Source organism: Aptenodytes patagonicus, chromosome 29, assembly GCF_965638725.1.
Source record: "Aptenodytes patagonicus chromosome 29, bAptPat1.pri.cur, whole genome shotgun sequence".
NCBI classification, from domain to species: domain Eukaryota; kingdom Metazoa; phylum Chordata; class Aves; order Sphenisciformes; family Spheniscidae; genus Aptenodytes; species Aptenodytes patagonicus.
In genome coordinates, this window is record NC_134977.1 from 816,534 (window position 1) to 957,684 (window position 141,151).

Genomic DNA, 141,151 nt, shown 5'->3' on the forward strand with positions numbered 1-141,151 from the left:
GGTCGGAGTGGCCGCAGGGCCTGTTGCCGGGTTGGAGTGGCCACAGGGCCCATCGCTGGGGTCAGAGTGGCAGCAGGGCCTGTCGTTTTATTGTCAGATCCAGAGACATTCTCTCCCCCTTGAGGGTACTGAAAAATGTTGAACAGGGCTTGATAGGCACGGGCCAGGCCCCAGCACGTTGCAGTGATCTGTGTCTCTCTGGAGTTGCCAGGGTGACAGCATACTTCTTCCAACCATTCTACTAACTTTTCAGGATTCTGCACTTGCTCAGGGGTGAAGTTCCAAAACACTGGGGGTGCCCATTGGCCTAGGTACTTGCCCATCCTATCCCACACACCCTGCCACTCATAACTGTCCAGCCTTGGGGCAGATCTCTGGATGATATTCTTAAATTGCTTATTAAGTTTAGACAAAACCGAAACAATATTCCCAAGAAATACCAATAGAAGTATCTTAACTACCCAAGGATGTTCAAGATACTGAAAAGTTACTGTAATGAAGGAGGAAATGTCATAGAAGAAGGTAGCAACGCAGCCATTCTGTATTTCCTCCATAAAAAAACTCTCAGAGGAAGGACTGTAATTGCTAATTGTCTCCACGAAGTGGTACACGAAGTCCAGTAATGGCTTCAGCACGAAGCTCAAATATCAGATTAAGCTCAAGGTCAGTGTTTTAATAACAAACCTCCCAGGCAAAACATCACTAATCACCACAGACCACAGCAAACTGCAAAACCCAACACCAATCTCTAACACGTACAGCAAAAAAAAGAGCATGATGCGGATTAGACAAACCAATATCGAGAACAGATGAACCAACATTGTGACCCGCAACTGTTAACAGATATAAATTCCTTAATGCGCTCCAGTTAATCTGTTATTATGTCAAACCCTTCGAGCCCCACGTTGGGCGTCAAAAAGGACTGCGTGGTTTAACCTCAGTCGGCAACTGAGCACCACACAGCTGCTCGCTCACTCCCCCGCCCCCCCCCGCAGTGGGATGGGGGAGAGAATTGGAAGAGTAGAAGTGAGAAAACTCGTGGGTTGAGATAAAAACAGTTTAATAATTGAAAAAAAAATAATAACAATATAATAATAATAATAATAATAACAATAATAATAATAATATACACAGCAAGTGATGCACAGCGCAATTGCTCACCACCCGCCGACCGATGCCCAGCCAGTCCCTGAGCAGCGGCCCCCCCGGCCAGCTTTCCCCCAGTTTAGGTACTGAGCATGACGTCACATGGTATGGAATAGCCCATTGGCCAGTTTGGGTCAGCTGTCCTGGCTGTGCCCCCTCCCACCTTCTTGTGCACCTCCAGCCTTCTCAGTCCGCAGAGCATGGGAAGCTGAAAAGTCCTTGACTAGTGTAAGCACTACTTAGCAACAACTAAAACATCGGTGTGTTATCAACATTGTTCTCATCCTAAATCCAAAGCACAGCACTGTACCAGCTACTAGGAAGGAAATTAACTCTATCCCTGCCAAACCCAGGACACCTAGGCACACAGGGGACAACAGGGCTGTGCTTCTCATAGACACGTCATGGGAGGAGAGTGTTCCTGCTGCTGGCAGGTGCCAAAGGGGTGTAGGTCAGTGGAAGAGGAACCACTTTGCACGTGGGAGGTCCTGGCTTCCATCTCCAGGGCTGCTTTTACTCTTACTCCCCGGCCTCAAGTGGGTGAGTGCTGGAGCTGGGGCACTGCTCCTCTCCAGGTGCTGTGGGCCTGCCCTGACCTCCCAGGGCCTGGCTGAGGAGTGAGGAGGGCTGTGTGCACTGCCTCTGCTGAGCCCCCTCCTGGAGGAGAGGCAGGCAGCTGTGCTGGACCTGAGCTCAGGTCACTACCCTGCACCACAGATCCACCCCACACACCAACCAGGGGCCCTGCTTGGAGGCAAGGGGTGGCCCTCAGGGAGGGGATAGACATCAGCAGCAGACTGGGTGCTGGCAATCCTTCCTGGCTGCACTGAGAGAGGTGGTGTGAGGGTGCTGGTCCAGCCCAGGTGTCCTTTGGGACCAGGGCCACACTGCCCTGGTGGCTCTCCAGGGGTAAGGCTGTGAGATTGTCCTGTCTCCAGGTGGAGATCCCATACCACGTGGGAAGTACCTGTCTATGCCAACGGGTAGGGATGTCCGAGCTGGAGGAGCGACATTCCTTACCCTGACCCTGCCTCCCGGTCCTTTTCCCTCTGCCATCACCACTGGCTTGAGCAGAGCCTCAGCTCAGGGAACCCGGAGCTGCTGAGGTCAGGCATAGCTCTGCAGAGGTGGGACTGGTGGGGCCGGCACCCACCTCTTGTTCCTGGGGGGGTTGGTGGCTCTGTCCACCCCATGTCAGTGGGAACAGGGAAGCACAGGCCTGTCCACAGCTGTGCAGAGGTGGGGAGGGCAAGGAGATGGTGCCTCGGCTGCTCCTCTGACAAAAACCTCTGCAACCAAAACGGGGTGTGAGACCCGATGTTTCACTGCAGGGTGCCCAGCCCCTGGGAACAGTGAGCCCAGATTCAGAGAAATAAGGTATAAAAGTGAAGCAAAGAAGAAGGGGGGTTGTGGGGATATCTTCTGAACACAGGACGGTGGGCGCCAGTATGGACACTGACCTGCAGATTCAAGCCACCCCAGGCAGGGACAGGGGAGAAAAGCCCAGTGTCTGTCCCATGCCACCTCCCCACCAGCTCGGCCCTCCCGCAGGTGTAGTATTTCTCCCTTACTCTGGCACCTGCCAGAGGTTTGCCTCCTCCTCCTCCTCAGGGAAATGAGAGCCAGGCCCTGGGTGTGGGTGAGGGGGCAGCACACCTGAGCAGAAAGAGCCCGTTTCAAGGCATTTGGGGCCTGACCAGTCTGGCCCTGCAGGCTGGGTTCATTCTCTGCAGCAGTGCGGGATCATCTGTGCCCCAGATCTGTGCAGGCTCCTGCAGCTCCTGAGGACCTACATGAGGGGCCTGACGGTGAGAGCCCAACCCTCTGCACTGCTGCCCCACGCTGGGAAAGGCCATGGGAGAGAGTAGCCTTCCTAGGGTGAGACCCCCAAGGTGATGGGTGACGCACATGGGCACTGCAAACACAGCCTCCATCCCCTGGGAAACTCCCACCGGGGCAGGCTCCAGCCCTGCATGTCCACAGGGAGAGGTGGGCCCAGAGCTGGGGAGGGAGGGGCTGGCTCCGGGGCCAGGGGCTGCCAGCAGGAAACCTCTAGAGACCAGGGCAAAGGAGTGTGTGAGCCTGGGCTCCCCCCAGACCCCCACAGGGTCACCCCAGGGGTGGAGGAGCTCCCAGCAGGGAACGGGCCAACGCTGTCATGGCAGAGGCTGTTGGTGACGGCTGCCTCCTCCCCTCTTCTGCTCTAGGGCCAGATCCTGCTCTTTGCAGTGACCTGCAGCTGCTCCTCGTGGGGAGCCCTGCTGTGGACACCCAACGCACCTTCCAGCCTGCAGCAGAGAAGCCCACCGGGGAAGAGCTGGAGGGCTGTGGAGACCCAACAGCAGGAGCAGGGAGGGCAGTTTAGGCTCCAGGTTCCTGCCCAAGTGTCAAACCCTTCTCCCCACACAGCTCCTGTGTGAAAGGTTTCTCTGCCCATGGGAGCTGGGACAGGTGAACGCCCCAGCCGAGGGAGAGGGACCCTGGCTCAACTCCCAGCAGTGCCTGCATTAGGGGAGGGACACAAAATACCCTCTGCCATGGAAATGTGCCCACGTTAGCACCCTCCCAGGCAGGCCCTTCTCCAGGCCAGGGGCTGGATGGCAGCTGTGGGTTCCAGTCCACGTCACACAGGGATCCCTTCTCCCTCCCCCTGGCCTCTCCCTCATCTGCCTCCCACAACGCTGAGGGAAAGGTGCCCCCACCAACCCCCCCCACTCCCATCCCCCCTGCACCTGCACACAGGTACTGCCCCGACACAAACCGACACTGTCACCCCTGGCAAGGCAGCAGGAGGGCAGGGGTGGAGGTAGGAGCGCAGCAGGAGGAGGGGTTCCCAGGGCTGCCATGGGGCCTTAATGCCCCTGCCCAGGAAGGAAGGCAGCTCTGGGGCTGTGATAGAAGTTCTCGGGGTCTGCAAGGACCCCCAAGGCAGCAGGAACAGCCCATGGAGACTGGAGTCCTGGCAGAGTCATTGAAGGGGCAATCCCAGGCCCGTGTTCCCCAGCAAGTGGCTCTGTACCCTGTGCCGAGGCAGTGGGGAGGACAGCTGCCTCCTAACCACTGTGGGAGATGAGCCGTGGGCCGTGATCCCCCCTGTGGCTGGCTGGGGTGTTCAAGGCACCACGGCCACCTTAGGGCTCACTTCTGTGGGGCCATCCCCAACACAGCTCTATTGTGGCCTCTATGCTGTTGGACCAACATGGCCCAGGAAGGGCCTGGGGGAAAGAGCAACTGGGGAACACTGAGGTGAGGAGATGGGTGCTCCTGCTGGGGTGCATCACGGGACCTTGCAGAGAGCCATTTTTGTTGGAAACTTTTGCTGGCAGGATGGAAATATCAGCAGGAATATTCCCCTGGAACCATGGGCTCTCGCAGCCCCACAGCCTGACCCTGAGCCTGCTGTCCCGAGATGTGCCCATTCCCCTCCACCATGTCTTTGTGCTCTGCTCCCCCGGATCAGCCTCAGGGAGACACCCCGACACCTGGGCAGGCAAGCACCAGCTCTGGCTCAAACCCCCAAAGACTTTTATTAAGAACAAATACGGAGGCACAGCGTAAAAACAGCATAATACAAATAGAGGACATGCCCAGCTGGTTCTGCTGCCCGTGGGAAAAGGGAGACGGTTCCCTGGTGCTCACGGCTCTCCCAGCTGCACAGTCCTCTCCTCCCTCCCGGCTGCACCCAGCTGCACGGCAGGGACGGGCTCTCCTGCTCTGGGCATCAGGGACTGTTGTGCACTGTCCGCTGGTATCGCAACCTTTGTGTCCTCAGGGCGATGCGCCAGAGACACCTCTTCAGCATCGTCATAGCCCATGCTCTCTGGGGACAGGGACCAGGCATCTCCCTCAGCTCCAGGGGCCCCAGCACTTCTCTGGGAGCGCAGGTTTGCCCCTGCAAGCAGCAAGGCAGGCCATTGCACGTTTGCCCCATGGGGTGCCTCTCCTGCTCTGTAGATCTCCAGCCTCCCATCTCCTCACTAGTCCTGAGATGTTCAGGTCTCTCTCCCACCCCCTGGTCCCCGCAAGGAAAAATTCCCAGGGCAGGTTCCCCCATCCCAGGAGGTTGGGCTCTCAGTACAGCAGCGATTCATCCAGCACCAGGGATGGCACCCCAGGAACCGGTAGCGCTATCTTTCCCTCTCACCTCCGGGAGCATCCCTGGGCCCTGCTCCCTCCTCTGGCGCCCTGGGCATTTCCCAGTCTCCCTGCCCAGGGGAAGGATCCTCCCCAGGGTCAGAAACCTCCCTGGCATCATCATAGCCATCTGCTGGATCACCTCCGGGCAGGACAGGGACATCTGAAAAGAGAGGGGAGCTGGTGAGAGTGAGAAGATGCATCCCGCAGAGCAGAGGATGGGAGGATGCGCAGGGACATGGGGCTCAGACACTGGTGTTGGCAACACCACAGGAGACACCCAGTGTGCTCCCCAGCTCTGACGGTGACACTCAGTGACACCGCTGTCCATCACATGTCTGCAGGGACAGGACATCAACCCCTTCCTGCCCCTGTTACCTGGTGCTGAACGTGGACCATCCTCCTCCTCACTGTCCCTGGGGTAGGGCTGCAGCTTGGTCAGGGACCCCTCTGAATCGGAGCCTGGAGAGAGGCACAGTGGGTGTTACGGGAGTGCGCTCTGCTCCCCTGGCTTGTGGTCAGTGCTGCTGGGGACGGGGGACCCACGGAGCCAGGGCTGAGTGGGGAGGAGGGCTCAGGACTCACCCTGCTCCCCTGGGATCAACCCTGTCTCAAAGGGCCTCCCAGAGATGCCTGGGGACAGCCCCTTCCCTCACCCCTCAGGTGTCACATAGGGGTGCAGGGACAGGCAGAGAGGGGCTGTCCCCGGCTGGGATGGGCAGAGCTGGTGGGGAGGAAGCTTCTCTCCCAGGCCCAGGACCTGGCTGCTCTCCCCACAGAACCCACAGACCCCAACTCCATGGGCCAGGGGGTTGCAGTGGGTCAGCCCCGGGTGAGGGCCAGGGGAAAGAGTTCTGCACATGTGCCCCCCCATGAGGGACCCACACCCACCTGACTGACTGAACCTTGCCTGCTTCTCCCACGCTGGGCTGTAACCGATCTCCTCATACACGGCCTCAGAGAAGGGCTCCCAAGCGCGCTCGGAGCCTGCGGATAGAGGCAGGGCTGGCTCAGGGACAGGCAAAGAGGGGACAGAATCCTGCTCTGTTCCCCCAGCCCTGTTCCCCTGGGCCAGCCCAGGGCTGTCCCCACAACACAGACCCGCTGCGCTGTTCGGTCACCGCTGCCACTTCCTCAGTGAGGGCAATGTCTCCATGGAGATGAGCTGGGGCAGTGACACCCTTGCACCGTCCCTTCAGAGACAGACCTTCTGCCCTCTGGCCCCTGGGTCAGGTCCCTGGTGCTGAGCTTGGAGCAGCTCCCGCTTTTCCTCTCCCCCTGGAGCTTCCCCCTCTCTGCCCCATGGATCCAGAGCATGGCACGTGCCCTGCCATGGGGAGGTCAGGGTTGGGCAGAGGAACAGCCTGGGGGTCTGAAACCACGAGTATGGACCCTGCTGCCCCACGTTCTTCCTGGCATCTCCCCTGACCCAGAGCCCACTCCAGCACTGCCCAGAGTGCTGCCAGTGGCAGGTCCTCAGCTGTTTCCCCTCTGCTCCCATCTGTCCCAGCCCAGCTCAGCCATTTGTTTCCTTGCCTCATCCCTAACTCCTCCCTGTGTCCTGACTCTCTCTACCCCTTGCTGCTGGTGGCCCATGGTCAGGCAATCAATGGGGCAGCACATGGGAATGCAGGCAGCACACACTCTTGTCCCCCCAGCTCTGCCTGTACCACTCACTGACACCCCACAGCACCCCTGGCCTTGCCAGGAGGCATCTTCCCCTGGGACCATGGGGGACAGACCCACCTCTGCGCCCAGCCCTGGCGCTTCGCACTTGCCCGGCCAGGAGGGCCAGGAGCAGGCAGAGAAGGGCTCCCAGGATGATGCAGATGATGACGGGCAATGAGACACTCCTGCTGCTGGTCGGACGGCCCCGAGTGGGATCTGCATGGGCAGGAACACAGAAAGGGCAGCACCAGACCTGGGAGAGGTGTGGGGCCAGGACACCCCAGTCCTGACCCCCATTACACCGGGGGTAAGGGGCCCCAGCGGGTGAGTGATGGGGAAGCTCCCACCCTACTGAGTAAATGACAGCCCTATCCAACCCCCTCCACCGCTACCCCGGTGCCTCCTCTCGGGAGCTTCACACCCCGACAAGAAGGCCCTTCCCTCCGGCTGCGGGTCACAGCCTGACCTCAAGAAGACCCAGCGCAGCCAGGGAGGACAGGTTACCTGTTCGGGGCGTTGGTGCTGCCGTCCTGGGTGCAGCTGCAGAGGAAGAGAAGGAGACTGGGCTGAGAGAGTGGGCATGCAGCTACCAGGGAGCCTCCTCTCTGACATGCCGTGTGTGTGTGTGTGTTTATATGTGTGTGAATGCATGCGTGTGCTTTTAGACATCCCTGACACATCCCACACAAATTGCCCCTCCTGCAGGGCTGCTCAGGGTGGCTGGAACAGAGCCCAGGGCCCTGCTCTGGGACACGGGTAGGATAGCACAAGCACGCTGGAAGATGCCCCTGGGGCCTGCAGAGCCCTGCTGGGCAGAAGACGGAGGACATCCAGCCCTACAGAAGCAGCTGCCCACTTGGGAACAGGCTCCCATGTTCTGCAGGGACAGCCTTGCTCTCAGGAGCTCTGGAGCCATGATGGGACCCAGCAAGGAAAAACGCCTTCCCTGGCTCCTTGCCTATACCCCCGTGAGGAGTCCCAGCCCTGCCGCTCACCTGAGCAGTTCACGGAAGCATCCTCCTTGTGCCGGCAGGCACCGCTGTCCCCAGGACGAGCCCAGCAGTCCTGCAGAGATGGCTCTGTCCCCCGGCACTCCACCTGCTCCAGCCAGATGGGACCCGTCCCCTCCCCAAATGCAGCCTTGTCCAGGGCAGACACTGCAGGGCCACAGCCCAGCTGCCTGCATGCCACCTCGGCATCCTGCATGTCCCAGGAGTCATCGCACACCGTCCCCCAGGAGCCGCGGTGCCAGACCTCCACTCTGCCCAAGCACCCATTCTCGCCTCCCACGGCACGAATCTTCTCCCTGTCTGGAGAAGGCAGAGACCTTCCAGGGCACCGGGACAGAAGGCAGAGCCCTGCCAGGTGAGAGGGGCATGCAGAGGAGCAGCTACCTGTGCAGCTTGTGGAGTTTGGGCACACAGTCCCCAGGGCTGGGGGCGTTTCTGACCGTCTCCCTGCAGAAGGAAAAGCTGGCGTGAAGGGGCTGCTGCAGGGGAGTCATGCAGCAGAGGGTGGGGCAGAGCTCTGCTCACACCTCCCCGTGCTGCCTCGCTCACGGCAGCAGCTGAACCCTGGTCATTCAGGGGACACACACAGCAATGTGGGGGACCCTGACTGCTCAGCCCCAAAGGGACCCTGGTTCACAGAAAAGCAGGAGGGTGTCCATGGAGGGGACGCTCCTCGGAGCGCTGGCTGGTCTCTCCTGAGACCTTGCCTGGAGACACCTCTGCCTCCCCCGGGCACTGCTGGGAGCCCGGCTGGCAACTGCTGGTGAATGTGTGGGGCTCTGAGAGCTGAAGTCCCATTTGTGCCACCAGAAGCAGCAGGGTCTGGCACGTAAGGTCAAAGCCCCTGTGGGCCTTGTCTCTGTACTTGACTGTGCCCAGCAGGGAGCAGGAGCTGGGGGGATGCTGGAGCCCGGGTAGCTCAGAATTACCATTGCAGGTGATGTGGGTCTCATCTTGCAGGTCATCGCACGACTGTGGGTCCCAGGGAGCGGAGGGACACTGCCAGAAGGAGCTGTTTCTCTCCCCACACTCCACACGATCCAGCCAGGCGGGGCCAGACACCCTACCATAGGGCAGGCGTGTTTCCAGGAACCCTCCATCCCCGCAGCCCAGCTCCTTGCATGCCAGCGACACTGTTTCGGGAGTCATTAAGTTGGAGCAAACACTCCCCCACGTCCCGTTATAGAAAACCTGCAGGCGCCCAGAGCAGCCATCGCTGTTCTCCAGCCTCAGGTCCACGAACTCTGGGAGGAAAGTGGCCAAAGGGGAACATGCTGGTCTGGGGCTGTGGGAGCAGGGACACCCCTGCACCCCCCAGGCCCTCAGCCAGGCAAAGGCACGTCCAGCAAGTCCCCCTTGCACACATGGACAGAGAAAAGTCCCGGATGGACAGACAACCCTGCCCTCCCCACTCACCCTCAGGGACAGCTGAGCTCACCGGGGAACCCTGGTGGGACTGAGGAGACCCATGCATTGGCACCCCCGGGACGGGCTTGGGCAGGGGCTGAGAGGCAGCCAGGGACAGCCTCGGCCATTGCCATCTCTCCCCTCATCCCAGCCTCCCCAGGCACTGGGGCCTGGGGCTATGGGAGCAGAGAAGCCTCTTCACCCCCCAGGCCCTCAGCCAGGCAGAGGCACGGCCAGCAAATCACCCTTTTGCCAGGGGGCAGAGAGAAGTCCCAGACGGACAGACACCCATGCCCTCCCCACTAACCCTTGGGGACAGCACAGCTTACAAGGGACCTCTAGTGGGACTGAGGGGGTTTGTGCATGTGTGTCCCCAGGACAGGCTCAGGCAGAGTCTCAGAGGCAGCCAGGGACAGCCTCAGTCGTTGCCGCCTGTCCCCTCGTCCCAGCCTCCCTGGGCACTGGGCTCCCACCACAGCTCCCGGCACAGACCTGAGCAGACGACTCCTGCGTCCTCTTTGTGCCCACAGTCATGCTGCCCCCAGGACCCTGCTGGGCAGTCCCAGAGAGCAGCTTCGGCCCCAGAGCAGTTCACGGCATCCAGCCAGATCTGCCCAGAGCCTTCCCCGAACTGAGCAGAGCCAACCGCCTCCACCGCCCCTCCGCAGCCCAGCTGGTGGCAAACAACAGTGGCATCGGGCAGGTCCCAGCTGTCATCGCAGATGGTCCCCCAGCTGCCCTGGTAGTAGATCTCCACTCTCCCAGCGCAGCGCCCAGGCCCGTTCACCAGCCGGACCTGCCGGCTCCCTGCAGTGGGAAGAAACCCCAGCTGTCATTAGGGGCGGTGCCCACCCAGCCCAGAGCCTGGGGGGGGCCTGTGCAGTGCCACTTACCCCGGCAAACGACCCCCACGTCCTCTGCAATCCCTGCGGCCAGCATGCTCTCGGGCAGGGAGGTGTTGCAGAGGGTCAGGTTGGCCTCGTGCCCTGCACACCTGACCCCTCGCAGCCCCACAGGACCTGTCCCTCTCTGAGGCTTCGGGGGGTTGTAAGCTGTCTCTGCCTCTCCGCACCGCAGCTGCCGGCACACCACGCTGGCCTCCCGCATGTCCCAGTGGTCATCCAGGACCCTGCCCCATGTCCCGTGCTGGAAGATCTCTACTCGTCCGTCGCACCGACTCCCTCCAAGCACCAGCCGCAAGGACGCGGAGCCAGCTGGGCCTGGGGAGAGCAGCCATGCCCCAGCCCTTGGTGGCACCAGGGAGGCAAGCAGCCTGCGGCACGTCTCCAGGCTCTGGCACCCTTTCAGGGCCTTGAAGCTCTGCCTGCCTGTCCCCAGCCCTCTGCGGGAGCTCCTGGGCCAGGGCTCCATGGGGCTGGTTGCCCAGTCCCTGAGCCTTCCTGAGCCAGACGCCAGCTTTGCTGTTGGCGGGCCAGAGACACACAGCACGTCCCTGCCAATGCAGTTGGGGCAGCTTCCGCAGGAGGCAGCAATGGCCAGCAGTGGCCTGGGGATGGGCAGCACCAGGACAGGCTTTGCCCAGCCTCAGCACTGGCACTGCTGAGACACCAGGCACAGCCCACACATCTCTGCCCATCTACGTCCCTGGGAATGGGGAACTGGGAGCCTGTGTCCCTGGCAGGGAGCAGAGCGAGGGGGGCCTCTCTGAGCAAACAGGATGAGTTTGGGGCTTGCGCTGACCAGAAGGCAGGGCAAAGCCCAGCCCCGCTCTGCGGCTCAGCCCCCTGGTCTGCCGCTGCTGCCGGGGGCACCCAGGCAGCCCCTGTGATGGTGAGTTCAGGCTCTGAGGGTATCTCTCTGTGGCTGGAACAGGGCTGTCTGCAGCCAGGGGGTTGGCGATGATCCCCGCAGCGCTGCCCCGGGCCCATCCCACAGTGGGAGTTCAAAGGAGCCCAGGCCTAGTAGTGGCCCCGGAGCCTGAGCTGCTGACCCGGGGGGCAGAGACGACTGCTCCTGTTCAGTCCTCAGCTCTCCCACAGCAGAGCAGTTGGTCCGAGCAGGCAAAGCCCTCCAGATCGCTTCTGGTGAAGCCAGGGTTTCTCCAGGGAGAAATGCAGCCTGGCACTGCAATGGGGTCCCCTGCTTTGGATTTCTCTCTCATGCCAGGGGAAAATGAAGTTAATCCTGTGTTTTCCCAGCACTCACCTGAGCAAATGACAGCAGCGCTGTTCTCATGGGAGCATGGTGAGGCCCCCAAGGCAGTCACTGGGCACTGTCCCAGGTGAGCTTCTGTCCCATCACAGTGGAATGAGTCTTTCCAGACAGGGCCGGTTCCTCTCCCAAAATGCCCTCCTCTGGGAATGGACTCAGCAAACCCACAGTCGAGGTGACGACAGAGAACGTGGGCATCCGAGAGATCCCAGCGGGAGGCACAGAGAGAGCCCCAGGTCCCCAGCACATGGACCTCCACCCTCCCCTCACATGCCGTGCTGCCGTTCACCAGCCGGAACCCTGTGAACTCCGGGAAAGAGAAGGATGAGAGAGGGTGGACTTGTGCTCTCGCTCCCTCAGGAGCTAGAGGAGAGGCCAAATGGACGAGAGCCTGCCATCCTCCTCCTTCTGCATGATTTTAGGGCTGCAGACAACCACATCACCCCTGCTGTCCTCACACCTGGCACGGCACAGTCCCTGCCCTGCTCCCCTGTCCCCAGCACACCCCCTGGCATTTAACACCCCAACAGGAGTCCTTACGTGTGCAGGTGACACCAGCGGCGTCCGTGTGGGTGCAGGGCTGGTCTCTGGGGGACCCCCTGGGGCAGAACGCGAGGAAGGATTCATTCCCCACACACTGCAGCTCTCTGTCCCACATGGGACCGACACCTTCTCCAAAGTGAGCTGCTCCGGGGACGGACAGGGCTGCGCCACACTGTAACTCCCTGCAGACCACGTCGGCGGCTTTGGGACCAAACTCTGAGTCACAGACAGTTTTCCACTGGGTTCCATCATGGATCTCCACACGTCCTGAGCAGGGGCTGTTCCCTCCAACCAGCCGGACAAATCCTGGAGCAATCAAAGTCCCCTGCGAGTTCCCAGAGCCCTCTGTCCGTTACCTGACCGCATCCCACCTAATCTCCAAGGAGGCCACGGGCAAAGAGTCCCACAAGCACCCCAGCAGCTCCCAGTGGGTGCTGATGGCACAAACACATCAGGGACTGCCTGCCGCTCCTCAGACATCAGCACAGCACTCATGGGCTGGCTTTTCTTCCAAACCCACAGCCACAGATACTGCTTAGAGAAACTGCTGCTGTCCTGGAGACCCTGGGATGCCTGGCACGGGCCCTAGGCACTTGCAGCGCTTGGAGCACTTGAGCCCAGGGAGATTGGCCCAGGCACTGTTGGCTGCTGCAGCCTGCTCTGCCTGCCGAGCGCAGTGCCAGGCTGAGGAACCCCTGGGAGCTACCAGAAATGCACCTCATTCCCAGAGGGTACACACTCTATGAGTGTACCTGCGGTTCCTGTCTCCACCAGCCCCAAGCTCCAACACCCACCCGGGGAGGGGTCCTCAGCCAGGGCCAGAAGGACACGGCCAGGCATGCACAGCCCCAGCCAACAGCTGGGCAGAAGGCAGGAGAGTAGGCAGAGGAGCAGCCCTGGACTGACACAAGCTCCCAAGGCAAGGACAGGCACCAAGGAGAGCCAGAAAGTGCTAGCAAATCCCCCGTGGCACAGGGCAGACAGGGGCTGGGGCCGACAGGAGAGGCTGGGCAGCAGGTCAGCACTGCCTGCACAGGGTTGTTTCCCTGTGAGCTGGCTCTCATGGGGTGACCCTGGAAGAAGAATGGGGTGGCCATGCCACCCTGCTCTTCTGCCCAAGCCCAGTGCTCCTCCCCTGTGAGCAGCCCCTCTGCTTTGGGGGGACTCATGTCTGCCAGGGAACACAACCCAACAGTCCCTGGCCACCTTGGGCCCTTCCCTTTGGCTGTGGGTGGCCACGTGAGCTGCTCTCAGTGCCTCTGCCATGGGGGGACCTCGTCCTCCGTGCTGCCAGATAGCTCCTGCGTGAACAGGAGAAAGTTGGGAACCAACAGAGACTGTGGGGCAGGGTGGGCATTCATCTTCCAGCCCCAGGCACCGATTGAGGGTGGGCTGAGCCACATCGGGGGTCAGGCAGGGACAGGTTCCCACTGGGCTTTCCTCAGGGACCGGGGAAACCAGGAATGAAAGTCGCAGCTCAGCAGTGTGACCGGCCACACTGGGCCCTCCTCTAGTACCCCCTTGTTTCCCTGAGGGCACAGCCAGGTCCCTTCCCCCATCCCAGCCACAAAGGTGAGGAATGGGCTGATCCCTTACCTGAACACGTCACTCCAACATCGAACCTGTGATCACAGTTGTGTTGACCCCATCCATTGTGTGTACAGTCAGACAGGGCAGACTCAGTGCCATTACAACCAACTTCATCCATCCAAATGCGGCCAGATCCTGGCCCAAAGTACACACGAGCTTTAACAGCAGACCCACAGCTCAGCTGCTTACAAACCACTGCAGCATCGGCCATCTCCCAGGAGTCACCACACACGGTCCCCCACTGGCCCTGGTGTTTCACCTCCACTCTTCCAGCACAGCGTCCACCACCATCCTCCAGCCTCACCACCGCAGCCCCTTCAAACATCGACACGGGACCCGTCAGGAGGGCGCTGAGCCCCGAACTGCAGGTCTGGAGGTCCCCCCTGCCCAGGCTGAGTCACAGGCACTGGAGTGGGAGCCCTCCTCCTTCTGGGCTGTCCCCGGGGCAGTGTGGGGGTCCCTTTTCTCCCCATGGGCTGCAAAGAGCTGGGGGTGCCCAGCAGCAGACCTGCTGTGCCATTCACCACCCCACAGCCTGCAGCACCTCCTCCCACCTCAACAACCTCCTGCCCATGCCCACCCGCACACCGTGGCTGGCACTGCACAGAGCACCATCTCCTCACCATCCCAGAAACCCCTGTACAGCCCTGTGCCCTCAGGCCCACAGCTGCCTCTCCCACCCAGAGAGCCACAGGGAAGGGCAGAAGTTCAATTGACTTGAGTACCTTCTGCCCCTCATCTCAGTGGCACCTGCAAAGAAACCCGTTCTCAGAAGTATCCCGATGACCTCGCTGGTACTCACTGGCCCTGGGCTGTGGGACAAGGGAACCGGCACTTACCCCTGCACAGCTGCACCCAGAGGAGCAGCCACATCACCTGAGGGAACTGGAGTCCCTCTGTGCCCATCCTGAGCCTCCTGCCCTGCTGGCACAGCCCTGCTGCACCTCACTCCCTCTCACGGCTCCGGGGGACTCACGGGGACAACAACGGTGGGAGGGTAATATATCTCTGCAGATGCCGACCCAGCTGCAGGAGGAGCCAATCGAAGCAGCAGCACCTTTTTAGACACGATCAGGAGCTATCTCCCCTCCAACACAGCCCAGCCCTCCAATGAACTTCTCCAGCGCCGTTCATGACCATATATGAGGGATGGCTCCGCTTTGGGTGTCACGGCCACTGCGGTGGGGAATCATCACAGGACAGGGCTGTGTGGGGGGCGGGGAATGGATCTGTCACTCCTTGCATCTCGCTGTGGGGACCAGGGGCACTGAGCATCTCCTACGTTGGGCTCATCCAAGAGCCCAAGAGGCAAGTGACCAGCCATCCCCATGCCACAGGAACCACAGGGCTGGGATTGCACGAGGGTTTGTGTGAGGATGGGAAGGAAACAGCCCCTGCCCCTCCTACAGACCCTGCTGTGCTGGCAACAGCAGCTGGCAAAGGTCCTTGGCCTGGACAAGAGCTCCATCCCAGGAGTGCTGGCTTGCAAAGCCCCATGGTGGGTCCCTTGCAGGAGCTGGAGCTGGGACATGTCCCTGCCCTGGCAGCAGACATGCAGCCCAGAGGCTCAGACATGTCCCTGACTCTCAGCCTGTCACCAAGGGGCCGTTATTCCCCACAGGCAGACTGGGAGCTGGAGCCTGCAGGTGCACAAACCACAGCCCATGTGGCCTCGCAGCCCTCGCCATGCTCCCCCCGCAGCGCCCGTGCAGGAAGTCTGTGGTTTCCTCCTGGCACCGTGCCCTGGCACATCCCTGCGGTGCCCCTGAGCCACCCCCACCCCGACTGCTCCAGCCAGGGCTGCAGGGGCTGCTCCTTCAGCCTTGCAGACACGGGCCAGGCAATTCCCATCCCCCGTGATGCTCCTCTGATGCACACGGCTGCTCTGCACCAAGCCCCACAGCCACAGGGTGCTATCCGTTACATGACCTCACACCCTCCTACTTCTGCTGCTGTGTGCTCATGAGTTACACTGTCACACGTGCGGGTGTGCTGCGTATGGGCTTCTGCTGACCATGGTTCTTCCAAAAAGCCATATTTGGATGGGGCCTAAATATTATTTTGATGACATCGGAAGCACCCACACAAGCCATATGCCTGATCTTTGCCTAAAAGCTACTCAGGCACCAGTGAAATCACAAATTCGTGCACAAGCCATGTGCATACTCCTGGCCTATGCACCACTCAGCCACAGGTGATGTCATAGCATCTAAACCTGCCATGTGCCTCTTCCTGGCCTCTCAGGTATTCAGGCACCAATGACCTCACAAACACCCACACAAACTATTGGTCTGCTCCTAGCCTATCCGCTACTCAGGCACCAGTGACACAACTCAACCTACACCACCCATGGGCCTGCTCCTGGCCTATCAGATAATAGGGCGGCAGTGACTTCACAAGCACCTACACAACCCATAGGCCTTGTCCTGGCCTATCAGCTAATCAGTCACAAATGACGTTGCAAACACCTACATGAGACAAGTTCTTACTCCTGGCCTACCAGCTTCTCAGGCCCCTGTGACCTCAAAATATCCAACACAAGACATGTTTCTCCCGGCCTACCAGCTACTCAGGCACCTATGACCTCACAAAGACATTCACAAGTAATATGCCAGCTCCTGGCCTATCATCTACTCAGGCACCAGTGACCTCAGAAGTGCCTACACAATCCATAGGCCTGTTCCTGGCCTATCAGATATTCAACCCAGAGTAACCTCACAAGTAGGTATCTGTCCATTTGCCATGTACTTGCCATTGACGTACTCAGGCTCCAATGACCTCACAAGCACCTATACCTGGTCCTGGCCTATCAGCTACTCAGCCAAGAGTGACATCACAAGTACATGCCAAAGCTCTGTGTCTCCCTCTTGCCTATCAGCTACTCAGGCACCAGTGACCTGATCACCACATATCCACCTATTTGCTATCTCCGCACCTATGAGGTACAAGGGAACAAGTGACCTCATCCAATCGCTTGCTCACTCCCCCCCCAGGAGGATGGGGGAGACAACTGGAAGGGCAAAATGAGAGAAAAACTCATGGGTCAAGATAATGACACTTTAAGAAATGGTGAAAAATAAAAAAAGGAAGGAAACACGGGATGGAGAAGCAATCACTCACACCAGCAGAAAGATGCCCAGCCAGTCTCCAAGCAATGGCTACTTTGGAGAAACTCCCCTGCCAGTTTTAGTGCTGAACACGACGCCATATGGCATGGAATATCTCTTTCGTCCGTTTGGGTCAGCTATCCTGACTTTGTCCCCTCCCAGGCTCTCGCCCATCCCCAGCCTCCTCACTGTGGGGTCAGAATGAGAAACAGAGAAGGCCTTGACGTTATGCCAGCACTCATCAGCAATAGCCACAACATCAGTACGTTATCAACACCAGCCACCAGTGCAAAGCACAGCACCGTAAGGGCTGCTATCAGGCAAATGTACTCCAGCCCAGCCAGACCCAGGACAATCTCCACCCCTTATTCCATACCATTTGCATCCTGCCCAGGTCCTGTAGTATTCAATGCATTGTCATCAGCCACCACCACCCCTTTCCCTGCCCTTTGGCATGACATAAACACCGTGTACTGGGTGTGGCTGGTGTGGCTCAGGTGGACCTGGGCAAGTCCCAGCCCACTCCTGACTTCTCCCTTCACTCAGTCATCTGGAGTTTTTTGAAACATGCGATCAGGTCTGGCCTTTTCCTTTTGTTTCTATTCACATTCAAACTAGAATTGTTCACTCCATTAGCTCTTATTAAAGAAGGTTTTATCCATTTCATACCTATGCTTTTGTGGCTATATTAATTTAACTTCTATAGCTTTATACTTGTTCATAGATATGTAAACGTATACACATATACACACATATAGAAGTCTATCTATAAAAATAACGTATCTGTTCTTAAATAAATACATTTGTTAAAATAATTAGACACTCCCTTTTATAGATATATTTCTATATATGTATATATTGCATATAAATGTATATATTTGTATATCTCAGCACTTCCTGGTCCAAGGGAGGCAGGCAGCCAATCACAGGGCTACCAGAGAACACATCCGTATGACAGTATCTAGAAATGGCTGCCAGCCAATCACAATGCAGGATGAAAACACATGGGGAATGAGGATGTCAGAAATGGCAGCTGCCCTTTATGTAATGACAGGCCCTTTGTGACGTGCCCCCGGGGACACCAGGACTGGCGGCCAGTCCTGCCAGCCAATCACGGGGCTGCCTGAGCGCTCGTAGGTATGACAGTGTCAGGAAATGGCCATTAGCCAATCACAGAGCAGTATGATCTTTAACAAAATGGCAGCTCACTGCCATGGAATGGCGGCACCGTGTCATAAAATTGTGGCCAAACCAAAATGGCGGCCCCTGTGTTTGTAGGGGAAGGGCCTTCTGATGCACTTCCGGGTAAACCTGCCAGCCAATCACAGCAGAGCACATGACCGGTAGAGGAGAGCAATGTCCAGGGCAAATGGCCCCTGCAGCTGCTGGGAGGGGGCGGGACTTCCACCAGAAGCTGGTGGGTGGGGCACGTGTCGGGGCATGTCTCCCGTAGCAGTGGTGCTGGTGCTCCTGGCGTGTGCCAGGGCAGGGATGCCAACACGCACGGGGGAGGCACGTGGGGAGGTACAAACACCCCAGCCAGAGCTGGGCCTCCAGAGCTGTGGAAGCCTCCAGTTTCCTCAGGTCTCCAGACCACGCGAGTGACTGTCTCGCAAAACATATGGGTAATTAAACCGACATAAAACACTGGCCCTGTTTGAGCTCTCGGGGCAGTTTGTCTGAGCTTCGCCTCCTGGGGAACCTGCAGCTGTCCCAGCACCACCTGTGGTCACCGTCTGAAACCGTCACAAAAGGACCCCTCGCTCTGTGTGTGTGTGAGTGTCTACACATGCACTAGCATGTTCAATATTTTACTCTCGTTCATGACATCCAGCCAAAGCTGGATCACTGGATACACTCTCATCTGTGTACGGGTGTGTGGAAGGGGAATGGCTGCTCCTTTAAGGGTATCTCGTCAAGGACCTGTTTCAATGAAGGAAGGGATAATAAAACAATGAGAAAAGGAGGAAGCCATAAACAAGAACTTACAGGGACACAAACCTGACCGGCAAATGGTAAGGGAGGCAGGGATGGGAACCAAAGCTGGTCAGTCACACAAACCGATGACGGCATGTGAGAGGGTGAGAGGGTTTATTCCAGCAAGTTTATCTGACCGGGGACCTGGTTAATTGGGAAACTCAGGGGAAAAAAAGGGACTCCAGAAGCAAAATACAATGAGACACAGCCTTGACAAAACAAATATGGAGTCCATACAAGGAAGGAACCTAGCCAGTCACAGTGATTGATGGGCCATCAAGGATCTACAGGCACCACTTCCAAGAGGATCAGCTGGACTTTTCAACTGATAACGTTGTGAATCAGAGGGACCCCAGTCTGAGAGGGGTGGGGGAATCGATAGATCTGTGCAAGGCCATGAGGGACATGCAGGGGAAGGGGCAAGAGGGAGGAACGTAGAAGGGGTTAGACAGCAAAGGGTATAAAAGAGGCCAGTTGCATGTCAAACATGGTCAGTCAGTGTGCTTGTCTGGCTGAGAAATGTGCCTGACCACCACAGTCTGTCGTGTCTTCTTATATCTTCTCATAAAACCTTGTCTTAACTGTCTCTCTGTAATCTCACTCTGTCCTGTGTGTGTGCGTGTGCTGCAAGGACGAAGTGCCAGCTGCTGGTGAGACCTCTGTGTGTGTGTGTGTGTGTGTGTGTGTGAGGGGAATTTGGTGCCAGCTACTGGAGTCCGACCAAGGGTGTGGCTGTCCCTGGGCTGTGGTGTCAGCTAAGGGAGTGAGTGGGGTCTCGGTGCAGCTACTAGAGGCAAATGGGTGTCCCAGTGAAACTACTGGAGTGAAGGGTGTCCCAGTGCAGCTACTGGAGTGAGTGGGGTCCCTGGGCAGGTACTGAAGCAACTGGGGTCCCATAGCAACTGCTGGAGCATGTGATGTCTCCGTGCAGCTACTGGATTGAGTGGGGGTTCCCAGTGAGGAGACGGGAGGCTGGAGATCTACAGAGCAGGAGAGGCACCCCATGGGGCAAACGTGCAATGGCCTGCCTTGCTGCTTGCAGGGGCAAACCTGCGCTCCCAGAGAAGTGCTGGGGCCCCTGGAGCTGAGGGAGATGCCTGGTCCCTGTCCCCAGAGAGCATGGGCTATGACGATGCTGAAGAGGTGTCTCTGGCGCATCGCCCTGAGGACACAAAGGTTGCGATACCAGCGGACAGTGCACAACAGTCCCTGATGCCCAGAGCAGGAGAGCCCGTCCCTGCCGTGCAGCTGGGTGCAGCCGGGAGGGAGGAGAGGACTGTGCAGCTGGGAGAGCCGTGAGCACCAGGGAACTGTTTCCCTTTTCCCACGGGCAGCAGAACCAGCTGGGCATGTCCTCTATTTGTATTATGCTGTTTTTACGCTGTGCCTCCATATTTGTTCTTAATAAAAGTCTTTGGGGGTTTGAGCCAGAGCTGGTGCTTGCCTGCCCAGGTGTCGGGGTGTCTCCCTGCGGCTCATCTGGGGGGGAGCAGAGCACAAAGACATGGTGGAGGGGAATGGGCACATCTCGGGACAGCAGGCTCAGGGTCAGGCTGTGGGGCTGCGAGAGCCCATGGTTCCAGGGGAATATTCCTGCTGATATTTCCATCCTGCCAGCAAAAGTTTCCAACAAAAATGGCTCTCTGCAAGGTCCCGTGATGCACCCCAGCAGGAACGCCCATCTCCTCACCTCAGTGTTCCCCAGTTGCTCTTTCCCCCAGGCCCTGCCTGGGCCATGCTGGTCCAACAGCGTAGAGGCCACAATAGAGCTGTGTTGGGGTTGGCCCCACAGAAGTGAGCCCTAAGGTGGCCGTGGTGCCTTGAACACCCCAGCCAGCCACAGGGGGGATCACGGCCCATGGATCATCTCCCACAGTGGTTAGGAGGCAGCTGTCCTCCCCACTGCCTCGGCACAGGGTACAGAGCCACTTGCTGGGGAACACGGGCCTGGGATTGCCCCTTCAATGACTCTGCCAGGACTCCAGTCTCCATGGGCTGTTCCTGCTGCCTTGGGGGTCCTTGCAGACCCCGAGAACTTCTGTCACAGCCCCAGAGCTGCCTTCCTTCCTGGGCAGGGGCATTAAGGCCCCATGGCAGCCCTGGGAACCCCTCCTCCTGCTGCGCTCCTACCTCCATCCCTGCCCTCCTGCTGCCTCGCCAGGGGTGACAGTGTCAGTTTGTGTCGGGGCAGTACCTGTGTGCAGGTGCAGGGGGGATGGGAGTGGGGGGGGTTGGTGGGGGCACCTTTCCCTCAGCGTTGTGGGAGGCAGATGAGGGAGAGGCCAGGGGGAGGGAGAAAGGATCCCTGTGAGACCTGGGCTGGAATCCATAGCCGCCATCCAGCCCCTGGCCTGGAGAAGGGCCTGCCTGGGAGGGTGCTAACGTGGGCACATTTCCATGGCAGAGGGTATTTTGTGTCCCTCCCCTAATGCAGGCACTGCTGGGAGTTGAGCCAGGGTCCCTCTCCCTCGGCTGGGGCGTTCACCTGTCCCAGCTCCCATGGGCAGAGAAACCTTTCACACAGGAGCTGTGTGGGGAGAAGGGTTTGACACTTGGGCAGGAACCTGGAGCCTAAACTGCCCTCCCTGCTCCTGCTGTTGGGTCTCCACAGCCCTCCAGCTCTTCCCCGGTGGGCTTCTCTGCTGCAGGCTGGAAGGTGCGTTGGGTGTCCACAGCAGGGCTCCCTGCGGGGAGCAGCCGCAGGTCACTGCAAAGAGCAGGATCTAGCCCTAGAGCAGAAGAGGGGAGGAGGCAGCCATCACCAACAGCCTGTGCCATGACAGCGTTGGCCCATTCCCTGCTGGGAGCTCCTCCACCCCTGGGGTGACCCTGTGGGGGTCTGGGGGGAGCCCAGGCTCACACACTCCTTTGCCCTGGTCTCTAGAGGTTTCCTGCTGGCAGCCCCTGGCCCCGGAGCCAGCCCCTTCCTCCCCAGCTCTGGGCCCACCTCTCCCTGTGGACATGCAGGGCTGGAGCCTGCCCCGGTGGGCGTTTCCCAGGGGATGGAGGCTGTGTTTGCAGTGCCCATGTGCGTCACCCATCACCTTGGGGGTCTCACCCTAGGAAGGCTACTCTCTCCCATGGCCTTTCCCAGCGTGGGGCAGCAGTGCAGAGGGTTGGGGTCTCACCATCAGGCCCCTCATGTAGGTCCTCAGGAGCTGCAGGAGCCTGCACAGATCTGGGGCACAGATGATCCCGCACTGCTGCAGAGAATGAACCCAGCCTGCAGGGCCAGACTGGTCAGGCCCCAAATGCCTTGAAATGGGCTCTTTCTGCTCAGGTGTGCTGCCCCCTCACCCACACCCAGGGCCTGGCTCTCATTTCCCTGAGGAGGAGGAGGAGGCAAACCTCTGCCAGGTGCCAGAGTAAGGGAGAAATACTACACCTGCGGGAGGGCCGAGCTGGTGGGGAGGTGGCATGGGACAGACACTGGGCTTTTCTCCCCTGTCCCTGCCTGGGGTGGCTTGAATCTGCAGGTCAGTGTCCATACTGGCGCCCACCATCCTGTGTTCAGAAGATATCCCCACAACCCCCCTTCTTCTTTGCTTCATTTTTATACCTTATTTCTCTGAATCTGGGCTCACTGTTCCCAGGGGCTGGGCACCCTGCAGTGAAACATTGGGTCTCACACCCCGTTTTGGTTGCAGAGGTTTTTGTCAGAGGAGCAGCCGAGGCACCATCTCCTTGCCTTCCCCACCTCTGCACAGCTGTGGACAGGCCTGTGCTTCCCTGTTCCCATTGACATGAGGTGGACAGAGCCACCAACCCCCCCAGGAACAAGAGGTGGGTGCCGGCCCCACCAGTCCCACCTCTGCAGAGCTATGCCTGACCTCAGCAGCTCCGGGTTCCCTGAGCTGAGGCTCTGCTCAAGCCAGTGGTGATGGCAGAGGGAAAAGGACCGGGAGACAGGGTCAGGGTAAGGAGTGTCGCTCCTCCAGCTCGGACATCCCTACCCGTTGGCACAGACAGGTACTTCCCACGTGGTATGGGATCTCCACCTGGAGGCAGGACAATCTCACAGCCTTACCCCTGGAGAGCCACCAGGGCAGTGTGGCCCTGGTCTCAAAGGACACCTGGGCTGGACCAGCACCCTCACACCACCTCTCTCAGTGCAGCCAGGAAGGATTGCCAGCACCCAGTCTGCTGCTGATGTCTATCCCCTCCCTGAGGGCCACCCCTTGCCTCCAAGCAGGGCCCCTGGTTGGTGTGTGGGGTGGATCTGTGGTGCAGGGTAGTGACCTGAGCTCAGGTCCAGCACAGCTGCCTGCCTCTCCTCCAGGAGGGGGCTCAGCAGAGGCAGTGCACACAGCCCTCCTCACTCCTCAGCCAGGCCCTGGGAGGTCAGGGCAGGCCCACAGCACCTGGAGAGGAGCAGTGCCCCAGCTCCAGCACTCACCCACTTGAGGCCAGGGAGTAAGAGCAAAAGCAGCCCTGGAGATGGAAGCCAGGACCTCCCACATGCAAAGTGGTTCCTCTTCCACTGACCTACACCCCTTTGGCACCTGCCAGCAGCAGGAACACTCTCCTCCCATGACGTGTCTATGAGAAGCACAGCCCTGTTGTCCCCTGTGTGCCTAGGTGTCCTGGTTTTGGCAGGGATAGAGTTAATTTCCTTCCTAGTAGCTGGTACAGTGCTGTGCTTTGGATTTAGGATGAGAACAATGTTGATAACACACCGATGTTTCAGTTGTTGCTGAGCAGTGCTTACACTAGTCAAGGACTTTTCAGCTTCCCATGCTCTGCGGACTGAGAAGGCTGGAGGTGCACAAGAAGCTGGGAGGGGGCACAGCCAGGACAGCTGACCCAAACTGGCCAATGGGACATTCCATACCATGTGACATCATGCTCAGTATATAAACTGGGGGAAAGCTAGCCGGGGGGGCCGCTGCTCAGGGACTGGCTGGGCATCGGTCGGCGGGTGGTGAGCAATTGCGCTGTGCATCACTTGCTGTGTATATTATTATTATTATTGTTATTATTATTATTATTATTGTTATTATTTTTTTTTCAATTATTAAACTGTTTTTATCTCAACCCACGAGTTTTCTCACTTCTACTCTTCCAATTCTCTCCCCCATCCCACTGCGGGGGGGGGGCGGGGGAGTGAGCGAGCAGCTGTGTGGTGCTCAGTTGCCGACTGAGGTTAAACCACGCAGTCCTTTTTGGCGCCCAACGTGGGGCTCGAAGGGTTTGAGATAATAACAGATTACCCGGAGCGCATTAAGGAATTTATATCTGTTAACAGTTGCGGGTCACAATGTTGCTTCTTCTGTTCTCGATATTGGTTTGTCTAATCTGCATCATGCTCTTTTTTTTGCTGTACGTGTTAGAGATTGGTGTTGGGTTTTGCAGTTTGCTGTGGTCTGTGGTGATTAGTGATGTTTTGCCTGGGAGGACTGTTATTAAAACACTGACCTTGAGCTTAACCTGGTATTTTGGCATTGTGCTGAAGCCATTACTGTACTTGGTGTACCACTTCGTGGAGACAATTAGCAATCACAGTCCTTCCTCTGAGAGTTTATTTATGGAGGAAATACAGAATGGCAGTGTCACTACCTTCTTCTATGATGTTTCTTCCTTCATTACAGTAACTTTTCAGTATCTTGAACATCCTTGGTAGTTAAGATACTTCTATTGGTATTGCTTGGGAATACTGTATCGGTTTTGTCTAAACTTAATAAGCAATTTAAGAATATCATCCAGAGATCTGCCCCAAGGCTGGACAGTTATGAGTGGCAGGGTGTGTGGGATAGGATGGGCAAGTACCTAGGCCAATGGGCACCCCCAGTGTTTTGGAACTTCACCCCTGAGCAAGTGCAGAATCCTGAAAAGTTAGTAGAATAGTTGGAAGAAGTATGCTGTCACCCCGGCAACTCCAGAGAGACACAGATCACTGCAACGTGCTGGGGCCTGGCCCATGCCTACCGAGCCCTGTTCAACATTATTCAGTACCCTCAAGGGGAAGAGAAGGTCTCTGGATCCGACGATAAAACAACAGGCCCTGCAGCCACTCCGACCCTGGCGATACGCCCTGCAGCTGAACCAAAGAGCCAGCCTGTGCCGGTATCAGTCGCCCCTGTACACAAGAAGAAATCTTGGAAGCGGAAGTCGGCTCGTTTAGTAAGGGAGGAAGAAGAAACTTCTAAAAGGGAGCCAGAGGAAGAAGTGGATGAGGCAGACTACCCTCAGACTCGAACAGGAAACCCCAGTCGCCCAGGAATCCTGGAAGTGATCATGGATTGGCCAGAGGGCAAAGATTTTGGAATATTGCCAGAGGAGGAGGTGACGCGTGCTGAGGAGGCCCCAATGTATAATAAACTACCAGAAAATTAGAAGCAATATGCCCTGCTCAGTGATGGATCCTGTTGTATTGTAGCAAAACATCGGAGGTGGAGAGCTCCTATGTGGAGTCCTATACGAGAAGTCGCAGAAACTGCTGAAGGAGAAGATGAATCGAGTCAGTTTGCAGACGTGAAAGCCATCCAGCTGGCTTTAGATATTGCTGAATGAGAAAAATGGCCAGTACTTTATATTGACCCATGGATGGTGGCAAATGCCCTGTGGGGGTGGTTGCAGCAACGGAAGCAGAGCAACTGGCAGCGCAGAGGCAAACCCATCTGGGCTGCCGCATTGTGGCAAGATACTGCTGCCCAGGTGGAGAACCTGGTTTTAAAAGTCCGTCACGTAGATGCTCACATACCCAAGAGTCGGACCACCGAAGAACATCAAAACAACCAGCAGGGGGATCAGGCTGCTAAGATTGAAGTGGCTCAGGTGGATCTGGACTGGCAACGTAAGGGTGAATTATTTATAGCTCGGTGGGCCCATGACACCCTAGGTAATCAAGGAAGAGATGCAACATGCAGATGGGCTCGTGATCGAGGGGTGGACTTGACCATGGACACTATTGCACAAGTTATCCATGAATGCGAAACATGCGCTGCAATCAAGCAAGCCAAGCAGTTAAAGCCCCTCTGCTATGGAGGACGATGGCTGATATACAAATATGGGGAGGCCTGGCAGATCGATTATATCACACTCCCACAAACCTGCCAAAGCAAGCGCCACGTGCTTACAATGGTGGAGGCAACCACCGGATGGCTGGAAACATATCCCGTGCCCCATGCCACTGCCCGGAACACTATCCTGGGCCTTGAAAAGCAAGTCCTATGGCGACATGGCACCCCAGAAAGAATTGAGTCAGACAACAGGACTCATTTCCGAAACAACCTCATAGACACCTGGGCCAAAGAGCACGGCATTGAGTGGGTGTATCACATCCCCTGTCATGCACCAGCCTCCGGGAAAATCAAAGGATACAATGGACTGTTAAAGACTACGCTGAGAGCAATGGGTGGCGGGACATTCAAACATTGGGACACACATTTAGCAAAGGCCACCTGGTTAGTCAACACTCGGGGATCTGCCAATCGAGCAGGCCCTGCCCAGTCAGAACTTTTACGTACTGTAGATGGGAATAAAGTCCCTGTAGTGCACATAAAAAATATGTTGGGGAAGACAGTTTGGGTTATTCCTGCCTCGGGGAAAGGCAAACCCATCCGTGGGATTGCTTTTGCTCAAGGACGTGGGTGCACTTGGTGGGTGATGCGGGAGGATGGGGAAGTCCGATGTGTACCTCAAGGGGATTTGATTTTGGGTGAGAATAGCCAATGATCTGAATTATGTGATGTTAAGTACTAATTATAGTTATAATAGTTATACTAATAATACACAGATATACTAATAATACTAATAATATTATATGCCACGCTAATGTTATTACAATAAGAATCACCCAGACTAATGAAGAATAACTTCAGTGAAACCAAGCAAAGCACAGTGATGATGGTACCAGAACTGACTTCAACATGAAACAATCCAACACCGCACACCATCTCCATTTTTCCTGCCCTGAAAGATTATTATGACAGATGGAGCCCGAAGTCATGGACTAAATGAACTTACCGAACGTTTTAGAGGGATGGCCCACAGACTAAGGGAATGATATCTCTGTGTGTGTGTATATATATTTTTATATATAGAAAAAAAGGGGTTGGAGATTAACGAAAATATACTGGAAAATGTGAGATGAGCGTGACGTAGATGGTATAGAATAAGGGGTGGATATTGCCCTGGTTTCAGCAGGGACAGAGTTAATTTCCTTCCTAGTAGCTGGTACAATGCTGTGTTTTAGATTTAGGATGAGAACAAAGTTGATAACGCACCGATGTTTTAGTTGTTGCTAGGTAATGCTTACACTAGCCAAGGACTTTTCAGCTTCCCATGCTCTGTGGACTGAGAAGGCTGGAGGTGCACAAGAAGCTGGGAGGGGGCACAGCCAAACTGGCCAAAGAAACATTCCATACCATATGACGTCATGCTCAGTACATAAACTGGGGAAAGCTGGCCGGGGGGGCCACTGCTCAGGGACTGGCTGGGCATTGGTCGGTGGGTGGTGAGCAACTGTACTGTGCATCACTTGTTTTGTGTATTATTATTATTATCATATTATTATTATCATCATTTTATTTCAATTATTAAACTGTTTTTATCTCAACCCACAAGTTTTTCTCACTTGTACTCTTCCCATTCTCTCCCCCATCCCACCGGGGGGGGGGGGGGGGGGCAGTGAGCGAGTGGCTGCGTGGTGCTTAGTTGCCGACTGATGTTAAACCATGACAACATGTTGCACAGGCTGCGTGAATTGACCGCAGCAAGGACAGGAGTGTGCTAGGAGTGTTGGAGTGCCAAGGAATGGGGATGGCAGTGATCACAGACTCATTGCTCAGTTTTCCATGGGCTGTCTCTATACCCCACGTAACTCGTCTTGCATTAGGAAAGAAGTGCCGCCCTTTTGGTGAAGAGACAAAAAAAAAAAAAAGAATGGTAGTGCTTTCCAAGGAATAACATTTAATCCATTTTAATGAGCAGGTAGGTTTTATCTGTGGCAGAGCTAGGACGTGGAGCGAGATTACCATGCTTAGACTTACCACTCTAGAGTATTAAAAACATTTCCTTGAAACACTTTCCCAAGACAACAAGACGTGACTTTCTGAAATAGCCATTTTCCTCGGAGCTGCGTCAGAGCTAAGCCAGATGAGTCTTGCCTGCTGTTAGTCACTGAGGCTGATGACAAGTCGCCAGCGGTTTTGGCAAGGACAGAACAAGTTCGATCCATATGAGCCTGTGTGCTGATCGTCTTCCGGTTTTGCAGGCTGTAGGTTTGGCAGGACTGATTGTGTCGTTAACGTGAGGGTAATAGCAAAACCTGCAGGCATCTGTGTAGGGCATTTTGGATTTTATATGCTTTGCAAGAGTACTTGAACAGGTTAACGTTCTGTTGAGGTACGGGAGTTCTAGTGTCATCAGAAGAGAGTGAAGACAAAGAAGATGAGGATGGCGAAGATACTCAAAAGCGTTACAACCTTTGACAGCAGAAACGTGTCATTTACAGTTGATACGAACAGTTTTCCTTCAGTGTACTGTTCTTTTCAAAGATTTACAGAGGACGTGGTCGTCTCCTATCAGGCAGAGGTATCCGTGTAGACGTGCTTGGTCACAGAGGCCTTGCTGCAAAAGGACTAACGGGTGGGTGCGTGGTTAGTGGTGGTTCTCCCTTACCAACAGTGCTGTCAGTCAGGTCAGGGAATGATGCTTTGGAGGGGTTTCAGATGGGTGGTAATTACAGAATAATGGTATGATTATTACTGCGGTAGTCTGAGGCTATGAGGGAAACAAAGATTTGGGGAGGAGAGGATTCTTTTTATTAGCCGTTATTAGATGTTTTACAGCGCAGCATTTGTGGGTCACTGACAAGACGGTCGTGGAGGTGGTGGCTGAGATTGTGTAATGGAAATTCTTTTGTTCTGGAATTGAAGCCCAAATCTCCCTCTAACCGCCTTAGCCTACTTAACCTGGAAGCATAGTGTTTCTTTTCTTCAAACGGAAGATAATTCAGTTAGAGGGAGAGCCTGTTTGGAAGTGTTATTAGTGTGGGGACAGAGGCCAGCTGGGGGCTGGGGCCCTCGGGGGTGGGAGCTGTTTCTGCCCCGTGCCCTTGGGCTGGCGCTTACAGCTGGGAACGGGCTTTCCAAAATCCTGCTGGAAGGAGGCAGATGTGGGACCCGTGGCCGAGCTGGGGGACAGGGAGAACCCTGGACCAGGCTCGGGACGTGCGGCAAACCTGCCTTCCAATCAGCTCTCGCAGCAGAACGTTGCCCAGGAGTCGTTCTGAGTGTTGCCGTTCTCCTTCAGGAAGCATGGTATGCACCAAGCACACCCAGAGCTGTTCCTGTGCCAGGAGAAGACTTCACGCATTGCTGAGGCTGATGGTGACAGTTCCCACCAGCTGTCCAGCGCAGGAAGATGCAGGTAAGGTGCCACAGAGGGGACACCAACTGGTTGTCACTTCTCTTGCAGGAACAGGACTTAACAGCAGAAGGGAGGCAGGACGAGAGGGCGCCTGAGGTCAAAGAGCACATCAGACAGCTGGGACAGTCACGATGACAGCAGAGGGAGAAGGAGGTGCGGGTGACCTGGCTGGGACAATGCTTCCGAGGTAACGTGCCACACCAACACAAAGACAGACAGGGGCATTGGGAGGTCATGGAGTGGGTGAGAGAGGTGCCTGGGAGAGAGGAGAGCACGGGGAGATGGTGAAAAAGCCAGGGTGTTGGAAGTGAGGACGCTCCTGCTGTGCAGGTGCTTGTGATGTCATAGGTGTCTGAGTAGGTGGTAGTGCAGGAGGAGGACCTGGCTTTTACAGCTCCTTCTGATGTCACTGGTAGCTAAGTAACTGACTGGGTATGAAAGGGCACCTGGCTTCTGAGGAGCTTGTCACGTCAATGGTGGCTCTGTGCTCTTAGGGCAGGAGCAGGCCCCTGGCTTGTGTCGCTGCCTGTGACGTCCTAAGTCCCTGAAGACGTTACAGGGCAGGAGCGGGACCTGGCTTGTGCTGCTGCTTATGTTGTCACTGATGGCCGAGGAGCTGGTAGGGCAGGGGCATGCAGCTGGCTTGTGCAGGTCCTTGTGATGTCACAGGTGGCCGAGTAGCTGTTAGGGCAGGACTATGTAGGTGGCTTCCGCAGGTCCTTGCGATGTCACATGTGTTTGAGTAGTTAGAGGGCTTGTGGAGGTGCTTGTGTTGTCATATTGACCTGCATCTGTGATAGGGCAGGAGGAGGCAGCTGGCTTGTACAGCTGCTTCTGGTGTCAATGGCAGGTGTAGCTATTAGGGCAGGAGTAAGCTCCTGGCTTTTGCAGACACTTGTGATGTCATAGGTGGTTGAGGAGGTGTGAGGCCGGGGGCCAGCCCCTGGCTTGTGCAGCTGCTTGCGATGTCATGGGTGGAATGGGAGGTGATAGGGCAGAAGCAGGCACCTGGCTTGTTGTTTCAGGAATTACGCAGCCGCCACCTAGGCCATGGTAGGAATTATGCAGGTGCCACCTCACAGGGCTCGGCCCTAGGCTCCTGCTCGCAGAAGACGAGTCGCCAATCTGCTGGGGAAATAAGGGTTTATTTATCCACCATGCAGAGCAGCACGAGCTGGGTGCCTCCAAGGAGGGACCCCTAGTGCTGATCGCAGACCCCAATTATACCCTTACAGACAGATTTCCCGGAACGTACCACCCATCATCCCATCCCCAAGTCCAATCACTTAAGCCTGGTCGGTGGTCTCTTGATTTCTTGTTGGTTTTCTTGGTTGCTGGGCTGGCCGCCTTCTGAAGTTACCTCATTCTCTCGGAATTGTTTCCTTGGTCCCATTCTTCTTCATGCTGCTTGCACCTGCCAGCTTCAGCTAGTTCTGTGGTTGCAACATTTCTCCCCCAGTCAGGTCTCAGCACCCTCCTACTCCACGCTGCCTTTAACCTCTCCCTGCCTTGCTCCTCTCCCCTCGGTGCCTGCAAGCAGTGCCCTCAGCCCTGCTGCGCTTTGCAGAGGAGCTGCTCCTGGGCAGAGCTGTCTCTCTGCAGCGCTGCCCGGTTACCAGGAGCTCCCTCCATCCCAGGAGCCCAGCCCAGCTCAGCAGCAGAGGACCAGCCCAAGGCATCACTTTTTCTCCCCACCTCTGGGCTCCCTTCAGGTGGCCCTGGGGCTCCAGGGGAACCTGCTGTGAAACAGGCTGAAGGAATCACTGACGTTCCCTCCCTCAGCTGGGGAGAGAGACTTCTTTCCAGCAGTGTCATTTCTCACCTCAGGAAAAAAAACGGGCATGAGAATTGCCTTTCCTTGTCCCATCGTTAGGCAGGACACCCAGACAGGGCCAGGGAGGGATCTCCTGTACCCCTGCGGAATCAAGGGATTCAGCCGAGTCAACGGCGGCACCTCCTCCTGTGTTTTCAGCCCTGGGGCCAGAAAGGGACTTGGCTCCCTCCCATGCACACCACAAACCCACAAATCCATCAAAGGAGGTGGGAGTCCTCTTGCCTCAGTTCAGGTGTGCACAAAATGGCCACCTGCATGTGAGCTCCTTGTCTCAGTGGAGAGGGAGGGCACAGTGAGCTGCTCAGACACAAACACCTGGTGGCATGTCAGGTACTAGAGATGGTCCAAGATATGTGCAGGTAACTGCAAGCTCTACTGGAGCAACTCTGAGAGAGCGGACAACATTTGGGGGCATCTTCTTGGAGGTTGTTGGGAAATTCCTTTGGCCAGTTGAAATGACAGCAGATGCCAAAATTTAGGGCAACTGAACCTTTTGCTATTCATTATGATCAGGGCTTCATCAGGCATAACAGTAACTTGGAAAGACAAACGCCATAGCCTTGAACGTACACCCCACACACGCCTTGTTCCTTCTTTCCCCCACTTTTATTGCTGAGCACGACGTCATGTGGTGTGGGATATCCCTTTGGTTTGTTGGGACCAGCTGCCCCGGCTGTGTCCCCTCCCAACTTCTTGCCCACCCCCAGCCTCGTTGCTGGTGGGTCAGCGTGAGAAACAGAGGAGGCCTTGATGCTGTGCAAGCAGTGTTGAGCGATAGCTAAAACATCAATGTGTTATCAGGACTGTTTTGGTCGCAAATCCAACACACGGCACCACATGGGCTGCTACAGAGAAAATTAACTCCATCCCAGCCAAAACCAGTGCAATAAAGCCCATCCTACTCCTACCACGCAAGCGACGCAGCAGAGAGCGTTTGTGCATGCTGGAGGGTCTGTTGCATCCCACAGGCCTTCGATCCCATCTCTTGTAACTGCCCAACCGCAGCCAACCCCCAAAGCCCACCTGCCCAGACGGGGTCCCAGTAGCAGAGACATGTTGGGGCAGGGGGCAGGCAGGGTTTTTGGAAAAGGACTGGGGAGAGAGGGGATGACTGTTTCCCAGGACAAGAGGGGAAATCTATCTCCTCTCTCCCCACTTATGCCGCCTCCCTGCTGGTGTCATAATGCACCTTCAAATGATGCGGGCTGCTGTCACAGGGGGATACCCCACATCACAGGGAGGTCTCCCCAGCGCTGCGGCAGTGCCGGCACTTCCCGGCGAGGCCTGGGCGCTGCTGGGCACTGCTCAGGGGCTCCCCACTGCTGCCCTTCAGAGCTGCTCTGCTCCACAGCCAGGAGCGGGTCGGGAGGCAGCGGGGCTGCTCTGGGGGACCCTCGCTGACAGGCAGGACCCTTCCTGACAGGCAGAGCAGGGGCACGTTGGAGAGGAGTTTTGGGCAAGGAGCTGCGAAGAGCATCCCTTTCCCTGAGCCGAGGGCAAGCAGCAAGCGCGATGGAGGGCTGCTGCACCGTGTCCGTCAGCCTGGAGCTGAGCAGCTTGTTCCTCACGCTCCTGCAGCTCTCCACCAGGGGTAAGGGTTTCGGGAGCTCCTTCTCGAGGGGTCGCACCGGGGCTGCCCACTGTCAAAAGCTGCAGCTGCCGGGCTGTGGGGGTGGCTGGACAGGGCTGGGGGCTGCCGCGAGAGCCCTGCCTGAGGGTCCCACCGGGCTCGGGGAACAGTGCAGCAACCAGGACTCCCGGGTCATGGTGCTGGGGCTGCCCTGAGCCCCAAGGCTCCCGTGGGAATGGCTCAGTCCCCTCGCGAGGGGGACCATGCGGGGCCAGCTTTCCCTGGGAGCTGGTACCTCTTGGGGTTCTGGCTCTGGGATGAAAAGGGGTCCTGCGTCCCCGGGGCTGGGGCATCCTTCAGCTCCCACAGGGCTCTCACGAGCCGGCTGGAAATGCCTCTGCTGTAAATCAGCCCTTTACCTTGAAGTAGTCTCCTTTGGGAGAACCTCTGCGCCTTCCCACGGGATCCTCTTGTGCCACCAGGCTGGCAGATCATGTCCTGGGCTCTGGGGTGCCGTCCCTTTGTGGGGGTTAGGTGGCCACAGCCCTGGTCCTGAGCCCTTCCCACATCCCCATTTCTGCTCCAGCCCTGCCCCGGGAGCAGAGGAAGGCTGGCAGCCTGAAACTGGGGCACAGCCCAGCTCCGCAGCTGTTTGTGGACACCTGCATCTGTCACTCCCTGGGCGAGGAGCTTGCCGAGAGGCTGTGAGCTGGCTGGCCCGCAGCCTGACACCTCTCTCCCTTGCTTTCCAGAGGTTGTGGCTATCTGGGATGCTGTGTCTGCGTACATCCTGGGACAGCTGAAGCTGGACAAGGTGGGCTGGCATCTTGGTCCTCCTTTGCCCTGGAGAGCCTGGACGCTGGGGAGTGATCCCTCCCTGAGCATTGCGGCAGCACACCGAGACAACCCCGTGCGCCCACAGCTGCTTCGTGGTCAACCACGAGAGAGACTAGTCCCGATCTAGCCTGAGAAAGCATTCGGCACACGATAGGGCTTCACCCTTCGCTATGGTCAGAGTGGAGAGACCAAGCAGAGAGACTGGGGATTATGCTGGGCCCGTGCCAAGGACAATCCCTGGGGATCAGTCCCATAGGTATTCCCTGTGCTGGAAATGCCTGGGATCTTCTCTAGCCAAGGGATGTTAGCAAGTATTTTGAGGAGGGGAAGAAAAGAAATGGAGAACGTGGGCCTTTTCCAAAGCCTTCACTTTTCCCGTCTCCAAAGTACTCACTCATCAGCCTTTTTGTCTTTTTCCTGGGCAGGGTGTCCTGGTCACAGGACTCGGGACCTTCGCTATGGTCCAAGAGCGATTCCACGGCGAAGAAGAGGTGTATGTGGTTCGAAGACCCGTCTTCCGGCTGGACGTTGATGCATTATGTCTGCAGGAGCTCGTGTTCCCCACAGTGGTTATCCCTGGTGAGAAGGCAGCAGCCACCCTCCACTTTCCCCCTCCATGTCTGAGGGCGGGGTGCCTGCTCTCTGCTCTTTGGAAAGGGCTGGGAGAAGTAGAGAATTGCCTCCAAAGGTCGGGGGACGGCTTGAGCTCCCCCCAAACAAACCACTCCCCAAGAGCTGTTTCTAGAAACAACCTTTTCTATGGCGTTTTGTTATGAATCTTACATGGAAATTTGGCCTGCTGCTGGCAGTGACGATGTTCCTTCTCCTTACAGGCGATGTCAAGATCAAGCCACTGAACTACAAGTGGCTATCGCGAGCCACCTCCTTCCCGCAGCACGTGGTGGAGGACTGTGTGCAAGAGACCATACTCTTGTACTCTTTCCAACCGAGGAACAGGCAGCGCCTCGCCTTCGCCTTCAAGGACATTGGCGTTCTGTCCTGCAAAGACGATGTCCTGTGCATGCGGTTTTATTACGACTGCGTCACAGGGCTGGAGAGCAAGGCCAGCCGCATTGCGCTGCTTCACACTGTAAGTTGCTCAGGTTTTGAAGGCTGCTTCAATGTCTTTGGGAAGCCTATCGAAGGGTGAGCGGGAGACAGGTCTGCTTCCTTTGGGAGCCAAGAGGAAACTGCCCTGGAAACCCTCTAACAGCTCTGTGTCACTTTGCAGAGGCTGTGGATGCCAGGTGCAGCCGTCTGCGGTGGAGCGACCACCGCGCGGGGGATGCAGGCTGCTCCTGCCCACGCGTTCCCGAGGTGAGTGCGTTTCCTCTGCAGCCCTCCACCGACCGAGCGGGCGGCTTCCCAGCTCCTGCTCAGCAGTGCACGTTGTCAGGGCTCCACACTCAGCATCGAGTCAGGGATCAATCCTGAAGTGACTGGTTTCTGGTTAACTAATGCTGAGCTGGGGCTACGCGTGTATTCTCCTGGAGTGACTGGGCATCGTGATCGTGTTTCTCACGCCCAGCCTGCCGTCATTCCCATCAGAGAGAACCAACTGCACACGGGGAGGACTTGAAGCTACATTTTCTGGTGTTGGGGGGAGATTGCCAGTAAAACCTGTGCATGGCCACAAAGGAAAAGGGATGCCGTGCCTTGCACGACAGTCAGGAGGATTAGCGCTGGGAAGCTGCAGAGGGTAGGGGCTGACCCTTCTTCAAGCCTGTGTCACCATTTGCTTTCCAGGTTTCAGTTCATTCTGTTCAGCAGATCGGAGGCCAAGGCTTTCTCCACCTGGCACAAGAAGGCTGCAGAAAAGCACAGGACCAGAAGAGGTACGGGAACGGGTCCCTGCTGTCCAGGCGGGGCCCTGCCCCACGCTGGGGGACCACAGCCCAGTTAAAACGCACGCCCCACGGGGCTGCTCTGAAGAGCTTCCTCCTTTCCCAGGTACAGACGGGTGTCCTGACAAGCAGGAGCTTCACCCGCAGAGGCGGGTGAAGTTTTCCCTCCCCATGCTGCCAAGCCAGGGGCCAGGCACCAGGCAGCAAGACACGGGGAAGAAGACTTCTGCCAGGTGAGACCCTTGTGGGAAGGGATGAAAGGGATCCTTGCACCCATGTAGGAGAGACATCCCCTTTGGATGTTCCGGCTGTAGGGACTCGGGAAGGTCCCTGACACATGCCCCACCGTTTTTATGAGCTTGTTTGCCCCACCGCAGGCCTCTTAGTGGGGAAGACGGCAGATGTTGAGTGCACCCCACATCACTTCCCTTGCCCTTACAACAGACCTGAGGTGCAGTCCTCTGCCATCCACCCGATGGGGCTAAGGAAAGGCTCCTCCTTGCCATGGGAAACGGCCCCCCCGGCCCCTGCTGCTTCTGCCAGCCTGGGGAGCTTTGATACCAGTCAAAAACGGGAGACCAAACTGCCCCGTGCTCATGCCGACTCCTCCTGGTGTCTCTTTGCAGTGTGCTCCCCCCATGTCCAGGCAGCTCCCCCAGGACGAAAGAGGCAGGCAGGCGGGAGCCAGCTCCTCCCGCCAGGCCCACCGCTGCACTCCCGTCCTCCGAGGGCTGCAAGAGAGCGTTGCAGGTACGTGCTCTACCTTGCTGTAACTACCGTGCTGTCTGAGACTCGGCAAAAGCCTCTTTGTGCAGAGAGCCATCCTGAAAGCATCCCTTGGCGTGCGTTCATTGTAACCTGTTTGTCACCTCCTTCACGAAAAGGAAGGTGCTGCACACCCTTCCCGCCTGTTACTGCCCCCTGGGTTGTCAGGAAACACTTTATCCTGGCCAGGGGCTATGGAAAATGTATGAGTCCTTTCTAGGTCGTTGACAGCGGAGGTCTTTGGTCACTCAGCTGTGTTTGCCATGAGTTGAGGAGCCTGGCATGACTCCGCGGCCCCTGATCTGTTAGGGGCAAAGCGCTGCCGACCGACCTGGCTGAGGCAAGGGGCACCAACGCGGGTCAGGCCCGAAGGAAGCCCCTCCAGGAGCTGAGACTAATCCTGCCTGCTGCTGCGTTTCCATCCCCTCCAGGAGGTCTCGCAGCTGTCTGCAGAGTGGGAGCAAGTGAAGACCCAGTGGCAAGAGCGGCGACAGCAAGCCAAGGCAGAATGGGCGGCGTGGGAAGCCTGGTCTGCAGGGGAGGACCGACAGCCGCCCCAGGTACGGGCAGCGATTGAGAGCGCTGAGAGCAGCAGCGACCCTCTCTGTCGGGGCACCCAGGGCGGCAGGTCTCCAGGGGGTGGGAGCAGGACTGACACCCAGCTGCAGGGCAGGGGGTTGCCTGCTCATCCTGGTGAGGGAGAGATTGGCAGCAGGATCCGAGGGGCAAAAGCAGCCGTCAGCCGTGATGACGGGCACGCGGTGCTGAGTCTCCCGGCTCTCAGTCCTGCTGCAGGCTCCTTTCAAGAGGTCCTCTGGGAAACAGCACCTCTGTTTCCCATCTGGTCTGCTGAGAGCGTCTCCTCCCCGGCAGGCACTCGGCACTGGAGGCACTTGGACTCCCCACCCTCCAGCCCAGCCCAGGAGAAAGGAGGCCAACGAGAGGTGGAGGAAGGCTGAAAACCCTCTCCCAGCAGAGGAGATGGCAGCAGCAGCCCAGCTGGAGAGACTCCATCCTGAGTAAGTGTGTGCCAGCTCTGGCCACAGCCTGGGGCAGTTGAGCAGCCGTGACCCCGCAGACATGTCCAGGACCCCCGTCGCTGCATCCTGAGTTGCATGGGACACCCCCTGATGTCTCCTAACACGGGCATGACCTGGGGTACCCCCACAGCCAAGGCCCAAAACTCACCACAGGGTGAAAGGGTGGGTACACGCGGGACCGGGTGGGGGCAGGGGCTGGACGAGGCGAGAGACAGAAGGGATCTCCGGCAGAGGCCGAGGGATGATGTTTCCCTGTTGTTGCAGCCACCTTTCCCCACGAGCGGTCCAGGTCCTCAGAAGGCTGGAGCCGCATCAAGCACGGAGGAACATATTCAAGCACGTCGCTGAGAACAAGAGGCGGCATCAAGAGCAGCAGAGGCAGCTCCCCTGGTAACTATCTCCAAAGAGGGATGGTGCTTCCCCCGGCTGCAAGGCCCATCCCTCCACCGAGGGCAGCCCTGGGGGAAAGAGGGCATTTCTCTGACACCCCTCGCGAGACAGAAGCAGGTTCTGGAGGCTGGCTTTGGGCTGCACCTCCCTGACACCCAAAGGGGACTGCCTGGGCACCCAGAACTGCCTTTCCCTGTGGGCTGTGAAAGTCCTGGCTGAAGACAGAGGGATCCTCCCTCTGATGGCTGCCTTTCCCCCTTCCAAGCCAGAGAGCGTGTGCTTCCCTTGCAGAGTCCTGGGCCAAGACACCTTGCCCCGAGGGGGGACACCCATATGGGACACTCAAGGTCTTGGCCCAACCTGACTCAGCCCCAGGCTCATCAGCTGCACCTGGGACCTTCTCATGGGCTTGGGCATCAGGGGCCTCTCCCACTTCCCAGACACCTGGAGCCCTCCTTGCAAGCAGATCCCATCACAGGTGGCCTGAGCTACGCCTGCAGGAATTCTCTGCTTTCTCATTTACAATCACACACTTCTCTTTCTTCCTCCCTAGCACTAGATGCTGGTACCGCAGCAGAGGGGAAGGTGCCGGGAGCAGTGGCTGTTAGCCAAGGGGCTGGGAGGCTTCTCAGCTGCCGAGATCCACCTCTAAATACAAACTAAAGAGCTCTGGGGCTGTTCCCAGCTGGACTGACTGGCCTGTGCCTGATGATGGATCCGTCTAAAGGGATTAGACACACCCCATGTGTGATCCCAGAACTGCTCTTAGGGGCAGGAGGGAATAAAGTCCACACCTGCCCCACAGCTCGAACACGTGCAGCCCCACTCCTGCACATCCCAACACACAGGCAGCACGGCAGAGGAGGCTCTTGCACTCTTCCCGGGAAACGAGCACAGCTCGTGCCTCCCTGAAGTGCCTGCACGCTCATGCACGCAGCGTGGAGAACCACCAGCAGGGCCAGAAGTCTGTGTGTGATTACTGGGCTGGGACCACACTGGGACCACAGAGGTGTGGTGGGTAGATGGCACCGCGGGAGGGCTGCGGTGGAGGGACACGGGCTCTTCAGGAAGGACCGTCTGGGAAGGCGAGGAGGTGGACTTGCCTCCTGCTCAGGGTGGGACAGGAGCCAGCTTATGGGTCAGGATCAGCAGGCAGACCAACGTGGGTGCCGTCTTAGCAGGTATCTGCTAGAGACCTCCTGTTCAGGAGGAAGATGTAGATGAGGCCTTCTTCAGGCAAGTGAGAGAAGCCTCACGTTCACAGGCCCTGGTCCTCATGGGGGACCTGAACCACCCTGGTACCTGCTGGAAGGACAATCCAGCAGGGCTCAAGCAATCTAGGAGATTTCTAGAGGGCATTTCCTGGCACGGGGGATGGAGGTGCCAAGAAGGAGAGGTGCTCTGCTGGACCTGGCACTGGTGAACAAGGTAGAACTGCTTAGGCATTTGACAGTCAGCGGCAGCCTTGGCTGCAGTGACCATGAGATGGTGGAGTTGAGGATGCAGAGGGGAGGGAGCAGGGCAAAGAGCAGGACCACAGCCCTGGCTTCCAGGACAGCAGATTTCAACCTTGTCAGAGATCTGTTTGGAAGAATCCCATGGGCTATGGCCTTGGAGAGAAGAGGGGTCCTGGAGAGCTACTTGATATTCACGGACCACCTCCTCCAAGCTCAAGAAAGGTCCCTCCCGACAAGGAGGAAGTCAAGGAAAGGCAGCAGGAGCCCGGCATGGATGAGTGAGGAGCTCCTCACTGAGCTCAGGCACGGAAAGGTAGATGCAAGAGGTGGGGACAGAGGGAGGTGACCCAGGAGAAGTCGAGAGGTGCTGTCTGATGGTGAGGGATAGGGCTAGGAAAGCCAAGGCTGACCTGGAGTTGACCTGGGGAGGGACATGAAGGGACAGCAGGAAGATTTGTACATGACCCTCACCAGATGAAGAGGAAGGAGGACGTGGCCCCACAGCATGCTGGGAACTGTAGTCCCTCCCCCACAGCATCCTGGGAGCTGAGGTGCCTGCCCTGCCTGCAGGCTCCTCTGGTGCAATGAGGTGGCTGAGTTTATCCTGCAGCCAGGAGATCCGTGCAGGACAGCTCAGGCCTGACGGTCAGGCTGTGCTGCGCTGCAGCACAGCACAGATCGGTGACCTCTGGGTCTTCAAAGGTCTTCTGGTCAGGGTCACGTCACCCTCCGACCTCACCGTCATCACTGTTGTTTGTGGCACCCGCATCCTCGTCTACCTGCTGCCCAGAACAGACCCACTGAGGCAGCTCAACAAAGTGGACTTCTTCTTCTACACCATGATGCCTTTGGACAACCCCCTTGTCTACAGCCTGAGGCACAGGGAGGTGAGGGAGGCCCTGGGGGAAGGGCAGCCCTGGTCAGCACTCAGCGCTCACTGTGTTACTAGAGCCCAGTGAGGAAACGGTCCCTCTGGGAAGTGCTGAGGGTAAAGCGTGGGAAGGCACGTTCCCTGCAGCAGCTATCCCTCAAGGAGACTTCAGCGCCAGGAGGTCTGCGGTTCAGCCCACGCTGAGGTCAATGCTAAGGCTGGCCACGTGCAGTTTGGCTCCATGGTCTGTCCAGTGCCGTTGGAGAACGTTCCTTGGCTGGCATATCACCTTGGGGAGAGGAACCATTCCTCAAGCCCAACTCCTGCCGAGCGCCTGCCTCTGCCTCCTATTGCAGCACACCCCTGGAGGAGCTGTATATGTCTGCGGTGGGGACATCTGTCCATGAGAGCGTGTCAGCAGAGGATCCCCTGCCATCCCATGGTGCTCTGGGAAGCAGAGTCTCCAGAGGCAGGGCTTCATTTAGGCTTGCCTGGAGAGCTTGAGCTCAAACATCTCTCCAAGCTCCTTGTGCCAGTATCCTCCCTCTCTCCAGGCCTGCCCTCGTGATGCAGCTCAGGATGTCATTCTCCAGCCTGATGAGCCAAAATAGGCCAGGCCCAAGTCTCCTCCCTCCTCTGGCCAGGCCCAGCCTTGGGAACCAGTTGGTCGCAAGAAGCAGCTGTAATGAGAGGGAAGAAGTTTAGGCAAGAGGTGGTGGGGAGGCATGGCCCTAGTTCTGGCTGGGGTCTCAGACAGCATTCCCAGGAAAGTCAGGGACATCCCTCCCCACACCCTTCCCGCCCTCCATCCCCCGAGGAGTCAGGCAGCCCCAGCTCCAGCTGTGCTCCTCTGGCTCCAGCTGTGCTCTGCCCCTCACCCTTCGCCATGGAGTCCAACGGGTGGGGAAGCCCCACATGTCCCAGCACCTTCAACCCTTGGATGAGCAAACTTCCCCCCTCACCCCTCCGTCCTTGCCGCAAAGCCCTTACCCGTCTCTGCTCCTTGGGGCTTAGGGTGGCAGGGACAGGGCAACCTGGGAAGGCAGGAAAACCTGTCGGCAATCGGGCAGGACACTGCAGTTCAGGTGGGGTTGGTCCTGGCCTCTGGAGGGATTTCTGCCTGGCCTTTTGAGAGCAGCAATAGGGACAGCCACATGCGAGCGAGACACCCAGAGTGCCTGTTCTGCTCCCAGAGCAGGGAACGTCCCACAGCCCGATCTCTAGGTCCCAGCACCCCAAGAGCCTGGGTCCCCCAGCCCTCCATGCACAGGGAGTGCCTGGGGACCTCTCACCTCCCACCGAGGTGGGGTGGCACAAGGAGGCAGCGCAGCCTGGCCATGCCCTGGAGGACCACGGCCGCAGGATTGGGGCTGTGCTGGCCTGGGGCCCCTGGGGGCACTGTGCCCCTGTGGGAGCTGGTCCTCACCTCCTGGCCAGTGTCACCCGCTTCCCTCCAGCCCCCGACCCGGCCCAGAGCTTGCTCCTCTCCCAGGAGTGGCGCAGGAGGGGGCTGCTTAGGGTAGGCGAGGTGTCAGGGTTATGCTTGTATCTGTTGAGAAGAGACTATGCTCTGTAAATTGCCTGTCTTCGGGAGCTGATGTTGCTGCTGCTCTTGTTACTGCTGTCCGGAGAGCTAGTACAACTGGCTAGCAGGCAGAGCTCAGCCCCTTTGTTGCCTGCCGGAGTCTTCCCACTCCGTATTTCTTCTGTTTTCCTGGCCTGTCCTGACGTGAGAAACCTCGGCAAAAGGCATTTAATTCCAAGGACTCCACTCCATGGGGACCTCTCTCCCCTCGCCTCTGCACTCTTGCTCCCCTGCTTTCTTTCAGGAGATGCAGTGGAACCACCACGTCCGATCCGTACAAGCAGCAGGTTGGGGGAAATAGGAGATTCCGGCAGCACTGAGCAGCTCTGTGGGCCTGGGAGGAGGACACTTGGATGCGGCAAACACTGCTGCTGCCCGTGGTGTCTCCCTGAGCCATCTCTCTCTTTGTTTAATGGGTGAGGTGCAGCGTCTTTGACACGTTCATCCACTTTCTGGGTTTGCTCAGGGGGCTCCCAAAGAAGCGCCTGGGCCTGATGCCCCTACGAGCGCAGGCAGTGGGAGCGCAGGAGTCTGCAGCCAGCTTTGCTGCTGAAGGGGTCTGTGTGTAGAATGGGACTGTGAACAGTAAGGGAGTGGCTAATTTTGGTTACTCTCCTTAGAGCAGAGATGCCTGTCTCAAAAGTGCACCTGTCGCAAATTGCTTCACTCTTCCAAGTAATTCGAGGAAACTACCAGCTCCCCCCAGGAGGCCCCAATAACCCGCGGGCAGCCTCGGCCGTACCAGTGGCCTTGCTGCCCCTGTCCTCTGGGTGCTTTGGCTCAGTGGGCAGCTCGTGCTGGAGGAGAGTCGGGCATTGATGTCTTTAACACTGCCTGATGAGCAGCATTGCTGCGGAAAGCCGCCTGCCACACAGGAGCATGGAGTGTGCGGAGCTTGAGCCTCTGGGTATGAGGCAGGTTGTGAAATTCACCATCTGTCATCGCAGCACCTCTCTTTCTCTCGACCTTCTATTAATTTATTATGACCTGACAGGCATTGCAACCCATCCTGTGTTTTCCAATCATTTGGTTTTGGCCATCTGAGGGAAAACCCCACACCTCTCTTCAGATGCAAATACCAATAGAGAGCATTGCAGGTGGACGTACTACTGGAGATGGAGATACCGCTGGAGATGCAGATGCCACTGCAGATACCTTTGCAGATGGATGATCCATTCCTAATAGCATTGCAGATGCTGATGCCCTTGCAGGTGTCATTGCAGATTCCATTGCAGATACCACTTCACTCTCAAATACCATTGCATACACCACTGCAGGTGGCGTTACTGATGCCATTTCAGATGCTGACATCATAGCAGATGCAGATACCATGACTCGTGCAGATGCCGTGGCAGATAGCAGTGCAGATGCAGGGACCGGAGCAGATGCAGAGGATATTGCAGATGCTATTGCATTTCACACCCCCACGCATATACCATTACGGATGCAGGTGCCGTTGCAGATGTCATTCCAGGGGCAAATACGATTGCAGAGAGCGTTGCAGGTCAGCATAGATTGCAGATGGAGATCCCAGTGGAGATGCTGATGCCACTGCAGACGTAGACCAATTTGGAGATGCAGGTACCATTGCAGCTACCCCTGCAGATGCAGGTAGCAATGCTGATTCTGATGCACATACCATTCCTGATAATTATGCAGATGCAGACGCCAAAGCCAATACCAGTGCAGATGCAGATGCCGTTGCAGATACTGCTGCAGCTGCAGACGCCATTTCTGATGCAGATACTGCTGCAGCTGCACATACGACTGTAGAAACCACAGCAGAGGCCATTGCTGATGCAAAGTCAGGTGCAGACACAATAGGAGAGGCAGATGCCATTGCAGCTGCAGGTACCAATGAAGATGCAGAGGCCACTGCAGACACCCATAGCATTACAAATGCCATTGCAGATGCAGATGCCTTTGCAGCTGCAGATGGCATTGCAGATGCAGCTGCCGTTGCAGATAGCCTTGACAATGCCTTTTCAGCTACAGCCACAGACAGCAATACTGTGAGGAAGATCCCGATTCAATTGCAGATGCAACGGCAGATACAAGGGCAGATACAGACACGATAAACCTGCCATTACAGATACAAGTACAGCCACAGGCACCATTACACATGCAATTGCAGGTGCGCTCATAGATACAGGCAGAATTACACATACAATTACAGCCACAAGACCAGCCACAGACACGAGTGCACATTCCATTACACCTATAGATACAGACACAGACACCGATCTCGTTCCTGAGAGGGGAACCATTACAGAGAGAGGTGCCATTACACATACAGGTAGTGATGGACACACCACTGAAGGTACAGGGAGTACCTGCATCTGAACTGGGGGTCTGCCATGGCTTCAGCATCTTCAAGAGCAGCTCTAAAGGCAATTGCATCTGAAATTGTACTTGCATCTGCAAGGCCATCTGCAGTGGTATCTGCATCTGCAATGCCATCTCCAGTGGCATCAATGCCCGAATCTTCAACGGCATCTCCATCCGCAATGGTGCCTGTAACGGTACTTGCACCTGCAATGGTATCTTCATCTGAAGTGCTGTCTGACATGGCATCTGCATCTCCAGTGGTCCTTGCAGTGGTGTCTGCATCTTCAATGGCATCTCCATCAGCAACTGCACCTGAAATTGTATGTCTGAAATTGTCCCCCTCCAGGGCTGGGGGCAGCGTATGAATGACAGCTGGGGACGTCCCGGAGGGTGGCACCTGCCTGGGCCCTGTGTCTCCCACAGGAGTTCAGAGCTGGGCCAGGAGCCCTGTGCGGGGGGAACGGTGTGTTTTGGGGGCTTATCTCCTGGCACAGTGGGGTTTTGTCTGGCATGCTGAAATACCGGGTTAGAGCTGCCCACTGCTGCCACTTCTCCCAGCCTCAGCCCACCGGTGCACCCCAAACCTCCACCAGGCCCGTGGGCACAGGCCCTTGCAGGCTGGGGCAGGGCATGTTTGTTATTTTAATGGCATGTCATGTGATTTTTGGCATCACGGCGTGCGAGCATCAGCCAAGCAAGAGCTGCCGTCCGTGGAAAGCTGCCCGGGAGTGACAGGCTTCATCAAAGCCAACCCGTCCTCTCCCCCACGGCCCCACCCTTGAACCCACCTCCCCTAAACGCATTTGTTCCCCGTGTGCTCCTGCAAGCATGGCCTGGCTTACATTGGGCAACTGTGCTTTTTAAAATGCTTTTGGGGGGGGTCCCATTCTGTTCCCTTCTCTGCCCTGAGGCTGCACCCTCGTGGGTGAGCTAACAGGGGCTGTGTGCTCCTCCCCACCTGCGTCATCATCCTGCAGAGCACGCATGTCACCTCTGCCAGCAGGACTTGGGTGGTGGAGAAATGCCAGGTAGCGTGTGAACGTTGCCCATCTCCACCAAGAAAAGCCCTCGGAAGTTCATCCCAACTGCTACACTATCGGAGCATGAAAAGAAACACCTGCTGCTGTGGTGCAGGGCTCTACCTTGCATGAGCTGCTGCGGTTGCAAATACTTTTTGCATTTTTGCCGGCAGCTCCCTTCCTCGGCATTCTTGGGGTGATCTGGGGTTATTTTGCTGCGGCAGTGAGGCAAAGCCGGGCTCTGGAGCTGAGTGCAGTGGGACCCGAGGAAGGGCATCTTGACAGTTTGAAGGGCTTTGCATCGAGCCCTGTCCCCAGTGGTTGCTTTCAAGATGGAGGCACTGCAGCCCTTGTTGTCATGTCCCTGAGACCCCCAGGTCTGTCCTTGTCCCGGGGGGGCGTCAGTGCTGCTTTCTGCATGGGACCATGTCCGTGATTCCTGCAGGGACCCGTCTGTCCTGGCTCCCCCACCAAAGGGCTCCTTCCCCTGGGGAAGGGGACAGGGGAGTCCCCCCTGCCATTGCCTGCCCCGCTGGCAGTGACACGGCCCTGGGGATGGCTTGGTTGCCCTTCGGGGCTCGCCGGCTCTGATCTGGGGCTCAGGGGGGCTTTTGCAGCTCTTGGGTGCCGTTTCCCGGTGCCCCCTGTGCTCCCCCCCACCTCCCAGGCAGGCACGGAGCGGTTCCAGAGAACTGGCTTGTAATGGAAAAAAAACAAGAGGAAAGGTCCCATCAAAACTACTATATTATGTTGCTATGGGCTCATCACTGCCATGGGTGATGTCACCGCCCAGGGTGGTGCCACCATCCATGGGGTCATTGATGCCTGATCGGATGTTACTGCCCAGGGGGCTGTTAATGTCCATGGGGACCTCCGTTCCTTGGGGGATGGCACTGCCCTGAGGTGCTCCCGCAGGCGGTGGTCGTGCTGGAGAGGCTGAGCTGTGTGATCTGCCCGGCGACGTGGTGGCAGCCATGGAGGGAGGGCGGCAGCACCGGGGCGGCTGGGACCACCGCTCTGCCTGATGGTTGCAGGTCAGGATGAGCTACTGTTGGCCCTGGGGGGTGCTGGGGGCTTCCAAGGCTGGGGGGGTGGGACACCCACAGGGCAGTACCTGGTGGAGAAGCGCCGCCGTGGCCGAGCGCGAAGGTGGCCGGCGGAGGCAGGTCGGCGTTTCTCCCCTCCATGCAGATGACGTGGGGGTCAAAGCAGCTGCCGCACGGAGCCACCTGCAGACCTGCGTGGGAGAGCTGGTGACCTCCACTCCTTCCCCAGAGAGTGTCCCCAGGCTGCAGGGATTGGGGTCGGTCCCTACCTCGGAGGTAGAAGGTTTTGGGGAGGATGAATGGCTGAAGCAGCTGGGGGGGCGGGGGCAATGTGGTGGGAGCCACAGGGCTGGCAGCGCCATGGTCCATTCCGTCTGTTGGATGCTAAGGACTCGGCGGGGCTGCCAGCTCTGGCCGCTTCCATTTGAGGGTCTCCCAGAAAGGAAGGTGCGGGCTCCCCGTGTTCCACCCCATCCCCAACAGCCTCCCCAGCTCCTCATGGGGAGGGAAAGGGTTGCTTTCCTCCAAAACAGAGGCATTTCACATCCTAGAGAAGGGAAAAAACACCCCCAAAAAAGCCCAACCACAATTGTTTTTGTAAGAATGATCCAAAAGGAAGCAGGAGGTACAGAGCATAACAGCCCTTTCAGGAGGAAGAGCTTCAGGGAGAGTTTTCTGCCCAAAAAGCACCAGAGCCCCTGGGAAGAAAACCGCTCATGACTACAGCCTCTGAAGACCCTTTCTCCCCTCCTCCGTTCGTACTCGGGGGTTTACACCGAAGCCTTGAACATCCTGGGGAGCTACCAGGTACGGACTTTCCCCCAACATACACAATGCTCTTTGGGTAGTTACCTTAGAAGAGTCTGGGGCTGCTACCTGGGAATTCTCCTGTCTCCAGAAGAAACCAAAATGCTCCCGGAGATGCCTGAGGGGAGTTCCAGGGAGCTACAGGGCATGGACCTGCCTCCAACATCGACAAAACTCTTCAGGTAACCGCCTAGGAGTCATAGGCAGCTCCTACACTGGACTTCAGCCATCTCCAGGGAAGGACAAAACACTCCCAAGCTGCCTGGGAGGAGTCCCAGCAAGGGACAGAGCATGGACATGCCTCCAACATACACAAAACTCCTCGGGTGGCTTCCCTGGAGTAGTCTCGGGTGCTACCTGCAAAATTCAGCTGTCTCCAGGGGAGGCCAGAACATTCCTAAACTGCCTGGGAGGAGTCCGAAGGAGCTGTGGAGCATGGTCCTTCTCCCAACACGGATAAAACGCCTTGGGGAGCTGCCTTGCAGGGGTCTAGGGCTGCTCCCCAGGGCTTCACCTGTCTCCAGAGGAGGCCAACACACCCCTGGGGATGCCTGGGAGAATTCCCACGGAGCTACCGGGCATGGACTTTCCCCCAACACACACACTGCTGTCCCAGTAGTTACGTCAGAAGAGTTGGGGGCCGCTGCCAGGGAATTCCCCAGTCTCCAGAAGAAACCAAAATGCTTCTGGAGATGCCTGGGAGGAGTTCTGGGAACACTGAGGGGCACTGGGGAGACTGGAGAGCACGGGGGACACTGGGAGCACTGGGGAGTGCTGGGGGCACGGGGGAGAGTGAGGGGCACTGGGAGCGCTGGGGAGAGTGGGGAGCACTGAGGGGCAATGGGGGGACTGAGGAGCACAGGGGAGCCGCGAGGGGCACTGGGAGCACTGGGGAGAGTGGGGTACACTGAGGGGTACTGGGAGCACTGGGGAGCAGTGGGGGGCACTGGGAGCAGGGGGGAAACTGGGGAACACTGGGGGCACTGGGAGCACCAGGAAGACTGGGGAGCACTGAGGGGCAGTGGGAGCACTGGGCACCCCATCATGTCTCCCAGTTGCCCCCCCAACTCCCTCTCTGGGTGGGGGCCTCTGGGGAGGTGTTGGGGGGGGTCCTCAGGTTTTCAGCCGCCCCCCATCAGAGAGGGTTTGATTGACAGCTGGCATTTATTGAGGGGCTGGGGGTGAGAAGCAGGGCAGGGGGTGCTGGGTGCTGGGGGGCTGGTGGGTGCTGGGGGCGTCCAGGTGCTGGGTGGTGGGTGTGCTGGGTGCGCAGGTGATGGGTGCTGGGGGTGGCCAGGTGTGGGGTTCTGGGGGTGCGGGGGCACTCGGAGATGCTGTTCTCGGTCTTCAGGGGGTTCATGTAGTTGTATCTCAGCTTGGCCCAGTGGTTCCTCTCCTCGATGCGGTCCCGGATCTCCTCCAGCTGCCCTTGGAAGGCCCTGATGAGCCAGTGGGGTTCCACCTCTGTGAACCGCTCCTCCAGGTACTGTCCCGGGAGTATCTGGGAGACAGGGATGGGGACCCATCAGGTTCAAGCACTTGACTGAGGTGTCTCAAGCCGTCTGGGGGTCTCTGGCCCCGTGGTAGCTGTAGAGCGATGGTGCCCACCACCCTGGGCTTGGGGATACCCAAGGTGGTGATGTGCACCCATGCCCTTGTGGGGCATCTCCTGGGATTCCTCAGCCCCACAGAGCCACCGTTTTGGGGAGGGCATGGTGATGGTGGGGCCAGACTCACCACGTCACTGAGGCATGAGCTGAGGAGGATGAGGGCCACCAGGATGTTGGCGGTGGTGTCCACCTCAGGGACGGTGGTGAGGAAGTGTTGGAGGAAGGCCTTGCCCTTCTCTGCCGGTGGCGGGTGGCGCATGGAGGACGGGGCGCTGGGGAGGAAGGCGCCCAGGTCACACTGCAGGGTGAGAGGCCACTGTCAGCAGAGGACATCCCTCTGGCATGGGGACAGGTGGGATGGGGACATTCTCATGCGGTGGGCTGGGGACATCCCTCTGGCATGGAGGGGGGAATGGATGGGGACATACTTCTGGCATGGAGCTTCTCCTGAGCTGGGGTGGGGATGTCCCTCCAGGATGGATGGGGACATCCCTCAAGCACGAAGAGAGGTGGGAACACGGACACCTCCCCTGGCTCAGGATGGGGACATCCCTCCTGCGCACAGAGGGGAACATCTCTCCAGCATGGGACGGGGACAGTTGGGGACACCTTTTGGGTGCAGAGGGGTCAGAGGTCCCCTGTCCCACCTTCCCATTGTTGACGGCTGCGTGCTGTGCCGAGCAGGTGAACACCGCCATGGTGAGGAACTTGCTGAGCTCCACCACCATCCGCAGTGAGGAGGGGATACCTGGGGTTGGGTGGGGGGACAGCAAAGAGCATCAGGGACCTGTCTTTGTCCCCCCACCACCCCTGGGGTCACCCCATGGGACCCATGGGTGTGGGGATGCAGTACCCGAGGAGGTCCTGCCCAAGGAGATGAAGCTACCATGGGGTGAGGTGACCATGAGGTCATGGAGCACCCATGGGACCACCACCAGCTGCCACCTAATCCCTTGTCCCATCTCTCGATGGCTTCCCAGAGGCTCATTGCGTCATCCCGGTAGTGGTAGCTGGGGATGTGCACCACGCCGCGGTGCCACATGTCATCAGGGAGGCAGAGGGAGGTGTAGGTGGCCTTCTCCAAGCCCTGCTGGATGATCAGCAGCATCCCCTCGCAGGTAACCCCCGAGGCCTGGTGGGGAGGGGTCACCCATGGGTGCTCAGGGCAGAAGGTGCCTTTCCCCCCCTCCAACCCCCGGCTGCCCCATGGCTCCTTGGTGCTCCCAGTATATGCCACTGTCCCCAGTGCTCCCCAGCCCCCTCGCCCCATGCTCTCTAGTGTCCCCCAGTGCCCTCTGTGCTCCCCAGTGTCCCCCAGTGCTCCCAGTATAACCCAGTGGTCCCGAGTGCTTCCAGGGCACGAGTACTCCAAGTACTCCCCCCAGTGCCCCCAGTATGCCCCCCTAAGTGCTCCCATTAACCCCCCAGCACCCCCAATTCATGCTTGCTAGTGCCCCCAGTGCCTCCCCAGTATTCCCAGTATACCCCACTGTCCCCAGTGCTCCCCAGCCCTCCATCCCTCCATGTTCTCTAGTGTCCCCCAGGGCCTTCTGTGCTCCCCCAGTGCCCCCCAGCACTCCCAGTACATCCCAGTGCTCCCAGTAGACCCCAGTGCTCACCTTGTCGATGACGCCACCAGGGTTGATGAGGACGCTCTGGGCCAACGTGTTGAAGTGCAAGTTGGGGACGAGGAGCTGGTGGTGGAAACCAGGAGGTTGGAGACGACTGGGGACCTCCTAAGGAGCTGGGGTGGGTGTATGGGGGGGGGCACTGCGGTCAGATGCGGGGGGCACTGGGTGGTGCTGAGGTGGGACCTTACCTTGAAGAGGGGGTGACAGGTGGGCAGTTGGCATAGGGTGGCGATGGCGAAGACCTCCCCAAAGAGGTGGGTCCTCAAGGGGTGGGTGAGGAGCTGGTGGCTGTAGAAGTTGGCGTTGCGCCAGGTTTTGGCCAACAGCCAGTCCCACTTGGCATTGCTTTGTAAGAAGATGGGGCTGGTGGGTCCCGGTGTTTGGCTGAGCTGTGGGACACAAACCACGTGGTGGGACCATCTCCTCTCCACCACCACGGTGGGGTTGTCCACTGGTTTGGGGTGGGACGTCCCTTCCTGGATGGCGATGGGACGTAGGAGCCCGTCGGCACCCTGGTGCAGCAGGCAGAGCAGGGTGGCGATGTGCTGCCAGCGCCTGTGGATGGTGCTGGCCGCAATGCCTTCCAGCACCTCATAGTCCAACGATGAAGATCTGACCCTCTTGCATCTCCTTGCCCAGGTTGGTGCCACCACCCAAAGAACCGGCCACCATCTCCAGCGTCACCAGGAATTTGGCCGGCAGCATCACGCAGTGCTGAATGGTGTTGGGGTTGTTGCCATTGAAGAACTGGTAACTGAAGAAGTCATCTTCTCGCCAGTGCCTGGCCGCGTAGTCGGGGACTGAGGGGGTGGCTGGACATCAGCGCTGAACTGCCCACCCTCCATGTCAAGCCAGGGACTTCCTGGGAAGCCCTGGGTGGCGGGGGAAGACGCACAAGGCACCCACCAATCTCCCTGCCCCGCGTCTAGGAGAAAATGCTGCACATCTCATCCAGGCTCTTCCAGAAGGTGGGTCTCAAGAGGAACCCTGCCAGAAGGTGGAAGGCCCCTCTACGGGACAGAGGTGGACCTCAGCAACCACCATTCCTTCCCTGGTCCCCCACCACCAGCCTCCCAGGACAGGGTGGCACTGGCGATGCTCCTCACTCCCATCATCCAGGTCCTCCCCAACCTTGGGGTGTTGCTTACTGGAAGATGAGGACACCGGTGAAGTTGGTGGCCCTCACGCAGGAGAACTGAACATTGGAGTCCAGCTCGAGGATGGAGCCCACATTGAGGCAACGGGGCCAGCCCTTGGTGAAGCTCTTCCACCTGCGGGTGGGACAGGGGGACATACGCCAGCATCACTGCTGGCCAGGCCACCCTGGCCATGGTGGGCCTCCATCCTTATGTCCCTGCTCTCACTGGTAAGCCTCCTGCCGTGCCTTCAGCTCCTGCTGCCGACGCTCCTTGAGGATCTCCAGCTCATCATCCACCATTTTTTTCCCTGGAAAGGAGGAGAGAGGAGTCAAGGTCGGACCCCTGGCTAGCAGAGGAGGGTGGGGGTGGGATGAGTCCTACCCGAGCTCTCCCGGACCTCCACCGTGGTAACCCCTTCCAGCCACTGGTAGCAGGGGAAGCGGTAGAGGGTGCCGTCAGGGCCCATCACGCGGATGTCCCTGCAGAACCAGGCATCCTCCAAGAAGAGCCGCCACTTGTGCAGGCGGATGAGGACAATGCGACCCAAGTCCTGCTCGCAGCGCATGGTCATGTCCTTCTCCTGGTGGGGGGTGGGCGGGAAATGGCTTGGGGTGGGAGGGCAGCTGCCCTGGCATGGCACTGGGGGATACGGGCATTCCCCACCAGTGGAGTGGGGCTTCAGGGCATCCCCCAAAGATCCTCTTCCTCCATACCCCCAGGACCCCTTTCCACCATCCCCCAGGACCCCTCCTCCATCATCCCGGCAAGATCCTTTTCCTACATCCCCCCCCCCCAAGACCACTTCCCACCATCCCCCCAGGATCCTTTTCCTCCACCCCACCCCCCCCAAGACCACTTTCTTTCATCCCCCCCAAAGATCCTTTTCCTCCATCCCCCGCACCCCCACCCCCTCGCTCCATCCCCCAGGATCCTTCCCTCCATGTCCCCAGGACCCCTTTCCTCTATTTCCCCCCCCACCAAACCCTTTTCCTCCATCCCCCCCCAAGAACACTTTCCTCCATCCCCCCATGAGCCCTTCCTTCATCCCCCCAGGACCACTTCCCACCATCCCCCCAAACCTTGGTGAAGACCCATCCCTTTTCTTACCCTCTCCAGTAAAACCCATGCCGGGACCCCCGGCATGCCCATGCCTCCACTCGTGTCCCCATCCCTGCGCTCACCGTCCCCGGCAGCAACCAGTAGTTGATGGTTGTCCGGCGCCTCTCACCACGGCTGCCCACCAAGGTGATGGAGATGGCGTTGTTGGTCCCATCTTCGAGGATGTCACCCGTTGCCACCTTCACCTTGTAGATGGCCATGGCGAGCTGCACAAGGACATGCCGCAACATTCAAGAGCTGCCTTTAAAAAGCGACCACCTGTAGGGGTGAGGGTTTTGGGGGTGGAAACCTGCCATCTTGGGTGGTTTGCATGCTGCAAGCCCCGTGGCCATTGCACAAGCCGGGTGGCCAGTCCTTCCTTCTCAAGGGAAGGTTATCAGATGACCGTTATTGGCCGGCGACCGGCATATCGAATCTCAATGGATGTGGCCATGGAGACATTACCCAAGCGATGGCCCCGGGGGTGGCCATGGGCCCAAGGGAGGGGGCGTTTGCCATGGTCCAAGAGCTCCTCCTGCCTCCCCAGGGTCTCCTCCATCTCCTGCTGTGTCCCTGCCTGCGCTGCTGCCCACACTTCACTGAATGCTCAAGGCATGCTGTGGAGCAGCGGTTGTGGGGCAGGCAGGGCCTTCCCAAAGGAAGGTCGTGGAGCAACTAATACTGGTGTCACAGTTTAACCTCAGTCGGCAACTGAGCACCACACAGCCACTCGCTCCCTCACCCCCCCGCGGTGGGATGGGGGACAGAATTGGAAGAGTAGAAGTGAGAAAAACCCGGGGGGGTTGACATAAAAACAGTTTAATAATTGAAATAAAATGATAATATACAAAGCAAGTGATGCACAATGCAAGTGCTCACCACCTGCCGACCGATGCCCAGCCAGTCCCTGAGCAGTGGCCCCCCCGGCCAGCTTTCCCCCAGTTTATGTACCGAGCATGACGTCACATGGTATGGAATAGCCCTTTGGCCAGTTTGGGTCAGCTGTCCTGGCTGTGCCCCCTCCCACCTTCTTGTGGACCTCCAGCCTTCTCGGTCCGCAGAGCATGGGAAGCTGAAAAGTCCTTGACTAGTGTAAGCACTACTTAGCAACAACTGAAACATCGGTGTGTTATCAACATTGTTCTCATCCTAAATCCAAAGCACAGCACTGTACCAGCTACTAGGAAGGAAATTAACTCTATCCCCGCCAAAACCAGGACAGTATCCACCCCTTATTCTATACCATCTACGTCATGCCCAGGTCCCCCCCTTTCCAATACATTTCCATTAATCACCACCCCTTTTCCTGTTTTTGATATACATATACACACACACACAGAGATATCATTCCCTTAGTCTATGGGCCATCCCTCTAAAATGTTCATTGAGTTCATTTAGTCCATGACTTTGGGCTCCATCTGTCATCATAATCTTCCAGGGCAGGAAAGATGGGGATGGTATGTGGTGTTGGATTGTTTCATGTTGAAGTCAGTTCTGGTTCCATCATCACTGTGCTTTGCTCGGTTTCATCAAAGTTCATTCTTCATTAATCTGAGTGATTCATATTGTAATATCATTGGTATGGCATATAATATTATGTAGCACTTAACATCAGATAATTCAGATCATTGGCTATTCTCACCCAAAATCAAATCCCCTTGAGGTACACATCGGACTTCCCCATCCTCCCGCATCACCCACCAAGTGCACCCAGGTCCTTGAGCAAAAGCAATCCCACGGATGGGTTTGCCTTTCCCCGAGGCAGGAATAACCCAAACTGTCTTCCCCAGCATATTTTTTATGTGCACTACAGGGACTTTATTCCCATCTACAGTACGTAAAAGTTCTGACTGGGCAGGGCCAGCTCAGCTGGCAGATCCCCGAGTGTTGACTAACCAGGTGGCCTTTGCTAAATGTGTGTCCCAATGTTTGAATGTCCCGCCACCCATCGCTTTCAGTGTAGTCTTTAACAGTCTATTGTATCCTTTGATTTTCCCGGAGGCTGGTGCATGATAGGGGATGTGATACACCCACTCAATGCCGTGCTCTTTGGCCCAGGTGTCTATGAGGTTGTTTCAGAAATGAGTCCCGTTGTCTGACTCAATTCTTTCTGGGGTGCCATGTTGCCATAGGACTTGCTTTTCAAGGCCCAGGATAGTATTCCAGGTAGTGGCATGGGGCACGGGATATGTTTCCAGCCATCCGGTGGTTGCCTCCACCATTGTAAGCACGTGGCACCTGCTTTGGCAGGTTTGTGGGAGTGTGATATAATCAATCTGCCAGGCCTCCCCATATTTGTATTTCAGCCATCGTCCCCCATACCAAAGAGGCTTTAACCGCTTGGCTTCCTGATCGCAGCGCATGTTTCACATTCATGGATGACCTGCGCAATAATGTCCATGGTCAAGTCCACCCCTCAATCACGTGCCCATCTGCATGTTGCATCTCTTCCTTGATGACCTGAGGTGTCATGGGCCCACCAAGCTTTAAATAATTCACCCTTACGTTGCCAGTCCAGATCCACCTGAGCCACTTCAATCTTAGCAGCCTGATCCCCCTGCTGGTTGTTTTGATGATCTTCAGTGGCCCGACTCTTGGGTATGTGAGCATCTATGTGACGGACTTTTACAACCAGGTTCTCCACCTGGGCAGCAGTATCTTGCCACAGTGTGGCAGCCCAGATGGGTTTGCCTCTGCGCTGCCAGTTGCTCTGTTTCCATTGCTGCAACCACCCCCACAGGGCATTTGCCACCATCCATGGGTCAGTATAGAGAGAGAGCATATTTTTTACATCTTGTCCTGCCCGGGCTGGCCCCAGGGCTACTGCATGAACTAACTCCTGTTTAGTTTGTTCAAAGGCTTCTCATTGCTCAGGGCCCCATGTGAAATCATTCTTCTTCCGCGTCACTTGATAGGGTTTACAATCAGACTGTAATTTGGAATATGCATTCTCCAAAAACCCACGACGCCTAAGAAAGCTTGTGTTTCCTTTTTGCTAGTTGGTGGAGACATGGCTGTTATTTTGTTGATCACACCCTTTGGGATGTGACAATGTCCGTCTTGCCATTTTATGCCTAAAAACTGGATCTCCTGTGCAAGTCCCTTGACCTTACTTTGTTTTACGGCCAAACCGGCTTTCAGAAGGATTTGGACTATTTTCTTCCCTTTTTCAAAAACTTCTCCTGCTGTGTTGCCCCACATGATGTCATCAATGTATTGCAGGTGTTCCGGAGCCTCACCCTGTTCTAGTGCAGTCTGGATCAGGCCATGGCAAATGGCGGGGCTGTGTTTCCACCCCTGGGGCAGTCGGCTCCAGGTGTACTGGACGCCCCTCCAAGTGAAAGCAAACTGTGGCCTGCACTCTGCTGCCAAAGGGATTGAGAAAAACGCATTAGCGCTATCAGTTGTGGTATACCACTTGGCTGCCTTTGACTCCAGTTTGTATTGAAGTTCTAGCATGTCCGGCACGGCAGCACTCAGCGGCGGCTTGACTTTGCTCAGGCCACGATAGTCTACTGTTAGTCTCCACTCTCCATTAGACTTCCGCACTGGCCATATGGGAGTGTTAAAGGGTGAGCGAGTCTTGCTGATCACTCCTTGGCTCTCCAGTCGACGAAATCAGCTTATGGACGGGAGTCAGGCAGTCTCAGTTGGTGCAATGTTGCCGCCGGTGCACCGTGGTGGTAGTGATTGGCACCTGTTGGTCTTGTGACTTTCAGCAGCCCCACAACAGAAGGGTCCTCCGAGAGACCAGGCAAGGTAGACGGCTGTTTCATTTCCTCCGTTTCCATGGCAGCTATACCAAAAGCCCACCGGTACCCTTTTGGGTCCTTGAAATACCCTCTCCTGAGGTAGTCTATGCCAAGGATGCACGGAGCCTCTGGGCCAGTCACAATGGGGTGCTTCTGCCACCCATTCCCAGTTAGACTCACTTCGGCTTCCAATGCAGTTAGCTGTTGGGATCTCCCCATCACTACAGAAATATAGATGGGTTCTGCCCCTTTATAGCTTGATGGCATTAGGGTACACTGTGCACCGGTGTCTACTAGAGCCTTATACTCCTGTGGGTCCGATGTGCCAGGCCACTGAATCCACACAGTCCAGTAAACCTGGTTGTCCCTTTCCTCCACCTGGCTGGAAGCAGGGCCCCTCTAATCCTCATCACAGTATTCGTTTCTCATTTTCTGCAAATACGAGTCAGAAGTCTCTTCATTAAGATCAGGAGTAAGGTCGGCCCTTCTACTCTGTCTGGGGAACTGCCCGCTGGAAACTGGAGCAGCAATTTTCCTGGAAGAACCCCCTTTTGTGATTGTTTTCCCTTGCAACTCACATACCGGTGCCCCTAGGGCTGAGGTAGGTTTTCCATCCCACTTCCTCATGTCCTCTCCATGGTCATGCAGGTAAAACCATAGGGTGCCCCGTGGTGTGTACCCTTTATATCCTCTCTCTTGAGCAAAAGAACGCTGACTCCTAATAGCCGAGATACTGGTCCATACAGGTGGGGAGTAGGACCTATCCTCTTCAAGTTGCTGGACCTCCCGGGACAGTTTCTCCACAGCTGAGGCGAGGGAGGAAGAGAGATTTCTTTGTATTGCCGGAGTTGACTAGCCAATTCATCCACCGTTTGTTCCTCTCCATCTTTCCAGGTCATCACTGCCAATGAGTTGGCATATGACGATGGTGCGCTCCTTATAAACTTCTGCCACATGGGTCGTGTGCACCTGACCTCATCTGGATCTTTGGATAGCTGTCCATTGTTCATGTCACCAGAAATCACCTCCAGCACAGCTAATTCCCTCAGGAATTGGATACCCTTCTCCATGGTGATCCATTTGCCTGGACAATATATGACATTTTCCTTGAAGGGATACCTTTCCTTCACACTTGTCAAGAGTCGCCTCCAGAGGCTGAGGACTCGTGTCCCTTTTCCAATCGCCAATGCCCCCTTCCCTCGAAAGGGATCCCAGCTGCTTGGCTTCTTTACCCTCTAATTCCAGGCTACTGGCCCCATTATCCCAGCATCGGAGCAGCCAGGTGAAAATATGTTCGCCTGGACGATGGCTGAAATCTTTTCTTATATCTCGCAGCTCACTCAGGGATAGGGATTGGGTGCTTACTGCCTCGTTTATGAGTTCTTCCTCTTCTTCCTCCCCAAGCAGTGGCCGGCCCTCCTCCTCCTGTTCTCGTGATGGCCCTTCTCCAGGGTAGTCTGCCTTGTCCACTTCTTCCTCTGGCTCCCTTTTAGAAGAAGCTTCTTCCTCCCTTACTAAACGAGCCGACTTCCGCTTCCAAGATCTCTTCTTCTGTACAGGGGCAACTGATACTGGCACAGGTTGGCTCTTTGGTTCAGCCGCAGGGCGTATCGCCAGGGTTGGAGTGGCCGCAGGGCCTGTTGCCGGGTTGGAGTGGCCACAGGGCCCATCGCTGGGGTCAGAGTGGCAGCAGGGCCTGTCGTTTTATTGTCAGATCCAGAGACTTTCTCTTCCCCTTGAGGGTACTGAAAAATGTTGAACAGGGCTCGGTAGGCATGGGCCAGGCCCCAGCACGTTGCAGTGATCTGTGTCTCTCTGGAGTTGCCAGGGTGACAGCATACTTCTTCCAACTATTCCACTAACTTTTCAGGATTCTGCACTTGCTCAGGGGTGAAGTTCCAAAACACTGGGGGTGCCCATTGGCCTAGGTACTTGCCCATCCTATCCCACACACCCTGCCACTCATAACTGTCCAGCCTTGTGGCAGATCTCTGGATGATATTCTTAAATTGCTTATTAAGTTTAGACAAAACCGATACAATATTCCCAAGAAATACCAATAGAAGTATCTTAACTACCCAAGGATGTTCAAGATACTGAAAAGTTACTGTAATGAAGGAGGAAATGTCATAGAAGAAGGTAGTGACACTGCCATTCTGTATTTCCTCCATAAAAAAAATCTCAGAGGAAGGACTGTAATTCCTAATTGTCTCCACGAAGTGGTACACCAAGTACAGTAATGGCTTCAGCACGAAGCTCAAATACCAGGTTAAGCTCAAGGTCAGTGTTTTAATAACAAACCTCCCAGGCAAAACATCACTAATCACCACAGACCACAGCAAACTGCAAACCCAACACCAATCTCTAACACGTACAGCAAAAAAAAGAGCATGATGCAGATTAGACAAACCAATATCGAGAACAGAAGAAGCAACATTGTGACCCGCAACTGTTAACAGATATAAATTCCTTAATGCGCTCCAGTTAATCTGTTATTATCTCAAACCCTTCGAGCCCCACGTTGGGCGCCAAAAAGGACTGCGTGGTTTAACCTCAGTCGGCAACTGAGCACCACACAGCTGCTCGCTCACTCCCCCGCCCCCCCTCCCCCCCCCAGTGGGATGGGGGAGAGAATTGGAAGAGTAGAAGTGAGAAAACTCGTGGGTTGAGATAAAAACAGTTTAATAATTGAAATAAATTAATAACAATATAATAATAATAATAATAATAATAATAATAATAATAATAATAATAATAATATAAAAAGCAAGTGATGTACAGCGCAATTGCTCACCACCCGCCGACCGATGCCCAGCCAGTCCCTGAGCAGCGGCCCCCCTGGCCAGCTTTCCCCCAGTTTATATACTGAGCATGATGTCACATGGTATGGAATAGCCCTTTGGCCAGTTGGGGTCAGCTGTCCTGGCTGTGCCCCCTCCCAGCTTCTTGTGCACCTCCAGCCTTCTCAGTCCGCAGAGCATGGGAAGCTGAAAAGTCCTTGACTAGTGTAAGCACTACTTAGCAACAACTAAAACATCGGTGTGTTATCAACATTGTTCTCATCCTAAATCCAAAGCACAGCACTGTACCAGCTACTAGGAAGGAAATTAACTCTATCCCTGCCAAAACCAGGACACCTAGGCACACAGGGACAACAGGGCTGTGCTTCTCATAGACACGTCATGGGAGGAGAGTGTTCCTGCTGCTGGCAGGTGCCAAAGGGGTGTAGGTCAGTGGAAGAGGAACCACTTTGCACGTGGGAGGTCCTGGCTTCCATCTCCAGGGCTGCTTTTGCTCTTACTCCCTGGCCTCAAGTGGGTGAGTGCTGGAGCTGGGGCACTGCTCCTCTCCAGGTGCTGTGGGCCTGCCCTGACCTCCCAGGGCCTGGCTGAGGAGTGAGGAGGGCTGTGTGCACTGCCTCTGCTGAGCCCCCTCCTGGAGGAGAGGCAGGCAGCTGTGCTGGACCTGAGCTCAGGTCACTACCCTGCACCACAGATCCACCCCACACACCAACCAGGGGCCCTGCTTGGAGGCAAGGGGTGGCCCTCAGGGAGGGGATAGACATCAGCAGCAGACTGGGTGCTGGCAATCCTTCCTGGCTGCACTGAGAGAGGTGGTGTGAGGGTGCTGGTCCAGCCCAGGTGCCCTTTGGGACCAGGGCCACACTGCCCTGGTGGCTCTCCAGGGGTAAGGCTGTGAGATTGTCCTGTCTCCAGGTGGAGATCCCATACCACGTGGGAAGTACCTGTCTATGCCAACGGGTAGGGATGTCCGAGCTGGAGGAGCGACACTCCTTACCCTGACCCTGCCTCCCGGTCCTTTTCCCTCTGCCATCACCACTGGCTTGAGCAGAGCCGCAGCTCAGGGAACCCGGAGCTGCTGAGGTCAGGCACAGCTCTGCAGAGGTGGAACTGGTGGGGCCGGCACCCACCTCTTGTTCCTGGGGGGGTTGGTGGCTCTGTCCACCCCATGTCAGTGGGAACAGGGAAGCACAGGCCTGTCCACAGCCGTGCAGAGGTGGGGAGGGCAAGGAGATGGTGCCTCGGCTGCTCCTCTGACAAAAACCTCTGCAACCAAAACGGGGTGTGAGACCCAATGTTTCACTGCAGGGTGCCCAGCCCCTGGGAACAGTGAGCCCAGATTCAGAGAAATAAGGTATAAAAATGAAGCAAAGAAGAAGAGGGGTTGTGGGGATATCTTCTGAACACAGGACGGTGGGTGCCAGTATGGACACTGACCTGCAGATTCAAGCCACCCCAGGCAGGGACAGGGGAGAAAAGCCCAGTGTCTGTCCCATGCCACCTCCCCACCAGCTCTGCCCTCCCACAGGTGTAGTATTTCTCCCTTACTCTGGCACCTGGCAGAGGTTTGCCTCCTCCTCCTCCTCAGGGAAATGAGAGCCAGGCCCTGGGTGTGGGTGAGGGGGCAGCACACCTGAGCAGAAAGAGCCCATTTCAAGGCATTTGGGGCCTGACCAGTCTGGCCCTGCAGGCTGGGTTCATTCTCTGCAGCAGTGCGGGATCATCTGTGCCCCAGATCTGTGCAGGCTCCTGCAGCTCCTGAGGACCTACATGAGGGGCCTGACGGTGAGAGCCCAACCCTCTGCACTGCTGCCCCACGCTGGGAAAGGCCATGGGAGAGAGTAGCCTTCCTAGGGTGAGACCCCCAAGGTGATGGGTGACGCACATGGGCACTGCAAACACAGCCTCCATCCCCTGGGAAGCTCCCACCGGGGCAGGCTCCAGCCCTGCATGTCCACAGGGAGAGGTGGGCCCAGAGCTGGGGAGGGAGGGGCTGGCTCCGGGGCCAGGGGCTGCCAGCAGGAAACCTCTAGAGACCAGGGCAAAGGAGTGTGTGAGCCTGGGCTCCCCCCAGACCCCCACAGGGTCACCCCAGGGGTGGAGGAGCTCCCAGCAGGGAATGGGACAACGCTGTCATGGCAGAGGCTGTTGGTGACGGCTGCCTCCTCCCCTCTTCTGCTCTAGGGCCAGATCCTGCTCTTTACAGTGACCTGCGGCTGCTCCCCGCAGGGAGCCCTGCTGTGGACACCCAACGCACCTTCCAGCCTGCAGCAGAGAAGCCCACCGGGGAAGAGCTGGAGGGCTGTGGAGACCCAACAGCAGGAGCAGGGAGGGCAGTTTAGGCTCCAGGTTCCTGCCCAAGTGTCAAACCCTTCTCCCCACACAGCTCCTGTGTGAAAGGTTTCTCTGCCCATGGGAGCTGGGACAGGTGAACGCCCCAGCCGAGGGAGAGGGACCCTGGCTCAACTCCCAGCAGTGCCTGCATTAGGGGAGGGACACAAAATACCCTCTGCCATGGAAATGTGCCCACGTTAGCACCCTCCCAGGCAGGCCCTTCTCCAGGCCAGGGGCTGGATGGCGGCTATGGATTCCAGCCCAGGTCTCACAGGGATCCTTTCTCCCTCCCCCTGGCCTCTCCCTCATCTGCCTCCCACAACGCTGAGGGAAAGGTGCCCCCACCAACCCCCCCCACTCCCATCCCCCCTGCACCTGCACACAGGTACTGCCCCGACACAAACCGACACTGTCACCCCTGGCGAGGCAGCAGGAGGGCAGGGGTGGAGGTAGGAGCGCAGCAGGAGGAGGGGTTCCCAGGGCTGCCATGGGGCCTTAATGCCCCTGCCCAGGAAGGAAGGCAGCTCTGGGGCTGTGATAGAAGTGCTCGGGGTCTGCAAGGACCCCCAAGGCAGCAGGAACAGCCCATGGAGACTGGAGTCCTGGCAGAGTCATTGAAGGGGCAATCCCAGGCCCGTGTTCCCCAGCAAGTGGCTCTGTACCCTGTGCCGAGGCAGTGGGGAGGACAGCTGCCTCCTAACCGCTGTGGGAGATGAGCCGTGGGCCGTGATCCCCCCTGTGGCTGGCTGGGGTGTTCAAGGCACCACGGCCACCTTAGGGCTCACTTCTGTGGGGCCACAACCCAGGCCTCATCCCAACATGGCAGCTCTGTCGTGGGACCAGCATGGTCCTGGGGGAAAGAGCATCTGGGGAACCCCGAGGTGAGGAGATGGGCGTTCCTGCTGGGGTGCATCACGGGACCTTGCAGAGAGCCATTTTTGTTGGAAACTTTTGCTGGCAGGATGGAAATATCAGCAGGAATATTCCCCTGGAACCATGGGCTCTCGCAGCCCCACAGCCTGACCCTGAGCCTGCTGTCCCGAGATGTGCCCATTCCCCTCCACCATGTCTTTGTGCTCTGCTCCCCCCGACCAGCCTCAGGGAGACACCCCGACACCTGGGCAGGCAAGCACCAGCTCTGGCTCAAACCCCCAAAGACTTTTATTAAGAACAAATATGGAGGCACAGCGTAAAAACAGCATAATACAAATAGAGGACATGCCCAGCTGTTTCTGCTGCCCGTGGGAAAAGGGAAACAGTTCCCTGGTGCTCACGGCTCTCCCAGCTGCACAGTCCTCTCCTCCCTCCCGGCTGCACCCAGCTGCACGGCAGGGACGGGCTCTCCTGCTCTGGGCATCAGGGACTGTTGTGCACTGTCCGCTGGTATCGCAACCTTTGTGTCCTCAGGGCGATGCGCCAGAGACACCTCTTCAGCATCGTCATAGCCCATGCTCTCTGGGGACAGGGACCAGGCATCTCCCTCAGCTCCAGGGGCCCCAGCACTTCTCTGGGAGCGCAGGTTTGCCCCTGCAAGCAGCAAGGCAGGCCATTGCACGTTCGCCCCTTGGGGTGCCTCTCCTGCTCTGTAGATCTCCTCACTCCTGTCTCCTCACTAGTCCTGAGATGTTCAGGTCTCTCTCCCACCCCCTGGTCCCCGCAAGGAAAAATTCCCAGGGCAGGTTCCCCCATCCCAGGAGGCTGGGCTCTCAGTACAGCAGCGATTCATCCAGCACCAGGGATGGCACCCCAGGAACCGGTAGCGCTATCTTTCCCTCTCACCTCCGGGAGCATCCCCGGGCCCTGCTCCCTCCTCTGGCGCCCTGGGCATTTCCCAGTCTCCCTGCCCAGGGGAAGGATCCTCCCCAGGGTCAGAAACCTCCCTGGCATCATCATAGCCATCTGCTGGGTCTCCTCCGAGCAGGACAGGGACATCTGAAAGGAGAGGGGAGCTGGTGAGAGTGAGAAGATACACCCTGCAGAGCAGAGGATGGGAGGATGCGCAGGGACATGGGGCTCAGACACTGGTGTTGGCAGCACCACAGGACACACCCAGTGTGCTCCCCAGCTCTGACGGTGACACTCAGTGACACCACTGTCCATCACATGTCTGCAGGGACAGGACATCAACCCCTTCCTGCCCCTGTTACCTGTTGCTGAACGTGGACCATCCTCCTCCTCGCTGTCCCTGGGGTAGGGCTGCAGCTTGGTCAGGGACCCCTCTGAATCGGAGCCTGGAGAGAGGCACAGTGGGTGTTACGGGAGTGCGCTCTGCTCCCCTGGCTTGTGGTCAGTGCTGCTGGGGACGGGGGACCCACGGAGCCAGGGCTGAGTGGGGAGGAGGGCTCAGGACTCACCCTGCTCCCCTGGGATCAACCCTGTCTCAAAGGGCCTCCCAGAGATGCCTGGGGACAGCCCCTTCCCTCACCCCTCAGGTGTCACATAGGGGTGCAGGGACAGGCAGAGAGGGGCTGTCCCCGGCTGGGATGGGCAGAGCTGGTGGGGAGGAAGCTTCTCTCCCAGGCCCAGGACCTGGCTGCTCTCCCCACAGAACCCACAGACCCCAACTCCATGGGCCAGGGGGTTGCAGTGGGTCAGCCCCGGGTGAGGGCCAGGGGAAAGAGTTCTGCACATGTGCCCCCCCATGAGGGACCCACACCCACCTGACTGACTGAACCTTGCCTGCTTCTCCCACGCTGGGCTGTAACCGATCTCCTCATACACGGCCTCAGAGAAGGGCTCCCAAGCGCGCTCGGAGCCTGCGGATAGAGGCAGGGCTGGCTCAGAGACAGGCAAAGAGGGGACAGAATCCTGCTCTGTTCCCCCAGCCCTGTTCCCCTGGGCCAGCCCAGGGCTGTCCCCACAACACAGACCCGCTGCGCTGTTCGGTCACCGCTGCCACTTCCTCAGTGAGGGCAATGTCTCCATGGAGATGAGCTGGGGCAGTGACACCCTTGCACCGTCCCTTCAGAGACAGACCTTCTGCCCCTCTGGCCCCTGGGTCAGGTCCCTGGTGCTGAGCTTGGAGCAGCTCCCGCTTTTCCTCTCCCCCTGGAGCTTCCCCCTCTCTGCCCCATGGATCCAGAGCATGGCACGTGCCCTGCCATGGGGAGGTCAGGGTTGGGCAGAGGAACAGCCTGGGGGTCTGAAACCACGAGTATGGACCCTGCTGCCCCACGTTCTTCCTGGCATCTCCCCTGACCCAGAGCCCACTCCAGCGCTGCCCAGAGTGCTGCCAGTGGCAGGTCCTCAGCTGTTTCCCCTCTGCTCCCATCTGTCCCAGCCCAGCTCAGCCATTTGTTTCCTTGCCTCATCCCTAACTCCTCCCTGTGTCCTGACTCTCTCTACCCCTTGCTGCTGGTGGCCCATGGTCAGGCAATCAATGGGGCAGCACATGGGAATGCAGGCAGCACACACTCTTGTCCCCCCAGCTCTGCCTGTACCACTCACTGACACCCCACAGCACCCCTGGCCTTGCCAGGAGGCATCTTCCCCTGGGACCATGGGGGACAGACCCACCTCTGCGCCCAGCCCTGGCGCTTCGCACTTGCCCGGCCAGGAGGGCCAGGAGCAGGCAGAGAAGGGCTCCCAGGATGATGCAGATGATGACGGGCAATGAGACACTCCTGCTGCTGGTCGGACGGCCCCGAGTGGGATCTGCATGGGCAGGAACACAGAAAGGGCAGCACCAGACCTGGGAGAGGTGTGGGGCCAGGACACCCCAGTCCTGACCCCCATTACACCGGGGGTAAGGGGCCCCAGCGGGTGAGTGATGAGGAAGCTCCCACCCTACTGAGTAAATGACAGCCCTATCCAACCCCCTCCACCGCTACCCCGGTGCCTCCTCTCGGGAGCTTCACACCCCGACAAGAAGGCCCTTCCCTCCAGCTGCGGGTCACAGCCTGGCCTCAAGAAGACCCAGTGCTGGCAGGGAGGACAGGTTACCTGTTCGGGGCGTTGGTGCTGCCATCCTGGGTGCAGCTGCAGAGGAAGAGAAGGAGACTGGGCTGAGAGAGTGGGCGTGCAGCTACCAAGGAGCCTCCTCTCTGACATGCCGTGTGTGTGTGTGTGTTTATATGTGTGTGAATGCATGCGTGTGCTTTTAGACATCCCTGACACATCCCACACAAATTGCCCCTCCTGCAGGGCTGCTCAGGGTGGCTGGAACAGAGCCCAGGGCCCTGCTCTGGGACACGGGTAGGATAGCACAAGCACGCTGGAAGATGCCCCTGGGGCCTGCAGAGCCCTGCTGGGTAGAAGACGGAGGACATCCAGCCCCACAGAAGCAGCTGCCCACTTGGGAACAGGCTCCCATGTTCTGCAGGGACAGCCTTGCTCTCAGGAGCTCTGGAGCCATGATGGGACCCAGCAAGGAAAAACGCCTTCCCTGGCTCCTTGCCAATACCCCCGTGAGGAGTCCCAGCCCTGCCGCTCACCTGAGCAGTTCACGGCAGCATCCTCCTTGTGCCGGCAGGCACCGCTGTCCCCAGTCTGAGCCCAGCAGTCCTGCAGAGATGGCTCTGTCCCCCGGCACTCCACCTGCTCCAGCCAGATGGGACCCGTCCCCTCCCCAAATGCAGCCTTGTCCAGGGCAGACACTGCAGGGCCACAGCCCAGCTGCCTGCATGCCACCTCGGCATCCTGCATGTCCCAGGAGTCATCGCACACCGTCCCCCAGGAGCCGCGGTGCCAGACCTCCACTCTGCCCAAGCACCCATTCTCGCCTCCCACGGCACAAATCTTCTCCCTGTCTGGAGAAGGCAGAGACCTTCCAGGGCACCGGGACAGCAGGCAGAGCCCTGCCAGGTGAGAGGGGCATGCAGAGGAGCAGCTACCTGTGCAGCTTGTGGAGTTTGGGCACACAGTCCCCAGGGCTGGGGGCGTTTCTGACCGTCTCCCTGCAGAAGGAAAAGCTGGCGTGAAGGGGCTGCTGCAGGGGAGTCATGCAGCAGAGGGTGGGGCAGAGCTCTGCTCACACCTCCCCGTGCTGCCTCGCTCACGGCAGCAGCTGAACCCTGGTCATTCAGGGGACACACACAGCAATGTGGGGGACCCTGACTGCTCAGCCCCAAAGGGACCCTGGTTCACAGAAAAGCAGGAGGGTGTCCATGGAGGGGACGCTCCTCGGAGCGCTGGCTGGTCTCTCCTGAGACCTTGCCTGGAGACACCTCTGCCTCCCCCGGGCACTGCTGGGAGCCCGGCTGGCAACTGCTGGTGAATGTGTGGGGCTCTGAGAGCTGAAGTCCCATTTGTGCCACCAGAAGCAGCAGGGTCTGGCACGTAAGGTCAAAGCCCCTGTGGGCCTTGTCTCTGTACTTGACTGTGCCCAGCAGGGAGCAGGAGCTGGGGGGATGCTGGAGCCCGGGTAGCTCAGAATTACCATTGCAGGTGATGTGGGTCTCATCTTGCAGGTCATCGCACGACTGTGGGTCCCAGGGAGCGGAGGGACACTGCCAGAAGGAGCTGTTTCTCTCCCCACACTCCACACGATCCAGCCAGGCGGGGCCAGACACCCTACCATAGGGCAGGCGTGTTTCCAGGAACCCTCCATCCCCGCAGCCCAGCTCCTTGCATGCCAGCGACACTGTTTCGGGAGTCATTAAGTTGGAGCAAACACTCCCCCACGTCCCGTTATAGAAAACCTGCAGGCGCCCGGAGCAGCCATCGCTGTTCTCCAGCCTCAGGTCCACGAACTCTGGGAGGAAAGTGGCCAAAGGGGAACATGCTGGTCTGGGGCTGTGGGAGCAGGGACACCCCTGCACCCCCCAGGCCCTCAGCCAGGCAAAGGCACGTCCAGCAAGTCCCCCTTGCACACATGGACAGAGAAAAGTCCCGGATGGACAGACAACCCTGCCCTCCCCGCTCACCCTCAGGGACAGCTGAGCTCACCGGGGAACCCTGGTGGGACTGAGGAGACCCATGCATTGGCACCCCCGGGACGGGCTTGGGCAGGGGCTGAGAGGCAGCCAGGGACAGCCTCGGCCATTGCCATCTCTCCCCTCATCCCAGCCTCCCCAGGCACTGGGGCCTGGGGCTATGGGAGCAGAGAAGCCTCTTCACCCCCCAGGCCCTCAGCCAGGCAGAGGCACGGCCAGCAAATCACCCTTTTGCCAGGGGGCAGAGAGAAGTCCCAGACGGACAGACACCCATGCCCTCCCCACTAACCCTTGGGGACAGCACAGCTTACAAGGGACCTCTAGTGGGACTGAGGGGGTTTGTGCATGTGTGTCCCCAGGACAGGCTCAGGCAGAGTCTCAGAGGCAGCCAGGGACAGCCTCGGTCGTTGCCGCCTGTCCCCTCGTCCCAGCCTCCCTGGGCACTGGGCTCCCACCACAGCTCCCGGCACAGACCTGAGCAGACGACTCCTGCGTCCTCTTTGTGCCCACAGTCATGCTGCCCCCAGGACCCTGCTGGGCAGTCCCAGAGAGCAGCTTCGGCCCCAGAGCAGTTCACGGCATCCAGCCAGATCTGCCCAGAGCCTTCCCCGAACTGAGCAGAGCCAACCGCCTCCACCGCCCCTCCGCAGCCCAGCTGGTGGCAAACAACAGTGGCATCGGGCAGGTCCCAGCTGTCATCGCAGATGGTCCCCCAGCTGCCCTGGTAGTAGATCTCCACTCTCCCAGCGCAGCGCCCAGGCCCGTTCACCAGCCGGACCTGCCGGCTCCCTGCAGTGGGAAGAAACCCCAGCTGTCATTAGGGGCGGTGCCCACCCAGCCCAGAGCCTGGGGGGGGCCTGTGCAGTGCCACTTACCCCGGCAAACGACCCCCACGTCCTCTGCAATCCCTGCTGCCAGCATGCTCTCGGGCAGGGAGGTGTTGCAGAGGGTCAGGTTGGCCTCGTGCCCTGCACACCTGACCCCTCGCAGCCCCACAGGACCTGTCCCTCTCTGAGGCTTCGGGGGGTTGTAAGCTGTCTCTGCCTCTCCGCACCGCAGCTGCCGGCACACCACGCTGGCCTCCCGCATGTCCCAGTGGTCATCCAGGACCCTGCCCCATGTCCCGTGCTGGAAGATCTCTACTCGTCCGTCGCACCGACTCCCTCCAAGCACCAGCCGCAAGGACGCGGAGCCAGCTGGGCCTGGGGAGAGCAGCCATGCCCCAGCCCTTGGTGGCACCAGGGAGGCAAGCAGCCTGCGGCACGTCTCCAGGCTCTGGCACCCTTTCAGGGCCTTGAAGCTCTGCCTGCCTGTCCCCAGCCCTCTGCGGGAGCTCCTGGGCCAGGGCTCCATGGGGCTGGTTGCCCAGTCCCTGAGCCTTCCTGAGCCAGACGCCAGCTTTGCTGTTGGCGGGCCAGAGACACACAGCATGTCCCTGCCAATGCAGTTGGGGCAGCTTCCGCAGGAGGCAGCAATGGCCAGCAGTGGCCTGGGGATGGGCAGCACCAGGACAGGCTTTGCCCAGCCTCAGCACTGGCACTGCTGAGACACCAGGCACAGCCCACACATCTCTGCCCATCTACGTCCCTGGGAATGGGGAACTGGGAGCCTGTGTCCCTGGCAGGGAGCAGAGCGAGGGGGGCCTCTCTGAGCAAACAGGATGAGTTTGGGGCTTGCGCTGACCAGAAGGCAGGGCAAAGCCCAGCCCCGCTCTGCAGCTCACCCCCCTGGTCTGCCGCTGCTGCCGGGGGCACCCAGGCAGCCCCTGTGATGGTGAGTTCAGGCTCTGAGGGTATCTCTCTGTGGCTGGAACAGGGCTGTCTGCAGCCAGGGGGTTGGCGATGATCCCCGCAGCGCTGCCCCGGGCCCATCCCACAGTGGGAGTTCAAAGGAGCCCAGGCCTAGTAGTGGCCCCGGAGCCTGAGCTGCTGACCCGGGGGGCAGAGACGACTGCTCCTGTTCAGTCCTCAGCTCTCCCACAGCAGAGCAGTTGGTCCGAGCAGGCAAAGCCCTCCAGATCGCTTCTGGTGAAGCCAGGGTTTCTCCAGGGAGAAATGCAGCCTGGCACTGCAATGGGGTCCCCTGCTTTGGATTTCTCTCTCATGCCAGGGGAAAATGAAGTTAATCCTGTGTTTTCCCAGCACTCACCTGAGCAAATGACAGCAGCGCTGTTCTCATGGGAGCATGGTGAGGCCCCCAAGGCAGTCACTGGGCACTGTCCCAGGTGAGCTTCTGTCCCATCACAGTGGAATGAGTCTTTCCAGACAGGGCCGGTTCCTCTCCCAAAATGCCCTCCTCTGGGAATGGACTCAGCAAACCCACAGTCGAGGTGACGACAGAGAACGTGGGCAACCAAGAGATCCCAGCGGGAGGCACAGAGAGAGCCCCAGGTCCCCAGCACATGGACCTCCACCCTCCCCTCACATGCCGTGCTGCCGTTCACCAGCCGGAACCCTGTGAACTCTGGGAAAGAGAAGGATGAGAGAGGGCGGACTTGTGCTCTCGCTCCCTCAGGAGCTAGAGGAGAGGCCAAATGGACGAGAGCCTGCCATCCTCCTCCTTCTGCATGATTTTAGGGCTGCAGACAACCACATCACCCCTGCTGTCCTCACACCTGGCACGGCACAGTCCCTGCCCTGCTCCCCTGTCCCCAGCACACCCCCTGGCATTTAACACCCCAACAGGAGTCCTTACGTGTGCAGGTGACACCAGCGGCGTCCGTGTGGGTGCAGGGCTGGTCTCTGGGGGACCCCCTGGGGCAGAACGCAAGGAAGGATTCATTCCCCGCACACTGCAGCTCTCTGTCCCACATGGGACCGACACCTTCTCCAAAGTGAGCTGCTCCGGGGACGGACAGGGCTGCGCCACACTGGAACTCCCTGCAGACCACGTCGGCGGCTTTGGGACCAAACTCTGAGTCACAGACAGTTTTCCACTGGGTTCCATCATGGATCTCCACGCGTCCTGAGCAGGGGCTGTTCCCTCCAACCAGCCGGACAAATCCTGGAGCAATCAAAGACCCCTGCGAGTTCCCAGAGCCCTCTGTCCGTTACCTGACCGCATCCCACCTAATCTCCAAGGAGGCCACGGGCAAAGAGTCCCACAAGCACCCCAGCAGCTCCCAGTGGGTGCTGATGGCACAAACACATCAGGGACTGCCTGCCGCTCCTCAGACATCAGCACAGCACTCATGGGCTGGCTTTTCTTCCAAACCCACAGCCACAGATACTGCTTAGAAAAACTGCTGCTGTCCTGGAGACCCTGGGATGCCTGGCACGGGCCCTAGGCACTTGCAGCGCTTGGAGCACTTGAGCCCAGGGAGATTGGCCCAGGCACTGTTGGCTGCTGCAGCCTGCTCTGCCTGCCGAGCTCAGTGCCAGGCTGAGGAACCCCTGGGAGCTACCAGAAATGCACCTCATTCCCAGAGGGTACACACTCTGAGTGTACCTGCGGTTGCTGTCTCCACCAGCCCCAAGCTCCAACACCCACCCGGGGAGGGGTCCTCAGCCAGGGCCAGAAGTACACGGCCAGGCATGCACAGCCCCAGCCAACAGCTGGGCAGAAGGCAGGAGAGTAGGCAGAGGAGCAGCCCTGGACTGACACAAGCTCCCAAGGCAAGGACAGGCACCAAGGAGAGCCAGAAAGTGCTAGCAAATCCCCCGTGGCACAGGGCAGACAGGGGCTGGGGCCGACAGGAGAGGCTGGGCAGCAGGTCAGCACTGCCTGCACAGGGTTGTTTCCCTGTGAGCTGGCTCTCATGGGGTGACCCTGGAAGAAGAATGGGGTGGCCACGCCACCCTGCTCTTCTGCCCAAGCCCAGTGATCCTCCCCTGTGAGCAGCCCCTCTGCTTTGGGGGGACTCATGTCTGCCAGGGAACACAACCCAACAGTCCCTGGCCACCTTGGGCCCTTCCCTGGGGCTGTGGGTGGCCACGTGAGCTGCTCTCAGTGCCTCTGCCATGGGGGAACCTGGTCCTCCATGCTGCCAGATAGCTCCTGCGTGAACAGAAGGAGAAAGTTGGGAACCAACAGAGACTGCGGGGCAGGGTGGGCATTCATCTTCCAGCCCCAGGCACCGACTGAGGGTGGGCTGAGCCACATCGGGGGTCAGGCAGGGACACGTTCCCACTGGGCTTTCCTCAGGGACCGGGGAAACCAGGAATGAAAGTCCCAGCTCAGCAGTGTGACCGGCCACACTAGGCCCTCCTCTAGTACCCCCTTGTTTCCCTGAGGGCACAGCCAGGTCCCTTCCCCCATCCCAGCCACAAAGGTGAGGAATGGGCTGGTCCCTTACCTGAACATGTCACTCCAGCATCCCAGCTGTGATAACAGTTGTGTTGACCCCATCCGTCGTGTGTACAGTCAGACAGGGCAGACTCGGTGCCACGACAGCCAACATTATCCATCCAAATGGGGCCAGATCCTGGCCCAAAGTGTCCATACTGAGGATCTTCATCAGCAGACCCACAGCCCAGCTGCTTACAAACCACTGCAGCATCGGCCATGTCCCAAGAGATACCACACACGGTCCCCCACTGGCCCTGGTGTTTCACCTCCACTCTTCCAGCACAGCGTCCGCCACCATCCTCCAGCCTCACCACCGCAGCCCCTTCAAACATCAACACGGGACCCGTCAGGAGGGCGCTGAGCCCCAAACTGCAGGTCTGGAGGTCCCCCCTGCCCAGGCTGAGTCACAGGCACTGGAGTGGGAGTCCTCCCCCTTCTGGGCTGTCCCCGGGGCAGTGTGGGGGTCCCTTTTCTCCCCATGGGCTGCAAAGAGCTGGGGGTGCCCAGCAGCAGACCTGCTGTGCCATTCACCACCCCACAGCCTGCAGCACCTCCTCCCACCTCAACAACCTCCTGCCCATGCCCACCCGCACACCGTGGCTGGCGCTGCACAGAGCACCGTCTCCTCACCATCCCAGAAACCCCTGTACAGCCCTGTGCCCTCAGGCCCACAGCTGCCTCTCCCACCCAGAGAGCCACAGGGAAGGGCAGAAGTTCAATTGACTTGAGTACCTTCTGCCCCTCATCTCAGTGGCACCTGCAAAGAAACCCGTTCTCAGAAGTATCCCGATGACCTCGCTGGTACTCACTGGCCCTGGGCTGTGGGACAAGGGAACCGGCACTTACCCCTGCACAGCTGCACCCAGAGGAGCAGCCACATCACCTGAGGGAACTGGAGTCCCTCTGTGCCCATCCTGAGCCTCCTGCCCTGCTGGCACAGCCCTGCTGCACCCCACTCCCTCTCACGGCTCCGGGGGACTCACGGGGACAACAGCGGTGGGAGGGTAATATATCTCTGCAGATGCCGACCCAGCTGCAGGAGGAGCCAATCGAAGCAGCAGCACCTTTTTAGACATGATCAGGAGCTATCTCCCCTCCGACACAGCCCAGCCCTCCAATGAACTTCTCCAGCACCATTCATGACCATATATGAGGGATGGCTCCGCTTTGGGTGTCACGGTCACTGCGGTGGGGAATCATCACAGGACAGGGTTGGGGGGGGGGGGGGGGCGGGGAATGGATCTGTCACCCCTTGCATCTCGCTGTGGGGACCAGGGGCACTGAGCATCTCCTACGTTGGGCTCATCCAAGAGCCCAAGAGGCAAGTGACCAGCCATCCCCATGCTACAGGAACCACAGGGCTGGGACTGCACGAGGGTTTGTGTGAGGATGGGAAGGAAACAGCCCCTGCCCCTCCTACAGACCCTGCTGTGCTGGCAACAGCAGCTGGCAAAGGTCCTTGGCCTGGACAAGAGCTCCATCCCAGGAGTGCTGGCCTGCAAAGCCCCATGGTGGGTCCCTTGCAGGAGCTGGAGCTGGGACATGTCCCTGCCCTGGCAGCAGACATGCAGCCCAGAGGCTCAGACATGTCCCTGACTCTCAGCCTGTCACCAAGGGGCCGTTATTCCCCACAGGCAGACTGGGAGCTGGAGCCTGCAGGTGCACAAACTACAGCCCATGTGGCCTCGCAGCCCTCGCCATGCTCCCCCCGCAGCGCCCGTGCAGGAAGTCTGTGGTTTCCTCCTGGCACCGTGCCCTGGCACATCCCTGCGGTGCCCCTGAGCCACCCCCACCCCGACTGCTCCAGCCAGGGCTGCAGGGGCTGCTCCTTCAGCCTTGCAGACACGGGCCAGGCAATTCCCATCCCCCGTGATGCTCCTCTGATGCACATGGCTGCTCTGCACCGAGCCCCACAGCCACGGGGTGCTATCCGTTACATGACCTCACACCCTCCTACTTCTGCTGCTGTGTGCTCATGAGTTACACTGTCACACGTGCGGGTGTGCTGCGTATGGGCTTCTGCTGACCATGTTTCTTCCAAAAAGCCATATTTGGATGGGGCCTAAATATTATTTTGATGACATTGGAAGCACCCACACAAGCCATATGCCTGATCTTTGCCTAAAAGCTACTCAGGCACCAGTGAAATCACAAATTCGTGCACAAGCCATGTGCATACTCCTGGCCTATGCGCCACTCAGCCACAGGTGATGTCATAGCATCTAAACCTGCCATGTGCCTGCTCCCGGCCTCTCAGGTATTCAGGCACCAATGACCTCACAAACACCTACACAAACTATTGGTCTGCTCCTAGCCTATCCGCTACTCAGGCACCAGTGACACAACTCAACCTACACCACCCATGGGCCTGCTCCTGGCCTATCAGATAATAGGGCGGCAGTGACTTCACAAGCACCTACACAACCCATAGGCCTTGTCTTGGCCTATCAGCTAATCAGTCACAAATGACGTTGCAAACACCTACATGAGACAAGTTCTTACTCCTGGCCTACCAGCTTCTCAGGCCCCTGTGACCTCAAAATATCCAACACAAGACATGTTTCTCCTGGCCTACCAGCTACTCAGGCACCTATGACCTCACAAAGACATTCACAAGTAATATGCCAGCTCCTGGCCTATCATCTACTCAGGCACCAGTGACCTCAGAAGTGCCTACACAATCCATAGGCCTGTTCCTGGCCTATCAGATATTCAACCCAGAGTAACCTCACAAGTAGGTATCTGTCCATTTGCCATGTACTTGCCATTGACGTACTCAGGCTCCAGTGACCTCACAAGCACCTATACCTGGTCCTGGCCTATCAGCTACTCAGCCAAGAGTGACATCACAAGTACATGCCAAAGCTCTGTGTCTCCCTCTTGCCTATCAGCTACTCAGGCACCAGTGACCTGATCACCACATATCCACCTATTTGCTATCTCCTCACCTATGAGGTACAAGGGAACAAGTGACCTCATCCAATCGCTTGCTCACTCCCCCCCCAGGAGGATGGGGGAGACAACTGGAAGGGCAAAATGAGAGAAAAACTCATGGGTCAAGATAATGACACTTTAAGAAATGGTGAAAAATAAAAAAAGGAAGGAAACACGGGATGGAGAAGCAATCACTCACACCAGCAGAAAGATCCCAGCCAGTCTCCAAGCAATGGCTACTTTGGAGAAACTCCCCTGCCAGTTTTAGTGCTGAACAAGACGCCATATGGCATGGAATATCTCTTTGGTCCGTTTGGGTCAGCTGTCCTGACTTTGTCCCCTCCCAGGCTCTCGCCCATCCCCAGCCTCCTCACTGTGGGGTCAGAATGAGAAACAGAGAAGGCCTTGACATTATGCCAGCACTCATCAGCAATAGCCACAACATCAGTACGTTATCAACACCAGCCACCAGCGCAAAGCACAGCACCGTAAGGGCTGCTATCAGGCAAATGTACTCCAGCCCAGCCAGACCCAGGACAATCTCCACCCCTTATTCCATACCATTTGCATCCTGCCCAGGTCCTGTAGTATTCAATGCATTGTCATCAGCCACCACCACCCCCTTCCCTGCCCTTTGGCATGACATAAACACCGTGTACTGGGTGTGGCTGGTGTGGCTCAGGTGGACCTGGGCAAGTCCCAGCCCACTCCTGACTTCTCCCTTCACTCAGTCATCTGGAGTTTTTTGAAACATGCGATCAGGTCTGGCCTTTTCCTTTTGTTTCTATTCACGTTCAAACTAGAATTGTTCACTCCATTAGCTCTTATTAAAGAAGGTTTTATCCATTTCATACCTATGCTTTTGTGGCTATATTAATTTAACTTCTATAGCTTTATACTTGTTCATAGATATGTAAACGTATACACATATACACACATATAGAAGTCTATCTATAAAAATAACGTAACTATTCTTAAATAAATACATTTGTTAAAATAATTAGACACTCCCTTTTATAGGTATATTTCTATATATGTATATATTGCATATAAATGTATATATTTGTATCTCTCAGCACTTCCTGGTCCAAGGGAGGCAGGCAGCCAATCACAGGGCTACCAGAGAACACGTCCGTATGACAGTATCTAGAAATGGCTGCCAGCCAATCACAATGCAGGATGAAAACACATGGGGAATGAGGATGTCAGAAATGGCAGCTGCCCTTTATGTAATGACAGGCCCTTTGTGACGTGCCCCTGGGGACACCAGAACAGGCGGCCAGTCCTGCCAGCCAATCACGGGGCTGCCGGAGCGCTCGTAGGTATGACAGTGTCAGGAAATGGCCATTAGCCAATCACAGAGCAGTATGATCTTTAACAAAATGGCAGCTCACTGCCATGGAATGGCGGCACCGTGTCATAAAATTGTGGCCAAACCAAAATGGCGGCCCCTGTGTTTGTAGGGGAAGGGCCTTCTGATGCACTTCCGGGTAAACCTGCCAGCCAATCACAGCAGAGCACATGACCGGTAGAGGAGAGCGATGTCCAGGGCAAATGGCCCCTGCAGCTGCTGGGAGGGGGCGGGACTTCCACCAGAAGCTGGTGGGTGGGGCACGTGTCGGGGCATGTCTCCCGTAGCAGTGGTGCTGGTGCTCCTGGCGTGTGCCAGGGCAGGGATGCCAACACGCACCAGGAAGGCACGTGGGGAGGTACAAACACCCCAGCCAGAGCTGGGCCTCCAGAGCTGTGGAAGCCTCCAGTTTCCTCAGGTCTCCAGACCACGCGAGTGACTGTCTCGCAAAACATATGGGTAATTAAACCGACATAAAACACTGGCCCTGTTTGAGCTCTCGGGGCAGTTTGTCTGAGCTTCGCCTCCTGGGGAACCTGCAGCTGTCCCAGCACCACCTGTGGTCACCGTCTGAAACCGTCACAAAAGGACCCCTCGCTCTGTGTGTGTGTGAGTGTCTACACATGCGCTAGCATGTTCAATATTTTACTCTCGTTCATGACATCCAGCCAAAGCGTGTCTTACTCTCATCTGTGTACGGGTGTGTGGAAGGAGAATGGCTGCTCCTTTAAGGGTATCTCGTCAAGGACCTGTTTCAATGAAGCAAGGGATAATAAAACAATGGGAAAAGGAGGAAGCCATAAACAAGAACTTACAGGGACACAAACCTGACCGGCAAATGGTAAGGGAGGCAGGGATGGGAACCAAAGCTGGTCAGTCACACAAACCGATGACGGCATGTGAGAGGGTGAGAGGGTTTATTCCAGCAAGTTTATCTGACCAGGGACCTGGTTAATTGGGAAACTCAGGGGAAAAAAGGGACTCCAGAAGCAAAATACAATGAGACACAGCCTTGACAAAACAAATATGGAGTCCATACAAGGAAGGAACCTAGCCAGTCACAGTGATTGATGGGCCATCAAGGATCTACAGGCACCACTTCCAAGAGGATCAGCTGGACTTTTCAACTGATAACGTTGTGAATCAGAGGGACCCCAGTCTGAGAGGGGTGGGGGAATCGATAGATCTGTGCAAGGCCATGAGGGACATGCAGGGGAAGGGGCAAGAGGGAGGAACATCGAAGGGGTTAGACAGAAAAGGGTATAAAAGAGGCCAGTTGCATGTCAAACATGGTCAGTCAGTGTGCTTGTCTGGCTGAGAAATGCGCCTGACCACCGCAGTCTGTCGTGTCTTCTTATATCTTCTCATAAAACCTTGTCTTAACTGTCTCTCTGTAATCTCACTCTATCCTGTGTGTGTGCGTGTGCTGCAAGGACAAAGTGCCAGCTGCTGGTGAGACCTCTGTGTGTGTGTGTGTGTGTGTGTGAGGGGAATTTGGTGCCAGCTACTGGAGTCCGACCAAGGGTGTGGCTGTCCCTGGGCTGTGGTGTCAGCTAAGGGAGTGAGTGGGGTCTCGGTGCAGCTACTAGAGGCAAATGGGTGTCCCAGTGCAGCTACTGGAGTGAGTGGGGTCCCTGGGCAGGTACTGAAGCAACTGGGGTCCCATAGCAACTGCTGGAGCATGTGATGTCTCCGTGCAGCTACTGGATTGAGTGGGGGTTCCCAGTGCAGCTACTAGAGGGAGAGGGGTCCCAGCGCAGCTACAGGAGCGAGTGGGGTCCCAGTGAAGCTACTGGAGTGAGTGGAGGTGCCAGTGCAGCTACTGGAGCAAGTGCAAGGGTCCCAGTGCAGCTACATAAACCAGTGGGATCCCAGAGCCGCTACTAGAGTGAGTGGGGTCCCTGTGCAGCTACTGCAGAGAGTCAGGGTTTCAGTACAGCTGCTGGAGCATGTGGGGGTCCCAGTGCAGCTCCTGGGTTGAGTGGGGGTCCCAGTGCAGCTACTGGAGCCAGTATGTCCCAGTACAGCTCTTGACACCAGTGGGTTCCCCGTACAACTACTGGAGCAAGTGTGATCTCAGTGCAGCTACTAGAGTGAGTGGGGTCCCTGTGCAGCTACTGCAGAGAGTCGGGATTTCAGTACAACTACTGGAGCATGTGGGGTTTCAGTGCAGCTCCTGGGTTGAGTGGTGGTCCCAGGGCAGCTACTAGAGGGAGGTGATTCCCAGTGCTGCTACTGGAGCAAGTGACTTCCCAGTGAAGCTACTGGAGCGAGTGGAGTCTCAGTGCAGCTACTAGAGTGAGTGGGGTCCCACTGCAGCTACTCAAGTGAGTGGGATACCTGTGCAGCTCCAGCAGCGAGTGGGGTCACAGTACAGTGACTGGAGCCAGTGGGGTCTCCATGCATCTACTGGCTCCCGTGGAGTCCCAGCACAGCTACAGGAGTGAGTGGGGTCCCAGTGCAGCTACTGGGTTGGGTGGGAGTCCCAGTGCAGCTGTTAGAACCAGTGTAGTGCCAGGGCAGCTACGGAGTGAGTGGGGTTTCCCTGTTTATCAGCACTGCCTTGTTTGCGTACCTGAAGCCCCCCTCCATCTCCTCCCCATCCCTGGATCTGATGGTAGCATTGCTGTACACAGCGATATCTCCAGCAGTGAACCCCCTCATCTACAGCATGAGGAACAAGGAGCTCAAGGATGCCATTAGGAAAATTATTCCTTGGACATTTTTCAATAGTGATAAAATTACCACCTTTCTCCACAAATGACTCCCAAAGTATTGGATTCCAGCCTTTTCTGTTTTCTGGGTTTTTTTTTTTTCTTCGTTTTGTTTGTTTAAATCATTATCATTATTGCTGTTGTTACTGTCCTTCATGGTTATTATGTTTTGTACGGAAATGTTTGCATTTGCATCACTACATGTGAGGCATGTACCTACTCTGTGTCAGCTGGTGCCCTTATGAAAGTGTGTCTCTAACACTGGCTCAGAGCTGGCCTGTCTCATAGCATCTCTGTAGTAAAATGGGATCTCCCTGGTGCAGTGCTTTCAGGCTGGTCTCTTCCTCCAAGGAGGCCTGAGGAACTACACCCCTGAAGTTCCTCTTCCTCCATGTGTTGGGGAGTAAAAGCTCAGTGTCTGTTTGTGACCTTTTGGAGACATAGGACTGGATGTAGGAGTCGCCAGTTGGTGTTAAGCATGGCTGCTATTCAAGCATGGTTAGTAGTATCTGAGCAACTTCCATCATAACAATATGACTTTAGAAAGAAGAGAAATTGAGAAAAGAGGACTGGTAGCTCAAAGGAAAATTGCTGAACTTGTTGGAGGGGAAAAAAAAGGCAAGAAGGGGAGCAGAAAATAAGCAAATTCAATCTGTGTTTAATTTACAGCAACAGAGAAGGCTTCTCTACACCTCCCCTTCCCTGGGCCGCAACCCTTGTCCTGTGCCTGATGTTAGCTCAAAGAGGGACGTGGCTCTGAGAGGTCAAACGCCAATTGTTTATGCTGTCTGTACTCTGGTTCACATATGGAAAGGGCGGAGAGAGAAAGCTCAAGTTGGAGATGCGTGGGAGATGGAAAGGACTGAGTCATGTCACTCCACTGTGGATATCTACATTTGTACAGATGGATGTGGCCCCAATGCCTAAAAAATTGGATGACTGATTCTCACCAAGGAAGCCGACAGTAACTTTATAGCCAATAGCACAAACAACCCTTCCAGAGGAGAGCATCTCCTGCTCTTGTGTGAGGTCCGTGCAGTCCTTGCTTTCTTACTCTGAAACCCAGGAACCTACAGTCTGTCTTTTTAAGGTAGCCAACAAAGCCAGGATCAGGACAAGAAGACCATTTCCCACCACAATCCTAAAGTCGGAAAGGTTATGAAGGGGCAGTAGTGTGGGCTGGAGCAACCATGGGCAAATCCAGGCACTGTGGGGTGATTTCCTTCTGTGAGACATGTAAGACTATCAATATGGGGAGAGACAGGAGTGAGAAGAGCTACTGCATGAGGAATTGCCCATCCGCAGCCTGGGTATCTCAGTTGCTAAGGTCCTCTAAGAGTCAATAAAGAAACAGTCAATATTGCCGATAAGAACTGAGAAGTGGTTCATTTGACCCAAGAGGCTGACTTGAGTTGGCACACAGTGGTGCCTCCAGATCATGAGGAAGCAGAGAGCAGCTCCTCACGCTCCCAGGCCTTGAACCGGCACCGGCAAGGTGATACAAAAACGCTCATCTGTCTGTCCTAGTTGTGCTACCTCTATAACCAAATTTGGGTTTTTTTTCTGATGCTATTACCATGGTAATCTGGGAGTGATATGATATTACTGGTGTGGTTACATTGGTGTTGTTGGCCTAGGAAGATGGGTTAGGGTTAGGGCTGGGTATGAGTTAGTTAGGGTTTGGGTTCCAGTTAGGGTTAGAGTTTGGGTTAGAGTTTCTAAGGAGGTCATCACCCTCTTCCCCATCTTGCCAATACTGCATTGGTTATGTCAATATTTGATTCTTCATTCATCAAGAATCCACTCAGTCGGACTCTTCTTTCCTCGTTGTAACAATTTATCAGCTATTCTTCCCAAACCAGTGCTAACAAATCTCTCCTCAGTGTTAGCTCTTCAGCAAACCTGGCTGTCCATAGATTCCAGCTCTTTTTTATATGAAACAGAAGAGCTTTATAGTCCAAGCACAGAATTTGTTACTTTTTTTTTTTTTTCTTTGCCTTTAAAGGGATGCTGTTAAATCACCGCTTGCTATCAATGCATTGTAGGGTTAACTTATGGAAAAATCAAATACAGCAGCTGAGCTCTTGGTACTAGACTTATGAGTATTCCTTAATACTTTCCTATGCCGTCACTTCTTTTGTGACTTTGCCCCATTGCTGGAGCTTTCCCACAGTGACACAAGTGTGGTCAAATGTGTGTCTTTCACACTCTCTTTTCCAAGTACAGTCTTCCTCTTCATGTTCCCACTACCCTCCTGTCGGAGTTTCCCCTTGTTCAGTGTCGACGGCGGAGCGGGAGTTGCGATTCCGGAGTAATGACGGATCCCAATATGAGTATGGTCATTCGCCTTTATTCATGCATATAACAGGGTTTATATAGTTATCTACTATAGGCACGCGCTTCATAACAACCTATGGTTGGTTAATTGCAGCTGTACACGTGCTCAATTATAAGCTATGATTGGGTTAAAGTTACTGTCCACGCGCTTATTGCTTCTACTCGATTGGCGGTTGGCAGCAGGACATGTTAGCCGCTTACTTCATCTCCTTCTAGATACAGTTTAGTTACAGTTGTTTACCCGGCGCATTGTTCTTTGTTCTGTCCGGGAAAGTCCCGGTGGTCATCCTGCTGTGTTAGCATGTATTAGTTACTTTTTGATACATGGGTTGCTCAGCGATACCAGATCGTGGCCTTGCTGAATCAGCCATTCCTCCACAATTTCCCCTTCTTGTTTTTGAGCAACCCATATTGTAGAAATAGACTTGTTAATCATTCTTTGCATACATTGTAATAAGCAAGGAACACACAGTAATATGCATAAAAATATAATCAGACACAGTACCACAATTTTTATTAAGCTAACTAGCCAGCCACTAAAACCTAACTTGCTTTGGCATTTTGGTTAACCAATCCCATGGATCCTCTATTCTTAATTTTTGGACCCCTTCTTTTAACATTTGAATACTATGGTGAATTGACTCGGAGTATTCCGATAAGTTCATACAACACATACCTTCTATCTCTTCACACCCATGACCCTGTGCCAAGAGTAAAAAATCTATGGCTGCTCTATTTTGCAGGGTAGCATGCCGTATTGAATCTACATCCATTAGTAGCCCTGTAAGGGCCTCAGAGGTTGCGTTTGATTGCTTTGCCAGCCAACATCCTAATTTGTTTAGAGTGACCAGACTTTTTGCTGCGGCTACACCTGGGGCCAAGATTGAAGCTGCAGCTATCGCACTTGGATTCCACAGATTTACCTTGTCGTCACACTGTGAATCATAGGCGTGCTCCCCTCGCCTGGTGCGCGTCTTGTGGGGGGCCCTCCTATGATCTAAAATAGAGGATATATTTGGCGTGAATAAAGTTAGTCTCCCCAACGAGCATGGCCCTCCGGTAATGTGCGATGGAATGCCAGGCCAGGCCCGATCTCCACATATTAAGAAAACCCCTCTGGGTAGCCTGATAGGCGCGTTGGACGACTTAGATACATTGTTGCTTGTCTGGTTACACCATAGTGATTCATTTTTATAGATTTCTAGGGTAGCGTTAACTGACCAGGTCCGGGAAACATTGGCCCCTGAATAATTGAAATACAAACACCAATCCATTTTTATGGACCCTAATAACTCGAGTTCCTGGGGTTCTGTTGGCAAATGATTAAGATGTGGTAGGCATCCATCCCAATTGTCAGTGGCGTGTCGTCCCCCCCTGCAGGCCTCCTTGAAAGGACTAATCAGGCCCAAGTCCCAATTATCTAAAGGAAGCCCCACTAGGCAGGTAGAAAAGGGATTGCCGGGAGAAGATGAGGATAGACAGATGGAATCTTGTCCAGTTTGATTGGCCAGGGTTACCCATACATTCTCTTTTGGTTGTGAAGGCATCCAAATGCCTTCCACGGGGCTCAAGACTTGCAAAATCAGTCTGACACAGATTATTCCTATTCCAGTTACCTCTTTTGTTTTCAGGCAAAGCGCCTTTGACACTGTTCCTTCACAAAATCTTTCAGGGACTAGGCTTTTCTTCTTATATTCAATGTTACATACAATAATTAGTTTAGCATTTTCATTAACTAGGCCAACTCATACATATTTACTTTTAGCAAAAGCAAGCGTATTAACTACTTCGTGTCCAGTGGTTATTAGTATTCTATACAACGCTATTTCTTTTAGATAGCAGGTTTCATACCACTTTTGTGCATGTGTGTATCGTGCCCACCACTTCTTATCACAATGGTAACACTGACACAATACCCACGGCACACATCATAAGCACTTTAAGCAATTTATCTTATCCTTCACCGCTGTCTTTGGAAACACAGTGGTAAAAGATAAACCGCTCAGAGTTAAGTTTTGTAGTTACGAGTCCTCTGATTCCTGTTGTCCTGATGATAATGCAGGCTTCACAGATCTGCTGGGCACCCAGACCGGTCCATTACCTGTGGAAACACACATATATCCTCTTCCACTAAAGATTACAGGTACAGGGCCCAGCCATTGGCCTGTGGCAGGATCCCGGTAGATCACTTTTAAGTTCGGAATTACAGTCTGCTGATTAAATTTAAGATTTTGATGGTGAATAACAATTCGTGGCTCTTCTCTGTCACCCATCAAACAGAGATAATTTAAAGTAAAAAGGACCTTATTAAGCCTCATCTGGGGGTCCTGTTCATCCCCCTTCTGTTTTTGCAGGTAGTCTTTAAGCACTTGATGTGCACGTTCCACAAGACCCTGTCCTTCTGGAGAGTGCGGGATACCAGTGGTATGTTTAATGTTCCATGTCCTTAAAAAGGACCCCAACTTAGCACTGATATATGCAGGACCATTATCCGTTTTAATATGTTCCGGTACTCCCAGAGCTGCGAAACAGGCAAGGAGGTGTTTGCATACATGTTGGGCTTTTTCCCCTGGCAGTGCCGTGGCCCACATCGCCTTGGAGAAGGTATCTACTGTGACGTGCACATATTTCAAACGTCCAAACTCAGCAATATGAGTCACATCCATCTGCCAGAGCTCCAAAGCCTTAAGGCCTCGCGGGTTTACTCCTAGCCCTACTCCTGGCCCATGATTGCCGCACTTGGGACAGGCATGAACAATGGAACGAGCTTCACTGTCAGACAATCCATATTGCCTTCGCAGACTTTTTGCATTCTGATGGAATATTTCATGGGCTTGTCTGGCTTGAAGAAACCGGTCCACTGGTGGTACATGACTCACGGGACTAACAAGGTTGTCAGCTATTTGGTTACCTTGGCCCAAACCTAAATCCCACTGATGGCTGCGTATGTGCAAGACTGCACACAGAGCAGTTCTCTGTGACACAACTGACCGTAACCTGATAAATAACTTTCCTAAGCGAGGATTGCTAGCTTCCCTGATTAACGCATCTTGAATCCTTGGCACCAGCCCGACAACATATAAAGAATCAGATACCACGTTTAGTGGGAAATTTAACCAATGCTCCCACGCCCATATTACTGCGGTCAGTTCTAGCATCTGCAAGGTGTCTCCCTCCTGTCCCATGAGAGACTGACGGTGCCATTTATCAGCCTCATACCATACACAGACAGCTCTCTTGGACCTCTTTCCGGCATCGGTGTATGCTGTAATACCTCCCGGAATTGGCCCTTCTATGACCTTAGGTTTCTCCAGCCATTGATTTTGTTTTATTAACTGCCATAATTTCCCCTGAGGTTGTTGAGAATGCACGATTCCCGCATACCCTAGTAACGCCTCTTGGATGGCTAAGGAATTACGCATCCACCATTCCAAGTCTGCTGCGTTAACGGGAATGCTGATATCAGCAGGCTCTTCTCCTGTTAGTTCTAGAATCCGTGACCGCCCTTTGCGAATTAATTCGCCCACTGCTTCTGGTCTCGTTTGTGTGCTAGTAGGGGGTTGCACTCGTAAAAATATATCCACTCCAGAATATAAAAATTTTGTTGATTTGCCAATTGTTGTTTCTGTTTACTTCGTTTGCTAATCTGGTCACTTGTAGTCGTATCTATTGTGGTCGTGTCAATGGCATCCGTATCTGTGAACGACTCCCTTGCTGCCCTGTCTTTGTTGTGCCATTGACAAACGACCGCAAACGGTGACTCGGTCAGATTGCAAACCAAAAGTGAAATTTGAAGGTTGAGGATCCGTCGGGTCGTCCAAGCTACAGAAAGTTTATCTACTATGCTTTGCAACACGGCATAATGTTTAGGCGTTCGCAAAACCCTTTCTGCAGGGTGCGACCCTCGGAGCAGTTCAGTTAGTGGTCTGATATCTTCACTAGTAATTCCAGCACAGTTACGGACCCATTGAATATCTCCCAAAAGGGTTTGTATGTCTGTTACTGTTTTTAACGGGATTTTTAATGTAAGTTTCTGAGGCCGGATTTTTGATGTTTCTATGGTCCAGCCTAAATATTTCCACGGTGCAGACTGTTGAATTTTTTCTGGTGCTACTACGAGCCCCTTTTCTGCCAACAGTATAGTCAGCCATTGGATATCTTTTGCTGTAAAAGGCTGTTGTTGACAACACAAAATATCATCCATATAATGATAAATAATGGTAGCAGCCCACTCCTTTCTCACTGGCTGTAGTGCTTTGGCTACATAAAGTTGGCATAATGTAGGTGAATTTTTCATTCCCTGCGGCAAAACTACCCACTCATATCGGTCAGCAGGGTTTGCCTTGTTTATGGACGGAACTGAAAAGGCAAAGCGCTGAGTATCTTGAGAGTGTAAAGGGATAGTAAAAAAACAGTCTTTAAGATCAATTATCAATATGTGCCACCCAGCTGGTAACATGGTTGGCGATGGCATTCCAGGTTGTAATGTTCCCATAGGTAACATTTGAGCATTAATTTTCCTGAGGTCATGTAATAACCTCCATTTGCCTGATTTTTTAGGAATTACAAAAATAGGGGTATTCCACGGGCTAACAGAAGGCTTAATATGTCCTTGGGCCAATTGTTCAGCAACTAATTGTTTTGTGATTTGCAATCGCTCTTCGGTCATGGGCCACTGGTCAACCCAGATAGGATCATTAGAGATCCATGTCAGTGGGGGGTTGCGCGATTGCTCCCCAGTGCCCATAACTAAAAAGGCTTAGTTGTCAGGACGGCCCCTATCTGGCTTAGTACGTCTCGCCCAATTAAGGCTTCAAGACCGTTGGGAAGGGACAAAACGTGTACCCGATTATTTACCTGCTGTCCCTCTGGGAAGGTTATTTGTATCGGCTCACGGCTAACGTAGGTAGCTGATTGACCCCCTACTCCAGCAACAGCAGTTCCTGCTGGTTCTAGTCTCTCCACTGCGGGGGCCAAAGTGAATAGCTTATGATGGTGATATCTGCCCCCGTATCCATCATTGCGTTCAACCATATAGTGAGGCCCTGTTGCTGGAGGCTGACTTTTATCATTGGTCTGTGGTGTAATTTGGCCGAGAAACACACTGCTGTTCCAGTGGAGCCAAAGCTTCCACTGCCCCGCTTCCTCTCACTTGGCAGGGAATAGGTCACTGGGCTCTTAAAAGCAAGAATTTGAGCAATCCGACTTCCCTTGGGCACAAAAAGCGGTGGGTTCAACGTGTAAGCCATTATATAGATTATCCCTTCATAATCAGCATCAATAACTCCTGGAATAATGATTAGTCCTTTTATTCCAGCAGAGGAGCGTCCTAATAAGAGCCCCCCTATCTTTTGGTCCTCAGATATCAATGGCCCATTAGCGTTGCTGGGGATTTTGCAAACTTCAGAATTAGTTAGCATGACCTCTACTGCTGTTTCCAGGTCAACCCCCAGGTTCCCTGCGGTTGCTGGGATGTGGTTGTCGAGAAACCTCTCTGGTTCACGCTTGGAGAGTGCATTTGTTTCTGCACGCACCCTCTCTTCGCGCTCCCCTTCAGGTTTCCCAAACAGGCCTTTTGAGCATGAGTACCTTTTTGACACCTGTCGCACCAAACTATTGCTCTACAGTTCCGGCGGCTATGCCCCCTCTCTCCACAACGATAACAGCTCCCTTTAAAAATCTGCGAGGTCTCAGATGATCGCTGCACAGCGGCCGCTAACGGCTGCACCACTTCCCTAATGGTAGTCTGCAATGTAGCAGCCATTACTTCATTCTGTTTTCGAATTTGAGCACGCTCCATTCGCAGGAGCATATCTTCTATTCCTGCACTTTTTGGCAGGGTGGCTAATATATTTTTTGTGGTATTGTTAGCGTTATCGAAAGCTAAAATTCGAAACATTTGCTGTTTGTTATCCTCCCCTAAATCTGGATGATCACGTATCGCCCCCCACAAGCGATCGATAAAATGACTATACGTTTCAGTGGCACCTTGCTGTACAGAACTAAAGGATGGAGTGGACGAACCGGGCAAGGCTAAAAAGGCGTCTAGTGCCAGTTTGGCAGACAACTGCAACAAAACAGGAGGAAAAGTTAACTGAGCATTAATATCATTAAACCTTCCCGTCCCCGTTATCATTTCCGCGGTAATCCCATAAAGAGGATCCCCCTGCGTTTGATGCTGTGCCGCAGCGCCCGCCGCCCGCCGTGACCACTCCGACCCCCACAACAAATACTGCGTAGGTGACAATAAAAGCCGCATAAGGTTTTGGCAGTCAGCAGGGCACATGAAATCCGCCGAAAAAATCCAAATTACAATCTGACACGTAGCTTCTGATTTTATCCCATACTGGGACACAGTGTTTTTTGCTTGCTGTAGGATTTTCCAATCATGAGGCGCCCACTTATTGCCGTTATTCTCTTGCAACACAGGAAAAGCACTCGCCCCCAAGCTGGATGCCGCTTGCCACTGCCCGTCCAGCATAGCGTCTCTAGCCACTTCGCTCCAGCGTCTGGGCTGAACCGTCGCTGGCGGCCCAGGGAGGCAAGGGGGTAGGGATTCCCCTGACGCCCCGGACAGGTGTTCTATTCCTCCCCTCTGGGCTGTAATTGCTAAGTCTTGTAACTGTTGCACCACCTTCTTCAGGAGCTCATTAGTCTCAGCCATACTCTGTGCTTTGCTGTCACCCTGTGGCGGAGTAGACACACCTGAAGAGACTTCTAGAGGTGGGGCTGTTGGCCAGGGAGGGGTTAACGGAACTAGCCGCTCCTCCTCCCTGGGTCGTTGTTTTTCCGCGACCGTCTCAGGTGAAAGAGGGGCCCCGTTACCGCTAGTTTCTGCATCTTTGCAGTCCGTAAGCGGAGGGTAGGTCTCATGCGGTTCAGAAGCGCCATCGCGCCCTAGAACGCTATACTTGACTTCCAAGGCAGTTTTTTTGGGGGTGCCCGACATACCTCGGACCGCAGACAGCCCAAAGAACCGAAACAGTCCAGATGTTGTATTCTTTGGTTTATCAGGCAAGGGTTCTGGGGCTAGCATTTGAGTGGCTGCACAAGCCACCTCTCTTTCAGCTTTCATGGCTTTTAAAGTCTCTAACACAGATCTCCACAGTTCCTGTACTGCTTTAATCTCCTTCTTCGACTTTTCATCTCCCGTGATAGTCTGCTCCCCCATAGTATTGCCAAGCTCTTGCCACTCAAGGTCGGAAAAAATAGTTTGATTGTCTTTAAAATGTCCCCAACATTGACCTAATTTAATCAACGTACATAATTGCTTTACCGTTGTCTCAATCCCTCTCTTTGAGAGGATGTTTACGAGCAACGCTGCTGCCGCCTCTATTTCCATGATAGCGGTCGCTCACTGGGAGGCAGTTGATCAGGCTGCTCCGTTATCTTATCCCCCTCCGATCATTGGGATAGTACAACTCCCAGCCGCTATTCTCCCGCTCCCCTTCTCTCGCTGCTCTTACCGCAGTCTCGAAGAGGCGCGCCGAACCATCCTCTGCTACCAGATGTCGGAGTTTCCCCTTGTTCAGTGTCGACGGCGGAGCGGGAGTTGCGATTCCGGAGTAATGATGGATCCCAATATGAGTATGGTCATTCGCCTTTATTCATGCATATAACAGGGTTTATATAGTTATCTACTATAGGCACGCGCTTCATAACAACCTATGGTTGGTTAATTGCAGCTGTACACGTGCTCAATTATAAGCTATGATTGGGTTAAAGTTACTGTCCACGCGCTTATTGCTTCTACTCGATTGGCGGTTGGCAGCAGGACATGTTAGCCGCTTACTTCATCTCCTTCTAGATACAGTTTAGTTACAGTTGTTTACCCGGCGCATTGTTCTTTGTTCTGTCCGGGAAAGTCCCGGTGGTCATCCTGCTGTGTTAGCATGTATTAGTTACTTTTTGATACATGGGTTGCTCAGCGATACCAGATCGTGGCCTTGCTGAATCAGCCATTCCTCCACAACCCTCCTTTGTGTGCATCACGGCTGCCATCCTGAGGATCCCATCCTGTGTGGGCAGGCAGAAGTCCTTTGCCATCTGCTTCTCTCACCTCGCCATCGTCACTGTTTTCTATGGCACCCTCATCATTGTCTACCTGCTGCCCAGAACAGCTCAGCGAAGTCTTCTCCTTTTTCTACACCGTCCTCATGCCCCTTGCCAACCCCCTCATCTACAGCCTGAGGATCAGGGAGGTCAGAGAGGCCATGAGGAAAGGGCTCAGAAAAGTCCTGGCCAGCACCCAGTCCTCATAGGATTGTTAGACCGTGATGTAGAAATGGTCCTTCTGTGAATTGCTGAGGATAAAGTTTGGGAAAGTGTGTGCTCTGCACCAGGCACCCTCAAGAAGCGTTTGCCTTGTGGATGTTTGTGAAGTGGTAAGAGGAGGGATGAACGAGTTCCTTAGTGATCTTTGTGTCTTCTTTAGAAGACAATGTGGAAAAGTCCCTGCTTGCTTGTGTCATTAATTCTAAATAAAATGGTGTACTTGTCAGGTGGATCTTTGCTGTTCCTGTGGAGATAAAACAGGGATTTTGGCTGAAAAGAGAGCTCTTCCCAATGCCTAGTGCCCCTCGTTATCTAAGTGTGGATTCATCTCTGTCAGCTGAGCACATTTCCAGTGCAGAAGTCTCAGTCTCACCCCATATCCCGTCCCCTCCTACCTAGGGGACCTCTACGATAGACGTCGAGGAGAGCTCCATGGGGATGAGGAGAAAATAATGGCAGTCCAGAATGTGAAGGTACTTAAAAGGGCTGTGTGGTTAACAGCACTCATGCCTGCAGGCATGGACTTCACTGCCAGGTGGTCTGCCACTCAGCCCATCGTCGGGTCGATGCTAACACAGGCCACACCAGTGTGCATCCAGAGCCTGTCCAGTGTGATTGGAGAATGCTCCTTGGCTGGCACATCCCCTTGGGCAGAAGAAACATCCCTGAAGAATTTTAGGCTCAAAGTTTAATTATGAATAGCTACTTGTTCAGCATGGGCCCTCCTCACAGCCCGCAACAGCGGTGTGTTGCACCAGGATGACAAATGAGAGTGACACGTGCAGAAGGTGATGGCATTGAGGGTGATGTTATTCCAACATCCCTGAGGTCCCTTGCAACTCCAAAAAAATCCAGTAGGATTGGAAGAGCCCTAAACATCTCGGGCTCACATTTGTAAGGTTGACTTTTTCACTATGAAAGGCTGAGGGAGCTGGGTTTGTTAAGTTATGAGAAAAGAAGGCTTTGGGGACCTCTTCCTTTCCACAGGCCTTCCCACCTCTACCAGGAGCTCATCAAGAAGACAGAGCTGGGCTCTTCCGTGTCGTGTGTGATGGGAGGATGAGGGCCCACGGGCATCAGTTGAAACAAGTGTGGAAAAACAGTTTTCCCACGGAGACACTCAAGCACTGGAGCAGGTTGCCCAGAGACGCTGTGCTGGGTCAGTCCTTGGCAGGTTTCAAAGCCAACGTGACTAAATCCCTCATCAACCTGGTGTGAAACTATAGCCGCCCTTGCTGTGAGCAGGAGGTTGGTCTAGAGACCTCCCGGGGTCCCTTCCAACATGAGGGATTGCACGTTTCCTTCCACCACAGGTCTTCCCTTCCCCGTGGTAGGGAAAGCACTCAGGTTCCCCATGACCCTGGAAGTAAGCCAGACATAGGTTTGGTCGGATCATCTGTGTCATTCTTGTCCCACACCAGTCACTGCTGCTCAGATGCAGAGCTGCTTGGCAGGCACCCCAAACAGCCTTGAGCTTGTCCTTTGCTTCACCTTCTCTTTTCTTTCTCCCTCTTTTCATCCAAGTTCTTCCCTTGGATCATTCTTGTGCCCTCCATACAAACACGCCACCTCCGTTTGCTCTTTCCTCACCGGCCCTGGGTTTGCTGGCTTTGCAGCTGTTTCTGAGGTGGTCACCATGGTTAATCCTACATTGGAAGGAAATTGCATTAAAGTAGCACCACCTTTTAGTATTTGTAGTGCCCTGCAACTCCCCATGCTGTGACCACCCCATGAGAGGCACCACAATCGGGGCGAGCCATCTGCACACAAATATTAACAGCTGACCAAATGGAGCTTGAGTCCAGGGGGATCTTGAGAAACTCTGGGATTTGGCCAACAGAAGAATCTCTTGAAGTTTTACATGGAGAAGTGGCCAGTCCTGTATCGGGGGCAGAATAACGTGTATGAGGTTAGTCAGGGCCAGCTGGGACCTGACGGGCTGAGGAGGGACCCTGAGGACAAGGGCCTGGGCACTGTCAGGGTTGCCATACAAACCAGTGGTGCACGCTCCCAGTGAGCAAGGCCAGCTGCATACAGGCCTGCGTTAGGAAGTATGTGGCGACCCAGACAACTTGAGCAACCATAGAATCATAGAATCATAGAATCATTGAGGTTGGAAAAGACCTCTAAGATCATCGAGTCCAACCGTCGACCCAACACCACCATGTCCACTAAACCATGTCCCTAAGTGCCTCATCTACTCGTCTTTGAAATACCTCCAGGGATGGGGACTCCACCACTTCCCTGGGCAGCCTGTTCCAATGTTTCACCACTCTGTTTCACCACCATCCACCTGGAGTCGGCACTGGTGTGCCCACGTGTGGACTAGTGTGTCCCCCTGTGGAGGCTTCCTGTTCTAGAGAAGTGGGGAGGAACTGGAGAGGGTCCGGAGGAGCTCTGCTAAGACGGGGTTTGGGGCCTCAAGCACATGCCCGGTCTAGGTAGGCTGGGGAACCTGGGCTTCTTTGGCCCTTTGGTCCAGTGGCATGGAGGCTCCGGTCTGTATAGCAGTAGCCTGAGACTGCTTGAAGAGATGCACCATCAGAGCTGGTGGAGCTTTTCTTCATAGTGGGAAAGAGTAGGGAAGAGGGCCACAAAGTGCAGCTTGGGAGGCTGAGACTGGACATGAGGAGAAAGAAATGTGACCGCAATGCAGATGCGGTTCTTGGAGCGATCTTGTAAAGCTCTTATAGCCCACAGCCAATGGGATCTCTCTCGTGATGGGTAGGAGGATGTGCTCTAGAGCAGGCATTCCCTGCTGCACCATCAGAGGGACAGGGCATGATGGCTGCCCTCTCCCGGGGATGGCTGCAGAGTTGTGAAGGGGGTGTGCAGCCAAGGATTCCCAGGGCTGTCCTTCAGAGCAGGGTCCCTGTGCCCCAGGGGGCTTTGTGCCGGGGCAGGGACTCTGCCACCTGCCAAGGTGCCAAGGTCAGCGCTCAGCCTGCCTGGGGATGTTCCCATGGCACTGCAGGGAGAAGCTGTGGGTGGAAGGAGCGACTGCCAGCAGGGCAGGGCAGGGCCGGGCAGGGCAGGGTTCCTCTGCTGTCAAGGGGGTTCTATGTGGGTGAGGGCTACTCACAGCTCCAGATCACCCCCAGGACTTTCCCAGGGCACTGTTCAAGAAGCACATCAAGGCAGGGGCTACTTGAAAGGTAAGGATCCAGTGCTTTCAGTCTTCTACTCTTGGTTGTCTGGGTGGGGAACAGGACAGAGAAATTCATCTCTCAGTTCTGGAGAAGGCACTGAAATTCCAAATATGCTTCTCTTAGAGGTGAATAAACCTGTGATGATCAAAAAGCAACACCCTGTGCCCTACGAGCAGCACCAGTATCCCCTTTCCAGCCTCCCCAGGGTTGCGCTCATGTTACCATCAGAGCCTGCAGACACGGAGATGCCCCTGGGCAGTGTCCTGCTGCCAGGAGGTGTCTGCAGGGCCAAGATGAGTGCACAGTCAGTGGGATGAGCTCTGTGAGCATGGACAAGGAGGAGACTTGGGCAAAGAGAAACAATTCCTGGCAAATACAGCTCCAGGCAGCAGAGTCATGGCAGGGAGTGGGAGGAAATTGCAAGCAAGGACTGGGAGAGGCTATGTTCAGGCAGCTCTCTTTTGGTCCTTCACTGTGGATGTCTTCTGGGCGTTGTCTGCAGGGCAGCGTTGACTCTCCCTTTGGGAGATCCCATTTCAGGACACCTGACTATCCCCTTTGCCTGTCCTTCTGCGCTTGCAAGCTGTCCTCCAGAAAGGAATGGCTCTCGTGTAGGATCCTAGGGAGTGCCGAGCCTTCCCTTGGGGGTTGGCACCGACCTCTCAGAGTCCTTTGCTTCTCTCTTTCAGCAGCCATGTCTTGCCTTCTCCATCACAAGTTCACCTCCGGGCTGGGAAAGAGAAGAGTTCACAGATCTGCCCTTTGAAACAGGACTCCTCTGCTCTCATCAGAGTCCAGCTGCATTTGTTTTAAAAGCAATTTGCAGGTGCAGTCATCCTTGAGGAAGCACAAATGAAAGCACAGGGCAGCTGGGAACAGAAGGAGGGACACTGCAGTTCTCATGACCCTGCACTAAGCCACAGAGAGCTGACCCCTTTTGCCTGCCTGGTCTTAGGACTTTCACACTTTCAGTTGTAAAAATGGGGATTTCTAACCCCTAAAAAGAGCACTCACCAGACGTAATGATGGAAAACAAGAAACTCAGACAAAATTACCATAAAGACACACTAAGACTCTCATCTTCAGCCCACACTCTTCAGAGTCATAAGTGCAGATACTGAACTTTTCCACTAAAGGTGGATTACATCTGACATCACTTGTGAACACCGGAGGTGTCACCAACCAGCTCCCGTGTACTCACTGCAGCAGGGCAGAGCTGACTCCTCGGGACATCACAGGCAGAGCCCCTGCTCCTCACAGCACATTCAGCACAACAACCCAGAGAAAGGAAATGCTTTTTAATTGGGGGTGGGTGGGTGTGTATTTCAATGAGAAATGGAGTACCTTTGCTGAGAGAAGTCTGTCCTAACTTTACCATGTCTTTTTGATCTTTGGACAGACTTCTGTGCCCAGGGGGAGCAAATGTCCAACAGCAGCTTCATGACTGAGTTCATCCTCTTCATGTTTGCAGACATGCGGGAGCTGGAGCTCTTGCACTTCTGGCTCTTCCTGGGCATCTACCTGGCTGCCCTCCTGGGCAACAGCCTCATCATCACAACCCTAGCCTGCAACCACCACCTCCACACCCCCATGTACTTCTTCCTCTTCAACCTCTCCCTCCTCGACATGGGCTCCATCTCCCAAAATCCATGGCCAATTCCCTGTGGGACAGCAGGGCCATCTCCTACGTGGGATGTGCTGCACAGGTATTTTTTTTTATCTTCTGGATCTCAGCGTTGTATTCTCTCCTCACTGTCATGGCCTATGACTTCTACGTGGCCATCTGCAAACCCCTGCCCTACAAGACTCTCCTGGGCAGCAGAGCTTGTGTCCACATGGCAGCAGCTGCCTGGGGCAGTGGTTTCCTCAATGCTGTGCTGCACACTGCTAATACATTTTCACTACCACTCTGCCAAGGCAATGCCCTGGACCAGTTCTTTTGTGAAGTTCCCCAAATCCTCAAGCTCTCCTGCTCAGACTGAGACTACCTCAGGGAAGCGGGGCTTCTCGCGATCAGTGCCTTTTTAGTCTTTGGTTGTTTTGTTTCCATTCTGCTGTCCTACGTGCAGAGCTTCAGGGCTGTGCTGAGGATTCCTTCTGAGCAGGGGCGGCACAAAGCCTTTTCCACGTTCTTCCCCCACCTGGCCGTGGTCTCCCTGTATGTCAGCACTGGCATGTTTGCCTACCTGAAGCCCCCCTCCACCTCTTCCCCATCCCTGGATCTGGTCGTGGCAGTTCTGTACTTGGTGGTGCCTCTCGCAGTGAACCCCCTCATCTACAGCATAAGGAACGAAGAGATCAAGGGTGGCCTGTGGAAACTATTTGAATACATGCTACTTCAGCATCAATAAGGTGCCCATCGGTCTCATAGGACTCCATGGGTACCTCAGGAAAAGCCATGACTAACTTCTGTTCATATGTGTCTTTAATTTTCGCTTAGTTTTGTTTGCTTGCTTGCTTGCTTGCCTTTTTTTTTTAAATATATAACTATGATAATATTAGTCTTGGCCTCCTACCTTTTTTTCCTCAAAGACCTCATGTATATATGGAGCCAGGCTCCCTGCTTAGATAAACTCAATAGAGAATCAAGCAGAAAATTATTTGTCTCAGCTCCCATCTCTTATCTATCCTCTCTGGAGCTGGGGGTGCAGCCCCAGCAGGCAGGAGGGGTTCAGGAGCCAAGAGGCAAGCTGCTGCATGGCAGAGCAGCCGCAGTGGCCCTCAGGGCTGCCGCTCACTGCCTCAGTGGCCACTCTGCCACCTTCAAGTCAGGGCTGCTGCTTCCTTGGAGCCGTGTCCATGGACAGCAGCAGGACGTGGTCTTTTCAGTGATGGTCTCCCCTCACTTCCACACTGTCCTCTTAGACCTTTGCAATTGTGGAAGCCCAAAGGTCTCGTGTAATTTGTGGCAGTCCCGTTGTCTCTACAGTGGCATCCCTGTGGCTGTGGGGAAGAGCAGGCAATGTGAACCACTGTGTCAGAGCTGGCCTCTCTGCTAGCACCACCGTCACCAAAGGGGCTCCTCAGGGCAGGGCGAGAAGGCTAGATGCCTCTTCCAAAGCTGGTGTCAGGAATACACCCAAATGAGTGACCATCCAAGTAGAGTCTCTCAGAGGACACAGTGAACCTGCGGAGCCCACGTGCTAACAAAGACACTGCAATGTCAGGAGAGGCTGTGAGGAGCCAGCAGGCAAAAGGACACAAGACTGGAGAGTGATTCAGGATACTTTGAAAACCCACAGGCTGGATCTAGTGCAGCCCTCATGATCCCCTTGTGCCATTAGAGACACCCCATGGTCCGTCCAAGCATCATCCTGGGCTACTGAGCCATCAGGGAAGATGGAAAGGGGCTCACAAACAGTGATCCCCATCTACCTGGTCGAGTGTTTATGGGAAAGGATGAGGGGGAAGGCCAACAAGGCAGATATCCTGCTGGGAGTCTGTTATAGACCACCCAACCAGGATGAAGGGGCGGATGAAGCGTTCTACAAGTGGCTGGCACAAGTCTCTCAATCACTAGCCCTTGTTCTCGTGGGGGACTTCAACTTCCTGGATGTCTGCTGGAAATACAACACGGCAGAGAGGAAGCAGTCTAGGAGGTTCCTGGAGTGTGTGGAAGACAACTTCCTGACACAGCTGGTAAGTGAGCCTACCAGGTGAGGTGCCTCGCTCGACCTGCTGTTTACAAACAGAGAAGGACTGGTGGGAGATGTGGTGGTCGGAGGCCATCTTGGTCTTAGTGACCATGAAATGGTGGAATTCTCGCTTCTTGGTGAAGTAAGGAGGGGGGCCAGCAAAACCGCAACCATGGACTTCCAGAGGGTGGATTTTGGCCTGTTCAGGACGCTGGTTGAGAGAGTCCCTTGGGAGACAGTCCTGAAGGGCAAAGGGGTCCAGGAAGGCTGGACGATCTTCAAGAAGGAAGTCTTAAAGGCGCGAGAGCAGGCTGTCCCCATACGTCATAAGAAGAACGGGTGGGGAAGACGACCGGCCTGGCTGAATGGGGAGCTCTTGCTGGGACTCAGGAAAAAAAAGGAGAGTTTACCACTTGTGGAAGAAGGGGCAGGCGACTCAAGAAGAGTACAGGGATCTCGTTAGTTCATGCAGAGAGGTAATGAGAAAGGCAAAAGCCCAGCTAGAACGCAATCTGGCCGCTGTTGTTAGAGACAACAAAAAATGTTTTTACAAATATATTAATGACAAGAAGAGAGCCAAGGAGAATCTCTATCCCTTATTGGATGCGGGGGGGAACACTGTCACCGAGGATGAGGAAAAGGCTGAGGTACTTAATGCCTTCTTTGCCTCAGTCTTTAATAGTCAGACCTGTTATCCTCAGGGTACTTCTACAGCCTCATTCCCCATGTGTTTTCATCCTGCACTGTGATTGGCTGGCAGCCATTTTTAGGTTCTGTCATACCCATGTGTTCTCCGGTAGCCCTGTGATTGGCTGCCTGCCTCCCTTGGACCAGGAAGTGCCGAGATATAAAAATATAAGCATTTATATACAATAGATACATATATAGAAATATATCTATAAAAGGGAGTGTATAATCATATTAACAAATGTATTTATTTAAAAATAGAACCAGTATTTTTATATATATACTTCTATATATGTATATATGCATATGCATTTGCATATATATGAACAAGCATAAAGCTATAGAAATTAAATTAATATAGCCACAAAAGCATAGGTATGAAATGGATAAAACCTCCTTTAATAAGGGCTAATGGACTGAAGAATTGAATTTTAAATGTGAATAGAAACAAAAGGAAAAGGCCAGGTCGGGGTCCCCCACTTCACCAGAACAAGCCCTGCCAGGTCTGGGGGGGACGGGACATCAAGAGGGTGGAGGGGTGCCCAAAAGGTGGTGGGGCGTAAACAAGCTGGAACATGCACAAGGGAGACGTCCCCCTTCTAGGAGGCCTCCAAGGGGCCCCCGTAACAAATCCTGTCACGTGCAAAGAAGGGCCAGTCCTGTGAGATGGACTGGGAGGCCCCCACATGCCAGCCCAGCTCTGTGGGGCGGCCATGCAGGCTTCCTGGGGCAGACTCTGGGCTTTGAACAATGCTGCAAGACACAGGCCACGTGGGCTGTGAAAATGGAAAACCAGGGCAAAATGCCAAGCTCAGAAGAACATGTTCATGGGGACAAAGAGGAAAAGACCCGAAGGGAATCACCAAAAAGAATCACATGAATGAGAACAAAAACATCTAATGGGCCTGTGAACTGCAAACTGCATTTTGAGGTGTCACACCAAGAAGTCGGGGGGTGGTGGTGAGCTTCCTTTGGTATGGAATAAGGGGTGGAGATTGTCCTGGGTCTGGCTGGGCTGGAGTACATTTGCCTGATAGCAGCCCTTACGGTGCTGTGCTTTGCGTTGGTGGCTGGTGTTGATAACGCACTGATGTTGTGGCTATTGCTGATGAGTGCTGGCATAATGTCAAGGCCTTCTCTGTTTCTCATTCTGACCCCACAGTGAGGAGGCTGGGGATGGGCGAGAGCCTGGGAGGGGACAAAGTCAGGACAGCTGACCCAAACGGACCAAAGAGATATTCCATGCCATATGGCGTCTTGTTCAGCACTAAAACTGGCAGGGGAGTTTCTCCAAAGTAGCCATTGCTTGGAGACTGGCTGGGCATCTTTCTGCTGGTGTGAGTGACTGCTTCTCCATCCCGTGTTTCCTTCCTTTTTTTATTTTTCACCATTTCTTAAAGTGTCATTATCTTGACCCATGAGTTTTTCTCTCACTTTTGTCCTTCCAGTTGTCTCCCCATCCTGCCGGAGGGGAGTGAGCAAGTGACTGGGTGGGAGGTTTAGCTGCCGGCTGGGGTCACTCCACCCCATGAGTACACAGCAAATAAGTTGGTATGTGCTTGTGAGGTCACTGGTGCCTGAGTAGCCGTGTCGTGGTTTAATCTCAGTCGGCAACTAAGCACCACGCAGCCGCTCGCTCAATCCCCCCCACCCGGTGGGATGGGGGAGAGAATGGGAAGAGCACAAGTGAGAAAAACTCGTGGGTTGAGACAAAAACAGTTTAATAATTGAAATAAAATGATAATAATAATAATATGATGATAATAATAATACACAAAACAAGTGATGCACAGTACAATTGCTCACCACCCGCCGACCAATGCCCAGCCAGTCCCTTAGCAGCGGCCCCCCCCAGCCAGCTTTCCCCAGTTTATGTCCTGCGCATGACGTCACATGGTATGGAATGTCCCTTTGGCCAGTTTGGCTGTGCCCCCTCCCAGCTTCTTGTGCACCTCCAGCCTTCTCAGTCGGTAGAACATGGGAAGCTGAAAAGGCCTTGACTAGTGTAAGCATTACCTAGCAACAACTAAAACATTGGTGCGTTATCAACTTTGTTCTCATCCTAAATCCAAAACGCTGTACCAGCTACTAGGAAGGAAATTAACTCTATCCCTGCCGAAACCAGGACAATATCCACCCCTTATTCTATACCATCTGCGTCATGCTCAAGTCTCATACTTTCCAGTACATTTTCATTAATCACCACCCCCCCTTTTTTTTTTTTAATCTATATATATACACACACACACACACAGAGATATCATTCCCTTAGTCTGTGGGCCATCCCTCTAAAACGTTCGGTGAGTTCATTTAGTCCATGACTTCGGGCTCCATCTGTCATAATAATCTTTCAGGGCAGGAAAAATGGAGATGGTATGTGGTGTTGGATTGTTTCATGTTGAAGTCAGTTCTGGTACCGTCATCACTGTGCTTTGCTCGGTTTCACTGAAGTTATTCTTCATTAGTCTGGGTGATTCTTATTGTAATAACATTAGTATGGCATATAATATTATTAGTATTATTAGTATATCTGTGTATTATTAGTATAACTATTATAACTATAATTTGTACTTAACATCAGATAATTCAGATCATTGGCTATTCTCACCCAAAATCAAATCCCCTGGAGGTACACATCGGACTTCCCCATCCTCCCGCATCACCCACCAAGTGCACCCAGGTCCTTGAGCAAAAGCAATCCCACGGATGGGTTTGCCTCTGCCCAAGGCAGGAATAACCCAAACTGTCTTCCCCAGCATATTTTTTATGTGCACTACAGGGACTTTATTCCCATCTACAGTACGTAAAAGTTCTGACTGGGCAGGGCCAGCTCAGCTGGCAGATCCCCGAGTGTTGACTAACCAGGTGGCCTTTGCTAAATGCGTATCCCAATGTTTGAATGTCCCGCCACCCATTGCTCTCAGCGTAGTCTTTAACAGTCCATTGTATCGTTCAATTTTCCCAGAGGCTGGTGCATGACAGGGGATGTGATACACCCACTCCATGCCGTGCTCTTTGGCCCAGGTGTCTATGAGGTTGTTTCGGAAATGAGTCCCGTTGTCTGACTCAATTCTTTCTGGGGTGCCATGTCGCCATAGGACTTGCTTTTCAAGGCCCAGGATAGTGTTCCGGGCAGTGGCATGGGGCATGGGATATGTTTCCAGCCATCCGGTGGTTGCCTCCACCATTATAAGCACGTGGCGCTTGCCTTGGTGGGTTTGTGGGAGTGTGATATAATCAATCTGCCAGGCCTCCCCATATTTATATTTCAACCATCGTCCTCCATACCAAAGAGGCTTTAACCGCTTGGCTTGCTTGATTGCAGTGCATGTTTTGCATTCATGGATAACCTGCGCAATAATGTCCATGGTCAAGTCCACCCCTCGATCACGAGCCCATCTGCATGTTGCATCTCTTCCTTGATGACCTGAGGTGTCATGGGCCCACCGAGCTATAAATAATTCACCCTTATGTTGCCAGTCCAGATCCACCTGAGCCACTTCAAACTTAGCAGCCTGATCCCCCTGCTGGTTGTTTTGATGTTCTTCGGTGGCCCGACTCTTGGGTACGCGAGCATCTACGTGATGGACTTTTACAACCAGGTTCTCCACCTGGGCAGCAGTATCTTGCCACAATGCGGCAGCCCAGATGGGTTTGCCTCTGCGCTGCCAGTTGCTCTGCTTCCATTGCTGCAACCACCCCCACAGGGCATTTGCCACCATCCATGGGTCAGTCTAGAGAGAGAGCGTATTTTTTACATCTTGTCCTGCCCGGGCTGGCCCAAGGGCTACTGCATGAACTATCTCCTGTTTAATGTGTTCAAAGGCTTGTCGTTGCTCAGGGCCCCGTTTGAAACCGTTCTTCTTCTGGGTCACTTGATAGAGAGGGTTTACGATCAGACTGTAATTTGGAATATGCATTCTCCAAAAACCCACGACGCCTAAGAATGCTTCTGTTTCCTTTTTTCTAGTCGGTGGAGACATGGCTGTTATTTTGTTGATCACATCCTTTGGGATGTGACAATCTCCGTCTTGCCATTTTATTCCTAAAAACTGGATCTCCTGTGCAGGTCCCTTGACTTTACTTTGTTTTACGGCCAAACCGGCCTTCAGCAGGATTTGGACTTTTTCCTTCCCTTTTTCAAAAACTTCTCCTGCTGTGTTGCCCCACATGATGTCATCAATGTTTTGCAGGTGTTCTGGAGCCTCACCCTGTTCTAGTGCAGTCTGGATCAGGCCATGGCAAATGGTGGGGCTGTGTTTCCATCCCTGGGGCAGTCGGCTCCAGGTGTACTGGACGCCCCTCCAAGTGAAAGCAAACTGTGGCCTGCACTCCGCTGCCAAAGGGATTGAGGAAAATGCATTAGCGCTATCAATTGTGGCATACCACTTGGCTGCCTTTGACTCCAGTTCATATTGAAGTTCTAGCATGTCCGGCACGGCAGCACTCAGCAGCGGCTTGACTTTGCTCAGGCCACGATAGTCTACTGTTAGTCTCCACTCTCCATTAGACTTCCGCACTGGCCATATGGGACTGTTAAAGGGTGAGCGAGTCTTGCTGATCTCTCCTTGGCTCTCCAGTCGACGAAATCAGTTTATGGATGGGAATCAGGGAGTCTCGGTTGGTGCGATGTTGCCGCCGGTGCACCGTGGTGGTAGCGATTGGCACCTGTTGGTCTTTTGACTTTCAGCAGCCCCACAACAGAAGGGTCCTCCGAGAGACCAGGCAAGGTAGACAGCTGTTTAATTTCCTCCATCTCCAAGGCAGCTATACCAAAAGCCCACCGGTACCCTTTTGGGTCCTTGAAATACCCTCTCCTGAGGTAGTCTATGCCAAGGATGCACGGAGCCTCTGGGCCAGTCACAATGGGGTGCTTCTGCCACCCATTCCCACTTAGACTTACTTCGGCTTCCAATGCAGTTAGCTGTTGGGATCCCCCTGTCACTCCAGAAATACAGATGGGTTCTGCCCCTATATATCTTGATGGCATTAGGGTACACTGTGCACCAGTGTCTACTAGAGCCTTATACTCCTGTGGGTCCGATGTGCCAGGCCACTGAATCCACACAGTCCAGTAAACCTGGTTGTCCCTTTCCTCCACCTGGCTGGAGGCAGGGCCCCTCTAATCCTCATCACAGTATTCATTTCTCATTTCCTGCAAATACGAGTCAGAAGTCTCTTCATTAAGATCAGAAGTAAGATTGGCCCTTCTACTCTGTCTGGGGAACTGCCCGCTGGAAACTGGAGCAGCAACTTTCCTGGAAGAACCCCCTTTTGTGATTGTTTTCCCTTGCAACTCACGTACCCGTGCCCCTAGGGCTGAGGTAGGTTTTCCATCCCACTTCCCCATGTCCTCTCCATGGTCGCGCAGGTAAAAACCATAGGGTGCCCCGTGGTGTGTACCCTTTATATCCTCTCTCTTGAGCAAAAGAACGCTGACTCCTAATAGCCGAGATATTGGTCCGTACAGGTGAGGAGTAGGACCTATCCTCTTCAAGTTGCTGGTCCTCCCGGGACAGTTTCTCCACAGCTGAGGCGAGGGAGGAAGAGAGATTTCTTTGTATTGCCGGAGTTGACTAGCCAATTCATCCACTGTTTGTTCCTCTCCATCTTTCCAGGTCATCACTGCCAATGAATTGGCATATGACGATGGTGTGCTCCTTATAAACTTCCGACACATGGGTCGTGTGCACCTGACCTCATCTGGATCTTTGGATATCTGTCCATTGTTCATGTCACCAGAAATCACCTCCAGCACAGCTAATTCCCTCAGGAATTGGATACCCTTTTCCATGGTGATCCATTTGCCTGGGCGACATATAACATCATCTTTGAAGGGATACCTTTCCTTCACACTTGTCAAGAGTCGCCTCCAGAGGCTGAGGACTCGCGTCCCTTTTCCAGTCGCCAATGCCCCCTTCCCTCGAAAGGGATCCCAGCTGCTTGGCTTCTTTACCCTCTAATTCCAGGCTACTGGCCCCATTATCCCAGCATCGGAGCAGCCAGGTGAAAATATGCTCACCTGGACAATGGCTGAAATCTTTTCCTATATCTCGCAGCTCACTCAGGGATAGGGATTGGGTGGTTACTGCCTCGTTTATGAGTTCTTCCTCTTCTTCCTCCCCGAGCAGTGGCCGGCCCTCCTCCTCCTGTTCTTGTGATGGCCCTTCTCCAGGGTAGTCTGCCTCATCCACTTCTTCCTCTGGCTCCCTTTTAGAAGTTTCTTCTTCCTCCCTTACTAAACGAGCCGACTTCCGCTTCCAAGATCTCTTCTTGTGTACAGGGGCAACTGATACTGGCACAGATTGGCTCTTTGGTTCAGCCGCAGGGCGTATCGCCAGGGTCGGAGTGGCCGCAGGGCCTGTTGCCAGGTTGGAGTGGCCACAGGGCCCATCGCTGGGGTCAGAGTGGCAGCAGGGCCTGTCGTTTTATTGTCAGATCCAGAGACTTTCTCTTCCCCTTGAGGGTACTGAAAAATGTTGAACAGGGCTCGGTAGGCATGGGCCAGGCCCCAGCACGTTGCAGTGATCTGTGTCTCTCTGGAGTTGCCAGGGTGACAGCATACTTCTTCCAACTATTCTACTAACTTTTCAGGATTCTGCACTTGCTCAGGGGTGAAGTTCCAAAACACTGGGGGTGCCCATTGGCCTAGGTACTTGCCCATCTTGTCCCACACACCCTGCCACTCATAACTGTCCAGCCTTGGGGCAGATCTCTGGATGATATTCTTAAATTGCTTATTAAGTTTAGACAAAACCGAAACAATATTCCCAAGAAATACCAATAGAAGTATCTTAACTACCCAAGGATGTTCAAGATACTGAAAAGTTACTGTAATGAAGGAAGAAACGTCATAGAAGAACGTAGCGACGCAGCCATTCTGTATTTCCTCCATTAAAAATCTCTCAGAGGAAGGACTGTAATTGCTAATTGTCTCCACGAAGTGGTACACCAAGTCCAGTAATGGCTTCAGCACGAAGCTCAAATACCAGGTTAAGCTCAAGGTCAGTGTTTTAATAACAAACCTCCCAGGCAAAACATCACTAATCACCACAGACCACAGCAAACTGCAAAACCCAACACCAATCTCTAACACGTACAGCAAAAAAAAGAGCATGATGCGGATTAGACAAACCAATATCGAGAACAGATGAACCAACATTGTGACCCGCAACTGTTAACAGATATAAATTCCTTAATGCGCTCCAGTTAATCTGTTATTATCTCAAACACTTCGAGCCCCACGTTGGGCACCAAAAAGGACTGCGTGGTTTAACCTCAGTCGGCAACTGAGCACCACACAGCTGCTCGCTCACTCCCCCGCCCCCCCACCCCCCCAGTGGGATGGGGGAGAGAATTGGAAGAGTAGAAGTGAGAAAACTCGTGGGTTGAGATAAAAACAGTTTAATAATTGACATAAAATAACAACAATATAATAAAAATAATAATAATAATAATAATATACACAGCAAGTGATGCACAGCGCAATTGCTCACCACCCGCCGACCGATGCCCAGCCAGTCCCCGAGCAGCAGCCCCCCTGGCCAGCTTTCCCCCAGTTTATATACTGAGCAAGACGTCACATGGTATGGAATAGCCCTTTGGCCAGTTGGGGTCAGCTGTCCTGGCTGTGCCCCCTCCCAGCTTCTTGTGCACCTCCAGCCTTCTCAGTCGGTAGAGCATGGGAAGCTGAAAAGTCCTTGACTAGTGTAAGCACTACTTAGCAACAACTGAAACATCGGTGTGTTATCAACATTGTTCTCATCCTAAATCCAAAGCACAGCACTGTACCAGCTACTAGGAAGGAAATTAACTCTATCCCTGCCAAAACCAGGACACCTAGGCACACAGGGGACAACAGGGCTGTGCTTCTCATAGACACGTCATGGGAGGAGAGTGTTCCTGCTGCTGGCAGGTGCCAAAGGGGTGTAGGTCAGTGGAAGAGGACCCGCTTTGCACGTGGGAGGTCCTGGCTTCCATCTCCAGGGCTGCTTTTGCTCTTACTCCCTGGCCTCAAGTGGGTGAGTGCTGGAGCTGGGGCACTGCTCCTCTCCAGGTGCTGTGGGCCTGCCCTGACCTCCCAGGGCCTGGCTGAGGAGTGAGGAGGGCTGTGTGCACTGCCTCTGCTGAGCCCCCTCCTGGAGGAGAGGCAGGCAGCTGTGCTGGACCTGAGCTCAGGTCACTACCCTGCACCACAGATCCACCCCACACACCAACCAGGGGCCCTGCTTGGAGGCAAGGGGTGGCCCTCAGGGAGGGGATAGACATCAGCAGCAGACTGGGTGCTGGCAATCCTTCCTGGCTGCACTGAGAGAGGTGGTGTGAGGGTGCTGGTCCAGCCCAGGTGCCCTTTGGGACCAGGGCCACACTGCCCTGGTGGCTCTCCAGGGGTAAGGCTGTGAGATTGTCCTGTCTCCAGGTGGAGATCCCATACCACGTGGGAAGTACCTGTCTATGCCAATGGATAGGGATGTCCGAGCTGGAGGAGCGACACTCCTTACCCTGACCCTGCCTCCCGGTCCTTTTCCCTCTGCCATCACCACTGGCTTGAGCAGAGCCGCAGCTCAGGGAACCCGGAGCTGCTGAGGTCAGGCACAGCTCTGCAGAGGTGGGACTGGTGGGGCCGGCACCCACCTCTTGTTCCTGGGGGGGTTGGTGGCTCTGTCCACCCCATGTCAGTGGGAACAGGGAAGCACAGGCCTGTCCACAGCTGTGCAGAGGTGGGGAGGGCAAGGAGATGGTGCCTCGGCTGCTCCTCTGACAAAAACCTCTGCAACCAAAACGGGGTGTGAGACCCAATGTTTCACTGCAGGGTGCCCAGCCCCTGGGAACAGTGAGCCCAGATTCAGAGAAATAAGGTATAAAAATGAAGCAAAGAAGAAGGGGGGTTGTGGGGATATCTTCTGAACACAGGACGGTGGGCGCCAGTATGGACACTGACCTGCAGATTCAAGCCACCCCAGGCAGGGACAGGGGAGAAAAGCCCAGTGTCTGTCCCATGCCACCTCCCCACCAGCTCTGCCCTCCCACAGGTGTAGTATTTCTCCCTTACTCTGGCACCTGGCAGAGGTTTGCCTCCTCCTCCTCCTCCTCAGGGAAATGAGAGCCAGGCCCTGGGTGTGGGTGAGGGGGCAGCACACCTGAGCAGAAAGAGCCCATTTCAAGGCATTTGGGGCCTGACCAGTCTGGCCCTGCAGGCTGGGTTCATTCTCTGCAGCAGTGCGGGATCATCTGTGCCCCAGATCTGTGCAGGCTCCTGCAGATCCTGAGGACCTACGTGAGGGGCCTGATGGTGAGACCCCAACCCTCTGCACTGCTGCCCCACGCTGGGAAAGGCCATGGGAGAGAGTAGCCTTCCTAGGGTGAGACCCCCAAGGTGATGGGTGACGCACATGGGCACTGCAAACACAGCCTCCATCCCCTGGGAAACTCCCACCAGGGCAGGCTCCAGCCCTGCATGTCCACAGGGAGAGGTGGGCCCAGAGCTGGGGAGGGAGGGGCTGGCTCCGGGGCCAGGGGCTGCCAGCAGGAAACCTCTAGAGACCAGGGCAAAGGAGTGTGTGAGCCTGGGCTCCCCCCAGACCCCCACAGGGTCACCCCAGGGGTGGAGGAGCTCCCAGGAGGGAATGGGCCAACGCTGTCATGGCAGAGGCTGTTGGTGACGGCTGCCTCCTCCCCTCTTCTGCTCTAGGGCCAGATCCTGCTCTTTACAGTGACCTGCGGCTGCTCCCCGCAGGGAGCCCTGCTGTGGACACCCAACGCACCTTCCGGCCTGCAGCAGAGAAGCCCATCGGGGAAGAGCTGGAGGGCTGTGGAGACCCAACAGCAGGAGCAGGGAGGGCAGTTTAGGCTCCAGGTTCCTGCCCAAGTGTCAAACCCTTCTCCCCACACGGCTCCTGTGTGAAAGGTTTCTCTGCCCATGGGAGCTGGGACAGGTGAACGCCCCAGCCGAGGGAGAGGGACCCTGGCTCAACTCCCAGCAGTGCCTGCATTAGGGGAGGGACACAAAATACCCTCTGCCATGGAAATGTGCCCACGTTAGCACCCTCCCAGGCAGGCCCTTCTCCAGGCCAGGGGCTGGATGACAGCTGTGGGTTCCAGTCCACGTCTCACAGGGATCCTTTCTCCCTCCCCCTGGCCTCTCCCTCATCTGCCTCCCACAACGCTGAGGGAAAGGTGCCCCCACCAACCCCCCCCACTCCCATCCCCCCTGCACCTGCACACAGGTACTGCCCCGACACAAACCGACACTGTCACCCCTGGCGAGGCAGCAGGAGGGCAGGGGTGGAGGTAGGAGCGCAGCAGGAGGAGGGGTTCCCAGGGCTGCCATGGGGCCTTAATGCCCCTGCCCAGGAAGGAAGGCAGCTCTGGGGCTGTGATAGAAGTGCTCGGGGTCTGCAAGGACCCCCAAGGCAGCAGGAACAGCCCATGGAGACTGGAGTCCTGGCAGAGTCATTGAAGGGGCAATCCCAGGCCCGTGTTCCCCAGCAAGTGGCTCTGTACCCTGTGCCAGGGCAGTGGGGAGGACAGCTGCCTCCTAACCGCTGTGGGAGATGAGCCGTGGGCCGTGATCCCCCCTGTGGCTGGCTGGGGTGTTCAAGGCACCACGGCCACCTTAGGGCTCACTTCTGTGGGGCCACAACCCAGGCCTCATCCCAACATGGCAGCTCTGTCGTGGGACCAGCATGGTCCTGGGGGAAAGAGCAACTGGGGAACCCCGAGGTGAGGAGATGGGCGTTCCCGCTGGGGTGCATCACGGGACCTTGCAGAGAGCCATTTTTGTTGGAAACTTTTGCTGGCAGGATGGAAATATCAGCAGGAATATTCCCCTGGAACCATGGGCTCTCGCAGCCCCACAGCCTGACCCTGAGCCTGCTGTCCCGAGATGTGCCCATTCCCCTCCACCATGTCTTTGTGCTCTGCTCCCCCCCCCAGATCAGCCTCAGGGAGACACCCCGACACCTGGGCAGGCAAGCACCAGCTCTGGCTCAAACCCCCAAAGACTTTTATTAAGAACAAATATGGAGGCACAGCGTAAAAACAGCATAATACAAATAGAGGACATGCCCAGCTGTTTCTGCTGCCCGTGGGAAAAGGGAAACAGTTCCCTGGTGCTCACGGCTCTCCCAGCTGCACAGTCCTCTCCTCCCTCCCGGCTGCACCCAGCTGCACGGCAGGGACGGGCTCTCCTGCTCTGGGCATCAGGGACTGTTGTGCACTGTCCGCTGGTATCGCAACCTTTGTGTCCTCAGGGCGATGCGCCAGAGACACCTCTTCAGCATCGTCATAGCCCATGCTCTCTGGGGACAGGGACCAGGCATCTCCCGCAGCTCCAGGGGCCCCAGCACTTCTCTGGGAGCGCAGGTTTGCCCCTGCAAGCAGCAAGGCAGGCCATTGCACGTTCGCCCCTTGGGGTGCCTCTCCTGCTCTGTAGATCTCCTCACTCCTGTCTCCTCACTAGTCCTGAGATGTTCAGGTCTCTCTCCCACCCCCTGGTCCCCGCAAGGAAAAATTCCCAGGGCAGGTTCCCCCATCCCAGGAGGCTGGGCTCTCAGTACAGCAGCGATTCATCCAGCACCAGGGATGGCACCCCAGGAACCGGTAGCGCTATCTTTCCCTCTCACCTCCGGGAGCATCCCCGGGTCCTGCTCCCTCCTCTGGCGCCCTGGGCATTTCCCAGTCTCCCTGCCCAGGGGAAGGATCCTCCCCAGGGTCAGAAACCTCCCTGGCATCATCATAGCCATCTGCTGGGTCTCCTCCGAGCAGGACAGGGACATCTGAAAGGAGAGGGGAGCTGGTGAGAGTGAGAAGATACACCCTGCAGAGCAGAGGATGGGAGGATGCGCAGGGACATGGGGCTCAGACACCGGTGTTGGCAGCACCACAGGACACACCCAGTGTGCTCCCCAGCTCTGACGGTGACACTCAGTGACATTGCTGTCCATCACATGTCTGCAGGGACAGGACATCAACCCCTTCCTGCCCCTGTTACCTGGTGCTGAACGTGGACCCTCCTCCTCCTCGCTGTCCCTGGGGTAGGGCTGCAGCTTGGTCAGGGACCCCTCTGAATCGGAGCCTGGAGAGAGGCACAGTGGGTGTTATGGGAGTGCGCTGTGCTCACCTGGCTTGTGGTCAGTGCTGCTGGGGACGGGGGACCCACGGAGCCAGGGCTGAGTGGGGAGGAGGGCTCAGGACTCACCCTGCTCCCCTGGGATCAACCCTGTCTCAAAGGGCCTCCCAGAGATGCCTGGGGACAGCCCCTTCCCTCACCCCTCAGGTGTCACATAGGGGTGCAGGGACAGGCAGAGAGGGGCTGTCCCCGGCTGGGATGGGCAGAGCTGGTGGGGAGGAAGCTTCTCTCCCAGGCCCAGGACCTGGCTGCTCTCCCCACAGAACCCACAGACCCCAACTCCATGGGCCAGGGGGTTGCAGTGGGTCAGCCCCGGGTGAGGGCCAGGGGAAAGAGTTCTGCACATGTGCCCCCCCATGAGGGACCCACACCTACCTGACTGACTGAACCTTGCCTGCTTCTCCCACGCTGGGCTGTAACCGATCTCCTCATACACGGCCTCAGGGAAGGGCTCCCAAGCGCGCTCGGAGCCTGCGGATAGAGGCAGGGCTGGCTCAGGGACAGGCAAAGAGGGGACAGAATCCTGCTCTGTTCCCCCAGCCCTGTTCCCCTGGGCCAGCCCAGGGCTGTCCCCACAACACAGACCCGCTGCGCTGTTCGGTCACCGCTGCCACTTCCTCAGTGAGGGCAATGTCTCCATGGAGATGATCTGGGGCAGTGACACCCTTGCACCGTCCCTTCAGAGACAGACCTTCTGCCCCTCTGGCCCCTGGGTCAGGTCCCTGGTGCTGAGCTTGGAGCAGCTCCTGCTTTTCCTCTCCCCCTGGAGCTTCCCCCTCTCTGCCCCATGGATCCAGAGCATGGCACGTGCCCTGCCATGGGGAGGTCAGGGTTGGGCAGAGGAACAGCCTGGGGGTCTGAAACCACGAGTATGGACCCTGCTGCCCCACGTTCTTCCTGGCATCTCCCCTGACCCAGAGCCCACTCCAGCACTGCCCAGAGTGCTGCCAGTGGCAGGTCCTCAGCTGTTTCCCCTCTGCTCCCATCTGTCCCAGCCCAGCTCAGCCATTTGTTTCCTTGCCTCATCCCTAACTCCTCCCTGTGTCCTGACTCTCTCTACCCCTTGCTGCTGGTGGCCCATGGTCAGGCAATCAATGGGGCAGCACATGGGAATGCAGGCAGCACACACTCTTGTCCCCCCAGCTCTGCCTGTACCACTCACTGACACCCCACAGCACCCCTGGCCTTGCCAGGAGGCATCTTCCCCTGGGACCATGGGGGACAGACCCACCTCTGCGCCCAGCCCTGGCGCTTCGCACTTGCCCGGCCAGGAGGGCCAGGAGCAGGCAGAGGAGGGCTCCCAGGATGATGCAGATGATGACGGGCAATGAGACACTCCTGCTGCTGGTCGGACGGCCCCGAGTGGGATCTGCATGGGCAGGAACACAGAAAGGGCAGCACCAGACCTGGGAGAGGTGTGGGGCCAGGACACCCCAGTCCTGACCCCCATTACACCGGGGGTAAGGGGCCCCAGGGGGTGAGTGATGGGGAAGCTCCCACCCTACTGAGTAAATGACAGCCCTATCCAACCCCCTCCACCGCTACCCCGGTGCCTCCTTTCGGGAGCTTCACACCCCGACAAGAAGGCCCTTCCCTCCGGCTGCGGGTCACAGCCTGACCTCAAGAAGACCCAGCGCAGCCAGGGAGGACAGGTTACCTGTTCGGGGGGTTGGTGCTGCCGTCCTGGGTGCAGCTGCAGAGGAAGAGAAGGAGACTGGGCTGAGAGAGTGGGCATGCAGCTACCAGGGAGCCTCCTCTCTGACATGCCGTGTGTGTGTGTGTGTGTGTGTTTATATGTGTGTGAATGCATGCGTGTGCTTTTAGACATCCCTGACACATCCCACACAAATTGCCCCTCCTGCAGGGCTGCTCAGGGTGGCTGGAACAGAGCCCAGGGCCCTGCTCTGGGACACGGGTAGGATAGCACAAGCACGCTGGAAGATGCCCCTGGGGCCTGCAGAGCCCTGCTGGGTAGAAGACGGAGGACATCCAGCCCCACAGAAGCAGCTGCCCACTTGGGAACAGGCTCCCATGTTCTGCAGGGACAGCCTTGCTCTCAGGAGCTCTGGAGCCATGATGGGACCCAGCAAGGAAGAACGCCTTCCGTGGCTGCTTGCCAATACCCCCGTGAGGAGTCCCAGCCCTGCCACTCACCTGAGCAGTTCACGGCAGCATCCTCCTTGTGCCGGCAGGCACCGCTGTCCCCAGGACGAGCCCAGCAGTCCTGCAGAGATGGCTCTGTCCCCCGGCACTCCACCTGCTCCAGCCAGATGGGACCCGTCCCCTCCCCAAATGCAGCCTTGTCCAGGGCAGACACTGCAGGGCCACAGCCCAGCTGCCTGCATGCCACCTCGGCATCCTGCATGTCCCAGGAGTCATCGCACACCGTCCCCCAGGAGCCGCGGTGCCAGACCTCCACTCTGCCCAAGCACCCATTCTCGCCTCCAACGGCACGAATCTTCTCCCTGTCTGGAGAAGGCAGAGACCTTCCAGGGCACCGGGACAGCAGGCAGAGCCCTGCCAGGTGAGAGGGGCATGCAGAGGAGCAGCTACCTGTGCAGCTTGTGGAGTTTGGGCACACAGTCCCCAGGGCTGGGGGCGTTTCTGACCGTCTCCCTGCAGAAGGAAAAGCTGGCGTGAAGGGGCTGCTGCAGGGGAGTCATGCAGCAGAGGGTGGGGCAGAGCTCTGCTCACACCTCCCCGTGCTGCCTCGCTCACGGCAGCAGCTGAACCCTGGTCATTCAGGGGACACACACAGCAATGTGGGGGACCCTGACTGCTCAGCCCCAAAGGGACCCTGGTTCACAGAAAAGCAGGAGGGTGTCCATGGAGGGGACGCTCCTCGGAGCGCTGGCTGGTCTCTCCTGAGACCTTGCCTGGAGACACCTCTGCCTCCCCCGGGCACTGCTGGGAGCCCGGCTGGCAACTGCTGGTGAATGTGTGGGGCTCTGAGAGCTGAAGTCCCATTTGTGCCACCAGAAGCAGCAGGGTCTGGCACGTAAGGTCAAAGCCCCTGTGGGCCTTGTCTCTGTACTTGACTGTGCCCAGCAGGGAGCAGGAGCTGGGGGGATGCTGGAGCCCGGGTAGCTCAGAATTACCATTGCAGGTGATGTGGGTCTCATCTTGCAGGTCATCGCACGACTGTGGGTCCCAGGGAGCGGAGGGACACTGCCAGAAGGAGCTGTTTCTCTCCCCACACTCCACACGATCCAGCCAGGCGGGGCCAGACACCCTACCATAGGGCAGGCGTGTTTCCAGGAACCCTCCATCCCCGCAGCCCAGCTCCTTGCATGCCAGCGACACTGTTTCGGGAGTCATTAAGTTGGAGCAAACACTCCCCCACGTCCCGTTATAGAAAACCTGCAGGCGCCCGGAGCAGCCATCGCTGTTCTCCAGCCTCAGGTCCACGAACTCTGGGAGGAAAGTGGCCAAAGGGGAACATGCTGGTCTGGGGCTGTGGGAGCAGGGACACCCCTGCACCCCCCAGGCCCTCAGCCAGGCAAAGGCACGTCCAGCAAGTCCCCCTTGCACACATGGACAGAGAAAAGTCCCGGATGGACAGACAACCCTGCCCTCCCCGCTCACCCTCAGGGACAGCTGAGCTCACCGGGGAACCCTGGTGGGACTGAGGAGACCCATGCATTGGCACCCCCGGGACGGGCTTGGGCAGGGGCTGAGAGGCAGCCAGGGACAGCCTCGGCCATTGCCATCTCTCCCCTCATCCCAGCCTCCCCAGGCACTGGGGCCTGGGGCTATGGGAGCAGAGAAGCCTCTTCACCCCCCAGGCCCTCAGCCAGGCAGAGGCACGGCCAGCAAATCACCCTTTTGCCAGGGGGCAGAGAGAAGTCCCAGACGGACAGACACCCATGCCCTCCCCACTAACCCTTGGGGACAGCACAGCTTACAAGGGACCTCTAGTGGGACTGAGGGGGTTTGTGCATGTGTGTCCCCAGGACAGGCTCAGGCAGAGTCTCAGAGGCAGCCAGGGACAGCCTCGGTCGTTGCCGCCTGTCCCCTCGTCCCAGCCTCCCTGGGCACTGGGCTCCCACCACAGCTCCCGGCACAGACCTGAGCAGACGACTCCTGCGTCCTCTTTGTGCCCACAGTCATGCTGCCCCCAGGACCCTGCTGGGCAGTCCCAGAGAGCAGCTTCGGCCCCAGAGCAGTTCACGGCATCCAGCCAGATCTGCCCAGAGCCTTCTCCTAACTGAGCGGAGCCAACCGCCTTCACCGCCCCTCCGCAGCCCAGCTGGTGGCAAACAACAGTGGCATCGGGCAGGTCCCAGCTGTCATCGCAGATGGTCCCCCAGCTGCCCTGGTAGTAGATCTCCACTCTCCCAGCGCAGCGCCCAGGCCCGTTCACCAGCCGGACCTGCCGGCTCCCTGCAGTGGGAAGAAACCCCAGCTGTCATTAGGGGCGGTGCCCACCCAGCCCAGAGCCTGGGGGGGGCCTGTGCAGTGCCACTTACCCCGGCAAACGACCCCCACGTCCTCTGCAATCCCTGCTGCCAGCATGCTCTCGGGCAGGGAGGTGTTGCAGAGGGTCAGGTTGGCCTCGTGCCCTGCACACCTGACCCCTCGCAGCCCCACAGGACCTGTCCCTCTCTGAGGCTTCGGGGGGTTGTAAGCTGTCTCTGCCTCTCCGCACCGCAGCTGCCGGCACACCACGCTGGCCTCCCGCATGTCCCAGTGGTCATCCAGGACCCTGCCCCATGTCCCGTGCTGGAAGATCTCTACTCGTCCGTCGCACCGACTCCCTCCAAGCACCAGCCGCAAGGACGCGGAGCCAGCTGGGCCTGGGGAGAGCAGCCATGCCCCAGCCCTTGGTGGCACCAGGGAGGCAAGCAGCCTGCGGCACGTCTCCAGGCTCTGGCACCCTTTCAGGGCCTTGAAGCTCTGCCTGCCTGTCCCCAGCCCTCTGCGGGAGCTCCTGGGCCAGGGCTCCATGGGGCTGGTTGCCCAGTCCCTGAGCCTTCCTGAGCCAGACGCCAGCTTTGCTGTTGGCGGGCCAGAGACACACAGCACGTCCCTGCCAATGCAGTTGGGGCAGCTTCCGCAGGAGGCAGCAATGGCCAGCAGTGGCCTGGGGATGGGCAGCACCAGGACAGGCTTTGCCCAGCCTCAGCACTGGCACTGCTGAGACACCAGGCACAGCCCACACATCTCTGCCCATCTACGTCCCTGGGAATGGGGGACTGGGAGCCTGTGTCCCTGGCAGGGAGCAGAGCGAGGGGGGCCTCTCTGAGCAAACAGGATGAGTTTGGGGCTTGCACTGACCAGAAGGCAGGGCAAAGCCCAGCCCCACTCTGCAGCTCACCCCCCTGGTCTGCCGCTGCTGCCGGGGGCACCCAGGCAGCCCCTGTGATGGTGAGTTCAGGCTCTGAGGGTATCTCTCTGTGGCTGGAACAGGGCTGTCTGCAGCCAGGGGGTTGGCGATGATCCCCGCAGCGCTGCCCCGGGCCCATCCCACAGTGGGAGTTCAAAGGAGCCCAGGCCTAGTAGTGGCCCCGGAGCCTGAGCTGCTGACCCGGGGGGCAGAGACGACTGCTCCTGTTCAGTCCTCAGCTCTCCCACAGCAGAGCAGTTGGTCCGAGCAGGCAAAGCCCTCCAGATCGCTTCTGGTGAAGCCAGGGTTTCTCCAGGGAGAAATGCAGCCTGGCACTGCAATGGGGTCCCCTGCTTTGGATTTCTCTCTCATGCCAGGGGAAAATGAAGTTAATCCTGTGTTTTCCCAGCACTCACCTGAGCAAATGACAGCAGCGCTGTTCTCATGGGAGCATGGTGAGGCCCCCAAGGCAGTCACTGGGCACTGTCCCAGGTGAGCTTCTGTCCCATCACAGTGGAATGAGTCTTTCCAGACAGGGCCGGTTCCTCTCCCAAAATGCCCTCCTCTGGGAATGGACTCAGCAAACCCACAGTCGAGGTGACGACAGAGAACGTGGGCATCCGAGAGATCCCAGCGGGAGGCACAGAGAGAGCCCCAGGTCCCCAGCACATGGACCTCCACCCTCCCCTCACATGCCGTGCTGCCGTTCACCAGCCGGAACCCTGTGAACTCCGGGAAAGAGAAGGATGAGAGATGGCGGACTTGTGCTCTCGCTCCCTCAGGAGCTAGAGGAGAGGCCAAATGGACGAGAGCCTGCCATCCTCCTCCTTCTGCATGATTTTAGGGCTGCAGACAACCACATCACCCCTGCTGTCCTCACACCTGGCACGGCACAGTCCCTGCCCTGCTCCCCTGTCCCCAGCACACCCCCTGGCATTTAACACCCCAACAGGAGTCCTTACGTGTGCAGGTGACACCAGCGGCGTCCGTGTGGGTGCAGGGCTGGTCTCTGGGGGACCCCCTGGGGCAGAACGCAAGGAAGGATTCATTCCCCGCACACTGCAGCTCTCTGTCCCACATGGGACCGACACCTTCTCCAAAGTGAGCTGCTCCGGGGACGGACAGGGCTGCGCCACACTGGAACTCCCTGCAGACCACGTCGGCGGCTTTGGGACCAAAGTCTGAGTCACAGACCGTTTTCCACTGGGTTCCATCATGGATCTCCACGCGTCCTGAGCAGGGGCTGTTCCCTCCAACCAGCCGGACAAATCCTGGAGCAATCAAAGACCCCTGCAAGTTCCCAGAGCCCTCTGTCCGTTACCTGACCGCATCCCACCTAATCTCCAAGGAGGCCACGGGCAAAGAGTCCCACAAGCACCCCAGCAGCTCCCAGTGGGTGCTGATGGCACAAACACATCAGGGACTGCCTGCCGCTCCTCAGACATCAGCACAGCACTCATGGGCTGGCTTTTCTTCCAAACCCACAGCCACAGATACTGCTTAGAAAAACTGCTGCTGTCCTGGAGACCCTGGGATGCCTGGCACGAGCCCTAGGCACTTGCAGCGCTTGGAGCACTTGAGCCCAGGGAGATTGGCCCAGGCACTGTTGGCTGCTGCAGCCTGCTCTGCCTGCCGAGCTCAGTGCCAGGCTGAGGAACCCCTGGGAGCTACCAGAAATGCACCTCATTCCCAGAGGGTACACACTCTATGAGTGTACCTGCGGTTGCTGTCTCCACCAGCCCCAAGCTCCAACACCCACCCGGGGAGGGGTCCTCAGCCAGGGCCAGAAGTACACGGCCAGGCATGCACAGCCCCAGCCAACAGCTGGGCAGAAGGCAGGAGAGTAGGCAGAGGAGCAGCCCTGGACTGACACAAGCTCCCAAGGCAAGGACAGGCACCAAGGAGAGCCAGAAAGTGCTAGCAAATCCCTCGTGGCACAGGGCAGACAGCGGCTGGGGCCGACAGGAGAGGCTGGGCAGCAGGTCAGCACTGCCTGCACAGGGTTGTTTCCCTGTGAGCTGGCTCTCATGGGGTGACCCTGGAAGAAGAACGGGGTGGCCACGCCACCCTGCTCTTCTGCCCAAGCCCAGTGCTCCTCCCCTGTGAGCAGCCCCTCTGCTTTGGGGGGACTCATGTCTGCCAGGGAACACAACCCAACAGTCCCTGGCCACCTTGGGCCCTTCCCTTCGGCTGTGGGTGGCCACATGAGCTGCTCTCAGTGCCTCTGCCATGGGGGGACCTGGTCCTCCGTGCTGCCAGATAGCTCCTGCGTGAACAGAAGGAGAAAGTTGGGAACTAACAGAGACTGCGGGGCAGGGTGGGCATTCATCTTCCAGCCCCAGGCACCGATTGAGGGTGGGCTGAGCCACATCGGGGGTCAGGCAGGGACAGGTTCCCACTGGGCTTTCCTCAGGGACCGGGGAAACCAGGAATGAAAGTCCCAGCTCAGCAGTGTGACCGGCCACACTGGGCCCTCCTCTAGTACCCCCTTGTTTCCCTGAGGGCACAGCCAGGTCCCTTCCCCTATCCCGGCCACAAAGGTGAGGAATGGGCTGGTCCCTTACCTGAACACGTCACTCCAGCATCCTCATTGTGACCACAGTCGTTTTGACCCCATCCATTGTGTGTACAGTCAGACAGGGCAGACTCGGTGCCACGACAGCCAACTTCATCCATCCAAATGGGGCCAGATCCTGGCCCAAAGTGTCCATACTGAGGAGCTTTAACAGCAGACCCACAGCCCAGCTGCTTACAAACCACTGCAGCATCGGTCATGTCCCAGGAGTCATCACACACGGTCCCCCACTGGCCCTGGTGTTTCACCTCCACTCTTCCAGCACAGCGTCCACCACCATCCTCCAGCCTCACCACCGCAGCCCCTTCAAACATCAACACGGGACCCATCAGAAGGGCGCTGAGCCCCAAACTGCAGGTCTGGAGGTCCCCCCTGCCCAGGCTGAGTCACAGGCACTGGAGTGGGAGCCCTCCTCCTTCTGGGCTGTCCCCGGGGCAGTGTGGGGGTCCCTTTTCTCCCCATGGGCTGCAAAGAGCTGGGGGTGCCCAGCAGCAGACCTGCTGTGCCATTCACCACCCCACAGCCTGCAGCACCTCCTCCCACCTCAACAACCTCCTGCCCATGCCCACCTGCACACCGTGGCTGGCGCTGCACAGAGCACCGTCTCCTCACCATCCCAGAAACCCCTGTACAGCCCTGTGCCCTCAGGCCCACAGCTGCCTCTCCCACCCAGAGAGCCACAGGGAAGGGCAGAAGTTCAATTGACTTGAGTACCTTCTGCCCCTCATCTCAGTGGCACCTGCAAAGAAACCCGTTCTCAGAAGTATCCCGATGACCTCGCTGGTACTCACTGGCCCTGGGCTGTGGGACAAGGGAACCGGCACTTACCCCTGCACAGCTGCACCCAGAGGAGCAGCCACATCACCTGAGGGAACTGGAGTCCCTCTGTGCCCATCCTGAGCCTCCTGCCCTGCTGGCACAGCCCTGCTGCACCCCACTCCCTCTCACGGCTCCGGGGGACTCACGGGGACAACAGCGGTGGGAGGGTAATATATCTCTGCAGATGCCGACCCAGCTGCAGGAGGAGCCAATCGAAGCAGCAGCACCTTTTTAGACATGATCAGGAGCTATCTCCCCTCCGACACAGCCCAGCCCTCCAATGAACTTCTCCAGCGCCGTTCATGACCATATATGAGGGATGGCTCTGCTTCGGGTGTCACGGCCACTGCGGTGGGGAATCATCACAGGACAGGGCTGTGGGGGGGGCGGGGAATGGATCTGTCACCCCTTGCATCTCGCTGTGGGGACCAGGGGCACTGAGCATCTCCTACGTTGGGCTCATCCAAGAGCCCAAGAGGCAAGTGACCAGCCATCCCCATGCTACAGGAACCACAGGGCTGGGACTGCACCAAGGTCTGTGTGAGGATGGGAAGGAAACAGCCCCTGCCCCTCCTACAGACCCTGCTGTGCTGGCAACAGCAGCTGGCAAAGGTCCTTGGCCTGGACAAGAGCTCCATCCCAGGAGTGCTGGCTTGCAAAGCCCCATGGTGGGTCCCTTGCAGGAGCTGGAGCTGGGACATGTCCCTGCCCTGGCAGCAGACATGCAGCCCAGAGGCTCAGACATGTCCCTGACTCTCAGCCTGTCACCAAGGGGCCGTTATTCCCCACAGGCAGACTGGGAGCTGGAGCCTGCAGGTGCACAAACCACAGCCCATGTGGCCTCGCAGCCCTCGCCATGCTCCCCCCGCAGCGCCCATGCAGGAAGTCTGTGGTTTCCTCCTGGCACCGTGCCCTGGCACATCCCTGCGGTGCCCCTGAGCCACCCCCACCCCAACTGCTCCAGCCAGGGCTGCAGGGGCTGCTCCTTCAGCCTTGCAGACACGGGCCAGGCAGCTCCCATCCCCCATGATGCTCCTCTGATGCACACGGCTGCTCTGCACCGAGCCCCACAGCCACGGGGTGCTATGCGTTATATGACCTCACACCCTTCTACTTCTGCTGCTGTGTACTCATGAGTTACACTGTCACACGTGCAGGTGTGCTGCGTATGGGCTTCTGCTGACCATGGTTCTTCCAAAAAGTCGTATTTGGATGGGGCCTAAATATTATTTTGATGACATCGGAAGCACCCACACAAGCCATATGCCTGCTCTTTGCCTAAAAGCTACTCAGGCACCAGTGAAATCACAAATTCGTGCACAAGCCATGTGCATACTCCTGGCCTATGCGCCACTCAGCCACAGGTGATGTCATAGCATCTAAACCTGCCATGTGCCTGTTCCTGGCCTCTCAGGTATTCAGGCACCAATGACCTCACAAACACCTACACAAACTATTGGTCTGCTCCTAGCCTATCCGCTACTCAGGCACCAGTGACACAACTCAACCTACACCACCCATGGGCCTGCCCCTGGCCTATCAGATAATAGGGCCGCAGTGACTTCACAAGCACCTACACAACCCATAGGCCTTGTCCTGGCCTATCAGCTAATCAGTCACAAATGACGTTGCAAACACCTACATGAGACAAGTTCTTACTCCTGGCCTACCAGCTTCTCAGGCCCCTGTGACCTCAAAATATCCAACACAAGACATGTTTCTCCCGGCCTACCAGCTACTCAGGCACCTATGACCTCACAAAGACATTCACAAGTAATATGCCAGCTCCTGGCCTATCATCTACTCAGGCACCAGTGACCTCAGAAGTGCCTACACAATCCATAGGCCTGTTCCTGGCCTATCAGATATTCAACCCAGAGTAACCTCACAAGTAGGTATCTGTCCATTTGCCATGTACTTGCCATTGACGTACTCAGGCTCCAGTGACCTCACAAGCACCTATACCTGGTCCTGGCCTATCAGCTACTCAGCCAAGAGTGACATCACAAGTACATGCCAAAGCTCTGTGTCTCCCTCTTGCCTATCAGCTACTCAGGCACCAGTGACCTGATCACCACATATCCACCTATTTGCTATCTCCTCACCTATGAGGTACAAGGGAACAAGTGACCTCATCCAATCGCTTGCTCACTCCCCCCCCAGGAGGATGGGGGAGACAACTGGAAGGGCAAAATGAGAGAAAAACTCATGGGTCAAGATAATGACACTTTAAGAAATGGTGAAAAATAAAAAAAGGAAGGAAACACGGGATGGAGAAGCAATCACTCACACCAGCAGAAAGATCCCAGCCAGTCTCCAAGCAATGGCTACTTTGGAGAAACTCCCCTGCCAGTTTTAGTGCTGAACAAGACGCCATATGGCATGGAATATCTCTTTGGTCCGTTTGGGTCAGCTGTCCTGACTTTGTCCCCTCCCAGGCTCTCGCCCATCCCCAGCCTCCTCACTGTGGGGTCAGAATGAGAAACAGAGAAGGCCTTGACATTATGCCAGCACTCATCAGCAATAGCCACAACATCAGTGCGTTATCAACACCAGCCACCAGCGCAAAGCACAGCACCGTAAGGGCTGCTATCAGGCAAATGTACTCCAGCCCAGCCAGACCCAGGACAATCTCCACCCCTTATTCCATACCATTTGCATCCTGCCCAGGTCCTGTAGTATTCAATGCATTGTCATCAGCCACCACCACCCCTTTCCCTGCCCTTTGGCATGACATAAACACCGTGTACTGGGTGTGGCTGGTGTGGCTCAGGTGGACCTGGGCAAGTCCCAGCCCACTCCTGACTTCTCCCTTCACTCAGTCATCTGGAGTTTTTTGAAACATGCGATCAGGTCTGGCCTTTTCCTTTTGTTTCTATTCACGTTCAAACTAGAATTGTTCACTCCATTAGCTCTTATTAAAGAAGGTTTTATCCATTTCATACCTATGCTTTTGTGGCTATATTAATTTAACTTCTATAGCTTTATACTTGTTCATATATATGTAAATGTATACACATATACACACATATAGAAGTCTATCTATAAAAATAACGTAACTATTCTTAAATAAATACATTTTTTAAAATAATTAGACACTCCCTTTTATAGGTATATTTCTATATATGTATATATTGCATATAAATGTATATATTTGTATCTCTCAGCACTTCCTGGTCCAAGGGAGGCAGGCAGCCAATCACAGGGCTACCAGAGAACACATCCGTATGACAGTATCTAGAAATGGCTGCCAGCCAATCACAATGCAGGATGAAAACACATGGGGAATGAGGATGTCAGAAATGGCAGCTGCCCTTTATGTAATGACAGGCCCTTTGTGACGTGCCCCTGGGGACACCAGAACAGGCGGCCAGTCCTGCCAGCCAATCACGGGGCTGCCGGAGCGCTCGTAGGTATGACAGTGTCAAGAAATGGCCATTAGCCAATCACAGAGCAGTATGATCTTTAACAAAATGGCAGCTCACTGCCATGGAATGGCGGCACCGTGTCATAACATTGTGGCCAAACCAAAATGGCGGCCCCTGTGTTTGTAGGGGAAGGGCCTTCTGATGCACTTCCGGGTAAACCTGCCAGCCAATCACAGCAGAGCACATGACCGGTAGAGGAGAGCAATGTCCAGGGCAAATGGCCCCTGCAGCTGCTGGGAGGGGGCGGGACTTCCACCAGAAGCTGGTGGGTGGGGCACGTGTCGGGGCATGTCTCCCGTAGCAGTGGTGCTGGTGCTCCTGGCGTGTGCCAGGGCAGGGATGCCAACACGCACGGGGGAGGCACGTGGGGAGGTACAAACACCCCAGCCAGAGCTGGGCCTCCAGAGCTGTGGAAGCCTCCAGTTTCCTCAGGTCTCCAGACCACGCGAGTGACTGTCTCGCAAAACATATGGGTAATTAAACCGACATAAAACACTGGCCCTGTTTGAGCTCTCGGGGCAGTTTGTCTGAGCTTCGCCTCCTGGGGAACCTGCAGCTGTCCCAGCACCACCTGTGGTCACCGTCTGAAACCGTCACAAAAGGACCCCTCGCTCTGTGTGTGTGTGAGTGTCTACACATGCGCTAGCATGTTCAATATTTTACTCTCGTTCATGACATCCAGCCAAAGCGTGTCTTACTCTCATCTGTGTACGGGTGTGTGGAAGGAGAATGGCTGCTCCTTTAAGGGTATCTCGTCAAGGACCTGTTTCAATGAAGGAAGGGATAATAAAACAATGAGAAAAGGAGGAAGCCATAAACAAGAACTTACAGGGACACAAACCTGACCGGCAAATGGTAAGGGAGGCAGGGATGGGAACCAAAGCTGGTCAGTCACACAAACCGGTGACGGCATGTGAGAGGGTGAGAGGGTTTATTCCAGCAAGTTTATCTGACCAGGGACCTGGTTAATTGGGAAACTCAGGGGAAAAAAGGGACTCCAGAAGCAAAATACAATGAGACACAGCCTTGACAAAACAAATATGGAGTCCATACAAGGAAGGAACCTAGCCAGTCACAGTGATTGATGGGCCATCAAGGATTTACAGGCACCACTTCCAAGAGGATCAGCTGGACTTTTCAACTGATAACGTTGTGAATCAGAGGGACCCCAGTCTGAGAGGGGTGGGGGAATCGATAGATCTGTGCAAGGCCATGAGGGACATGCAGGGGAAGGGGCAAGAGGGAGGAACGTAGAAGGGGTTAGACAGCAAAGGGTATAAAAGAGGCCAGTTACATGTCAAACATGGTCAGTCAGTGTGCTTGTCTGGCTGAGAAATGCGCCTGACCACCACAGTCTGTCGTGTCTTCTTATATCTTCTCATAAAACCTTGTCTTAACTGTCTCTCTGTAATCTCACTCTATCCTGTGTGTGTGCGTGTGCTGCAAGGACGAAGTGCCAGCTGCTGGTGAGACCTGTGTGTGTGTGTGTGTGTGTGTGTGAGGGGAATTTGGTGCCAGCTACTGGAGTCCGACCAAGGGTGTGGCTGTCCCTGGGCTGTGGTGTCAGCTAAGGGAATGAGTGGGGTCTCGGTGCAGCTACTAGAGGCAAATGGGTGTCCCAGTGAAACTACTGGAGTGAAGGGTGTCCCAGTGCAGCTACTGGAGTGAGTGGGGTCCCTGGGCAGGTACTGAAGCAACTGGGGTCCCATAGCAACTGCTGGAGCATGTGATGTCTCCGTGCAGCTACTGGATTGAGTGGGGGTTCCCAGTGAGGAGACGGGAGGCTGGAGATCTACAGAGCAGGAGAGGCACCCCATGGGGCAAACGTGCAATGGCCTGCCTTGCTGCTTGCAGGGGCAAACCTGCGCTCCCAGAGAAGTGCTGGGGCCCCTGGAGCTGAGGGAGATGCCTGGTCCCTGTCCCCAGAGAGCATGGGCTATGACGATGCTGAAGAGGTGTCTCTGGCGCATCGCCCTGAGGACACAAAGGTTGCAATACCAGCGGACAGTGCACAACAGTCCCTGATGACCAGAGCAGGAGAGCCCGTCCCTGCCGTGCAGCTGGGTGCAGCCGGGAGGGAGGAGAGGACTGTGCAGCTGGGAGAACCGTGAGCACCAGGGAACTGTTTCCCTTTTCCCACGGGCAGCAGAAACAGCTGGGCATGTCCTCTATTTGTATTATGCTGTTTTTACGCTGTGCCTCCATATTTGTTCTTAATAAAAGTCTTTGGGGGTTTGAGCCAGAGCTGGTGCTTGCCTGCCCAGGTGTCGGGGTGTCTCCCTGAGGCTGATCCGGGGGAGCAGAGCACAAAGACATGGTGGAGGGCAAAGGGCACATCTCGGGACAGCAGGCTCAGGGTCAGGCTGTGGGGCTGCGAGAGCCCATGGTTCCAGGGGAATATTCCTGCCGATATTTCCATCCTGCCAGCAAAAGTTTCCAACAAAAATGGCTCTCTGCAAGGTCCCGTGATGCACCCCAGCAGGAACGCCCATCTCCTCACCTCAGTGTTCCCCAGTTGCTCTTTCCCCCAGGCCCTGCCTGGGCCATGCTGGTCCAACAGCGTAGAGGCCACAATAGAGCTGTGTTGGGGTTGGCCCCACAGAAGTGAGCCCTAAGGTGGCCGTGGTGCCTTGAACACCCCAGCCAGCCACAGGGGGGATCACGCCCCATGGATCATCTCCCACAGTGGTTAGGAGGCAGCTGTCCTCCCCACTGCCTCGGCACAGGGTACAGAGCCACTTGCTGGGGAACACGGGCCTGGGATTGCCCCTTCAATGACTCTGCCAGGACTCCAGTCTCCATGGGCTGTTCCTGCTGCCTTGGGGGTCCTTGCAGACCCCGAGAACTTCTGTCACAGCCCCAGAGCTGCCTTCCTTCCTGGGCAGGGGCATTAAGGCCCCATGGCAGCCCTGGGAACCCCTCCTCCTGCTGCGCTCCTACCTCCACCCCTGCCCTCCTGCTGCCTTGCCAGGGGTGACAGTGTCGGTTTGTGTCGGGGCAGTACCTGTGTGCAGGTGCAGGGGGGATGGGAGTGGGGGGGGTTGGTGGGGGCACCTTTCCCTCAGCGTTGTGGGAGGCAGATGAGGGAGAGGCCAGGGGGAGGGAGAAGCGATCCCTGTGAGACGTGGACTGGAACCCATAGCCGCCATCCAGCCCCTGGCCTGGAGAAGGGCCTGCCTGGGAGGGTGCTAACGTGGGCACATTTCCATGGCAGAGGGTATTTTGTGTCCCTCCCCTAATGCAGGCACTGCTGGGAGTTGAGCCAGGGTCCCTCTCCCTCGGCTGGGGCGTTCACCTGTCCCAGCTCCCATGGGCAGAGAAACCTTTCACACAGGAGCTGTGTGGGGAGAAGGGTTTGACACTTGGGCAGGAACCTGGAGCCTAAACTGCCCTCCCTGCTCCTGCTGTTGGGTCTCCACAGCCCTCCAGCTCTTCCCCGGTGGGCTTCTCTGCTGCAGGCTGGAAGGTGCGTTGGGTGTCCACAGCAGGGCTCCCTGCGGGGAGCAGCCACAGGTCACTGCAAAGAGCAGGATCTGGCCCTAGAGCAGAAGAGGGGAGGAGGCAGCCGTCACCAACAGCCTGTGCCATGACAGCGTTGGCCCATTCCCTGCTGGGAGCTCCTCCACCCCTGGGGTGACCCTGTGGGGGTCTGGGGGGAGCCCAGGCTCACACACTCCTTTGCCCTGGTCTCTAGAGGTTTCCTGCTGGCAGCCCCTGGCCCCGGAGCCAGCCCCTTCCTCCCCAGCTCTGGGCCCACCTCTCCTTGTGGACATGCAGGGCTGGAGCCTGCCCCGGTGGGCGTTTCCCAGGGGATGGAGGCTGTGTTTGCAGTGCCCATGTGCGTCACCCATCACCTTGGGGGTCTCACCCTAGGAAGGCTACTCTCTCCCATGGCCTTTCCCAGCGTGGGGCAGCAGTGCAGAGGGTTGGGGTCTCACCGTCAGGCCCCTCATGTAGGTCCTCAGGAGCTGCAGGAGCCTGCACAGATCTGGGGCACAGATGATCCCGCACTGCTGCAGAGAATGAACCCAGCCTGCAGGGCCAGACTGGTCAGGCCCCAAATGCCTTGAAATGGGCTCTTTCTGCTCAGGTGTGCTGCCCCCTCACCCACCTGGTGTCTCCAGGCAAGGTCTCAGGAGAGACCAGCCAGCGCTCCGAGGAGTGTCCCCTCCATGGACACCCTCCTGCTTTTCTGTGAACCAGGGTCCCTTTGGGGCTGAGCAGTCAGGGTCCCCCACATTGCTGTGTGTGTCCCCTGAATGACCAGGGTTCAGCTGCTGCCGTGAGCGAGGCAGCACGGGGAGGTGTGAGCAGAGCTCTGCCCCACCCTCTGCTGCATGACTCCCCTGCAGCAGCCCCTTCACCCCAGCTTTTCCTTCTGCAGGGAGACGGTCAGAAACGCCCCCAGCCCTGGGGACTGTGTGCCCAAAAACTCCACAAGCTGCACAGGTAGCTGCTCCTCTGCATGCCCCTCTCACCTGGCAGGGCTCTGCCTGCTGTCCCGGTGCCCTGGGAGGTCTCTGCCTTCTCCAGACAGGAAGAAGATTCGTGCCGTGGGAGGCGAGAATGGGTGCTTGGGCAGAGTGGAGGTCTGGCACCGCGGCTCCTGGGGGACGGTGTGCGACGACTCCTGGGACATGCAGGATGCTGAGGTGGCATGCAGGCAGCTGGGCTGTGGCCCCGCAGTGTCTGCCCTGGACAAGGCTGCATTTGGGGAGGGGACAGGTCCCATCTGGCTGGAGCAGGTGGAGTGCCGGGGGACAGAGCCATCTCTGCAGGACTGCTGGGCTCGGCCTGGGGACAGCGGTGCCTGCCGGCATAAGGAGGATGCTGCCGTGAACTGCTCAGGTGAGCGGCAGGGCTGGGACTCCTCACGGGGGTATAGGCAAGGAGCCAGGGAAGGCGTTTTTCCTTGCTGGGTCCCATCATGGCTCCAGAGCTCCTGAGAGCAAGGCTGTCCCTGCAAAACATGGGAGCCTGTTCCCAAGTGGGCAGCTGCTTCTGTGGGGCTGGATGTCCTCCGTCTTCTACCCAGCAGGGCTCTGCAGGCCCCAGGGGCATCTTCCAGCGTGCTTGTGCTATCCTACCCGTGTCCCAGAGCAGGGCCCTGGGCTCTGTTCCGGCCACCTTGAGCAGCCCTGCAGGAGGGGCAATTTGTGTGGGATGTGTCAGGGATGTCTAAAAGCACACGCATGCATTCACACACATATAAACACACACACACACACACACACGGCATGTCAGAGAGGAGGCTCCCTGGTACCTGCACACCCACCCTCTCAGCCCAGTCTCCTTCCCTTCCTCTGCAGCTGCACCCAGGACGGCAGCACCAACGCCCCGAACAGGTAACCTGTCCTCCCTGGCTGCGCTGGGTCTTCTTGAGGCCAGGCTGTGACCCGCAGCTGGAGGGAAGGGCTTTCTTGTCGGGGTGTGAAGCTCCCGAGAGGAGGCACCGAGGTAGCGGTGGAGGGGGTTGGATAGGGCTGTCATTTACTCAGTAGGGTGGGAGCTTCCCCATCACTCACCCCCTGGGGCCCCTTACCCCCGGTGTAATGGGGGTCAGGACTGGGGTGTCCTGGCCCCACACCTCTCCCAGGTCTGGTGCTGCCCTTTCTGTGTTCCTGCCCATGCAGATCCCACTCGGGGCCGTCCGACCAGCAGCAGGAGTGTCTCATTGCCCGTCATCATCTGCATCATCCTGGGAGCCCTCCTCTGCCTGCTCCTGGCCCTCCTGGCCGGGCAAGTGCGAAGCACCAGGGCTGGGCGCAGAGGTGGGTCTGTCCCCCATGGTCCCAGGGGAAGATGCCTCCTGGCAAGGCCAGGGGTGCTGTGGGGTGTCAGTGAGTGGTACAGGCAGAGCTGGGGGGACAAGAGTGTGTGCTGCCTGCATTCCCATGTGCTGCCCCATTGATTGCCTGACCATGGGCCACCAGCAGCAAGGGGTAGAGAGAGTCAGGACACAGGGAGGATTTAGGGATGAGGCAAGGAAACAAATGGCTGAGCTGGGCTGGGACAGATGGGAGCAGAGGGGAAACAGCTGAGGACCTGCCACTGGCAGCACTCTGGGCAGTGCTGGAGTGGGCTCTGGGTCAGGGGAGATGCCAGGAAGAACGTGGGGCAGCAGGGTCCATACTCGTGGTTTCAGACCCCCAGGCTGTTCCTCTGCCCAACCCTAACCTCCCCATGGCAGGGCATGTGCCATGCTCTGGATCCATGGGGCAGAGAGGGGGAAGCTCCAGGGGGAGAGGAAAAGCAGGAGCTGCTCCAAGCTCAGCACCAGGGACCTGACCCAGGGGCCAGAGGGGCAGAAGGTCTGTCTCTGAAGGGACGGTGCAAGGGTGTCACTGCCCCAGATCATCTCCATGGAGACATTGCCCTCACTGAGGAAGTGGCAGCGGTGACCGAACAGCGCAGCGGGTCTGTGTTGTGGGGACAGCCCTGGGCTGGCCCAGGGGAACAGGGCTGGGGGAACAGAGCAGGATTCTGTCCCCTCTTTGCCTGTCCCTGAGCCAGCCCTGCCTCTATCCGCAGGCTCCGAGCGCGCTTGGGAGCCCTTCCCTGAGGCCGTGTATGAGGAGATCGGTTACAGCCCAGCGTGGGAGAAGCAGGCAAGGTTCAGTCAGTCAGGTGGGTGTGGGTCCCTCATGGGGGGGCACATGTGCAGAACTCTTTCCCCTGGCCCTCACCCGGGGCTGACCCACTGCAACCCCCTGGCCCATGGAGTTGGGGTCTGTGGGTTCTGTGGGGAGAGCAGCCAGGTCCTGGGCCTGGGAGAGAAGCTTCCTCCCCACCAGCTCTGCCCATCCCAGCCGGGGACAGCCCCTCTCTGCCTGTCCCTGCACCCCTATGTGACACCTGAGGGGTGAGGGAAGGGGCTGTCCCCAGGCATCTCTGGGAGGCCCTTTGAGACAGGGTTGATCCCAGGGGAGCAGGGTGAGTCCTGAGCCCTCCTCCCCACTCAGCCCTGGCTCCGTGGGTCCCCCGTCCCCAGCAGCACTGACCACAAGCCAGGTGAGCACAGCGCACTCCCATAACACCCACTGTGCCTCTCTCCAGGCTCCGATTCAGAGGGGTCCCTGACCAAGCTGCAGCCCTACCCCAGGGACAGCGAGGAGGAGGATGGTCCACGTTCAGCACCAGGTAACAGGGGCAGGAAGGGGTTGATGTCCTGTCCCTGCAGACATGTGATGGACAGCGGTGTCACTGAGTGTCACCGTCAGAGCTGGGGAGCACACTGGGTGTCTCCTGTGGTGCTGCCAACACCAGTGTCTGAGCCCCATGTCCCTGCGCATCCTCCCATCCTCTGCTCTGCAGGGTGTATCTTCTCACTGTCTCTAGCTCCCCTCTCCTTTCAGACGTCCCTGTCCTGCTCGGAGATGATCCAGCAGATGGCTATGATGATGCCAGGGAGGTTTCTGACCCTGGGGAGGATCCTTCCCCTGGGCAGGGAGACTGGGAAATGCCCAGGGCACCAGAGGAGGGAGCAGGGCCCAGGGATGCACCCGGAGGTGAGAGGGAAAGATAGCGCTACCGGTTCCTGGGGTGCCATCCCTGGTGCTGGATGAATCGCTGCTGTACTGAGAGCCCAGCCTCCTGGGATGGGGGAACCTGCCCTGGGAATTTTTCCTTGCGGGGACCAGGGGGTGGGAGAGAGACCTGAACATCTCAGGACTAGTGAGGAGACGGGAGGCTGGAGATCTACAGAGCAGGAGAGGCACCCCATGGGGCAAACGTGCAATGGCCTGCCTTGCTGCTTGCAGGGGCAAACCTGCGCTCCCAGAGAAGTGCTGGGGCCCCTGGAGCTGAGGGAGATGCCTGGTCCCTGTCCCCAGAGAGCATGGGCTATGACGATGCTGAAGAGGTGTCTCTGGCGCATCGCCCTGAGGACACAAAGGTTGCGATACCAGCGGACAGTGCACAACAGTCCCTGATGACCAGAGCAGGAGAGCCCGTCCCTGCCGTGCAGCTGGGTGCAGCCGGGAGGGAGGAGAGGACTGTGCAGCTGGGAGAGCCGTGAGCACCAGGGAACCGTCTCCCTTTTCCCACGGGCAGCAGAACCAGCTGGGCATGTCCTCTATTTGTATTATGCTGTTTTTACGCTGTGCCTCCGTATTTGTTCTTAATAAAAGTCTTTGGGGGTTTGAGCCAGAGCTGGTGCTTGCCTGCCCAGGTGTCGGGGTGTCTCCCTGAGGCTGATCTGGGGAAGCAGAGCACAAAGACATGGTGGAGGGCAAAGGGCACATCTCGGGACAGCAGGCTCAGGGTCAGGCTGTGGGGCTGCGAGAGCCCATGGTTCCAGGGTAATATTCCTGCTGATATTTCCATCCTGCCAGCAAAAGTTTCCAACAAAAATGGCTCTCTGCAAGGTCCCGTGATGCACCCCAGCAGGAGCGCCCATCTCCTCACCTCGGGGTTCCCCAGTTGCTCTTTCCCCCAGGCCCTGCCTGGGCCATGCTGGTCCAACAGCGTAGAGGCCACAATAGAGCTGTGTTGGGGTTGGCCCCACAGAAGTGAGCCCTAAGGTGGCCGTGGTGCCTTGAACACCCCAGCCAGCCACAGGGGGGATCACGGCCCACGGATCATCTCCCACAGCGGTTAGGAGGCAGCTGTCCTCCCCACTGCCTTGGCACAGGGTACAGAGCCACTTGCTGGGGAACACGGGCCTGGGATTGCCCCTTCAATGACTCTGCCAGGACTCCAGTCTCCATGGGCTGTTCCTGCTGCCTTGGGGGTCCTTGCAGACCCCGAGAACTTCTATCACAGCCCCAGAGCTGCCTTCCTTCCTGGGCAGGGGCATTAAGGCCCCATGGCAGCCCTGGGAACCCCTCCTCCTGCTGCGCTCCTACCTCCACCCCTGCCCTCCTGCTGCCTCGCCAGGGGTGACAGTGTCGGTTTGTGTCGGGGCAGTACCTGTGTGCAGGTGCAGGGGGGATGGGAGTGGGGGGGGTTGGTGGGGGCACCTTTCCCTCAGCGTTGTGGGAGGCAGATGAGGGAGAGGCCAGGGGGAGGGAGAAGGGATCCCTGTGAGACGTGGACTGGAACCCATAGCCGCCATCCAGCCCCTGGCCTGGAGAAGGGCCTGCCTGGGAGGGTGCTAACGTGGGCACATTTCCATGGCAGAGGGTATTTTGTGTCCCTCCCCTAATGCAGGCACTGCTGGGAGTTGAGCCAGGGTCCCTCTCCCTCGGCTGGGGCGTTCACCTGTCCCAGCTCCCATGGGCAGAGAAACCTTTCACACAGGAGCTGTGTGGGGAGAAGGGTTTGACACTTGGGCAGGAACCTGGAGCCTAAACTGCCCTCCCTGCTCCTGCTGTTGGGTCTCCACAGCCCTCCAGCTCTTCCCCGGTGGGCTTCTCTGCTGCAGGCTGGAAGGTGCGTTGGGTGTCCACAGCAGGGCTCCCTGCGGGGAGCAGCCACAGGTCACTGCAAAGAGCAGGATCTGGCCCTAGAGCAGAAGAGGGGAGGAGGCAGCCGTCACCAACAGCCTGTGCCATGACAGCGTTGGCCCATTCCCTGCTGGGAGCTCCTCCACCCCTGGGGTGACCCTGTGGGGGTCTGGGGGGAGCCCAGGCTCACACACTCCTTTGCCCTGGTCTCTAGAGGTTTCCTGCTGGCAGCCCCTGGCCCCGGAGCCAGCCCCTCCCTCCCCAGCTCTGGGCCCACCTCTCCCTGTGGACATGCAGGGCTGGAGCCTGCCCCGGTGGGCGTTTCCCAGGGGATGGAGGCTGTGTTTGCAGTGCCCATGTGCGTCACCCATCACCTTGGGGGTCTCACCCTAGGAAGGCTACTCTCTCCCATGGCCTTTCCCAGCGTGGGGCAGCAGTGCAGAGGGTTGGGGTCTCACCATCAGGCCCCTCATGTAGGTCCTCAGGAGCTGCAGGAGCCTGCACAGATCTGGGGCACAGATGATCCCGCACTGCTGCAGAGAATGAACCCAGCCTGCAGGGCCAGACTGGTCAGGCCCCAAATGCCTTGAAATGGGCTCTTTCTGCTCAGGTGTGCTGCCCCTCACCCACACCCAGGGCCTGGCTCTCATTTCCCTGAGGAGGAGGGGGAGGCAAACCTCTGCCAGGTGCCAGAGTAAGGGAGAAATACTACACCTGCGGGAGGGCAGAGCTGGTGGGGAGGTGGCATGGGACAGACACTGGGCTTTTCTCCCCTGTCCCTGCCTGGGGTGGCTTGAATCTGCAGGTCAGTGTCCATACTGGCGCCCACCGTCCTGTGTTCAGAAGATATCCCCACAACCCCCCTTCTTCTTTGCTTCATTTTTATACCTTATTTCTCTGAATCTGGGCTCACTGTTCCCAGGGGCTGGGCACCCTGCAGTGAAACATTGGGTCTCACACCCCGTTTTGGTTGCAGAGGTTTTTGTCAGAGGAGCAGCCGAGGCACCATCTCCTTGCCCTCCCCACCTCTGCACAGCTGTGGACAGGCCTGTGCTTCCCTGTTCCCACTGGCATGGGGTGGACAGAGCCACCAACCCCCCCAGGAACAAGAGGTGGGTGCCGGCCCCACCAGTCCCACCTCTGCAGAGCTATGCCTGACCTCAGCAGCTCCGGGTTCCCTGAGCTGCGGCTCTGCTCAAGCCAGTGGTGATGGCAGAGGGAAAAGGACCGGGAGGCAGGGTCAGGGTAAGGAGTGTCGCTCCTCCAGCTCGGACATCCCTACCCGTTGGCACAGACAGGTACTTCCCACGTGGTATGGGATCTCCACCTGGAGACAGGACAATCTCACAGCCTTACCCCTGGAGAGCCACCAGGGCAGTGTGGCCCTGGTGCCAAAGGACACCTGGGCTGGACCAGCACCCTCACACCACCTCTCTCAGTGCAGCCAGGAAGGATTGCCAGCACCCAGTCTGCTGCTGATGTCTATCCCCTCCCTGAGGGCCACCCCTTGCCTCCAAGCAGGGCCCCTGGTTGGTGTGTGGGGTGGATCTGTGGTGCAGGGTAGTGACCTGAGCTCAGGTCCAGCACAGCTGCCTGCCTCTCCTCCAGGAGGGGGCTCAGCAGAGGCAGTGCACACAGCCCTCCTCACTCCTCAGCCAGGCCCTGGGAGGTCAGGGCAGGCCCACAGCACCTGGAGAGGAGCAGTGCCCCAGCTCCAGCACTCACCCACTTGAGGCCGGGGAGTAAGAGCAAAAGCAGCCCTGGAGATGGAAGCCAGGACCTCCCACGTGCAAAGTGGTTCCTCTTCCACTGACCTACACCCCTTTGGCACCTGCCAGCAGCAGGAACACTCTCCTCCCATGACGTGTCTATGAGAAGCACAGCCCTGTTGTCCCCTGTGTGCCTAGGTGTGCTTGTTTTGGCAGGGATAGGGTTAATTTCCTTCCTAGTAGCTGGTACAGTGCTGTGCTTTGGATTTAGGATGAGAACAATGTTGATAACACACCGATGTTTTAGTTGTTGCTAAGTAGTGCTTACACTAGTCAAGGACTTTTCAGCTTCCCATGCTCTGCGGACTGAGAAGGCTGGAGGTGCACAAGAAGCTGGGAGGGGGCACAGCCAGGACAGCTGACCCAAACTGGCCAAAGGGCTATTCCATACCACGTGACATCATGCTCAGTATATAAACTGCGGAAAGCTGGCCGGGGGGGCCGCTGCTCAGGGACTGGCTGGGCATCGGTCGGCGGGTGGTGAGCAATTGCGCTGTACATCACTTGCTTTTTATATTATTATTAATATTATTATTATTATTATTATTATTATTATTATATTGTTATTAATTTATTTCAATTATTAAACTGTTTTTATCTCAACCCACGAGTTTTCTCACTTCTACTCTTCCAATTCTCTCCCCCATCCCACTGCGGGGGGGGGGCGGGGGAGTGAGCGAGCAGCTGTGTGGTGCTCAGTTGCCGACTGAGGTTAAACCACGCAGTCCTTTTTGGCGCCCAACGTGGGGCTCGAAGGGTTTGAGATAATAACAGATTAACTGGAGCGCATTGAGGAATTTATATCTGTTAACAGTTGCGGGTCACAATGTTGGTTCATCTGTTCTCGATATTGGTTTGTCTAATCTGCATCATGCTCTTTTTTTTGCTGTACGTGTTAGAGATTGGTGTTGGGTTTTGCAGTTTGCTGTGGTCTGCGGTGATTAGTGATGTTTTGCCTGGGAGGTTTGTTATTAAAACACTGACCTTGAGCTTAACCTGGTATTTGAGCTTCGTGCTGAAGCCATTACTGTACTTGGTGTACCACTTCGTGGAGACAATTAGCAATTACAGTCCTTCCTCTGAGAGTTTATTTATGGAGGAAATACAGAATGGCAGTGTCACTACCTTCTTCTATGACGTTTCCTCCTTCATTACAGTAACTTTTCAGTGTCTTGAACATCCTTGGGTAGTTAAGATACTTCTATTGGTATTGCTTGGGAATACTGTATCGGTTTTGTCTAAACTTAATAAGCAATTTAAGAATATCATCCAGAGATCTGCCCCAAGGCTGGACAGTTATGAGTGGCAGGGTGTGTGGGATAGGATGGGCAAGTACCTAGGCCAATGGGCACCCCCAGTGTTTTGGAACTTCACCCCTGAGCAAGTGCAGAATCCTGAAAAGTTAGTAGAATAGTTGGAAGAAGTATGCTGTCACCCTGGCAACTCCAGAGAGACACAGATCACTGCAACGTGCTGGGGCCTGGCCCATGCCTACCGAGCCCTGTTCAACATTTTTCAGTACCCTCAAGGGGAAGAGAAGGTCTCTGGATCCGACGATAAAACAACAGGCCCTGCAGCCACTCTGACCCTGGCGATACGCCCTGCAGCTGAACCAAAGAGCCAGCCTGTGCCGGTATCAGTCACCCCTGTACACAAGAAGAAATCTTGGAAGCGGAAGTCAGCTCGTTTAGTAAGGGAGGAAGAAGAAACTTCTAAAAGGGAGCCAGAGGAAGAAGTGGATGAGGCAGACTACCCTGGAGAAGGGCCATCACAAGAACAGGAGGAGGAGGGCCGGCCACTGCTCGGGGAGGAAGAAGAGGAAGAACTCAAATGAGGAAGTAACCACCCAATCCCTATCCCTGAGTGAGCTGCGAGATATAAGAAAAGATTTCAGCCATCATCCAGGTGAGCATATTTTCACCTGGCTGCTCCGATGCTGGGATAATGGGGCCAGTAGCCTGGAATTAGAGGGTAGGGAAGCCAAGCAGCTGGGATCCCTTTCGAGGGAAGGGGGCATTGACAAAGCGATTGGAAAAGGGACACAAGTCCTCAGCCTCTGGAGGCGACTCTTGTCAAGCGTGAAGGAAAGGTATCCCTTCAAAGATGATGTTATATGTCGCCCAGGCAAGTGGGCCACCATGGAGAAGGGTATCCAGTACCTGAGGGAATTAGCTGTGCTGGAGGTGATTTCTGGTAACATGAACAATGGACAGCTGTCCAAAGATCCAGATGAGGTCAGGTGCACACGACCCATGCGGCAGAAGTTTGTAAGGAGCTCACCATCGTCATATGCCAACTCATTGGCAGTGATGACCTGGAAAGACGGAGAGGGACAAACGGTGGATGAATTGGCTAGTCAACTCCGGCAATACAAAGAAATCTCTCTTCCTCCCTCGCCTCAGCTGTGGAGAAACTGTCCCGGGAGGTCCAGCAACTTGAAGAGGATAGGTCCTACTCCCCACCTGTACGGACCAATATCTCGGCTATTAGGAGTCAGCGTTCTTTTGCTCAAGAGAGAGGATATAAAGGGTACACACCACGGGGCACCCTATGGTTTTACCTGCATGACCATGGAGAGGACATGAGGAAGTGGGATGGAAAACCTACCTCAGCCCTAGGGGCCTGGGTACGTGAGTTGCAAGGGAAAACAACCACAAAAGGGGGTTCTTCCAGGAAAATTGCTGCTCCAGTTTCCAGCGGGCAGTTCCCCAGACAGAGTAGAAGGGATGACCTTACTCCTGATCTTAATGAAGGGATTTCCGATTCGTATGTACAAGAAATGAGAAACGAATACTGTGATGAGGACTAGAGGGGCCCTGCTTCCAGTCAGGTGGAGGAAAGGGACAACCGGGTTTACTGGACTGTGTGGCTTCGGTGGCCTGGCACATCGGACCCACAGGAGTATAAGGCTCTAGTAGACACCGGTGCACAGTGTACCCTAATGCCATCAAGCTATAAAGGGGCAGAACCCATCTGTATTTCTGGAGTGACGGGGGGATCCCAACAGCTAACTGCATTGGAAGCCGAAGTAAGTCTAACTGGGAATGGGTGGCAGAAGCACCCCATTGTGACTGGCCCAGAGGCTCTGTGCATCCTTGGCATAGACTACCTCAGGAGAGGGTATTTCAAGGACCCAAAAGGGTACCGGTGGGCTTTTGGTATAGCTGCCTTGGAGATGGAAGAAATGAAACAGCTGTCTACCTTGCCTGGTCTCTCGGAGGACCCCTCTGTTGTGAGGCTGCTGAAAGTCACAAGACCAACAGGTGCCAATCGCTACCACCACGGTGCACTGGCGGCAATAGCGCACCAACCGAGACTCCCCGATTCCCATCCATGACCTGATTCGCCAACTGGAGAGCCAAGGAGTGATCAGCAAGACTCGCTCACCCTTTAACAGTCCCATATGGCCAGTGCGGAAGTCTAATGGAGAGTGGAGACTAACAGTAGACTATCATGGCCTGAGCGAAGTCAAGCCGCTGCTGAGTGCTGCCGTGCGGACATGCTAGAACTTCAGTATGAACTGGAGTCAAAGGCAGCCAAGTGGTATGCCACAACTGATAGCGCTAATGCGTTTTTCTCAATCCCTTTGGCAGCAGAGTGCAGGCCACAGTTTGCTTTCACTTGGAGGGGCGTCCAGTGCTCCTGGAGCCGACTGCCCCAGGGATGGAAACACAGCCCCACCATTTGCCATGGCCTGATCCAGACTGCACTGGAACAGGGTGAGGCTCCGGAACACCTGCAATACATTGATGACATCATGTGGGGCAACACAGCAGGAGAAGTTTTTGAAAAAGGGAAGAAAATAGTCCAACTCCTTCTGAACGCCAGTTTTGCCATAAAACAAAGTAAAGTCAAGGGACTTGCACAGGAGATCCAGTTTTTAGGAATAAAATGGCAAGACGGACATTGTCACATCCCAAAGGGTGTGATCAACAAAATAACAGCCATGTCTCCACCAACTAGCAAAAAGGAAACAGAAGCTTTCTTAGGCGTCGTGGGTTTTTGGAGAATGCATATTCCAAATTACAGTCTGATCGTAAACCCTCACTATCAAGTGACCCAGAAGAAGAACAGTTTCAAATGGGGCCCTGAGCAACGACAAGCCTTTGAACAAACTAAACAGGAGGTAGTTCATGCAGTAGCCCTGGGGCCAGTCCGGGCAGGGCAAGAGGTAAAAAATGTGCTCTACACCACAGCCGGGGAGAATGGCCCTACCTGGAGCCTCTGGCAGAAAGCACCGGGGGAGACTCGAGGTCGACCCCTAGGGTTTTGGAGCCGGGGATAGAGAGGATCCGAGGCCCGCTATACTCCAACTGAAAAAGAGATATTAGCAGCATATGAAGGGGTACGAGCTGCTTCAGAAGTGATGGGCACTGAAGCACAGCTCCTCCTGGCACCCCGACTGCCGGTGCTGAGCTGGATGTTCAGAGGGAGGGTCCCCTGTACCCATCATGCAGCTGATGCTACGTGGAGTAAGTGGGTCGCACTGATCACACAACAGGCTTGAATAGGAAACCCCAGTCGCCCAGGAATCCTGGAAGTGATCATGGATTGGCCAGAGGGCAAAGATTTTGGAATATCGCCAGAGGAGGAGGTGACGCGTGCTGAGGAGGCCCCAATGTATAATGAACTACCAGAAAACGAGAAACAATGTGCCCTGTTCACTGATGGGTCCTGTCGTCTTGTGGGAAAGCATCGGAGGTGGAGAGCTGCTGTATGGAGTCCTATGCGACAAGTGGCAGAAACTGCTGAAGGAGAAGGTGAATAGAGTCAGTTTGCAGACGTGAAAGCCATCCAGCTGGCTTTAGATATTGCTGAATGAGAAAAATGGCCAGTACTTTATATTGACCCATGGATGGTGGCAAATGCCCTGTGGGGGTGGTTGCAGCAATGGAAGCAGAGCAACTGGCAGCGCAGAGGCAAACCCATCTGGGCTGCCGCATTGTGGCAAGATATTGCTGCCCGGGTGGAGAACCTGGTTGTAAAAGTCCGTCACGTAGATGCTCACGTACCTAAGCGTCGGGCCACCGAAGAACATCAAAACAACCAGCAGGGGGATCAGGCTGCTAAGATTGAAGTGGCTCAGGTGGATCTGGACTGGCAACGTAAAGGTGAATTATTTATAGCTCGGTGGGCCCATGACACCCTAGGTAATCAAGGAAGAGATGCAACATGCAGATGGGCTCGTGATCGAGGGGTGGACTTGACATTGGACAGTATTGCGCAGGTTATCCATGAATGCGAAACATGTGCTGCAATCAAGCAAGCCAAGCGGTTAAAGCCCCTCTGCTATGGAGGACGATGGCTGATATACAAATATGGGGAGGCCTGGCAAATTGGTTATATCACTCTCCCACAAACCTGCCAAAGCAAGCGCCACGTGCTTACAATGGTGGAGGCAACCACCGGATGGCTGGAAACATATCCCGTGCCCCATGCCACTGCCCGGAACACTATCCTGGGCCTTGAAAAGCAAGTCCTATGGCGACATGGCACCCCAGAAAGAATTGAGTCAGACAACGGGACTCATTTCCGAAACAACCTCATAGACACCTGGGCCAAAGAGCACGGCATGGAGTGGGTGTATCACATCCCCTGTCATGCACCAGCCTCCGGGAAAATCAAAGGATACAATGGACTGTTAAAGACTACGCTGAGAGCAATGGGTGGCGGGACATTCAAACATTGGGACACACATTTAGCAAAGGCCACCTGGTTAGTCAACACTCGGGGATCTGCCAATCGAGCAGGCCCTGCCCAGTCAGAACTTTTACGTACTGTAGATGGGAATAAAGTCCCTGTAGTGCACATTAAAAATATGTTGGGGGAAAACAGTCTGGGTTATTCCTGCCTTGGGCAAAGGCAAACCCATCCGTGGGATTGCTTTTGCTCAAGGACCTGGGTGCACTTGGTGGGTGATGCGGGAGGATGGGGAAGTCCGATGTGTACCTCCAGGGGATTTGATTTTGGGTGAGAATAGCCAATGATCTGAATTATCTGATGTTAAGTACTAATTATAGTTATAATAGTTATACTAATAATACACAGATATACTAATAATACTAATAATATTATATGCCATACTAATGTTATTACAATAAGAATCACCCAGACTAATGAAGAATAACTTCAGTGAAACCAAGCAAAGCACAGTGATGATGGTACCAGAACTGACTTCAACATGAAACAATCCAACACCACATACCATCTCCATTTTTCCTGCCCTGAAAGATTATTATGACAGATGGAGCCCAAAGTCATGGACTAAATGAACTCACCGAACGTTTTAGAGGGATGGCCCACAGACTAAGGGAATGATATCTCTGTGTGTGTGTATATATATTTTTATATATAGAAAAAAGGGGGGTGGTGATTAATGAAAATGTACTGGAAAATGTGAGATGAGCGTGACGTAGATGGTATAGAATAAGGGGTGGATATTGCCCTGGTTTCGGCGGGGACAGAGTTAATTTCCTTCCTAGTAGCTGGTACAATGCTGTGTTTTAGATTTAGGATGAGAACAAAGTTGATAACGCACCGATGTTTTAGTTGTTGCTAAGTAGTGCTTACACTAGTCAAGGACTTTTCAGCTTCCCATGCTCTGTGGACTGAGAAGGCTGGAGGTGCACAAGAAGCTGGGAGGGGGCACAGCCAAACTGGCCAAAGAAACATTCCATACCATATGACGTCATGCTCAGTACCTAAACTGGGGAAAGCTGGCCGGGGGGGCCACTGCTCAGGGACTGGCTGGGCATCGGTCGGTGGGTGGTGAGCAACTGTACTGTGCATCACTTGTTTTGTGTATTATTATTATTATCATATTATTATTATCATCATTATATTTCAATTATTAAACTGTTTTTATCTCAACCCACAAGTTTTTCTCACTTGTACTCTTCCCATTCTCTCCCCCATCCCACCGGGGGGGGGGGGGGGCAGTGAGCGAGTGGCTGCGTGGTGCTTAGTTGCCGACTGAGGTTAAACCATGACAACATGTCGCACAGCCTGCGTGACTTGACCGCAGCAAGGACAGGAGTGTGCTAGGAGTGTTGGAGTGCCAAGGAATGGGGATGGCAGTGATCACAGACTCATTGCTCAGTTTTCCATGGGCTGTCTCTATACCCCACATAACTCGTCTTGCTTTAGGAAAGAAGTGCCGCCCTTTTGGTGAAGAGACAAAAAAAAAAAAAAAAGAATGGTAGTGCTTTCCAAGGAATAACATTTAATCCATTTTAATGAGCAGGTAGGTTTTATCTGTGGCAGAGCTAGGACGTGGAGCGAGATTACCATGCTTAGTCTTACCACTCTAGAGTATTAAAAACATTTCCTTGAAACACTTTCCCAAGACAACAAGACGTGACTTTCTGAAGTAGCCATTTTCCTCGGAGCTGCGTCAGAGCTAAGCCAGATGAGTCTTGCCTGCTGTTAGTCACTGAGGCTGATGACAAGTCGACAGCGGTTTTGGCAAGGACAGAACAAGTTCGATCCATATGAGCCTGTGTGCTGATCGTCTTCCGGTTTTGCAGGCTGTAGGTTTGGCAGGACTGATTGTGTCGTTAACGTGAGGGTAATAGCAAAACCTGCAGGCATCTGTGTAGGGCATTTTGGATTTTATATGCTTTGCAAGAGTACTTGAACAGGTTAACGTTCTGTTGAGGTACGGGAGTTCTAGTGTCATCAGAAGAGAGTGAAGACAAAGAAGATGAGGATGGCGAAGATACTCCAAAGCGTTACAACCTTTGACAGCAGAAACGTGTCATTTACAGTTGATACGAACAGTTTTCCTTCAGTGTACTGTTCTTTTCAAAGATTTACAGAGGACGTGGTCGTCTCCTTTCAGGCAGAGGTATCTGTGTAGACGTGCTTGGTCACAGAGGCCTTGCTGCAAAAGGACTAACGGGTGGGTGCGTGGTTAGTGGTGGTTCTCCCTTACCAACAGTGCTGTCAGTCAGGTCAGGGAATGATGCTTTGGAGGGGTTTCAGATGGGTGGTAATTACAAAATAATGGTGTGATTATTACTGCGGTAGTCTGAGGCTATGAGGGAAACAAAGATTTGGGGAGGAGAGGATTCTTTTTATTAGCCGTTATTAGATTTTTTACAGCGCAGCATTTGTGGGTCACTGACAAGACGGTCGTGGAGGTGGTGGCTGAGATTGTGTAATGGAAATTCTTTTGTTCTGGAATTGAAGCCCAAATCTCCCTCTAACCGCCTTAGCCTACTTAACCTGGAAGTATAGTGTTTCTTTTCTTCAAACGGAAGATAATTCAGTTAGAGGGAGAGCCTGTTTGGAAGTGTTAGTAGTGTGGGGACAGAGGCCAGCTGGGGGCTGGGGCCCTCGGGGGTGGGAGCTGTTTCTGCCCCGTGCCCTTGGGCTGGCGCTCACAGCTGGGAACGGGCTTTCCAAAATCCTGCTGGAAGGAGGCAGATGTGGGACCCGTGGCCGAGCTGGGGGACAGGGAGAACCCTGGACCAGGCTCGGGACGTGCGGCAAACCTGCCTTCCAATCAGCTCTCGCAGCAGAACGTTGCCCAGGAGTCGTTCTGAGTGTTGCCGTTCTCCTTCAGGAAGCATGGTACGCACCAAGCACACCCAGAGCTGTTCCTGTGCCAGGAGAAGACTTCACGCATTGCTGAGGCTGATGGTGACAGTTCCCACCAGCTGTCCAGCGCAGGAAGATGCAGGTAAGGTGCCACAGAGGGGACACCAACTGGTTGTCACTTCTCTTGCAGGAACAGGACTTAACAGCAGAAGGGAGGCAGGACGAGAGGGCGCCTGAGGTCAAAGAGCACATCAGACAGCTGGGACAGTCACGATGACAGCAGAGGGAGAAGGAGGTGCGGGTGACCTGGCTGGGACAATGCTTCCGAGGTAACGTGCCACACCAACACAAAGACAGACAGGGGCATTGGGAGGTCATGGAGTGGGTGAGAGAGGTGCCTGGGAGAGAGGAGAGCACGGGGAGATGGTGAAAAAGCCAGGGTGTTGGAAGTGAGGACGCTCCTGCTGTGCAGGTGCTTGTGATGTCATAGGTGTCCGAGTAGGTGGTAGTGCAGGAGGAGGACCTGGCTTTTACAGCTCCTTCTGATGTCACTGGTAGCTAAGTAACTGACTGGGTATGAAAGGGCACCTGGCTTCTGAGGAGCTTGTCACGTCAATGGTGGCTCTGTGCTCTTAGGGCAGGAGCAGGCCCCTGGCTTGTGTCGCTGCCTGTGACGTCCTAAGTCCCTGAAGACGTTACAGGGCAGGAGCGGGACCTGGCTTGTGCTGCTGCTTATGTTGTCACTGATGGCCGAGGAGCTGGTAGGGCAGGGGCATGCAGCTGGCTTGTGCAGGTCCTTGTGATGTCACAGGTGGCCAAGTAGCTGTTAGGGCAGGACTATGTAGGTGGCTTCCGCAGGTCCTTGCGATGTCACATGTGTTTGAGTAGTTAGAGGGCTTGTGGAGGTGCTTGTGTTGTCATATTGACCTGCATCTGTGATAGGGCAGGAGGAGGCAGCTGGCTTGTACAGCTGCTTCTGGTGTCAATGGCAGGTGTAGCTATTAGGGCAGGAGTAAGCTCCTGGCTTTTGCAGACGCTTGTGATGTCATAGGT

The 141,151-nt window shown here is 56.0% G+C and overlaps 2 protein-coding genes and 2 pseudogenes across 2 annotated transcripts; 1 reads left to right on the top strand and 3 right to left on the bottom strand.

Annotated features, from left to right (window-relative positions):
- Positions 1-4,781: 4,781 nt before the first annotated feature.
- On the bottom strand, positions 4,782-112,769 carry LOC143171641 (scavenger receptor cysteine-rich type 1 protein M130-like). The gene is made up of 21 exons (XM_076360685.1): positions 112,724-112,769; positions 112,323-112,637; positions 111,353-111,667; positions 71,051-71,365; positions 69,710-69,759; positions 67,231-67,537; positions 66,261-66,575; positions 13,677-13,985; positions 12,078-12,386; positions 11,532-11,846; positions 10,259-10,585; positions 9,858-10,172; positions 8,888-9,202; positions 8,343-8,405; positions 7,944-8,258; positions 7,453-7,488; positions 7,027-7,164; positions 6,172-6,267; positions 5,659-5,742; positions 5,291-5,443; positions 4,782-5,038 (listed from the first exon to the last, which is right to left on the bottom strand). Exons 1-21 carry the CDS (start codon positions 112,767-112,769, stop codon positions 4,782-4,784), a joined length of 4,695 nt encoding a protein of 1,564 aa, XP_076216800.1.
- On the bottom strand, positions 20,230-52,217 carry LOC143171617 (polyunsaturated fatty acid lipoxygenase ALOX15B-like; annotated as a pseudogene).
- LOC143171618 (uncharacterized) lies at positions 62,100-64,850 on the bottom strand. The gene is made up of 6 exons (XM_076360669.1): positions 64,826-64,850; positions 64,400-64,537; positions 63,544-63,639; positions 63,031-63,114; positions 62,663-62,815; positions 62,100-62,410 (listed from the first exon to the last, which is right to left on the bottom strand). Exons 1-6 carry the CDS (start codon positions 64,848-64,850, stop codon positions 62,154-62,156), a joined length of 753 nt encoding a protein of 250 aa, XP_076216784.1. The 3' UTR covers positions 62,100-62,153.
- Positions 93,225-94,153, top strand: LOC143171671 (olfactory receptor 14J1-like; annotated as a pseudogene).
- Positions 112,770-141,151: the final 28,382 nt, after the last annotated feature.

Coding starts and splice junctions, on each gene's coding strand:
- LOC143171641 (XM_076360685.1), bottom strand. CDS start 112,769: ATGCTGGCAGCAGGGATTGCAGAGGACGTGGGGGTCGTTTGCCGGG. Junction 71,366..111,352: donor GACCCACATCACCTGCAATG/GTAATTCTGAGC, acceptor TGATGTTTGAAG/GGGCTGCGGTGGTGAGGCTG. Junction 5,743..6,171: donor GGCAAGGTTCAGTCAGTCAG/GTGGGTGTGGGT, acceptor GCCTCTCTCCAG/GCTCCGATTCAGAGGGGTCC.
- LOC143171618 (XM_076360669.1), bottom strand. CDS start 64,850: ATGGCAGCACCAACGCCCCGAACAG. Junction 64,538..64,825: donor AGCACCAACGCCCCGAACAG/GTAACCTGTCCT, acceptor CTGCCCATGCAG/ATCCCACTCGGGGCCGTCCG. Junction 63,640..64,399: donor CGCCAGGGCTGGGCGCAGAG/GTGGGTCTGTCC, acceptor CTCTATCCGCAG/GCTCCGAGCGCGCTTGGGAG.